Source organism: Mercenaria mercenaria, chromosome 1 (assembly GCF_021730395.1).
Source record: "Mercenaria mercenaria strain notata chromosome 1, MADL_Memer_1, whole genome shotgun sequence".
NCBI classification, from domain to species: domain Eukaryota; kingdom Metazoa; phylum Mollusca; class Bivalvia; order Venerida; family Veneridae; genus Mercenaria; species Mercenaria mercenaria.
In genome coordinates this window covers 9,434,840-9,557,312 of record NC_069361.1, presented here as the reverse complement: position 1 = coordinate 9,557,312, position 122,473 = coordinate 9,434,840, and the positions used below count along the sequence as shown (strand labels likewise).

The 122,473-nt window shown below is 36.8% G+C and overlaps 1 protein-coding gene and 1 non-coding gene across 2 annotated transcripts; both read right to left on the bottom strand.

Annotated features, from left to right (window-relative positions):
- Nucleotides 1-1,687: 1,687 nt before the first annotated feature.
- LOC123545029 (poly [ADP-ribose] polymerase 1-like) lies at nucleotides 1,688-87,629 on the bottom strand. The gene is made up of 28 exons (XM_053522468.1): nucleotides 87,431-87,629; nucleotides 85,675-85,695; nucleotides 77,935-78,058; nucleotides 75,237-75,358; nucleotides 74,739-74,878; nucleotides 72,330-72,404; nucleotides 71,885-71,972; nucleotides 70,957-71,073; nucleotides 65,517-65,599; nucleotides 64,867-64,986; nucleotides 62,531-62,632; nucleotides 61,448-61,599; nucleotides 60,885-61,030; nucleotides 59,193-59,280; nucleotides 55,927-56,004; nucleotides 54,313-54,445; nucleotides 53,253-53,451; nucleotides 40,253-40,381; nucleotides 39,796-39,879; nucleotides 39,376-39,537; nucleotides 34,711-34,794; nucleotides 33,272-33,370; nucleotides 31,584-31,736; nucleotides 19,038-19,165; nucleotides 18,082-18,203; nucleotides 16,810-16,920; nucleotides 8,433-8,550; nucleotides 1,688-7,098 (listed from the first exon to the last, which is right to left on the bottom strand). Exons 1-28 carry the CDS (start codon nucleotides 87,548-87,550, stop codon nucleotides 7,005-7,007), a joined length of 3,192 nt encoding a protein of 1,063 aa, XP_053378443.1. The 5' UTR covers nucleotides 87,551-87,629; the 3' UTR covers nucleotides 1,688-7,004.
- LOC123545840 (small Cajal body-specific RNA 8) lies at nucleotides 56,230-56,355 on the bottom strand. Its single transcript, XR_006685461.2, has one exon. It is a non-coding gene; the product is annotated as a small Cajal body-specific RNA 8 (non-coding RNA).
- Nucleotides 87,630-122,473: the final 34,844 nt, after the last annotated feature.

The following is a 122,473-nucleotide window of genomic DNA, read 5'->3' as shown; positions in this document are numbered from 1 at the left end:
TTCTATTTATTTATTTAGGTTTTACGGCGCACCAACACAGTATAGGTTATATGGCACCAAACAGGACTACAAATTTTGTTTCACATCTCATTTACATCGAAATAAAAACATGAGGTATGGAATCAAAATTTGCATACCTGCTGGAATCACAGCAAAACCAAGTGTTAAGACCCTATTAGTCGCCTCTTACGATCATGCAAGGGTAAGGCAGTGGTTCAGATTCTTTTCATATACAGATCGTCCCAGAACCATATGGGGCTTGAAGGTTCTAGGTCAAATGGTTCTCCAGTTACTGATTGGAAATGAAGTGTGACGGACAGGGCAAAAACAATATGTCTCCCCTAGTGAGAACATATGGATGCTATCGCATTGAATTCAAAGAACAACTCAGGATTACACTAAATGCTAGCTAATATAATCCAAAGACTTTTAAGCTCATACATACTATTTGCTATTACATACATGCTGTTCACTAAACATATTTAGTAATAAATGCCGATTTAAGAACATTGTCACAGGACATCGAAAATGAACAATGAAAATTTTGACTTTACAACAATCTATCAATACATGTACATTTTTGTTCACAAAATATTCAGGTACCTCATATTTTTTTGAAAATCAAATTATAAAAAAAATGGAAGTGAACTCTGTTCACATGAAATAAGTGAGAGTGCCATCACAAACCGTCATACATGTATCAATTCTAATTTAAGACAAGAGCTGTCACTAATAGTGACAAATGCCTCCGCAGCACCTTGACCTTTGACCTGGTGACCCCAAAATCAGTAGGTGTGGTGTACTCAATAAGTACTATCAGCATGTGAAGTTTGAAGGTCCTGGGTGAAGTGGTTCCCGAGTAAAGTGCCTTCATGCAAAAAGTTAACGTTGGCCCCTGTGATCGTGACCTTTGACCCCAAAGTCAGTAGAAGTGGTGTACTCAGTAAATACTATCAGCATGTGAAGTTTGAAGGTCCTGGGTGCAGTGGTTCGCGAGTAAAGTGCCTTCATGCAAAAAGTTAACATTGGCCCCTGTGACCTTGACCTGGTGACCCCAAAGTCAGTAGGGGTGGTGTACTCAATAAGTACCATCAGCATGTGAAGTTTGAAGGCCCTGGGTACAGTGGTTCGCGAGTAAAGTGCCTTCATGCAAAAAGTTAACGTTGGCCCCTGTGACCTTGACCTTTGACCCCAAAGTCAGTAGGGGTGGTGTACTCAATAAGTACTATCAGCATGTTAAGTTTGAAGGTCCTGGGTGCAGTGGTTTGCGATTAAAGTGCCTTCATGCAAAAAGTTAATGTTGTGACGAACAAACTAATATGCCTCCCTTCGGGGCATAAAAAGATGACCTGAAACTTTCACGCCAGAGTGTACAGCTCTGGTGAACCTTGGGAATAAACCAGAAAACTGAGATTACTTCTGTTAAGTTTTTGGCAATCCATAATACAGTAAAGCAGGTAAGATTATTATAATCTTATAACCATGATTAACTAATACTGAAAGCCTCTGGAAAATATTTCAGCAACCACCATTGACTATCCACATGCTAGTTAGGAAAGTTCAATCCCAGTTTGACAACAATTTACTGCAATTGAATATGAAATGGGTTAAACACTAATATCTGCATACAAGTTGTTACCAATGTTAAGTGCTACCAAAGCCTGGATTCATAATATAAACAACACACTTGTCTTTGTCACCTTTTATTTAGATTCACGCATAGGAAAAAACAGTACCATTAACAACCACTAAATAAACAAAATCATCCAACTTGTGTACATAGATACATACGCTACAAATAATTCTTAAATCTAACAGAAAGATGTGTCAGTGTATATTACAGTATCCTATCTAATGCTTAATATAATTTTTCTTAGCCTATCCACAAAAGATTACAGTTTTGGATGGAACAATAAATCTACAAACAAGAGGGCCATGAAGGCCCTGTATCGCTCACCTGACCTATTGACCGAAAGATAATCAAGATTAACATTCTGACCAAGTTTCATAAATGTGATCTCAGAAGTGTTAACTGGCTTTTCCTTTGATTTGACCTGGTGCCCTAGTTTTTGACACCACATGACCCAGATTCAAAGCTGACATACAGATCATCAAGATCTGGTCATAAAGGTGGCCTCTACAGTGTTAACTAGCTTTTCCTTTGATTTGACCTGGTGACCTAGTTTTTGATCCTACATGACCCATATTCAAGCTGGACCTTGAGACCATCAAGATTAACATTCTGACCAAGATTCATGAAGATACAGTCATAAATGTGGCCTCTACAGTGTTAACAAGCTTTTTCTTTGATTTGACCTGGTGACCGTGTTTTTCACACCAGATTTTTGACCCAATATTGAAATTGTCCAAGATTTTATTGAGGATAACATTCTAACCAAGTCTCTTTAAGATTGGGCTAAAATTGTGACCTCTAGAGTGTTAACAAGCTTTTCGTTTGATTTGACCTTGTGACCTAGTTTTTGAGCCCAGATGACCAAAAATCAAACTCGTCCAAGATTTTATTGAGGCTAACATCCTGACCAAGTTACCATAAGACTGGGCCAAAATTGTGACCTCTAGAGTGTTAACAAGCTTTTCCTTTGAATTGACCTGGTGACCTAGTTTTTGACCCTAGATGACCCAATATCGAACTTGTCCAAGATTTTATTGAGGGTAACATTCTGACCCAAGTTTCATTAAGATTGGGTCAAAATTGTGACCTCTAGAGTGTTAACAGTCAAATTGTTGACGACGGACAACTGACACAGGGCGATCACAAAAGCTCATCTTTGAGCCTTTGTGCTCAGGTGAGCTAAAAGCAAGAGGGTCATGATGACCCATATCGCTCACCTGAGTAATAGGAGTCACATGTTTCAAATGACAAACTGATGCTAAAATATTAGAAAGTAGGTCAGTAGGTCAAATTCATGGCCAAAGTCACTGAAAGTCAGTTTTTAGATCGGTATGCAAAACTGTACATGTCATCCAAATTTCAAGGCTGTATCTTAAACAAGAGGGCCATGAAGGCCCTGTATCGCTCACCTGACCTATTGACCTAAAGATCATCAAGATAGTTTCATTAAGATATGGTCATAAATGTGGCCTCTAAAGTGTTAACTAACTTTTTCTTTGATTTGACCCAGTGACCTAGTTTTTGACCCACATGACCCAGATTTGAACTTGACCTAAAGATCATCAAGATTAACATTCTGACTGAGTTTCATGAAGATACAGTCATAAATGTGGCCTCTGGACTAGAGTGTTAACAAGCTTTTCCCTTGATTTGACCTGGTGACCTAGTTTTTGACTCCACCTGACCCAGATTTGAACTTGACCTATAGATCATCAAGATTAACATTCTGACCAAGTTACATTAAGATATGGTCATAAATGTGGCCTCTGGAGTGTTAACTAGCTTTTCCTTTGATTTGACCTGGTGACCTAGTTTTTGACCCTACATGACCCAGATTCAAACTGGACTTTGAGATCATCATGATTAACATTCTGACCAAGTTTCATGAAGATACAGTCTTAAATATGGCCTCTACAGTGTTAACAAGCTTTTCCTTTGATTTGACCTGGTGACCTAGTTTTTGAACCCAGATGACCCATTATCAAACTCATCCAAGATTTTATTCAGGGTAACATTCTGACCAAGTTTCATTAAGATTGGGCCAAAATTGTGACCTCTAGAGTGTTAACAAGCTTTTCCTTTGATTTGACCTGGTGACCTAGTTTTTGACCCCAGATGAACCAATATCGAACTCGACCAAGATTTTATTGAGGGTAACATTCTGACCAAGTTTCTTTAAGATTGGGTCAAATTGTGACCTCTAGAGTGTTAACAGTCTAATTGTTGACGACGGGCACAAAGCGATCACAAAAGCTCACCTTGAGCACTTTGTGCTCAGGTGAGCTAAAAACAAGAAAGTAGGTCAGTAGGTCAAGGTCACAGTAAGGTGACCCGTAATCACTTGGGTACATCAGGTAAATATGATTAAACAGTCTAGGAAATATGATCTGATAATTTTTGTAGTATTTTTTCCTACATAACTTGTATAACAAGTGACCCACAGGACGGGGCTTCTTTTCACCCAGGGGCATAATTTGAAAAATTCAGTTAGAGGTCCACTAGGCAATGCTACATACCAAATATCAAAAGCCTAGGCCTTTTAGTTTTAGACAAGAAGATTTTTAAAGTTTTCTCCTATATAAGTCTATGTAAAATTTGGAACCCCCGGGGTGGAGCCTCTTTTCATCCCAGGGGCACTTTGAACAATCTTCATAGAGGAACACAAGGCAAAGTTACATACAAAATATCAAAGGCCTAGATCTTGTAGTTTCAGACAAGGAGATTTTTAAAGTTTTTTCCTATATAAGTCTACGTAAAATTTGGGGACCCCAGGGCCGGGCCTCTTTTAATCCCAGGGGCACAATTTGAACAATCTTCATAGAGGAGCATTAGATAATGTCACTTGCCAAATATCAAGGCTCTATGCCTTGCAGTTTTGGACAAGAAGATTTTTAAAGTTTTTCCTTTCAGTTGCCATGGCAACCAGTTCTGCATGGAATGAAATTCTTTTAACAATTTTGAAAGGGGGCCACCCAAGGATCATTCCTGTGAAGTTTGGTGTAATTCTGCCCAGTGGTTTTCAAGAAGATTTTTTTTTAGAAAATGTTGACGGACGGACGACTGACACCGCACGATGCACGACGGACACTGACCGGTCACAAAAGCTCACCATGAGCCTTTGGCTCAGGTGAGCTAAAAACCCACAAAAATGAATGCATGTTAACAGTAAAAACTATTCCGTCATTAATTTCAAATCTCAAAAACATTGTGTTAGTCATAAATGTTGAGATATCAAATTGTATCAATTATATATCAAACATACACACTTTTGGCAACCAATACTGTGAACTTTGTCCTTCCATATACACCAACAAAGAAAACAGGAATGCATGATCCCTTTTTCACCAGGGCTTGACTTGAAAGAAATTTCAAATTCCTACCTGTACTAGTAATGCCTGCATTTGCTACAAGGGGGTCATGATGACTCTGGATTGCTCACCTGAGTAATATGAGCTACATGTTTCAAATATCAAACTGATGATAAAATATTAAGAAAGTCAGTAGGTCACATTCATGGTCAATGAAATTCAGTTTTACAATTGGTGTGCAAAACTGTGTATGTCATCAAAATTTCAAGGCTGTATCTTTAAAAACAAGAAAGTAGGTCAGTAGGTCAAGGTCACAGACAAGTGACATATTACTTAGGGTCATCAGGTAATTATAATTAAACAGTCTTGGAAATATTCAAATGATTTTTTTAAGTATTTTTCCTATATAACTCACATAATAACTAAGTGACCCCAGGACGGGGGCCCTTTTGACCCCAGGGGCATAATTTGAACAATTTTGGTAGAGAACTACTAGACAATGCATCATACCATATATCAAAAGCCTAGGTCGTATGGTTTCAGACAAGAAGAATTTTAAAGTTTTTTCTTATGTAAGTCTATATAAACCTTGGGACCCCAGGGCAGGGCCTCTTTTCACCCCAGGGGTACAATTGAAAAAAATTTGTTGAGGCCCATAAGACAATGCTACAAACCAAATATAAAAGGTCAAAGTGTTGTGGTTTCAGACAAGAAGATTTTTAAACTTTTTTCCTATGTAAGTCTATGTAAAACTTGGGTCCCCGGGGGCGGGCCCATATTTAACCCTAGGGGGATAATTTGAACAATCTTGGTAGAGGACCACTAGATGATGCTACATACCAAATATCAAAGCCCTAGGCCATGTGGTTTTGTACAAGAAGATTTTCAAAGTTTTCCCTATATAAGTCTATATAAACCATGTGATCCCTGGGGCGGGGCCATATTTGACCCTAGGGGATAATTTGAACAATTTTGGTAGAGGACCACTAGATGATGCTACACACCAGATATGAAAGCCCTAGGCCCTGTGATTTTGGACAAGAAGATTTTTTAAGCTTTTCCTTTCGGTTGCAATGGCAACCAGAGTTCTGCATGGAATTCAACTCTTTGAACAATTCTGAAAGGGGGCCACCCAAGGATCATTCCTGTGAAGTTTGGTGTAATTCTGCCAAGTGGTTTTCAAGAAGATTTTTTTAGAAAATGTTGACGGACACACGACACACATTGAGCGGTCACAAAGCTCACCATGAGCCTTTGGCTCATGTGAGCTAAAAAACAGGACATCTAAAAGCTGCAATAATTAATGTGAGAAACCTAAGTGGCAACCAATGAGAGAAATGTAGCATACATGACCGATAGCCAATAGATGAGACAAATGTAGCTTACACAACCATGTGGCTACCAATGTCAGAAATATAGCATACAAGATCGAGCGGCAACCAATGTGAAAGTGAGAAATGAAGCATATACAACCAAATAGCAACCAACGAGAGAAATGTTGCACACACAACTGATTGGCAACCAATACTGAGAAATGTAATATACACGACCAAGTGGCAAAGAATGTGAGAAATGTAGCATATACGATCGAGTGATAACCAATGTGAGAAATGTTGCAATTAAAAATGAGAGAAATGTAACACACACGATCAAGTTGCTTTCAATGCAAGAATCAATGTCAGAAATGCAACATACACAATCAAGTGGCAACTATAGAGTTTCATTAACGTTTCATTAAAGCTTCAAAGTGGTACACACATTACAATAGTCTAACCATGACTTTTCACCATGTTAACAAAACTGCTCTTGTCACTTGTATTTTCTGTATTGAATTCCTGCATCCATCCCTAGTATTCAACTGTAAAGCATTTTATGACAGATTCACAGTTGCTGTCTATTACATTGATTTCTCACTTATTTTTCTTGTTGATCTTTATCAGTATCAAATGTCTATGTTACTGAAGTCTACCAAGGTTCGCTACATCTATTTCCTTTCTTTAGTCTGTGCTAGTCAGTGCTATCTTATGTTCACTACGACACTGACTGTAGAAGTATATCACAGGTTACCACTTGTATTTAAAGTCCATCTTTAGCAAATACTTCATGTTAATCTGTGCAACATCATAGACAATAAATCTGAGAGAAAAGTTAAGGAAACTTTACAATGTCAAGATAATTATCTCCTTAATAATGACTCTAGTCTGAATTACATTTTACATGTGAATAGTTCCATACCAAATTCAGACAAAAGGTTCAGAGTAATTCTAGTCTATCTTCATACCCACACCTTTCATTCAATCAATACAGATATTCTTATGAATACAGACAGTATCCAATTGTAGTTTAAACAAGCAAATTCGATGAATTGGAATCCCCCGCCGAAAGGGTCAGAGTTGAGGAACGGCAAAAAAATATATCTAGCAAAAAGTTAAGAATGTTACCAAGAAGCAAATAATTTCATTAGTCAAAATCAAATTAAAAGAAATGAATGGTTTGTTTGGGTGGGGTTGGGGGGGGGGGGGGATGAGGAACACAACAGTAAAAAAATAATTTCATTAGTCAAAATCAAATTAAAGAAAATGATGGTTGTTTGGGTGGGGTTGGCGGGGGGGGGGGGGGGGGGGGGGGGGGTGACGACACAACAGTTTACATGTTGATTATAAATATTGATAGAAAATGAAAAATGAAAAAAAAAAAAAAAAAAAAAAAAAAAAAATGGTGGGGGGGGGGGGGACCAAGGTAAGGTGGTGACCAGGTGTAGTTACACAACATCACATGTTATAATAAATGTTCATGGAAAAGAATGAAAGAAGTTAATGAAATTCTTCCAATTGGTTGGTTTGTTATGTACAGATCTGTGGATTTTTAAACAATTAAAGGGCATACAAACTATATGGAAATTGACCATCGAAAAAAAACCTTGAAGGGCATCGTCGCAGTATTTGGTTCATGCTGTTTTCAAGTTTGATGAAATTCTACCTGCTAGTTACTGAGAAATGGCTGGAGACGGACATTTTCATTAAATCAAGGCCAATAACTTGACAAGAAATTGCAACCCTATATAACAAAAAACAGTATCCTGGGGGGCATATTGACCCTATGGGATAATTTGAACAATTTGTAGAGGACCACTAGATGAGCTACAACAGATAGAAAGCCTAGGCCTGTGATTGGACAAAAGATTTTTTAAGTTTTCCTCGGTGCAATGGAACCAGAGTTCTGCAATGGAATTCAACTCTGAAACAAAAACTTGAAAGGGGGCCCCAGATCATTCCTGTGAAGTTGGTTGTTAATTCGCCAAGTGGTTTTCAGAAATTCTTAAAAAATAGTTGCGGACACCGACACACTTGAGCGGTCACAAGCCCATGAGCCTTGCTCATGTGAGCTAAAAAAAGACATCCTAAAAGCTCAATAATTATGTTGAAAACCAAGTGGAACCAATGAGGAATGTAGCATACATTCCGTAGCCAATGATGAGCAAATGTGCTTACACAACCATGTCGCTACCAAATGTCAGAAATATAGCATCTAGATCGGCGGCAACCAATGTAAGTGAAAATGAAGCATATAAACCAAATAGCAACCAACGAGAGAAATGTTGCACACACACTGATTGCAACCAATATGAGAAATGTAACATACACGCCAGTGGCAAAGAATGGAGAAAATGTGATATACATCAGTGATAACCAATGGTGAGAATGTTGCAATTAAAAGAGGAAATGTACACAACGATCAAGTGCTTTAAAGCAAGAATCAATGTCAGAAATGCAACATACACAATCAAGTGGCAACTATAGAAGTTATCATTAACGTTCATTAAAGCTCAAAGGAACACACATTACAATAGTCTAACATTGACTTTTCACCATGTTAACAAAAATGCTCTTGTCACTTGATTTTCTGTATTGAATTCCGTGCATCCAACCCTGTCATTCAACTGTAAGCATTTTATGACAGATCACAGTTGTGTCTATACATGATTCTCATTATTTTTTGTGATTCTTTATCGATCAATGTCTAGTGTTCTGAAGTCTACAAGGTTCGTACATCTATTTCCTCTAGTCTGTGCTAGTCAGTGCTATTTATTCACTACAACTGGACTTAATATATCACAGGTTACCACTGTATTTAAAGTCCATCTTACAAATACTTCATGTTACGTGCAACATCATGACATAATCTGAGAGAAGTTAAGGAAACTTGTAACATGTCAGTAATATCTCCTTATAATGAACTTAGTCTGAATTACATTTTACATGTGAATAGTCCATACCATATTAACAAAGGTTCAGAGTAATTCTAGTCATCTTCATACCACCCTTCTTCATCATACGATATTCTTAGAATCAACGTATCCAATTGGTAGTTTAAACAAAGTCTATATATGACCTGCAAACTGTATTTCAGAAGTCTACTCCACAAGTCAGTCAGTAAGTACAATGCCAACAGAAAAAGACATTTCTGCAGTAAAGGAAAAATCCCCAAAATGTTAATATCCCTGCATTTTCAAGCTTTAGACTTGACTTATAATTCCTAAAATTCAGACTGCTATCACAGGAAACTGGCACTTGTTTGCTCATGCTGCAACCTGTCAGTTACATTTACTTTAATTTAAACAGCTATCACAGGAAATTGGTACCTCTTTGCCAAAACCTGTCAGTTACTTTTCCATAAATTCAGACAGCTATCACAGGAAACCGGCACTTGTTTGCTGTGGCCTGCTAATTACATTTCCTTAAATTAAGTCAGCTATCATAGGAAACCGGCACTTGTTTGCTGTGGCCTGCTAGTTACATTTCCTTAAATCAAGTCAGTTATCTCAGGAAACTGGCACTTGTTTGCTGTGGTCTGCTAGTTACATTTCCTTAAATTAAGTCAGCTATCACAGGCAACCGGCACTTGCTTGCTGTGGCCTGCTAGTTACATTTCCTTAAATTAAGTCAGTTATCTCAGGAAACCAGCACTTGTTTGCAGTGGTCTGTTAGTTACATTTCCTTAAAATAAGTCAGCTATCACAGGAAACCAGCACTTGTTTGCAGTGGTCTGCTAGTTACATTTCCTTTTATTCAGTCAGCTATCTTAGGAAACCGGCACTTGTTTGCTGTGGTCTGTTAGTTACATTTCCTTAAATTAAGTCAGCTATCTCAGGAAACCGGCACTTGTTTGCTGTGGTCTGCTAGTTACATTTCCTTTTATTCAGTCAGCTATCTTAGGAAACCGGCACTTGTTTGCTGTGGTCTGCTAGTTACATTTCCTTAAATTCAGACAGCTATCTCAGGAAACCGGCACTTGTTTGCTGTGGTCTGCTAGTTATATTTCCTTAAATTCAGACAGCTATCACAGGAAACAGGCACTCGTTTGCTGTGGTCTGCTAGTTACATTTCCTTAAATTCAGACAGCTATCTCAGGAAACTGGCACTTGTTTGCTCTGCTAGTTACATTTCCTTAAATTAAGTCAGATATCTCAGGAAACCGGCACTTGTTTGCTGTGGTCTGCTAGTTACATTTCCTTAAATTAAGTCAGCTATCTCAGGAAACCGGCACTTGTTTGCTGTGGTCTGCTAGTTACATTTCCTTAAATTCAGACAGCTATCTCAGGAAACCGGCACTTGTTTGCTGTGGTCTGCTAGTTACATTTCCTTAAATTCAGACAGCTATCTCAGGAAACCGGCACTTGTTTGCTGTGGTCTGCTAGTTACATTTCCTTAAATTCAGACAGCTATCACAGGAAACCGGCACTTGTTTGCTGTGGTCTGCTAGTTACATTTCCTTAAATTAAGTCAGCTATCTCAGGAAACTTGCTGTGGTCTGCTAGTTACATTTCCATAAATTCAGGATGCTATCACAGGAATCCGGCACTTGTTTGCTAGTTATATTTCCTTAAATTAAGTCAGCTATCACAGGAAACAGGCACTTGTTTGCTGTGGTCTGCTAGTTACATTTCCTTAAATTCAGACAGCTATCTCAGGAAACCGGCACTTGTTTGCTGTGGTCTGCTAGTTACATTTCCTTAAATTCAGTCACCTATCACAGGAAACCGGCACTTGTTTGCTGTGGCCTGCTAGTTACATTTCCTTAGATTAAGTCAGCTATCTCAGGAAACCGGCACTTGTTTGCTGTGGCCTGCTAGTTACATTTCCTTTGATTAAGTCAGCTATCTCAGGAAACCGGCACTTGTTTGCTGTGGTCTGCTAGTTACATTTCCTTAGATTAAGTCAGCTATCTCAGGAAACGCACTTGTTGCTGTGGCCTGCTAGTTACATTTCCTTAATTAAGTCAGCTATCTCAGGAAACCGGACTTGTGTGTGGTCTGCAGTTACATTCCTTAAATTCAGTCACCTATCACAGGAAACGGCACTTGTTTGCTGTGGCCTGCTAGTTACATTTCCTTAGATTAAGTCAGCTATCTCAGGAAACCGGCACTTGTTTGCTGTGGCCTGCTAGTTACATTTCCTTTGATTAAGTCAGCTATCACAGGAAACCGGCACTTGTTTGCTGTGGTTTTCTAGTTACATTTCCTTAAATTCAGTCAGCTTTCTCAGGAAACTGGTGCTTTTTTTCTGCATTTCCTTTAACATCAATGATCAAACCTGATTTGATTTCAACAAACAAGCTGTAAGATATATATCCAATTACTTGAAATTGGACTAAGTTTCTGCCTGATAACACATTAACTGTTTTTAGTCGAGACCAACTTTGTTTCTTAACAGTATTTCAGTTAAGATATGCCAACTGGCTGGAAAAAATAACATTAAAGATGTATTCTGCTCATCTTTCATTGAAATATTTTATATTAAGATATTTACTTCAAATGCAGATAATCCTTATCAACTATATTCAACTTCACTAAATATATAAATAAATTGTCCAGATTGAGCTACGTTCATAATCAAATGTCATGTAGTAACAGCTGATTGTGTAAAAAAACTTCCAGTTTTTTTTATAATAGTACATATTTATACTGCTTTCAACTGTACATGTATACAGTGTGTACTATTATTAACCAAATTCATCAGAGTTAATACACATAAATTTGTTTATCCTATGTTTACATAAACTACTGGTAGTATTTTTTTCATGTTTTCAAATATGAAATTTGGGTCTAGTATACCTTTAATCTAAGTAGAGCAAGTGACACAGTTATCCACAGTTTAATCTAAATATTAATACACAAATTACATTCTTTGTTAACTTGTTGTAATATCTATCCTATTATGTAAAACGGTTTTTGATTGGCCCTTTGGAAAGGTATTTCCCGGTTACTGTGATATGTCCACGTTATGATATCAAAAAATCGATCTCTCTTGTTGACATAGTTATCGACATATGGATACAGTTATCGACAGCTATATATGACATTTAATTTTCTGGAAATTTTATGCAGTATTTTATAAATAAATATAGCAAAGTTCAACTTATTCACGTAAAACTGTTCACTTTTTAAAACAAGAGGACCATGATGGTCCTGAATCGCTCACCTATCCATACATGACCTAGTGTTGAACTGAGTACGACGTCGTTATTTCTATTATTTGACATAGTGACCTAGTTTTTGAGCACATGTGACCTAGATATCATCAAGATAAAAAATTCTGACCAATTTTCATGAAGATCCATTGAAAAATATGACCTCTAGAGAGGTCACAAGGTTTTTCTATTATTTGACCTAATGACCTAGTTTTTGAAGGCACGTGACCCAATTCTGAATCTGACCTAGATATCATCAAGGTGAACATTCTCACCAATTTTCATGAAGATCTCATGAAAAATATGGCCTCTAGAGAGGTCACAAGGTTTTTCTATTTTTCGACCTACTGACCAAGTTTTTGACCGCACGTGACCCAGTTTCGAACTTGACCTAGATATCATCAAGAGGAACATTCTGATCAATTTTCATGAAGATCCATTGAGAAACATGGCCTCTAGAGACGTCACAAGGTTTTTCTATTTTTAGACCTACTGACCTAGTTTTTGACCGCACGTAACCCAGTTTCAAACCTGACCTAGATATCATCAAGGTGAACATTCTCACCATTTTTCATGAAGATCCATTGAGAAATATGGCCTCTAGAGAGGTCACAAGGTTTTTCTATTTTTAGACCTACTGACCTAGTTTTCGACCGCACGTGACCCAGTTTCGAACCTGACCTAGATATCATCAAGGTGAACATTCTGACCAATTTTTATGAAGATCCATTGAGAAATATGGCCTCTAAAGAGATCACAAGGTTTTTCTATTTTTCGACCTACTGACCTAGTTTTTGACCCCACATGACCCAGTTTCGAACTTGACCTAGATATCATCAAGGTGAACATTCTGACCAATTTTCATGAAGATCCATTGAGAAATATGGCCTCTAGAGAGGTCACAAGGTTTTTCTTTTTTTTAGACCTACTGACCTAGTTTTTGACTGCACGTGACCCAGTTTCGAACTTGACCTAGATATCATCAAGGTGAACATTCTGACCAATTTTCATGAAGATCTCATGAAAAATATGGCCTCTAGAGAGGTCACAAGGTTTTTCTATTTTTAGACCTACTGACCTAGTTTTTGACCGCACATGACCCAGTTTCGAACTTGACCTAGATATCATCAAGATGAACATTCTGACCAACTTTCATAAAGATCCCATGAAAAATGTGACCTCTAGAGTGGTCACAAGCAAAAGTTTACGCACGCACGAACGCACGCACACACGGACGGACGACGGACGCCACGCGATCACAAAAGCTCACCTTGTCACTTTGTGACAGGTGAGCTAACAAGAGGACCATGATGGTCCTGAATCGCTCACCTATCTCCACATGACCCAGTGTTCAACTAAGTATGACATCGTTATTTCTATTATTTGACACAGTGACCTAGTTTTTTAGCACATGTGACCTAGATATCAAGATAAAAAATTCTGACCAATTTTCATGAAGATCCATTGAAAAATATGGCCTCTAGAGAGGTCACAAGGTTTTTCTATTATTTGACCTAATGACCTAGTTTTTGAAGGCACGTGACCCACTTTTAAACTTGACCTAGATATCATCAAGGTGAACATTCTCACCAATTTTCATAAAGATCTCGTGAAAAATATGGCCTCTAGAGAGGTCACAAGGTTTTTCTATTTTTCGACCTACTGACCTAGTTTTTGATCGCACATGACCCAGTTACGAACCTGACCTAGATATCATCAAGCTGAACATTCTCACCAATTTTCATGAAGATCCATTGAGAAATATGGCCTCTAGAGAGGTCACAAGGTTTTTTCTATTTTTAGACCTACTGACCTAGTTTTTGACCCCACGTGACCCAGTTTCGAATCTGACTTAGATATCATCAAGATGAACATTCTGACCAACATTCAGAGATCTCATTGAAATATATGGCCTCTTAGAGAGCGTCACAAGGTTTTTCTATTTTTAGATCTACTGACCTAGTTTTTAACCCCACGTGCCCAGTTTTGACTTGAACTAGTATATCTTCAGTAAAAAAAATATAAAAAACAATAAAAAACATTCTGACAATTTTCATGAAGATCATTGAAAAATATCGCCTCTAGAGAGGTCACTAGGTTTTCCTATTTGTAGACCTACTGACCTTGTTTGAACGCACTTGACCAGTTTCGAACTTGACTAGATATCATCAAGGTGAACCATCCTGTCATTTTCATGAAGATCAGTGAGAAATATGGTCCATAGAGAGGTCAAAGGTTTTCTTTTTTTAGACCTACTGACCTAGTTTTTGACCCACATGACCCAGTTTCGACTGACCTAGATATCATTCAGTTGGTGAAACATTCTGACCAATATTCATGAAGGTTCTCATGAAAATTGTATGGGGGGGGGGGCCTCTAGAGAGGTCACAAGGTTTTTTATTTTTTCGATCTACTGACTAGTTTTTAATCCAGTGACCCAGTTTCAAAATTGACCTAGATATCATCTAGGTGACATTATGACAATTTTCATGAAGTTCTCATGCAAAATTATGGCTATAGAGGGTCACAAGGTTTTTCTATTTTATAGATCTACTGACCTAGGTTTTAACCCACGTGACCAGTTTCGAATTGACCTAGTTATTCATCCTAGGATGAACATTCTGACCAATTTTCATGTAGATGCATTGAGAAATATTGCCTCTAGAGAGGTCACAAGGTTTTTCTATTTTTAGACCTAAGAACAGTTTTTGCACGTGACCCAGTTCGAACTTGACAGAGATATCCATCAAGTTGAACATTCTGACCAAGTTTCATGATGATCTTGTTGAAATATATGGCCTCTAGAGAAGGACAACAAAGGTTTTTCTTTTTTAGACCTAAGACTAGTTTTTGTTGCCGTGACCACGTTTCGAACTGACTAGATATCTTCATGATGAAATTCTGACCAACTTTCATAAAGATCCATGAAAAATGTGACCTCTAGAGTGGTCACAAGCAAAAGTTTACGGACGCACGGACGCACACCGAGCGATCACAAAGCTACCTTGTCATTTTTTGTGAATGTGAGCTAAAAATGTGCAGACGACTCGCTAACTAGCCTCTCTTCCAAATCACATGGGTTACGACATCTCAACATATGCAAATTATGGCCACTAATTGTTTAACTGATTCATATTAATGACACTGAATAAATTTTATTGGCTAGGGTCGGATCAACCGGAAGTACTACACTGAAATAATATCAGTGTTAGGTCTATATGGTTTGTTTTTCCATAAGTGATATACAGTCGGGTCTTGGATTTTGAAACTTACCAATTATGACATATTTCCTTCCTTGAAAAACTCATAAATGGAACATAGATTTTATTATATAGAGGAATTTGTCTTTTGTACAATTTTCAACCTTTATGTTGCGTACGGAAACATGCAGATTTTCCTCCGTGGTGTCAAGAATGATTGTAGTCCAGGTCATTTCGGCTCTTCGGTACCCGGTCTGCCATTTTTACTTGTAAAGTTGTGCAGGCACAGCATACATCTTTGGCAAAGCAAAAACAGCGAATCCATCCCTCAGTATGTTGTTGGACCTCGTTTTGAGGGAGAATATTAAAACCTCATGTTATGTTGAGATAACATTTTAAATTCAGGGAAAAATGGTTTGTAATCCATCTAAATGCTTTATATATAAACCATTTTGCTATACTAAATTTAATAAGAAAGAGGTTTGTTGACTATAATATTCATTTTGTAACATTTTTAAATATTATAATATTAGGGACCGTGTCGATAACTGTAAGACATCACTGAAAATCCGGAGATAGTTATCGACACCCCAATATGACACCCACAATAGATGCCTGTATTATCTTAGTGAGTGTATGCAACCTACAAATATCATCATAGGTTCAAATTAACATAAATAACCCGCAAAACTAAGCGAAATTTTCCAGCATGCAAGATTTAGGACACCGGTTACTCTTAACGCGTAACGGTACAGGCACTTCTATTTTTAGAAATGACAACAACCAGATGCATGATGAAATTGTTTCTGGTCAGTCTAAAATATGGCGCACTATTTTCCCCCAACCGATGAAACGATCTGCCTAAAATATTTTTCTGGTACATTTTGATTTTATGTGGGAGTTTCCATGATGTTATTTTAACTTAAAATAATTAAATTCAGCAGAAACTGTCGATAACTGTTTGATGTTCTTAGCGATAACTGTGTCACTTGCTCTTACTTAAAGGAAATGCAGAAAATATTGGAAAAAATCGATATTGAATTGCAATTGTATTTCAATATATTTTGACAGCCCAACTCATATATACTGTCTGTGATTCTATTGCGACAAGGAAATAATGCCTCTCTTTGCCAACTCTGAAAGCTCATATTTTATTGACTCAGACTGGCTGTTTGGCAAGATACATGTAAAAGGATACTCATTATACAGTTAAGTGGAATACCCACAAGTGATTCGTCCACTGGACGACCCGTGGGGATTTCTACACCATCAGAGTAGTGTAGTTGGCTCGGGTTGCATGTATCCAAGTCTGTAGAATAGTGTTAACATTATTCAATCTACTGAAATCAATAGTTTATACTTTCATTTTTATGTCTCATTCCAAATATGAAAGAAAAGGGGGAACAGTAACAACAGACGGCGAGTGATATTGCTTGGAAGGATACTTGTTTAACAGAACTACAAACAGAACACTCTCCCATTAACTTAAAAAGACTCTGAAATTCAGTGAAAACCAGATTTATCAAACTGCAAACCTTTTTAAAGAAGTAAAGTTGCATTTAAATAGAACTTTTCTGGGAGTCAGATTTTGAAACAGTGGCCTTGCCCCCTGATGACTTCAGTCAATATAATCTACCTGTAATTATACAATTATTTAATTCTTTTTATCTTAACCAGTGTTACTGAATGAACACTATGCTTTTGTGACTTAACTTTGACCTCACTGAACCTAAATGCACCCCCAACCTAAGTATGTTTATTCTCTTTATCTTTCATCTGATTCACTTTTTCTAGCTTCTAGTACTGAGCAAATGCTTCTAGTACTGAGCAAATGCTTCTAGTACTGAGCAAATGCTTCTATTTCTAGTAATAGTGACCTTGACCCAACTTAGTTAAAACCCTACATGACATCCTAACTCCAGTCTTGCTATTAACTACCTAAAAGTAAAGCTTATACTAATTTTAATATATAAATCCAAAGTAAAATAAATGCACAACAGTTCTTTCCCTATCTTTAGAAACAATGACCTTGACTACATGTAGAATCCTAACCTTGGTATTGATCCTATAGCAAAAGTTTCACTTGATTCACTTTATCCTTCTCCAACAAACAGTTTTTTCTATTTTTACTAACAGTAACCTTGACCCCACTGACCACATATCGAGGGCTCACAGCGAAACTAGTCTATCTGCTTTTAATTCTATATACACTTAGACTAGTTTCGCTCTGAGCCCTCGATATGCAATACCAAATTTGATCTTAATGTAAGCTATAGGCTAGGTTTCAATTCAATTCATCATTCCAAGCTAAGTTATGAGTGGACAACATAAATTTGACACAACCAGCCTATCATTTCATTCATTTGCCATTTAAATAGCCAAAGAGTTTTTTTTTTAAAATCAAAGTTAATGAACATTTGGCTCTTCAGATGCAATTTAATCTTTTTCTCTATCAACAGGCTATCCTAAAACATACACACTTCTAACAGCGACTTCTGATGTTGATGAATAAACGAGAAATGAAGCAAACCTTTACAGCTGTGTTTTCCTTTTGGTAATTTGTTGACATATTCTGCACGAGTACACTCATACCTGAAGTGATACACAGGAAAAATTAAATGTAAGTTCACTATCATCAAAAGTTGTATCTCAAAAGCTTATCACTGGTCTTATTTAGGTTGAAATGGAATGCAGTTGCATGAAAATTTCTGAGCTCTAAGACAGAAGAAGACCCCATGTGCCCCTCTGGACATTTCTGACACAAGCTGGTAGCCAGGCACCTGTATAAAACCTATGCCTGTCAACAGACCATTCTATTAATTTCTTCACATGAAAGAATTATACATCCAAATCTGAGGCTTAAACACACATTTGTGGGGTCCAAGTAGCTTATGGATAGTGTCTCATTTATTATCATCGTTCGAAATTTCCTAAAGTGTGATAATATAACAGGAACACTACTCAAACTTCTGTGTACTATGGCTTTTGTAAGGAAATAAACACATCTTGCACAGCTGTAAATAACTTTACCATGCATAGAAAGACAGATAAGGAGAGACATTTCATATAATAACTGTATAATTATGCAATGCTATATTCCACACCAGTCTATGTAAGCAAGTATTTTGTGTAGCATAATGTTGTATTTACAAACTTTGCAGTTTGCATTAAGTAGGTCTCCATATTCTCTTCTGTGAGGATAAAATCTTGTTTCTTTATTCCATTCAAGTAGGTAATACTAGTAGATGGGTTCATCTGTGGGTAAGCTATTACTGCATCAAACTTATCATCAGGTGATATTTGCTTTATTTAAGCAACCGAAATGATACAGGTAAAAATAAATTTCCAAGTGATCAAGCAATCATACCTATAGGACATAATTATATGAAAGTGTAGTATATGTGGATGGAAAAAGTATATACTTACATATTACCAAGGGCAACTTCACACAACATCATCAGACCTTTCGGATCCTGCTTTGATGTTCTACAATAGTTGGCACTCTTGGACACCATGTCAGCAAAATATACGCCTTTACCAAACATGTAACCAGTCTAAAAATATGAATGTAAAAAGGCATCATTAAGTGTAGGAACAAACAAGAATGATATCTACGTATCTCCTGAAAATAACATTATAAGTAACAAGAGGGTCATGATGACACTGGATCGCTCACCTGAGTAATATGAGCTACATGTTTCAAATGTCAAACTGATGATTTTTAGAAGTTTTTTGAAAGATTTTCCGATGTACAATCAAGTAACCCCTGGGTGGGCCAATTTTAACCCGCGGGGCATGATCTTGAACAAAGTTTGTAGAAGTTCTACTAGGCAATGTTACATATCAAATATCTAGGCATTCCGGTTTATTTTTAGCCATTAAGCAAGCTTTATGTACAAGCAAGTAACCCTTGGGGCTGGGACAATTGATACTTGGGGGGTAAGATTGAAAACAAATTTTGTAAAGTTCTCTAGCGATGCAATGTACATGTGAAATATCTAAGCTTTTTTAAGGGGGGGCCTTCTGTTTATTTTTAGAAAATTTTGAAGATATGTTTCTATGTACAGTCAAGTAACCCATGGGCAGGGGTTCAGGTTTTGAACAAATTTGCAGAAGTCTTACTAGCAAATGCTACATGTCAAATTCTAAGATTAGGTATCTGGTTTTATTCTTAGAATCTTTTTTGAAGATTTTTTCTATGTAAAATAAAGTGACCTTGGGGTGGGGTCATTTTGACCCGGGGGTAATGATACTGAACAAATTTTGTAGCGGTTCCACTAGGTAATTGCTACAAATTTGACCCCGGGTCATGATTTGAACAAATTTTTGTAGAGGGATACTAGGCAACGCTAATGTGAAATAACTAGCTCTAGGCCTTCTGGTCTATTTAGTAAAAATTTTACGATTTTTCCTATGTTAAATTCAAGTGACACCCTGGGGCGAGGTCATTTTGATCCCGGGGTCATGATTTGAACAATTTTAGTAGAGGTCCAATAGGCAATGCTATCATGTCAAATATAAAAAAAAAAAATAAAAGGGGGCTTAGCGGCTTTGGTTTTTTAGAAAAGATTTTTTAAGATTTTCCTATGTAAAAATCAAGAGACCCCAAACTTGGTAGAAGTCCATTAGCGCAATGCTTCACAAAAATATCTAACTCTAGGCTTCTGGTTTTTGAGAGATTTTTAAAGTTGTTGCTCTTCAGTTTGCCATGGCCTCAACAGAGTTCTGATGGAATTCAACTCTTTGAACATTTTTGTAGGCTTCACCCAAGGAACATTCCTTTGAAGTTTGGAGGAAATGGCCTAGCGGTTTTATGAGGAGATGTCGTTTTAAGTAAAAGGTTTACGGAAACGGACGACGGACGGTGAAGTGATCAGAATAGCTCACCTGAGGGCCCCCCGCCTTGACTTGGTGAGTAAAAAGTGTGATAGTGAAATCAATGTCTCGACTATTCACAGCCTTGTCACTAAAGAAAGTTATCAATGATAAAAAAGTCCAAAATGTAGAGATGGTACCTAAAAACTTCAAATTCATCTTTACAGATTTTTTTTTAGAGTGAAATGATAGCCAAGTGCACCAATTTTCTAAATATATCCATGGTTTCCTCTTCTCCATGTAAAGATAGAAGTATTTGATATTTAAACAAGGCAGTCTGAAAGACAGCTAAATCCCCGCCCTGCTATGGACTAGTGAAAGGGTAAATATTTGATTTTAGCTGTGACCTGACCTTGAACTGACCATGGCTGACTCATGAATTCCCCACTAAATTCTTGATGAGGTGATCATTTGGACCCAAGTTTCATGCAAATCCATCGCAGGGGTTTAGGAGATAAGCGCTAAAACCTTTGACTTCATTTGATGACTGAACCTTGAGTTGGACATGGCTGACTTTGAAGTTCTTGATGAGGTGATCATTTGACAAGATTGATGAAACTCCTTCAAGGGGTTTAGTGATCAGAGTGGACACCAAATGAAGGCCATACCTTCGACCTTAGTTGTGGACCTTAACCTGGAGCTGCATGGTTGACTCATATTTCTGCACATAGTTCTGATGAGGTAATCATTTCCAAGTTTTATAAAAATTCTTTAAGGGGTTTGGAGAATATAGAGCGGACACAAAATGGTAGGCTCAAACCTTGACCCTAAGTTGTGACCTGACCTTGATCCAGCATGACTGACTCAGGGGTTCCTGCCATCGTCTTGATGAGGTGATCATTTGACCCAAGTTCTTATACAATTCCTTCAAGGGGTTTAGAAGATTAGAGTGAACAAAATGGAAGGCTCAAACTTTGACCTGTGAGTTGTGACTGACTTGGCCAGCATGGCGACTCATGAGTTCTGCACATCGTCTTGATGAGGTGATCATTTGGACCAAGTTTATAAAATTCCTTCAAAAGGGGTTTAGGAGTATAGGGCGGACTTAAATGGCAGGCTCAAATATTTGACTTGAGTTGTGACCTTGATCTTGAACCCGACAAGGCTGACTCGGGGTTCGCCACATGTCTTTGATGAGGTGTCATTTGACCAAGTTCATGATAGATCATTCAAGGGGTTTAGGAGATATGGACCAGACACGATTTAGTTACGAACGGACGCAGACCATTCCTATAATCCCTCCGCCACGGCGGGGGATTAACAAGAGCTGTCCATAAGACAGTGCGCTCGACTTTTCTGTGCTTGACTCTGAACTTGAGCTTTGCCAGTAAAAAAAATAAAAAAACAAAAAAATAAAAAAACTAATAAAAAAATCCAAGTTAAACAGACGGCGTACTCTATTAAATTCAGAATTATAGTTATGAGAATTGTGTCTCCTGGTGTAGACTTTGATAGTAAAATAACTATTTGAATTTCAAGTCAAAAGCTTTAATAGGTAACGAGATAGTCTGGACTATCAAAATTTTATAAAAATCTAAGTTAAAAGGGGCATTATAATGTCAAAATTCACTAGAGTTATGGGGATTGTTTCTCCTGGTGTAGACTTTGATGGTAAAATATGTTATTTTAAGTTTCAAGTCAAAAGCTTTGATAGTAACAGGAGTATTTGACTTGTACAAAAAACTTTCACTACAAATATCTAAGTTAAAAGGGCATAATTCTGTCAAAATCAAACAAGAGTTATAGGAATTGTGTCTTGCTGTAGATTTGGTAGTTAATAAACTATTTGGTTTCAGTCAAAAGCTTTAATAGTAACAGAGATACTTGCTTTATCAAAAATTTTAACAAATTTGTAGAACCCCTTTGTATAATTCTGTCAAAATTCAAATCAGAGTTATGGGGATTGTTTTCCTGTGTGCTTTGATAGTAAATAAGGATTTTTAAGTTTCAAGTCAATAGCTTTGATAGTAACAGTCATATTGTTAAGTTTCAAGTCAATAGCTTTGATAGTAACAGAGATATTTGACTTTATCAAAAACTTTAACCAAAAATTATAAGTTAACAAGAGCTGTCTCCGACAGGAATGACAACATTCCCCGAGGCATTTGAAGGAATAGTTGTGGCCGTATGTTAGGAGTTTAGGACCTTTGACTATGGAGCTGGTGTCTTGCGCGCGAAACATCGTCTTCTGTGTCACACATTCATGCCATAGTTTATTTTAAAAACATGATGAATGACAAAGATATGGACGGACATGCCATCAATGCCACTATCATGAGGAAATTATCTTTAACGTCTAAGTGTGACCTCTGACCTTTGAGCTACGGGACCTGGGTTTGCGATGTGACACGTTCGTCTTATTGTGAGGTAACACATTCAGCTACGTTATTTGGAAAATCCATCCATTGATGACAAAGATAGTACCGACACGCCCATAAAATGCCATATCTTTAACATTAAGTGTGACCTTGATCTTTGAGCTACGGAACCTGGGTCTTGCGCAGGACACGTCGTCTTACTGTGGTACACATTAATGCCTAAGTTATTGAAAACTCTCATGCTTCGATGTACAAAGCATATGGACGGACACGCCAATCAATGTACTATCCTTTAACGTTCTAAGTGTGACCTTGACCTTTGAGCTACGGACTGGGTCTTGCCATTGCAAGTGTCTTACTGTGTTACACATTCATCAAGTTATTTGCACACTCCATCATCGATGACAAAGATATGGAGGGGCACGAAAATTGCGGGTACAGACAGGACTGACAGACGACAGACGGTTCAAAAACTATATGCCTACCCTTCGGGGGGCATAAAAAGGGGCAGTAATTTCTTGTTCAAAATTCAAATCAGAGCTATGGGGATTGTTTCTCCTGGTGTAGACTTTAATAGTAAATAAGTATTTTAAGTTTTCATAAGTCATAGCTTTGATATTGTAACAGAGATATTTGACTTTATCAAAAATTTAACCTAAACGGCGACGCCGACGTGGGGCGAGTGTAATAGCTCTACATTTTTCTTCGAAAAAGTCGAGAATAAAATGAACTTTTCCCCACTTGCAGCAAAAGGACAACTATTGTACTGACCATTTTTTAATGATTTTAGGATTTCCCCAATTATAGTCTCTATCGAGTTTCCATAGCTAAATAAGTTCAACCAGAGTATAGTGTAGTTTAGTTTCTACTTCAAACACTTTGAAAGCTGCCTATACTGAACTTCCTTTTGTCTTTTAATAAAGTCAAATTCCAAGATAGCGCGTTCCATGCTTGAGAAAATCGAGTGAGAGAGAATGACTTCCTCTTTAATATAAGCTTGCCCGATAGTATAATGTTTAGTAAAGCGATGCCGGTTAAGATACGATAAAACAATGACAGCTTCCTATATGTGGAACGCTGACGTAAATTTCATCGCAGCTTCCTCCTTTTAATCCTTTGACAGCGGGTATCTTGTGATGTAGCTACATTAGTGACTGTTTTCACAAGTTTTTAAGATTTTGCTTGCCATTAGATTTAATGACAGATGATTCAACAACTTATGTCAAATATTTTTCGCAACAAGTAAAGGACAATGATACGAATTAATGTCAAAAAATGTTGCAACATTGGTACAAATGCCTTTGAACAATTATCGCCGTAATTTAATGTTTTTCACATGTATGATATGTCGTTTTTCTCGGGCGGAATATCAAAAGGACATGCAAGAATTAATGTTTTTGTCATCCCACTCTCAAAATAGACTTGTAGAGTAAAGTTTGAAATACCTCGCTGCATTTATCATCAAGAACGAAACTTTGGTAGAACAAACTATCTTCCGTAAGCCAGCGGATGGCATCCTCACATGAAGAACCTCACATGAAGATTCACCGCCCCGACGAATGGAGGCTCGCAACCCGTATCGATGAAGGCAACGTGAATTAGAAGCCAGCGACCTTCCTTTGTAACCACTCGGACCCTGTCACTAATTTCAGATTCCCTCCCAGCCACGCCAAATGGCCAAAGGAAATCGGGCATTGCAGGCCTCGACCTTAACTTTTTTCAGCAGTTGCCAGCAGGTCCACCAACTGCTAAATTCTAGTAGCCTGCTCAGTCTTTTGGGTCTCCAATTCTATCAATAATAGTGATGTTGTAGACAATGTCATAACTTTTTATGACTCAAAGAAACAGGATTATTTCTAAATAATTTAAAATGGCAGACAGTACGCAATCTGTTATCCGAAAAAATAATTATTTTGAAAAGTGTCCCAAAATATGGACACAGTTAGATCATTCTTCTCCCGACCAGTGTTGAACGTGAAAAAATCAAAGGCCTGGAATGGCCGGAGTCGGCTAATGATTGATGTATGACAGTTATAGTTCTACCAGTTTCAGTTTGTGTTAGTTTTTTTTTTATTAAAATTTCAATAACACAGTTGATATTTACCCAAAAATATTAAATCGGATACGATTCACTTTCTCCAGTATTGAACAGTATATTTTAAAAATTGTGATGATACGAAGACATTTAGCAGCAATTGGCAGTATCTGACATTGAAGTTTACGGTTAAATTACCTCTTATTTAAATCTTTTCATAAAAAAAGTTGTTTCGTTTCGTCGAAAATAGACGATCTACTTTCGATTTCAAAACTACAAGAAAATACATTTAATGTTTGCCTGTTTGTTATTTCTCGAAAACATAAGATTTTAAATCATTGTATTATCGTTAGAACTAACAAACCAGTAAGAGATTCTTCTTCGATAATTTATCCGTTTTACAGACTGCGAAATTTCAACCCACGCCAAAATTTTAGAATCATACGGCGTGTTTACGTTCAATGTGGGAGAACTTAAGGCTGATCGGCTATGTTACCTATCGCATCCAGAGATTCAGATTTTGTTATTTCAACAAGCATTGTGTGCGTTTCTGTAATTTTTATACGTTGTATACGCTTAGAAAATTATTAGACATGTCGTATTTGATTATTTCTATACGTAAATTTACGCTAATAAGCATTTATCTGGAGCCTGCAGTGGAACTATTTTTTGTCTTCGCTGGATGTTACCCAAGCTTTGTTAAGCTGCGCAATCTTAAAATGCACATTTGCTTAATGAGTTACATTCGGGAAATGCCAATTACAAAATCATAAAATATCGGACCGATTACATCGTATATTGTCATAGCCCGGGCATTGACACAACTTAATCTTCATTCATGCAGTGACTGTTCGAAAAATTGAGAAATCTAATGGACTTAATCTTCACTGATATGCGGTCATTTAGGGAATCGTGGATAGCAGGACTCGCCACAAGGCTTTCAGCCTTTAGCGACTCAAAATCTATCAACATTTTCGGTTATAATCTCTGATGATAAACTAAGTAATTGGCCTTGTTTTCATCATTCAATTACACCCTCAAACAGCTAAAGAAGTGAGTCGGTTATTGTGGCATCTGAAAGTGGAGATCAAAGCTAGTTATAGTTTCCCCGAGATTGTCATGGCTTACGTCATGTTTTAGCGCCATGTGACACATCACTGTCTGATCGTACTTTCTAGATTCCTTTAATTGTTGAGAAGAAAGAAGAATCAGTAAAAAAGCTCTTTTTTTTTCTTTAATTTTTTTTTAAGCGGAATGTGCAATCATCCCGAATAAACTGACATGTAAATGTATCAAACCTTGTGAACGATGATAGTGGATGTCCTACCTCTGTGACTATTTGCCATCAAGAAATTTACATTAGTGTTTGAGAAGAAGATCTAACAAAGTGTTGTGTCAGAAAATACATGTAAAAGAATCATTTAAAACTTACTAAAAACCGCACGACATCATACGTTTATTTCAAAACAATTCTATTTTACGTTTCATGAAGTCACGTATACCTATTCCTGCCGCGCTAACAGAAATCTGTTTGCCAAAAATATCGTATTTTACTCCATGATTTAGATTGCTGCCGCTTTTTCATTATTAAGATTTTTTTAACGTGTGTTTGTACTTCCTGGTCAATAGTCTGAATTTTTTTTAACTATAGTATGTACCGTTTATTTACTTTAAGAAAGTATTAAATAATCAAGATTGCGCTGTTGGAAATTTTATTCTTACAAAACATTATATGAAAAATTGATCAGTTTTTTTTAAAAGATTTTGCCTACTTACTGTCGATTTTCTTACCTAAAATTGTTATAGAATTCAACACTTATTAGTTTCAAGCAGGGTTGAAAATTTGAAGCGATTATATTAAAAAGTGAAGCATACGCGGTTTTTGTCAGTCAAAAGTAACGCGATGTAAACTGATATTACGATAGTGCGCACGTGCTAGTGGAATGGGAAAAATTACCAGCATGACATTTTGATATTTTTAGAATTCGCGGGTAAATTCCAGTCATATCAGGTAAATTGTCGCCTGATGTAATTTCTCAATTTGGTAAAGTTACCACGTATAAAAAACCACTCGCCCGATCGGTGGAGTAGTCCATTCGTGTTCTCCTGACTTTAACTCGCCAAGGCTTATAACTGTTAGTTGCCTTACTTAAGGCAATAATCAACTTTGTTTTGTGAAATTCTCCTTATTGGGTACGATTGTTCCCCTATTTTTCTCTTTTAAGGGTTTTATTTTATTTGCTGAAACCGTGACTGAAATTGGTTTGACCGTCGGTCTACCCAACTTTTGATAGTTTGTAGACCTCAGGCGATTTTTGGTTGCGTCGGTCTCCACGCGTCCACCGCTAAGGTCGGGCCTGCATTGATCCAAAATGAAACCAGCGTTTTCTGGGTGACAGCCTCAGATTGTGTTGTTTTACATGTATGTCAACAAACAGTTGACCCCTTTCCCCCAAAGTAAAATGATAGTTTTCAGCAAATAAACTCCCGCATGAATAGAAGACATAAACTTTAAAATACAAATTGATCTGTGTGCAGTGCTAATAATTGTGTTGTTTTATGTAAATAAATAGTAAATGAACATTTTAAGCAACTTTAAAATTGATGAACTTTCTATTTTGTCATTCAGGCAAATAGAAACTCCATGTGATTTTTTGACCTATATCTTTCTTGTTGTAAATGTTGCTATTAATCACTGAAATTACCACTATGTTTTCACTATGAAATGCACCAGAATGCACAAATTAGTTGTAGTAACATAAATTTTCTGGATGAACCAATGCTGGAGGGGACACCCCTCCGCACCCAGTGGCACCTCTTTGCTCGTCAAAAAATATCTTCTGCCAACTTGCCTTCACAAAATCCTGGATAGAACCTGGGTTGCTACATGTCTTACAAAAGGGGCATCTTTTTGTTACAATGCAAAATCAAATTATGGAATCTGTACAATGTATGTCAGCTCATCACATTGCAAATGTGTGCCAAGTTTCAATCCATTTCCATTTGTGGGCACTGAGATGCCAGCTTACATACAAAAAAAAAAAAAACAACAGCTGTCATAGGCGACAACGCGCTCGACTATTTCCATGCTGGATAGTGAAACTGGGCACATCTGCGGGAAGTGGAGCTGGCATGCGTGTGTTTTTATTTACTTCCAATGTGGATGAAGATATTGGACAATAGCTTATATTTGTGTCAGATGTATTAAGTAATAACAGAGATAGAGAAGTGAATCAAAACATTAAATAAGTATTGAAAGGCCATAATTCATGGAAAATTTCTGCAAAAGTAATGAACCATGTCAATTCATTTGGATAGTAATGTGGAACAACTATTTGAAGGTTGTATCAAACTAGAGCTATCACTATAGGTAATGGATGTACCCCCCGTATGCACTGACACAGTACATTGCAATCTGACACACAAGATTGCATAATTATGTGGACTGTATGTATATAGACTGTATGTATACAGTATAGTAACAATAACTAAGTCCATAACATGCAGAAATATTGATCTAAAAAGAACGTTATATGCACCATCCACAACTAGGGTTGGTACCGAATAACTTGTGTTAAGTTTCATTTAATTGTGTTGCAAGGGTTAGAGAAGATTAGGCGCGCACAGATTGATATGCAGATGTATGTTCCTAGTATGTTAACAGAACAAAGTCCATATCTCTGCAATTTTTGTTGTGAAAAGTAAACCTAACTATGCCATGCTACAAAATACTGTTGTTATGATCACTTGTGTGAAGTTTATTAAAGTGTAAGGGGCATGAGAGAAGATGGTGCGCACAAGATTGTGTCTATGTATATAGTAGAGTAAAAACAAGAGGACAGGATGGTCCTGAGCGCTCTCTCTTCCACATGACCAGTTTCAGTGGCTTTGAATATGACGTCGTTTTTTTCTATTATTTAATAGTGACTAGTTTTTTTGCTCATGGGACCAGTTTGAATTTGGACCTAGATTATTATCAAGATAAAATTCTCGACCAAGTTTTCATGAAGATCATTGAAAAAATATGGGTCTCTAGAGAGGTACAAGGTTTTTTCTGTTATTTGACTATTGACCTGTTTTCGAAGGGACGTGACCCTGTTTTGAAACTTTACCTACAGATATCTTCAAGGTGAACATTCTCACTAATTTTTATGATGATCTCATGAAAAAATATGGCCTCTAGAGAGGTCAAAATGGTTTTTCTCTTTTTAGACATACTGACCTAGTTTTGAACCGCACGTGACCCATGTTTCGTAAATTGACCTAGATTATCGTCAGGTGAAAATTCAGAACATATTTTCAGGAAGATTCCATTTGAAATAAGGGGCTCTGGGAGTATAGTCAAAAGATTTTATTAATTTTAGACCTACGGACCTAGTTTTTGACGCAGTTGACCAGTTTAAACCGGACTAGATATCATCAGATGAACATTCAGATCCAACTTTCATACAGATCCCAGGAAAAAAATATGGCCTCTAGAGAGGTCCACAACGTTTTGCATTATTTGACCTACAGACTACTTTTTGATGACGTGGACCCACTTTTTCGAACTTGACCTAGATATCACAAGATGAAAATTTGACCAATTTTTTATGGCGATCATTTCACAAGTATGGCCTCTAGAGAGGTCACAAGGTTTTTCTATTTTTAGACCTACTGGACCTAGTTTTTGACCGCAATGACCTTGTTTTAAACTGAAATAGATATCATCAAGTATGAACTTCAGACAACTTTCATACAGATCCATGAAAAATTATGGCCTTTAGAGACGGTCACAGGTTTTTTATTATTTGACCTACTGACCTAGTTTGTGGATGGCACGTGACCACTTTCAAACTTGACCTAGATATCATCAAGATGGAACATTCAGACAAACTTTTCATACAGATCCCATATCAAAATATGGCTCTAGAGAGGTCAAGGTTTTTCTATTATTTTGACCTACTGACCTAGTTTTTGAGGGCACGTGGACCCAGTTCGAACTTGACCTAGATATCTTCAAGGTGAAACATTCTGACCAATTTTATGATGATCTCATGAAAATATGGCCTCTAGATGAGGACACAAGGTTTTTTCTATTATTTGGACCTTCTGACTAGTTTTTGAGGGCACGTGCCCCAGTCGAACTTTCCTAGATATCATCAGGTGTAGAACTTTCTGACAATTTTCATGCGATCTTGAAATATATCGGCCTCTAGTGAGGTCACAAGGTTTCTATTTTTAGACCTACTGACCTAGTTTTTGATTGGCCCACGTGACCCTGTTTCTAAACTTGCATCTCGATATCATCAAGATGAACATTCAGACCAAACTTCATACGATCCATGAAAATTATGGCCTTTAGAGAGGTCACAGGTTTTTCTATAATTTGACCTATGACCTATTTTTGATGGCAGTGACCAGTTCGAACTGACCTAGATATCTTCAGGAGTGAACTTTATTGACAAATTTTTCATGAAGATCTTGGTGAAATCTATGGCCTCTAGAGAGGTCCTAGGTTTTTCTATTTTTAGACCTAATGCTAGTTTTTGTCAGCACGTTGACCAGTTTCGAACTTGACTAGATATCATCAAGGTGCACATCTGACAATTTCATGAAGATCTGTGGAAATATATAGGCCTCTCGAGAGGTCACAGCTTTTTCTATTTTAGACCTACTGACCTAGTTTTTGACCGCACGTGACCCAGTTTCGAACTTGACCTAGATATCATCAAGATGAACATTCTGACCAACTTTCATAAAGATCCCATGAAAAATGTGACCTCTAGAGTGGTCACAAGCAAAAGTTTACGGACTGACGCACGGACGACGGACGCCGCGCGATCACAAAAGCTCACCTTGTCACTTTGTGAAAGGTGAGCTAACAAAGACCCGTAACTCTGCATTTTTTTTCTGAAAGAACCTAACATGCCCTATGCACAACTTCTGTTATTACTGATCACTTGTGTGAAGTTTCATTAAAATGTGTCAAGGGGATCAGGAGAGATGGTGCGCATAAGATTGTGTCTACGGACAGACAGACAGACAACCTGAAACCAGTATCCCCACGCCTTACCAACTTTGTTGTCGGGGGGGGGGGTACAATAAGAGAGACAGAGCAGAAGTGCACCACAACTTGAACCTGAAATTCTAGTAACACGGGGGCAAAACTTAGAACATTTTGGTGCCAGCATCATGAACATCGTGCCATATATGGGTGACCATGTGGACAATCATTTCAAATTTGAATAAAATCCATTTAATAATAAGAGCACCATAATGTGGGGCAATATACGCCCAAAGCATGACCTCTGACCCCTTGATGCCGAAACATGCATTCTGCTAGTCGTCTCTACGTGGTGAACATTTGTGCCAAGTTTCTTTAAAATCCTTCAAGCTATTCAAGAGTTACAGAGTGGACACGAAACAGTCATATGACCTTTGACCCCTAAGTGTGACCTTGACCTTGAAGCCAGCCATCCAAAACATGCACTCTGCATGTCATCTCGTTGTGGTGAACATTTGTGTCAAGTTTCTTTGAAAGGGGTTCAAGAGTTACAGAGCAGACACAAAATTGCTAATGGACAGACAGACGGATGGACGTACGGACACCAGTCAACATAATATGTCCCTATGGGCGTATAATAATCTTATATCAAATGCAGATCAAAGCCTCACCTCACCGGCTGGAATGATATGTAATGTTCCTAATGAAAGCATTACTGGAAAGATGGAAAACAAGAAACATTCCTGAAACCAACATACCACTGGTGCCTCTGGTGGTGCTATCCTCAATCCCTGTGACAATATACCTCCAAAGTTGGTAACTCTAGAACCGTGCCACAACAATTTACGGTTGTGAAGATCTCGGAATGGCTTGTATCTACCATACTCTCCTTCTCTCTTTATCTTCCAAATCTAAAAATGTACATACCATAGACATTTATGAATTAGTTTATCAACCATTTTAATTATCAACATGAACAGTTGTTGAATCAACTTCATAATAAGAGTTTCACTTCTGTGAAATGAAGGCACAAACAGTTCTCTTAATCTTGAAAAATACAGAAAAATCTCAAGACTTATTCAAACATGATTTTCAACATTAAACAATACGAAAGTATTCATATTTCACAGTAGTGATGGGACATCGGTTGGAAAACTCCAACCGATTATCGGTTGGAATCGGTTAGCAAACCAATGCGATGTATTGGAAAAATATTCGACTGAATGTTATTTATTTTCATACTTGTTTATTCAGATAGTCATGTCTTTAAAGTGACTGTTTTACTTAAAATTCATATGCTCTTTTGAAAAATAAAGAACCACCATTAATCAGATGTTTTAAAGCTGGTTCCTGGTAAACAGAAACTTGTTTAGAAATGACTAATTAGTTGCAGACAGGACAACAAAAATAAACTGCAATCTGATGTACATGTATTATAGACTCATAGCTGTCATTTGTGACAGTTGACTGGTATACCTGTACCTGTAACATATCTAGCATACAGCAAGGAAGTACAGATATTTCAGTCTTTCTCTGGCTGACAAAAATAGTGATTGTAGAAAATCATTAAATGAATTCAGTTATTTTTCGGTAATATTAATATTTTCATACAATGGTTACCATAGTCTGACACTACTGAGTAGCACCATGTTCCAACTACTTGTTGCTATGACATATAACAATATCATGAAGCTTGGTAAAAAATGATCAGATAAAAATCAGAGTTTAATCTGTTTCCATATGTACACATGGAAACTGGTCAGCAGTACTGAGTAAACAGAATTTTGGCAGAAAAAAATCATGACAACTCGATGACAACTGCAACTGCAAACACCAAAGTTCTTTCCATTGAAATTACGTCATGGACAAGGAAATTTGACGGCATTAGTGTCCAGTTTCAACAGATAAATTCCCTCGGGCATACCGTTGTAACGTACGAAAATTTATCAAAGTTTCGATATTGTTTTTGCCCCACTTGTATTGACGCTATGGACGCCGCCATATTAACAGCAAGATGTTAAATCCATTTTCATTGGATAACGGAAACAAAATACTAACGTTTGATTGTCGGCATACTTCTGTTTTATCCGTTATCCATGCAGGTAGTCCATATTTCTGATATTTCTAGGTAAACATAAATTCTCACGCAACGTATTTCCCTTTGGAAACTGTTCATACCCGTGTAGATTCGTACCCGCTATCGACTCTGAGAAAACATAATCAATTATCGGAATCGGTTGGACTTTTCTAGCCGTCAATCGATTATATCCGCTAATCGGCCCATCACTATTTCACAGTTAATAATTTGATATTGGTAAAGTACTTCTTTTTACCTTTTAACAGATGTAAATCATGCATAACTTGATATGTTGATACAGTCATGAAATCCTACAGAGTTATTTCTCCATGAATATTTATGATTTCATGGCCTAGAATAAATACATACCTCCTCTACTTCCAGTTCATACATGTTGTGTGTGGCAGCGTGTGTATTCTTCACATACTTTACAATTCTCTTAAACTCCTCATCTTCCTTTGGTAGTGGCTACAAAACGTAAACAAAGGTACTGGTATAAATGTACTGGTGTTATTCACATTGCTCACTGGGTGAAATGACACATCAAACTAGAGCTGCTTTTGAGAAAAATGCATGTCTCCCACAACTGCCTAATCATCTGAATAGTAGTATATAAGTCAACCATGCACCAAGACCTCAACTGCCTAATCATCTGACATAATTAAATTTTGGGGCATAAATGACCAATATACTACTATTCGCATTAGTAGTATATGGGTCCTTTATGTCCCCAAGACCCGAGCTATTTTCAGTAATTCAAGTGCCATAATTCCGAAGTGCCTTGGCCAATTTGGCTAGTTATCGAACTTGGCCATGGACTTATTGGCAAACATATTTTATTCAAGTCTGGTGAAGATCGGATGAGAAATGTTCGACTAAGGGTGCGGACAAGACTTGTGACAGACGGACGAACACACACACAGACAGATAAGAGTAAATCAATACGTCTCCAACCACACAGTGGTGTGGGAGACATAATACTCTAGTGTTCTCTTCTCAACATGAAACAATTTTTGAGGGGAAACAATCTTTACTAGCACCCAATGATAGATTTTCAAAGTTTCCAACTCTCTTACACCCAATTCTTTTGTTTTAACATCATGATGCCAAGTCTGCTTAGGAAAGTACATTTACCATGCTTAAATTCAATTTGTTTCTATCTGTAAACAGTGTAGTAAAGAAAGTCATTTGTTCTATTATTTGTATGATATACATGTAGTATGTGTAGTTCAGGATGGTAATATCCAGCTCTTGGGTTACTGTTTCTGAGTGTAACTTGTTTGCTTAAACAGATACCAATGAGTTGGATGTTCCCATCATTACCTACAACCCGTGAAAGATTCTGATAGTTTTATATGCTACTAAAGGTAATTTTAGGACGGGCAATAAACACATTAACTATATCTTCCAAACCAAAAGTAAACGCCAGCTTTTCATGCAGGTGTCTCTCAGCTCTCACCTATAAAATACATACCAGCAGTAAGTGTCGCTGAGCACTCACCTACAGATTTCATACCAGCAGTAAGTGTCGCTGAGCACTCACCTACAGAATTCATACCAGCAGTAAGTGTCGCTGATCACTCACCTACAGATTTCATACCAGCAGTAAGTGTCACTGAGCACTCACCTACAAATTCCATACCAGCAGTAAGTGTCGCTGATCACTCACCTACAGATTTCATACCAGCAGTAAGTGTCGCTGATCACTCACCTATACAGTGTCTCTCAGCACTCACAGACTTCATACCTGCAGAAAGTGTCACTCAGCACACATCTATATATTTCATACTAAAAACTGAGGTACTTACAACAATTTCAGTTTTGAGCTGTTTATAGTGGGCATCTATTGGATCCTCTCCTGCATCACCACCCTTCAACATACTGTAAGCTACCTGTAATATGTTAAAATTCCTTCAACATAGTGTAAGATACCTGTAATATGTTTACAATTCCTTCTACATACTGTAAGCTACTTGTAATATCTTTACAATTCCTTCAACAAACTGTAAGCTACCTGCAATAAGTTTGCAATTCCTTCTACATACTGTAAGCTACCTGTAATATGTTTACATTCCTTCAACATACTGTAAGCTACCTGCAATAAGTTTGCAATTCCTTCTACATACTGTAAGCTACCTGTAATATGTTTACATTCCTTCAACATACTGTAAGCTACCTGCAATATGTTTACATTCCTTCTACATACTGTAAGCTACCTGCAATATGTTTACATTCCTTCAACATACTGTAAGATACCTGCAATAAGTTTGCAATTCCTTCTACATACTGTAAGCTACCTGTAATATGTTTACATTCCTTCAACATACTGTAAGATACCTGCAATAAGTTTGCAATTCCTTCTACATACTGTAAGCTACCTGCAATATGTTTACATTCCTTCAACATACTGTAAGATACCTGCAATAAGTTTGTAATTCCTTCTACATACTGTAAGCTACCTGTAATATGTTTACATCACTTCAACATACTGTAAGCTACCTGCAATAAGTTTGCAATTCCTTCTACATACTGTAAGCTACCTGTAATATGTTTACATCACTTCAACATACTGTAAGATACCTGCAATAAGTTTGCAATTCCTTCAACATACTGTAAGCTACTTGTAATATGTTTGCAATTCCTTCAACATACTGTAAGATACCTGTAATATGTTTGCAATTCCTTCAACAAACTGTAAGCTACCTATAATATGTTTGCAATTCCTTCAACATTCTGTCAGGTACTTGTAATATGTTTACATCACTTCAACATACTGTAAGCTACCTGTAATATGATTACATTCCTTCAAGATACTGTAAGCTACCTGTAATATGATTACAATTCCTTCAACATACTGTAAGCTACTTGTAATATGATTACATTCCTTCAACATACTGTAAGCTACCTGTAATATGATTACATTCCTTCAACATACTGTAAGCTACTTGTAATATGATTACAATTCCTTCAACATACTGTAAGCTACTTGTAATATGTTTACATTTCTTCAACATACTGTAAGCTTCTTGTAATATGTTTACATTCCTTCAACATACTGTAAGCTACTTGTAATATGTTATACTGTAAGCTACTTGTAATATGATTACAATTCCTTCAACATACTGTAAGCTACTTGTAATATGTTTACATTTCTTCAACATACTGTAAGCTACTTGTAATATGTTTACATTCCTTCAACATACTGTAAGCTACCTGCAATATGTTTACATTCCTTCAACATACTGTAAGATACCTGCAATAAGTTTGCAATTCCTTCTACATACTGTAAGCTACCTGTAATATGTTTACATTCCTTTAACATACTGTAAGATACCTGCAATAAGTTTGCAATTCCTTCTACATACTGTAAGCTACCTGCAATATGTTTACATTCCTTCAACATACTGTAAGATACCTGCAATAAGTTTGTAATTCCTTCTACATACTGTAAGCTACCTGTAATATGTTTACATCACTTCAACATACTGTAAGCTACCTGCAATAAGTTTGCAATTCCTTCTACATACTGTAAGCTACCTGTAATATGTTTACATCACTTCAACATACTGTAAGATACCTGCAATAAGTTTGCAATTCCTTCAACATACTGTAAGCTACTTGTAATATGTTTGCAATTCCTTCAACATACTGTAAGCTACCTGTAATATGTTTGCAATTCCTTCAACAAACTGTAAGCTACCTATAATATGTTTGCAATTCCTTCAACATTCTGTCAGGTACTTGTAATATGTTTACATCACTTCAACATAATGTAAGCTACCTGTAATATGATTACATTCCTTCAAGATACTGTAAGCTACCTGTAATATGATTACAATTCCTTCAACATACTGTAAGCTACTTGTAATATGATTACATTCCTTCAACATACTGTAAGCTACCTGTAATATGATTACATTCCTTCAACATACTGTAAGCTACTTGTAATATAATTACAATTCCTTCAACATACTGTAAGCTACTTGTAATATGTTTACATTTCTTCAACATACTGTAAGCTTCTTGTAATATGTTTACATTCCTTCAACATACTGTAAGCTACTTGTAATATGTTATACTGTAAGCTACTTGTAATATGATTACAATTCCTTCAACATACTGTAAGCTACTTGTAATATGTTTACATTTCTTCAACATACTGTAAGCTACTTGTAATATGTTTACATTCCTTCAACATACTGTAAGATACCTGTAATATGATTACATTCCTTCAACATACTGTAAGCTACCTGTAATATGATTACATTCCTTCAACATACTGTAAGCTACTTGTAATATGTTTACATTCCTTCAACATACTGTAAGCTACTTGTAATATGTTTACATTCCTTCAATATACTGAAAGCTACTTGTAATATGATTACATTCCTTTCACAATACTGTAAGCTACCTGTAATATGTTTACAATTCCTTCAACATACTGTAAGCTACTTGTAATATGTTTACATTCCTTCAACATACTGTAAGCTACCTGCAATAAGTTAACAATTCCCTCAAAATACTGCAAGCTACCTGTAATATGTTTACAATTCCTTCAAAATATTGTAAGCTACCTGTAATACCTGTATATATTGTCTCTAATACAGAGCAGAAACAAAATGGAGCTATACTACAGTTACATAATCTATAAATTCAACTTTCTATCAGAGTATTGTTATAATTATGTCTCGCTCTGTTTCAGTTGTGTGAGGAAGACCATAGTTTAGCAAGAGAATATCTGTAACAAGAGGACCATGATGGTCCTGAATCGCTCACCTGTCCCAACATGACCCAGTTTTGAACTGTTACTGAGTATGACGTCATTTTTTTCTATTATTTGACATAGTGACCCAGTTTTTGACCTCATGTGACCCAGTTTTGAACCTGACCTAGATATCATCAAGATGAACATTCTGACCAACTTTCATACAGATCCCATGAAAAATATGGCCTCTAGAGAGGTCACAAGGTTTTTTCATTATTTGACCTACTGACCTAGTTATTGATGGCATGTGACCCAGTTTCAAACTTGACCTAGATATCATCAAGATGAACATTCTGACCAATTTTCATGAAGATCCATTCAAAAGTATAGCCTCTAGAGAGGTCACAAGGTTTTTCTATTTTTAGACCTAATGACCTAGTTTTTGACCGCAGCTAACCAAGTTTCGAACTTGACCTAGATATCATCAAAATGAACATTCAGACCAACTTTCATACAGATCCCATGAAAAATATGGCCTCTAGAGAGGTCACAAGGTTTTTCTATTATTTGACCTACTGACCTAGTTTCTGATGGCACGTAACCCAGTTTCGAACTTGACCTAGATATCATCAAGGTGAACATTCAGACCAATTTTCATGAAGATCCTTTGAAAAATATGGCATCTAGAGAGGTCACAAGGTTTATCTATTTTTAGACCTACTGACCCTGTTTTTAACCACAGTTGACCCAGTTTCGAACTTGACCTAGATATCATCAAGATGAACATTCAGACTAACCTTCATACAGATCCCATGAAAAATATGGCCTCTAGAGAGGTCACAAGGTTTTTTTATTATTTGACCTACTGACCTAGTTTCTGATGGCACGTGACCCAGTTTCGAACTTGACCTAGATATCATCAAGGTGAACATTCAGACTAATTTTCATGAAGATCCATTTAAAAGTATGGCCTCTAGAGAGGTCACAAGGTTTTTCTATTTTTAGACCTAATGACCTAGTTTTTAACCGCAGCTGACCCAGTTTCGAACTTGACCTAGATATCATCAAGATGAACATTCAGACCAACTTTCATACAGATCCAATGAAAAATACGGCCTCTAGAGAGGTCACAAGGTTTTTCTATTATTTGACCTACTGACCTAGTTTTTGATGGCACGTGACCCAGTTTCGAACTTGACCTAGATATCATCAAGGTGAACATTCTGACCAATTTTCATGAAGATCTTTTGAAAAATATGGCCTCTAGAGAGGTCACAAGGTTTTTCTATTTTTAGACCTACTGACCTAGTTTTTGACCGCAGTTGACCCAGTTTCGAACTTGACCTAGATATCATCAAGATGAACATTCTGACCAACTTTCATACAGATCCCATGAAAAATGTGACCTCTAGAGTGGTCACAAGCAAAAGTTTACGCACGGACGCACGGACGGACGACGGACGCTGCGCGATCACAAAGGCTCACACTGTCACTTTGTGACATGTGAGCTAAAAATGAAACTTTACTGAAGATACAAAAATGATTTTGAGCTGCATGCAACTGTTACAATGTCGCATTCAGATATTGGATATATAGTGCAGCTTGCAAGGTTTTCATAACTTACTGAATAGGCTATAAACTGGTAGATTGTTTATATCTGTATCAGTGAATTTATACTAAAAGCATGTTAAACCTCGAATATATATGCTATCCAGTATGCCTTATTTATGTTTTCCAAATCATTTCTATTACAAGAAGACAACAATACCTCAATTTCTAGAAGATTGTCCAACATCTCAGTTTTTGACTTGATGATTTCTTTTGTATCTAACATAGGTGGTTTCTTCATACCAAAGTCATGTGGAATCAAAGTGTAGAATCGGTTACTGGCATCTAAAATCTGTGTTGCAGAGCCTCCCTTCTCTGTCAACTGCAAAATTAAACATGATGAAAATTTCTCTCATAGAAATATTTCTAAATCTTTTATGTAACAAAACTAATTTCTAAAACTGTATTGTTTTTTTACCATTACATTTTAAGGTACACAATGGTATTACTTCACTACTGTATTTGTAACATTTCTGTAACTGAACTTGCAGTAAAAACATGACTAATACATAAACCTTAACATTTGTCCAGGAAACAATTTAAATTTTATAGACTGGTTCCCTATGAACTTTGGTCGTACCTCCAGTAATTCAGTAAGGACAGAATATGCAGACTGGATCTGCTTCTTGGATAGCTTTCCCAGGGGCATCTTCTTCAAATCTATCTGTAACATCATATTAGTCATATTTACATATAATTTTTCACTTTTAGAAAATTAATCATTTGAAAATCTTACATGGCTTATATAAGGAAACAAATAACATAAAACAAAGTAACATTGAAGATTCAGCAGCATCTTATATAAATGTAGAATTTCCGGTTTTTTTTTAAAAATAATTACGTGGCTAAAGAATCAATATTCAAAAGCTGTATTTTGGCAACCTGTTAGACTATTTTAACATATTTCTAAGTTCTGAACAAATCTATGCCACATATATGATTTGCAAGTGTTAACACAATCCATAGCTCATTTGTACATCTAATGTACACAGCATTTTGCTTACTGTCATCATGGACATTTGAATGCAACAGATTACCTCAAACTCCAGCATGGCTTTTTTCATACTCTCTACATCAAATATCATACAGACAAGGTCCTGTACAGACTTGGGCAGTTTAGATGTTGAACCCTTCGAGCTGATCTGCTTTATATCTCCCTCACTGTCCTGAAATACATGCATTCATATTTAGCTAGTAAAGCCATTAAATAGGAGCAATGCAAATATCCCATAATATCCTCATACGACATAAACCTCTATGTATGTGCCATGACCACACCTCATAAAATCAACACATTGCATTAACTTGACTAAAATTCATCCAAAGCAGAACAAATGTAGAAAAAGTCTGCAGATCTTCATAACATCTCCCAACATAACTCGCTATATATCTCCGTAGAACACTGGTGCTTACTTTCCCTGCACAGTGATATGCTGCTTGTTGACTAAGTAAACTTTCATATTACCTTGACTTGGGAGTGAGACTCAAATAAAACCCAAGGTGCATAACTAAATTCTGAACAAGTTTCAGAACTCAAAGATGCATATTCTTTGAGATATGTTCCACACAAACTTCACAGCCTTAAAATACTTTTAATACAAAGTCTTGGGCCTACCATGTAAAATCCTTAACAAAACCACTGGTGCACAATTTTACATCCTGAATGACTATGTTTCATGATTGCAGGCCAAACACTATTTTTGATGCAACACAAATTCTTTGGTCCTTTAAGCATATTTTTGACAAAAACAAGGGCCATAATTCTGTTATTTTTGAATGAAATCTTATAACAAATCCCCAGGTGCACAAATTACCACACTTAACAACAATCCTCTTAAACATTTTAAGAAATGCACAAAAAAACGAATGGATATACATCCGGAAAGACAAACTAGCAATCTAACACTCCTACCCTACATATGTTGAGGGTCACAAAAAGTTAGCTCAATATCTGTACGCATAAAAAATACAAGAGGGCCAAGATGGCCCTCGGTCGCTCACCTGAGAAACACACCATAACAGTGTAAACATGTTTGACCTAGTGATTTCATGGAAACTAATATTCTGGCAAATTTTTACTAGGATTGGACCAAAAGTGTGGTCTCTTGAGTCTAAACAAGTGTTTTTTTTTATATGACCTAGTGACCTAGTTTTTGACCCAAGATGACCCATATTCAAACGTGACCTAGATTTGGTTTAAACAATATTTTATTCATATATAATTACAGCATGAAGGATTGAGTAGAAAGCCAAGCTTATTTGAAACTCTCTCCTTTCATCAAGGCAATCATTCTGACCAAATTTCATGAAGATCAATTGACAAATACAGCCTCTAAGGCATACACAAGGTTTTTCTATGATTTGACCTAGTGACCTACATTTAAAATCAAGATAACCCATATTCGAACTCGACCTAGATTTCATCAAGTCAATCATTCTGACCAAATTTCATGAAGATCAATTGAAAAATACAGCTTCTATCGCATACACAAGGTTTTTCTTTGATTTGACCTAGTGACCTACTTTTTGGCCCAAGATGACCCATATTCAAACTCAACCTAGAGTTCATCAAGGCAATCATTCTGACTTAATTTCATGAAGATCAATTGAAAAAGACAGCCTCTATTGCATACACAAGTTTTTTCTTTGATTTGACCTAGTGACCTAGTTTTTGTCCCCAGATGACCCATATTCGAACTCAACTTAGATTTCATCAAGGCAATCATTCTGACCAAATTTTATGAAGATCAACTGAAAAATACAGCCTCTATCACATACACAAGGTTTTTCTTTGATCTGACCTAGTGACCTATTTTTTGACCCCAGATGACCCACATTCGAACTCGGCCTAGATTTCATCAAGGCAATCATTCTGACCAAATTTCATGAAGATCAATTGAAAAATGCAGCTTCTATCGCATACACATGGATTTTCTTTGATTTGACCTAGTGACCTACTTTTTGACCCAAGACGACCAATATTCGAACTCAACCTAGATTTCATCAAGGCAATCATTCTGACTTAATTACATGAAGATCATATTTATTTGGGTTTTACGGCGCACCAACACAGTATAGGTTATATGGCGCCAAACAGGACTACAAATTTTGGTTCCACATCTCATTTACATCAAAATAACAAGAGGGCCAAGATGACCCTAGGTCGCTCACCTGAGAAACACACCATAGCAGTGTAAACATGTTTGACCTAGTGATTTTATGGAAAAAAATATTCTGACCAATTATCATTAAAATTGGAGCAAAAATCTTGAGTATAAATAAGTATTTTCTTTGATTTGACCTAGTTACCTAGTCTGTGACCCCAGATTACCCATATTCGAACTTGACCTAGATTTCATCAAGGTTATCATTCTGACCAAATTTCATGAAAATAAATTGAAAAATACAGCCTCTATCACATACACAAGGTTTTTCTTTGATTTGACCTAGTGACCTACTTTTTGACCCCAGACTACCCATATTCCAACTTGACCTAGATTTCGTCAAGGCAACCATTCTGACCAGATTTTATGAAAATCCAGTAAAAATGCAGCCCCTATTACATACACACGGTTTTTCTTTGATTTGACCTCGAGACCTAGTTTTTGAACCCAGATGACCCATATTCCAACTTCTCCTAGATTTCATCAAGGCCATCATTCTGACAAAATTTCATGAAGATCAGTTGAAAAAATTTAGCCTCTATCGCATACACGCTTCCCTTTGATTTAACCTAGTCACCTACTTTCTGACCCAGATGACCCATATTCAAACTCGACCTAGATTTCATCAAGGCAATCATTATGACCAAATTTCATGAAGATCAACTGAAAAATACAGCCTCTATCGCATACACAAGGTTTTTCTTTGATTTGACCTAGTGACCTACTTTTTGACCCAAGATGACCCATATTCAAACTTGACCTAAATTTCATCAATGTAATCATTCTGACCAAATTTCATGAAGATCAATTGAAAAATACAGCCTCTATCGCATACACAAGGTTTTTCTTTGATTTGACCTAGTGACCTACTTTTTGACCCCAGATGACCCATTTTCAAACTCGGCCTAGATTTCATTGTTATCATTTTGACTTAATTTCAGGAAGATCATTAGAAATATATAGCCTCTATCGCATATACAAGCTTTTCCTTTGATTTGACCTAGTGATCTTCTTTTTGACCCCAGATGACCCATATTCAAACTTTATCTAGATTTCATCAAGGCAATCATTCTGACCAAAATTCATGAAGATTAATTGAAAAATACAGCCTCTATCGCATACACAAGGTTTTTTTTTATTTGACCTAGTGACCAAGTTTTTGACCCCAGATGACCCATATTCCAACTCGGCCTAGATTTTATCAAGGCTATCATTCTGACCAAAATTCATGAAGATTAATTGAAAAATACAGCCTCTATAGCATACACAAGCTTTTCCTTTGATTTGACCTAGTGACCTAGTTTTTGACCCCAGATAACCTATTTTCGAACTCAGCCTAGGTTTTATCAAGGTAATCATTCTGACAAAAATTCATGAAGATTAATTGAACAAGAGGGCCATGAAGGCCCTGTATCGCTCACCTGACCTATTGACCTAAAGATCATCAAGATTAACATTCTGCCCATGTTTCATTAAGATATGGTCATAAATGTGGCTTCTAAAGTGTTAATAGCTTTCCCTTTGATTTGACCTGGTGACCTAGTTTTTGACCCTACATGACCCAGATTCGAACTTGACCTAAAGATCATCAAGATTAACATTCTGACTATGTTTCCTGAAGATACAGTCATAAATGTGGCCTTTAGAGTGTTAACAAGCTTTTCCTTTGATCTGACCTAGTGACCTAGTTTTTGACCCCACCTGACTCAGATTTGAACTTGACCTATAGATAATCAAGATTAACATACAGACCAAGTTTCATTAAGATATGATCACAAGTGTGGCCTCTACAGTGTAAACTAGCTTTTCTTTTGATTTGACCTGGTGACCTAGTTTTTCATCCTACATGACCCAGATTCAAACTGGACCTTGAGATCATTAAGATTAATATTCTGACCAAGTTTCATGAAGATAAAGTCATAAATGTGGCCTCTAGAGTGTTAACAAGCTTTTCCTTTGATTTGACCTGGTGACCTAGTTTTTGACCCCACCTGACCAATATTTGAACCCATAGATCATCAAGATTAACATTCTGACCAAGTTTCATGAAGATACAGTTATAAATCTGGCCTCTACAGTGTTAACAAGCTTTTCCTTTGATTTGACCGGGTGACCTAGTTTTTGACCCTGGTCGACCCAATATCAAACTCGTCCAAGATTTTATTGAGGGTAACATTCTGACCAAGTTTCATTAAGATTGGGCCCAAATTGTGACCTCTTAAGAGTGTTAACAAGCTTTTCCTTTGATTTGACCTGGTGACCTAGTTTTTGAACCCAGATGACCCAATATCAAACTTGTCCAAGATTTTATTGAGGGTAACATTCTGACCAAGTTTCATTAAGTTTGGACCAAAATTGTGACCTCTAGAGTGTTGACAGTCAAACTGTTGACGACGGACGACTGACGGACGACGACGGACACAGGGTGATCACAAAAGCTCACCTTTGAGCACTTTGTGCTCAGGTGAGCTAAAAATACAGCCTCTACCGCATACACAAGGTTTTTCTTTGATTTGACCTAGTGACCTAGTTTTTGACCCCAGATGACCCATTTTCGAACTCGGCCTAGATTTCATCAAGGTTATCATTCTGACAAAATTTCATGAAGATCAGTTGAAAAATACAGCCTCTATCGCATACACAAGCTAAATGTTGACAGGAGACAGACGCCGGACATCTAGCGATCAGAAAAACTCACCTAAGCATTGAAATCAAAATTTGCATACCTGCTGGAATCACAGAGTTACTGCAAAACCAAGTGTTAAGACCCTATTAGTCGCCTCTTACGATCATGCAAGGGTAAGGCAGTGGTTCCAATTCTTTTCATACACAGATTGTCCCAGAACCACATTGGGCTTCATGAAGATCAATTGAAAAAAACAGCCTCTATTGCATACACAAAGTTTTTCTTTGATTTGACCTCGTGACCTAGTTTTTGACCCCAGATGACCCATATTCAAACTCAACCTAGACTTCATCAAGGCAATCATTCTGACCAAATTTTATGAAGTTCAATTGAACAAGAGCTGTCTCCATAGGATGACACATGCCCCCGATGGCACTTTGAATGAATAGTTATGGCCGATGTTAGAGTTTAGGACCTTTGACCTACGGAGCTGGGTCTTGAGCGCGACAGGTCGTCTTACTGTGTCACACATTCATGCATAGTTATTTTAAAATCCATGCATGAATGACAAAGATATGGACCGGACACGCCCATCAATGCACTATCATGAAAAATGACCTTTAACATCTAAGTGTGACCTTGACCTTTGAGCTACGGACCTGGGTCTTGCGCATGACATGTCGTCTTACTGTGGTACACATTCATGCCAAGTTATTTGAAAATCCATCCATGGATGACAAAGATATGGACCGGACACGCCCATAAATGCACTATCCTTTATTGTCTAAGTGTGACCTTGACCTTTGAGCTACGGACCTGGGTCTTGCGCGCGACACGTCGTCTTACTGTGGTACACATTCATGCCAAGTTATTTGAAAATCCATCCATGGATGACAAAGATATGGACCGGACACGCCCATCAATGCACTATCCTTTAATGTCTAAGTGTGACCTTGACCTTTGAGCTACGGACCTGGGTCTTGCACGCGACATGTCGTCTTACTGTGGTACACATTCATGCCAAGTTATTTGAAAATCCATCCATCGATGACAAAGATATGGACCGGACACGAAAACTGCGGACAGACTGACAGACGGTTCAAAAACTATATGCCTCCCTTCGGGGGCATAAAAATACAGCTTCTTTCACATACAAAAGGTTTTTCTTTGATTTGACCTAATGACCTAGTTTTTGACCCCAGATGACTGTTGTGAAGATAAATGGTCAATTTTTGTAGAACATTATTCTGTTGTTCGAATTTTTTGTTAATCGAGTTGATCGAAATAAAAAAAAATAAACGTGGTTGAACAAATAGTCGTTTTCGTGAAATTAGTGTTTTATCGGCCCTTTGATAGTATATAGAACATTTAATGGTAGCAGAGCGAGGTTGTTTTGTAAGAAAATTGACTATAGAAACTGTATAGAAGGGTGTTAAATCGCCGCTCCAAAATAAGTGTAATAGTAATCGAACAGGAAGAATATTTCGAATATTTTGTGAAATAACAAGATTTTTTGAACATATAACGCCTGCAAACTAAAATCGAGATGACTGAGCTGGAGAAAGCTGAAGAGGCTATTAAAAGCCATGAAGATGCATCAAAAATTGTTGAACTGAAAATAAAAAAAATCTCGGTGTAAAGCAAAATTCACACGAACAAAAAACAAATTAATAGATGAGATGAATGATGAAACACCGGACACAGATCTAATGAAAGAATTAATAGACAAATTAGAGACTGCAATGGATGGTGCCACGGAGGCAATAGAAGAAGTATGTAATGAATACAAATTGCAAGCGAAAACAAAAGAAATGGTTTCTACTATGTCGGAAGTTGAAGCTATTGAAAAAGAGTATGATAAAGTTATAAAGGACTATCATGCCTTGCAGAATGAAACAACAGTAGTGTCAGATGCAGGTGAAGACACAAGTGATAAAAAGCAACTAGATTTAGACTTAACACGCCAGATGAAAAGAGTCGCGATACCAGTATTTCATGGAAATAAGCAAGATTTTCCGTTTTGGGTTGCAGCGTTCAGTGCTTGCATTGACAGTACAGATGCGTCACCGGAATATAAATTTTTACAAATGCGACAGTACTTGAAAGGAGAAGCCTTGAAAACGGTAGAAGGCTTAGGACATTCAGAAGTAGCCTATGAAAAAGCAAAAGAAAGACTTGAAAGAAAATATGGAGGCACAAGGAGAAGAATCGCGCTATTTATGGAGGAATTAGAAAATTTCCCACCTATGAAAGTTGAAAATGCTAAAGAGATTGAAAAATTTGCGGACATTTTAGACATTGCCATAATAAATATGAAAGAAGAAAATTATGGAGATATAAATGATGGAGCACTGTACATGCGTGTTCAAAAGAAAATGCCAGAAACTTTGTTAGCGAGATACCATAGGTGGATAGGAAGTTCAGTAAAGAAAGAATCACTTGAACAGTTAAAGGATTGGGTGATTCAAGAAAGTCAGTACCTTACTATTGCTTCAGAAACAATTCATGGACTTAGGTCAGAAAACGAGAGAAAATACTCACCCAAATCAAGTGCTAGAACACGATCGTACTATGCTAATCCACAAATAGAGAAAAAGAAGAAAATCTGTGGGGTATGTGACAATGAACATGAGACACACCAATGTGAAAAATTTAAAGCTATGGATGTTCCAAGTCGTTGGGCGATGGCAAAGGAAAAACACCTATGTTTTCGATGTTTACGGAACAATCACAGAGGAAATGAATGTCGTCTATACCGAAAATGTAACATAGACGGGTGTGTGAAAACACATGATAAACTTTTGCACTCAACCAATGACCAATCAAAACAGGGCTTTAGTTTGAATGTAAATGCACAAGAATTTACTTCAGGTACAAACACAGATGAACAAGCATTTACCAGCAGACAAGCAAATAGTAAAATTGCTTTGAGAACAGTTCCAGTAATTATATCAACTGAAATGCGAACATTGAAAATTAATGCATTATTAGATGATGGAAGTTCTAAAACTTACATAAATGAAGATGTTGCATATGAGTTAGGTTTAGATGGAGAGTCGGAAACCGTGAAATTTAACTTGTTAAATGGTAGGACAGAGAGTTTTTCGACTAAAACAGTAGCATTTTGCATTGAAAGTGAAAATAGACAGCTAAAAATGAACATAGAAGCAAACACTACTAAAAATGTAACTGGATCGTTGAAAGCAGTTAACTGGAATGAACATTGCGGAAGTTGGGATCACTTGAAGGGAATACCATTTCCAAACATTACAAAGAAAAGTAAAGTAGATTTACTGATCGGCATCGATTATTCAGATTTGCACAGGTCATTGAATGAAATTAAGGGAGCGCCAGGAGAACCTATCGCAAGATTAACGCCACTAGGTTGGACATGCGTGGGACCAGTCGTATCGCAAAGTATTGAAGAAGATAAAAATTTCTTCACATTTTTCGGTAGCACATTAGATGAAACAATTAGCAGTTTTGGGAAATAGAACATGTAAAAGTGGACAAACCGGAACTGTCACAAGAAGAAAATGTTGCTCTTGGAAAAGCGAAAGATACAATAGAGTATACAGAAAAAATGTATGAAATAGGAATACCATGGAAAGAGAATAATGTCGAGTTGCCAAACAATTATGACATGGCATTGACTCGTTTACAGAACACTGAAAGAAGGCTCGATAAAAACCCAACAGTTAGCAAGGCATACAGTGAGATAATTAAGAGCTATGAAGAGAAAGGGTACATTACAAAGATAACTGAATCTGTGCCTCAAAATAGCCAGTCATGGTATTTACCACATTTCCCAGTAATTAGACCTGAAAAGGAAACAACAAAAGTACGTATCGTGTTTGACGCTTCCGCGAAGTATCAGAATGTATGTCTGAATGATGTAGTCTACGCTGGACCAAAACTGCAGAATGAATTGTTTGATGTTCTTCTCCGTTTTCGAAAGAAGCCAGTGGCTATTGTTTGCGATATAGCAGAAATGTATCTTCGAGTCGGTATCCTTGAAACTGATAGACGTTTCCATCGATTTCTTTGGAATTCAAAATGTGACCCACCAGAACAGTATGAATTCAATCGATTAGTATTTGGAGTAAATGCGTCTCCTTTCTTAGCTCAATTTGTAGCTCAAGAAAATGCAAAAGCTTTTAAAGAACAGTTTCCTCAAGCTTCAGAGAGTGTGATGAAATCTACATACATGGACGATACAATGGACTCTGTAGGAAATGAAAATGAAGCAATGAATCTTTATCATGAACTGTCAGAATTATGGAAGTTAGCAGGCATGAACCCAAGAAAATGGATGACAAATTCAACTGCAGTCTTAGCTGAAATACCTCAAGATGAAAGAGCATATAAAGCTGAGGTTAAGGCAAATAGTGAATTACCAGCAATTAAAACATTAGGTTTAAGTTGGGATTCTCAAGAAGATGTGTTTTCGTTCAGTAACACATTATCGCTTGTCTCGGGAAAAAAGTTAACCAAACGAATTGTGTTGAAAAACATAGCAAGATTGTTCGATCCACTAGGTTTTCTCACTCCGTTCACTGTGCGCGCAAAAATGATTATGCAAGACATATGGGTGACTGGAGTAGACTGGGATGATGAACTGCCTGAAGAGTTGTCTGAGGAAATAAAAAAGTGGTTTTCAGAACTAGAACAGTTAAATGAACTACAAGTGCCAAGGTGTCTCGATATAAGGATAGATAGTACACTATACACCTTTGTCGACGCGTCAACTAAGGCATATGGGGCAGTTGTATATTCTGTAAACGGAGGAGATAACGGACAGACTGTGAATTTGATAGCCTCGAAAAGCAGGGTCGCTCCTTTGAAATCCATAAGTATTCCTAGACTTGAATTGTTAGCTGCTAGCCTTGGACTACAGTTGACACAGGCAATATGTAATGTGCTGGACATGCCAGTTGAAAACGTGGTATTCTGGTCGGACAGTATGAATGTGCTTTACTGGATTCATGGAGCAAGTAGACAATATAAAACGTTTGTAGCAAATCGTGTAGGGTCAATTCATGAAATAACATCTCCAAGTCAGTGGCGTCATGTACCAACAGTAAATAATCCAGCAGATTTGACATCGCGAGGAAGTTTGATTCTAGAATTGTCAGATTGTTCGTTTTGGTGGCACGGACCAGAATTTCTAAAATATGCAGAGGAACACTGGCCGGAAAATAAGTTTGAAATGACTGAAGAAGTGAAAATTGAAATGAAACGAAAATCTGAAACTGACAAGAAATACAATTTTGTAATTACTACGAAAGAAGAAGATAGGCTAAATCCTACTAACTATTCAGACTGGAATCATTTAGTTAGAATTAGTGCATGGATTAATAGATTCATAGACAATTGTCAAATGTCAAAGAGAGATAGAAGGTTGTCAAAAGAACTGTGCTTAAGTGAAATCGAAGAGGCAGAGAAAAGACTTATAAGAATAGCCCAAATTGAATGTTTTGAACAAGAATATACGTGCATTTCGAAAGGTAAAGCTATTCCTAATAGCAGCAAATTGGCTCCGCTGAATCCCATATTAGATACAGATGGTCTACTGCGTTGTAATAGTAGGCTAAAATACGCGGATTACATTTCATATGACGTTAGATACCCAATTATTCTGCCAAGAAAACATAGTATCACAAAACTTATAGTGAAACAGAACCATGAGCTCGTTAATCACGGCGGTACAAACCAAACATTGTCATCATTATCAAGCAGATTCTGGATTATATCGGCATGCGAAGAAATTCGACAGTGGGAGAACATTTGTGCTGAATGCAGACGCCGTAAAGCAAAGGCAAGCAAGCAAATAATGGCACCACTACCTGTTGAACGTTTAAGTCATTCAGTCAGGGCGTTTGCAAACACAGGGGTGGACTACGCGGGTCCATTCATTACTGAGCAAGGTTGTGGGAAAGTTCGGCTCAAACGTTATCTTTGTGTGTTCACATGTTTAGTGACGCGGGCGGTGCATTTAGAAATTTCGTACAATATGGACACAAACTCTTTCTTGAACACACTGTATAGATTTATCAGTCGGAGAGGTGTTCCTGACACTATAGTTTCAGACAACGGTAGCAACTTCGTTGGTTGTGTGAATGAATTGAGAGAACTGTACAGACAACTGGATGAAGACGCCATTATTCATTATGCTAATGAAAAACGTATAAACTGGAAGTTTTTGCCGCCAAATGCCCCCCATTTTGGCGGAGCTCATGAATCAATGGTTAAGTGCGCTAAGAGAGCTTTGTTCGCCATACTGAAAAACGGTGACATCACAGATAAAGAGTTGATAACAGCAGTTGTTGGAGCGGAAGGCTTGATTAACAGCAGGCCTTTAACGTATCAGAGTTCGAATCCAAAAGACAACACGGTTTTGACGCCAAATCATTTTCTCTATGGACAGGTTGGTGGCAATTTTGCACCAGATATTAACAATGTTACTTCTAGATGGCGTTTCGTTCAAGAACTTTTAAGACACTTTTGGAAACGTTGGCTCCAAGAGTATCTTCCTACACTTGGTGTACGCAATAAATGGTTTCTGGGTACTCGAGATTTCACAGTCGGGGATATCGTTATGGTCATTGATCCAGACGTTCCGAGAGGTCAGTGGCATCTTGGACGAATCACGAAGGTATTTCCAGGACGGGATGGTCATGTTCGAGTAGCTGAGGTTCACATTGGAAACAATATTCTCAAACGACCAATAACACGTTTAGCATTATTACAAGGAAATGAGCAGTAAACATAGTGAATGACAGTTTTAAACTTCGCGGTACATGTATTTAAATTACGTACATAAACCAAAGTGAAGCATACAGAAAAGCAATGTTAATTAATCTAAATAGTTTATAAACTAGCACTTGTAAGGGCATAGTAATCCCTGTGCTATAATAGAAGTGTGTAAACTGTTTATTGTATAGTATATAAAAGAAAGTGTGTGTTAAAGGGCATAATAATCCCTACACTTTCCAACGTATTCCAAATGGAAATAATCATACAAGTTCCTAATGCAACTCGAAATGTTCCATTAGAAGTCCATTAAACTGTAAAAGCCAACAGAACTTAATAGAACTAATTGCATAATAGATAATTTTGCTGAACTGTCTAAGAAAAGCTAAAGAACATTATATATTAGTATTTGTTGATTAGCTACAATGTATGTGCTATCAAGGAGGGGGGAATGTTGTGAAGATAAATGGTCAATTTTTGTAGAACATTATTCTGTTGTTCGAATTTTTTGTTAATCGAGTTGATCGAAATAAAAAAAATAAACGTGGTTGAACAAATAGTCGTTTTCGTGAAATTAGTGTTTTATCGGCCCTTTGATAGTATATAGAATATAGAACAATGACCCATATTCGAACTCAACCTAGATTTCATTAAGGCAATCATTCTGACCAAATTTCATGAAGATAAATTGAAAAAGACAGCCTATATCACATACACAAGCTTTTTCTTTGATTTGACCTAGTGACCTAGTTTTTGACCCCAGATGACCCATATTCGAACTCAACCTAGAATTCATCAAGGCAATCATTCTGACCAAATTTCATGAAGATCGATTAAAAAATACAGCCTCTATCGCATACACAAGCTAAATATTGACAGACGACAGACAAGACGATGGACATCGAGCGATCACAATAACTCACCTGAGCATGTGAGCTAAAAAGTGTACAACAACAAAAATATTTTAAGTGCAAGTGTAATAACTCCTATCAAAATCATCCAGCCAAATCCAATATAAAACCTGATCTGCAGACCCTCATTGTGCACCTACACACCAAAAGCCTTCATGAATGGCAATGAAAAATACAGAAAACAACAAATTTACTATGTACAATGACTTTGCTTTAAATTTTTTGCCGGAAATCAAAACCAGTGAGGGATATTTTTCAGCGGGCAATGTGGTCCCACACTGTCACAAGATATATATATGTTCGGTTATTTTATCTATCCTTCAAATGAAAAAAAAAATTGTGTTTTTCATAGAGGAAGCCATCCAGCTGACTACCTGGTATGTGTTCTATTTTATCTATGCCTTAACAAAAACTTTGGGTTTTCCACCTACTGTAAATCTACAGTTGCCGTAAAAAAGCATTTTTTTGCCAGGAAAGCACAATGTGTTTTACACATGGACATAGAGTATGGAGACTATTTCTTCCCTATTTCTGTAACAAGCTGTCTAGCTGACAATAAAATTCTCAGTTTTTTATACTTTACCTGTCCATAATCTATATCCAGTGGGTAGAACTTGTTGGGAAATTTCTTGAAATGTTCTCTGTTTTCCCATTCATTGTTAGTTTTCTCAAAATAAAGTCCCTTGAAATTTTGAATGGCTGACTGCCGGGAACCACATCTCTCTACCTTGTTACCTCCTACGGTAGTACCAACTCGTCCCCAGGCACGGAATACCCACCAACTGAAAGTGATCATACGCTACAATGTTCAACTGTACTTCAAATACTATCTAGATAGCATTACAATATTCCAAGAATTTTCATCTTGTCGGCAGGAATACTTTGCACAGTTAAGCCTATCAAATAAACAACAGCAGACCTAGCTACAGTTAGTGAAAATAAAACACCATCAAATTAATGCTTTTTAGTGAGGGTGATAATGAGGATATATCAACACAGAAAGTTCATAAATCCTCATATTGACAAAACTAATTTGAAAATTAAATTCAACAAAACCCAAGTTGTAAAAAAGTTAATAAATCAACTATCCAATCAATTATGACGTAACTGATATGACATTTAGGTTGGTCTGCAACCTAGCAGTTGCTTATGAGGATTTTTGCACAGGTCAATATACTCAATACTATCTTTTATCATTAATCATGTGGCTGTATTTAAGCCAATGATTATAATTTATACATCTTATAACAGTCTTCTGGCTTTTAAACTAATCACTGGTTGAATTTCAATTCAAAGTAATAAACTTGATGGGAAAAACAAGTCTGGTGTGTGATTTAACTGTAAAGGCATTTTTGTGTTTATATCCTTAACACATAGATTTGTTTCACTAAATCTTCTAAAATGGTGGAATATAACCCTAAAAGTTAATAGATTGCTAGCTTAATCACCTGTAAAATTTTCAAACAACAGGGTCAAGACTTCTAACTGTCTAACAGTAAAGATCAATATGGAGATATATAATATAACTGCACTAATTGCAGGTAACAACTCATTGTTTAAGTTTGACGAGATTTCTGACACCATTTCCACAAAAGTTTATTATTCTGAACCTCAGTATTTTAGATCCAACATTAAGCACATACGTATTTTTGCCATCTCCCTCCAATGCTTGTATCTTATAGTAAGAGTTAGTTCCCCTGACAACATCAACCAATCCTAACACAGCATTATAGATGGAGCCCTTTTCTTCCACTACATGAGCTGTATTCTCCAGACCTGAAAACCACATAATTACAACATATCAACTGATCAAGATCCAGACAAGTGCAACAAAACACTGACATAAAGCACAACCAAAAATTTTCAAACAAGAGGGCCATAAAGGCCCTGTATCACTCACCTGACCTATTGACCTAAAGATCATCAAGATTCTGACCAACTTTCATTAAGATATGGCCATAAATGTGGCCTCTGAAGTGTTAAATAGCTTTTCCTTTGATTTGACCCAGTGACCTAGTTTTTGACCGGACATGACCCAGATTCAAACTTGACCTAAAGATCACCAAGATTAACATTCTAAGTTTCATGAAGATACAGTCATAAATGTGGCCTCTAGAGTGTTAACAAGCTTTTCCTTTGATTTGACCTAGTGACCTAGTTTTTGATCCCACCTGACCAAGATTTCAACTTGACCTATAGATCATCAAGATTAACATTCTGACCAAGTTTCATAAAGATACGGTCATAAATGTGGCCTCCACAGTGTAAACTAGCTTTTCTTTTGATTTGACCTGGTGACCTAATATCGAATTCGTCCAAGACTTTATTGAGGGTAACATTCTGACCAAGTTTCATTAAGTTTGGGCCAAAACTGTGACCTCTAGAGTGTTAACAGTCAAATTGTTGACGACGGATGACAACGGATGACGGACACAGGGCGATCACAAAAGCTCACCTTTGAGCATTTTGTGCTCAGGTGAGCTAAAAATAAGAGTGGCAAACTGTCACAATATATGCCAATCACAACAAATTTCTTTTGACTATTAAAGTACTTACTAATTCAAGAGCCGTAACTCTAGAGCAACAACGAGTATCCACCAGGTTACTGCAATTGGCCAAGATAGTATACCCATAAACATTCTAAGTTTGATAAACACTGAATAGGAACTGCTGAAGTGGACACTTTCAACTTTAGGAATTTCAAACAATTCATGGGACGTAACTAAAGAGTGATTAGCAGTATCAAGTTCAAGGGCAGACACTTGACAATTTTTAGTAGTTCACAGGTCATAACTCCAGAACCTCAAGGACAACCTAGCTGCGATATTACTCCCATAAATATGGTACCAAGTTCTGTGAGCACTGGATGAGAATTGCTAACTACGAGAGCTGACAACTTTAGTAAATGCAGCCCTCATGCCGCAGGCAATCTCTTACTATGTCCTGTTTCCTGTGCGGATATAAAATGTGAAATCTCCTAATAAGCATTATTTCATGAAAATAAACAATACATGTATCTATGCATGCAGTGTTTGGACATTAAGCCAGTCTGACAAATTTTGCTAGTATGTACAGTACTTTTGTTTCACTACACATGTAGAAATACTATCCCCAACTAACTCTGGCTTCTATACAAAAATATAAAATGACGGGGTAGTATATGTAAGGTTTACAATAGGTTTCTGACTAATGTAGTTGTACAAAATAAACATATTTCACAATTTTTAAAAGTAAATATACATAACACCTAAACTTACCAGAGTCAGGATCTACAGCTGCTCCACCTTTTACTGTCATCTTTAACTTATCTGGTACATTCTTTGTGAAATGTGCCTCTGAAATATCATATAAAGACTTTCCTCACCAATGTAAAAATGGAGGCAACTATGAACGTTTATCTAAGTACTGAGGATCTAAGGCCTGGTTTTAAGTTTTTGACATTTTTATTCAGATATTCAATAACTCCACTGTAGGAATCTTCAAAGAATCATCTGATGTCATAAAGAAAAGGCAAAGCCATCTTGCAATTAATCAATTAAGTACTGTCCATCTCATATCTGTTATATCCACCCCGTATCTGTCCGTAGGAAAAGCTTGAGAACCTACGGTCATCAGAAGGTGTCTTACTGTTGGAAGTTGTTGTGACAAACTGTACTACCTTAAGACAGCTTGTGTATCTACTTCCGCTGTGACAAACTATTCCACCTTAACACACTTTGTGTATTTACTTCCCCTGTGACAAACTGTTCACCTTAACACAGCTGATGTATCTACTTCCGCTGTGATAAAATGTACCACCTTAACACAGCTTGTGTATCTACCTCTGCTGTGACAAACTGTTGTGTGTTTGTGTGTGTTCGGGTTTAACATCTTTTTTAACAAATTTTCAGTGAGATAAACGACAGACAAACTGTTGCATATCAACTTCTGCTGTGACAAACTGTTCTATCTTAACAAAGCTTGTGTTTCTACTTCCCCTGTGACAAACTGTTTCACCTTAACACAGCTTATCTGCTTCCTCCAAGACAAACTAAGGCAATTTAACACCACCTGTATACCTATTTCCCCTGTGACAAACTGTTCACCTTAACACAGCTAGTGAATCTACTTCCGCTGTAACAAACTAATCCACCTTAACACAGCCTGTGTATCTACTTCTGCTGTGACAACCTGACACCTTAACACAGCTAGTGAATCTACTTCCACTGTAAAAAAACTAAGCCACCTTAACACAGCCTGTGTCTACTTCTGCTGTGACAACCTGACACCTTAACACAGCTAGTGAATCTTCCGCTGTAACAAACTAAGCCACCTTACCAGAGCTTTTGTATCTACTTCTGCTGTGACAAACAAATTCACCTTAACACAGCTGTGTATCTACTTCCTCTGTGACAAACTAAGCCAGCTTAACACAGCTTGTGTATCTCCTTCCCCTGTGACAACCTACCACCTGAATACAGCTTCAATATCTACTTCAACTGTGACAAACTGTTTCACCTTAACACCGCTTGTTATCTACTTCCACTGTGATAAAATGTGGCACCTTAACACAGCTTATCTACTTCCCCTGTGACAAACTAAGCCACCTTGATACAGCTAGTGTATGTTTTTCCCCTGTGACACACTGTTCACCTTAACACAGCTTGTGTATCTACTTCCGCTGTAACAAACTAAGCAACCTTAACACAGCTTGTGTATCTATTTTTGCTGTGACAACCTCCACCTTAACACAGCTAGTGTATCTACTTTGTACCTACTTTGGCTGTAACAAACTAAGCCACCTTATTTCAGCTTGTGTATCTACTTCTGCTGTGAAAAAACTAAGCCAACTTAACACAGCTTGTGTACCTACTTCTGCTGTGACAGTTTCTACCTTAACACAGCTACCTTGTGTATCTACTTCCCCCTGTGACAAACTAAGCCACCTTACCACAGCCTGTGTATCGACATCTGCTGCATTGAACAGGCAGGCTACTTTTGAGAACATTTTCAAACGCCAACAAAGATTTTCTTCAACTCTATATTCGGCAGACGACAATTAAACCAACCAATTTGTACCGACAGTTTCTTGATGAAAACCTTGATGAAAACCTAAGTTGCCGTCTATGATTACCGCTAATTTAATTATCTGTAAAAACATATTATAAACGACCTGTCGACGATTTCGAAATATCTTTAATCAATCTAGGTTATAGATCTATCTCTTTATTTTGAAATGCAATTGTTCGGTGAGAAAATAAGTTTTTTTTAAATTTGAAAATAACGAGAATGTATGTGTTGAAATATTACAGGCCAGATATTTTTTTTTTTTTTTTTTTTTTTAACCAAGACAGTTCGGTTTTGCACATTAAACCCAGAAATAATCGGGAAACCCAGTCTTGTTTGTTTCTATCCTTAGTAACATGGCCGATACGGGCAAGCTAAAAATCAACAAATAAATTTGCCTGCATACTGTCATTAGCGTAAGTAAAACATTCTAAAACACATAAAAAGTTAGTATTTATTGAATAAAGCATCTAAACCTTTGTGACAAAAAGCTGTAATTCAGTGTATAGATGCCAAATATCACATATTTTCGCGACCCGATTGTTTTGCATTTTTTGGGCAATTTAAGTGCAGTTGTGGTCAACAGAATCATGAAAACACTTGATATATATAAAGAAAAGTATAAACATGAATGATACTTTCCCTTGTGTGCAACTGTGCCCATATTGTGTGTGCATGAATTGCCCAGTCCACAATGTCAGCCAATATTATCATTTCAGCTGCCTTACACAAACTAATTACGTGTTCAGTAAATGCTATCAGAATGTAGCCTCATCTTCGAAAACATTTGTAGTGGGAGCCCACCCCCAATATTAGGAGGTAATTTCCCAGTGAATCCCCAATGCTCACAATCTCTATTGGGGCCTAAAACTTTTCAAAGCAATCAAGAAAATGTATAAGTTAATATTTGTTCTTTTTATTTTATAAACATTGCACGCAAAGGTCTGCATCAGTTTTGGCTATTACTTTTTTATAGGTTCAAAAGTTGGCTATTATTTTTTGGAGGCCAGTGTGAGCCCTGCTACCTTAACACAGCTTGTGTTATCTACTTCTGCTGTGACAAAATGAGCCAACTTAATACAATTTGTGTTCCTACTTCTGCTGTGACAAAATGAGCCAACTTATACAATTTGTGTACCTACTTCTGCTGTGACTAACTGTACCTACATGTATGTGTTTAAGGCAAACAGAAACTTGTGACTATGTTAAGAATGGTTATGATGTTTCTCAAACTTATTCTTTCAGTTTAGTTCAAGCATATTCATTTCATATAATGTAAAGCAGAGGTTCTTGAAATTTTATCACAACTTCCACTATAGATTGCAAACCCAAAGTAAATGCAGACTTTTGCAGCCTGTTTTGAACTGGGAATATCAAAATGGCTTGCCTTTGGTAATTAAAACATATAGTATTGCTACAATTTGACCCTTTCCACTGCCTTTATTTATCCATAGTAAACAAAAAAGATGCAGCATACCATCCCTCTTGGAGAACTTCCCAAAACTTTTCCCAACACTTTTCCCAACACTTTTAGAAATTGAACCTTGTGCTATTCTTTTCTCAGCCTGGAAGGTATAATGGTCATCATAAAAAACAAGAGCTGTCCGTAAGACAGCCAAGCTCGACTATTCGAAATATTGTCCCAGAAGCAGGAAAATATTACCAAAAAAGGTTAAATATCAAAAGAGTTTTAAGTTCAAAAGGGGGCATAATTTGACCAAAATGCATATCAGTTATGGGACTTGCTGCTATCAAATAGTTTTATAACCCTGATGGCACATGTGAAGTTTCAATTCAATATCTGCATTAGTTTTGGAGATAGAAACTTGCATGTAAAACTTTAACCAGAATTTTCAAAGTCCAAAAGGGGGCATAATTTGCCCAAAATACATGCCAGAGTTATGGGACTTGACCCAGTGAGGTTGGTAATTGATCTAGAAAAAGAAAAAATAAGTTTCAAATCTATATGCCTATTAGTAATTACTGTATGTACTTGCACGCAAAACTTTAACCAGGATTTTCTAAGTCCAAAAAGGGGAATAATTTGCTCAAAATACATGTAAGAGTTATGGGACTTGATCCAGTGAGGTTATTAATTGATCTAGAAAAGAAAAAATAAGTTTCAAATCTATATGCCTTTTAGTAATAGCTGTATGTACTTGCACGCAAAACTTTAACCAGAATTTGCTAAGTCCAAAAGGGGGCAAAATTTGGCCAAAATGAAGGTCAGAGTTATAGGACTTGCTGCTATCAACTAGTTTTATAACCCTGAAGACACCTGCCAAGTTTCAAATCAATATCTGCATTAGTTTTGGAGAAAGTAACTTGCATGTAAAACTTTAACCAAAATTTTCTAAGTCTAAAAAGGGGCATAATTTGCTCAAAATACATGTCAGTGTTATGGGACTTGACCCAGAGAGGTTGGTAATTGATCTAGAAAAAGAAAAAATAAGTTTCTAAAATCTATATGCCTTTTAGAAATAGCTGTATGTACTTGCACGCAAAACTTTAACCAGAATTTTCTAAGTCCAAAAGGGGGCATAATTTGGCCAAAATGAAGGTCAGAGTTATGGGACTTGCTGCTATCAACTAGTTTTATAACCCCGAAGACACATGTGAAGTTTCAAATCAATATCTGCATTAGTTTTGGAGATAGTAACTTGCATGTAAAACTTAAACCAAAATTTTCTAAGTCCAAAAGGGGGCATAATTTGCTCAAAATACATGTCAGAGTTATGGGACTTGACCCAGAGAGGTTGGTAATTGACCTAGAAAAAGAAAAAATAAGTTTCAAAGCTATATGCCTTTAATTGATAGCTGTATGTACTTGCATGCAAAAACTTAACCAAGGTGTGACGCCGACGCCGACGCCAGGGTGAGTAGAATAGCTAGGCTATTCTTCGAATAGTCGAGCTAATAAGCATCGAAATATCTACATCCACCAAAACATTTTCTTATATTTTATCAGAAGTTAGGTAAGAGGTCATAAAAGTGTGACATACTGTTTAAAATACTAACAATATTCTCTGAAATGTGAAGAATGATTTTCATCCAAATGCATTTTAAACAATTTTGACCTGCAAAGCCAATATGTATCGTAAAGGCTAGCAAAACTTTTCCAAGGATATGTTTACAGTTAATTTGTCAGTGTTGTTAAAGTCGAACATACATCAGATCCCCAGGAGGCAATGCTGTGTGATGTAATTAACAAGGCTGCTCCACCCTTCTCGACTTTAGTGAGGAATTCTTCATCAACAACATGTACATCTGCATTCTCTGCTTCCTTAATTGCTTTACTTTTCTTGTCTACTTCATCTACATTTATGTAAATCAGAGCAGAGTAATGGTACAAAAGTAATAACCATTGCTATATGGGTCCTTTTTAAGAGACACTTTAATACAATGTTAATCATGAATATTTTGGATAGTTGATACTTTGTTTTCGTTATATTTATCTACTTATCTTGAGAGCTTTTGAGATAAAAACTTTTTGCAAATATCTATGTTGAATAAAATGATATAGGTTCCCATTTGGTGCCACCATAAATATAATTTCTACAGCATGATAAATAAGCACACGGGCACCAATTTAAGATAATCACTGCACTGCATCTTTGTATATTCAATAATATTTCACTGCTTGATAATATTGAAACAACTGTTGCTAAGGGGTATTTTATAATTTGAACTAATTTTGATCAACTACAGAATCAGTGGATATTTTGCCTTTACCTTTTGTGCTGATAACAGCAGCAACCTTGCCATCACATTTTGACACAACAGTTCCACCAAGTTTCGTTACAGCCTTTGTTATTTCTGACTTTGACTTGGAGAATTTACCAGACACTACAAACTTCATCCCTTCCAATGGATGGAAATTTACCCTGGAAAAATATTGTGGTTAACTTTATCAACTATCTGGAAGGTCTTTTCCACAATGCAGTTTCATCTAATTTAACTAACTAGAAGATGCTTTTGTAAAAAAGCGCACGTCTCCCCCAATGAATAGTCCTATAGGCAAGAGGTCAATAGGGGACAGGATCGTAAATCAAAGAGACACTGAGGGTTGGCTGCAATAGGGATCATCTACTTGGCATGTCCAGTTATCCCGCCAAGTTTCAACATTCTGGACCTAGTGGTTCTCAAGTTATTGTTCAGGCCCCTGTGACCTTGACCTTTAACAGAGTGACCCAAAAATCAATAGGGGTCATCTACTCTGCATGACAAATCATCCTATGAAGTTTCAACATTCTGGGTCAAGTGGTTCTCAAGTTATTCATCGGAAATGGTTTTCAATGTTCAGGCCCCTGTGACCTTCATCTTTGATGGAGTGACCCTAAAAACAATAGGGGTCCTCTACTCCAGCAACCATATGAAGCTTGAAGGTTCTAGGTCAAATGGTTATCAAGTTATTGATCGGAAATGAAGTGTGACGTAAGGAACAATATGTCTCCCAATATTCGTCAATATTTGAAGTCTGAAACAGATACTTAAGAATTGCAAATATTCAAGTTGTTGCATCTATACCTTAGATATTTTGCAGAGCTGTTTGTAGAAAACAAAATGAATATTCATACAAAGTTTCTTCACTCTCTGTGGTAATTCAAGAATGACAGAGCAAAATGAACCTGCAGACTTAAGACATTGATAATACATGCCTTGGTTAATAGTAAAATAATCAAGTAATTGTTTCAGTAAATCACAGTTGCATACCTAATGCTGCAAACCTTCCAAACATCAAACTAAAGGCTTTTTGCCAAACATTTTATTTTATTTTTTTGCTCTAGGCATAAATGAATGAGTACAAGTACTTACCCGCCATCTACACTATCCAGTGATGAACTCACAGGGCCTTCGGTAGTTCTAACAGTCACTGCAGGGAACACTCGATCTCTTTTTACAAACTTGTAAGTTTTTCTGAGAAATAAAATGTATAACATTTACTAACATACACTGATAGATCGACAACACAGTGTTCATCAATAGAGGTCATCTACTCTGCATGTCCAATCATCCTATGAAGTTTCAACATTCTGTGTAAAGTGGTTCTCAAGTTATTGATCGGAAACAATTTTCCATGTTCAGGACCCTGTGACCTTCACCTTTAACAGAGTGACTCCAAAATCGATAGTGCATCAACTCTGCATGACCAATCATCCTATGAAGTTTCAACATTCCAGGTCAAGTGGTTCTCAAGTTACTGAGTGGAAATGGTTTGGGAGTGGGGGAGACATAATAATTTCACAAGTGACTCAGGATTGAAAATACTACATCTAGTGCATACAAGTTACACTGAACACAAACAAATTGTCTTTTTATTTCTTGTCCCTCCACCGCTTTAAACTAATTCCGTCCATTTCATCTTTATAATGTCAGGACATTCATTACGTTGGTAAAATTTAACATCTGTATCAGTATAAAATAGTGCATCAGTTCATGATCTTGTACAAAACTATGTACATCAATCTCTTAAAAGAAGTATGATATTGGTATGAAATTCTGATACATTTTGTATCTTTAATTCTTGTACCAGTGAAATATTTCATAGTGAATACAATTCTCTCAATATATTTAGAAATCCAATGAGGAACATGAAAAACAAGAGCTGTCCTTAAGACAGCACGCTCGACTTCTCTCAGTGCTTGACTCTGAATTAGAGCTTTGTCGGTAAAAACTTTGTAAAACTTTAACCAAAAAAATCTAAGTAAACTAGAAATGTGTCCATGGGACACAGATGCCCCCACTACATGACAAAGGACAAAATTTTTTTCCAAGGTCAGGGGCCATGACTCCTACAATACTGAATGAATCCGGACATGAAACCCCAGGTGCACAACCGCAAATGCTGACCAACATTGTTTTAAACTTTGGTGACTCTAGGTCAAATACTTTTGGAGCTACGCGCGAAACAACATTAAAATGACCAATGTTTAACTAAGTCAGGGGCCATAACTCCTACATGACTGAATGAATCCGGACGCAAAACCCCAGGTGCACAACTGCAAATGCTGACCAACATTCCTGTAAACTTTGGTGACTCTAGGTCAAATACTTTTGGAGCTACGCCTGACACAACATTAAAATGATCAATTTTTAACTAAGTCAGGGGCCATAACTCCTACACAACTGAGTGAATCCGGACGCGAAACCCCAGGTGCACAACTGCACATGCTGACCAACATTCCTGTAAACTTTGGCGACTCTAGGTCAAATACTTTTGGAGCTACGCCTGACACAACATCAAAATGACCAATTTTTTACTAAGTCAGGGGCCATAACTACTACACAACTGAATGAATCCGGACGCAAAACCCCAGGTGCACAACTACACAAGCCGACCAACATTCCCGTAAAGTTTTGTGACTAGGTCAAATACGTTTGAAGCTAGGCGCGACACAACATTAAAATGACCAATTTGTACAAAGTCAGGGGCCATAACTCCTACATGACTGAATGTATCCGGACGCGAAACCCCAGGTGCACAACTACACATGCTGACCAACATTTCTGTAAAGTTTTGTGACTCTACGTCAAACACTTTTGAGCTACGGAAGGACGGACAAACAAGGGCAAATCTATATGCCCCCCCCCAAAAAGCGGGGGCATAAAAAGGGGCATTACTCTGTCAAAATTCAAATCAGATTTATGGGGTTTGTTTCTTCTGGTGTAGACTTTGATAGTAAATAATTACTTTTAAGTTTCAAGTCAATAGCTTTGATAGTAACAAAGATATTCAATGTTTTCAAAATGTTTAACCAAAAATTCTAAGTTTAAGAAGGGGCATAACTCTGTAAAAATCAAATCAGAGTTATGGGGATTGTTTCTCCTGATGAAGACTTTGATAGTAAATAACTATTTTAAGTTTCAAGTCAATAGCTTTGATAGTAACCAAGATGACTTTATCAAAAACTTTTAACCAAAAATTCTAAGTCAAAAAGGGGCATAACTCCATCAAAATTTAAATCAGAGTTATGGGAACTGTTTCCCCTGGTGTATACTTCGATAGTAAATAACTATAAGTTTCAAGTCAAAAGCTTTGATAGTAACAGGGATATTTAACCTTATGAAAAACTTTAACCAACGGCGACGCCGACACTCGAGTGCAATAGTTCTACTTCGAAAAGTCGAGCTATAAACTCTTTGTGACTTACAGACATTCCACATCATGATACTCTTTTGGAATTTTAAATGCTTTTCTTTTTGGAGTTTTAGTTTTGTACATGCATTTAGTCCACTCCGTCATGTTTCCTGTACAATGATAGCCATCCGCTCTGAAATATACATCAAAACGTATCATTGCCAGAGGTTAACTTTAAATCTTAACTTTTCAATCTTTATCATAAACTAATTAGGATGGAAAAATTCTACTTTCATAACTACAAGAAAAACTTCATGCTTCAGTACTGCATTGTATTCAGTTTGATGTTTTAGACAAAATCCTTGACAATTTAGTCATGGTAAATGTTTGATGCATAACTGCATACATTATATACAGCATTACAATACCTGTAACAGGTGGACCTATCAAAGAAAACTGATGTCCACATAATGCATGAAATGATTTAATATACAATTACAGTATACAGTCTTTCCAGTTCATATTATATTAAACCTACATACACATTACTCGACAGATCTGTAGTCCCTGTAACCTAATACAGTTTATAATAAAGTTCTATCAGCATGTCATTTTCATATAGCTGTTTATGAATACAACTTGTCAGACTAGTCAAAATCAAGTAAACTGGTATTTGTGCAATTGTTACTATCAACAGCAAGGTAATAACTTAATCGCACTTACGAATATGCAAGCTGACCATCCTTACATTCTGGACATTTCTCTAGGGCACCAAATGCCATACAGTCAGCCACTCTGTCCAATAACTGAAACAAACAGTCAGCTGTATTACCTTCAATACTATTACATCATCATCAACTCATACAGTATCTTCCACTCAACAGGAAAGTACCAACTCACAAAAACAAGAGGGTCATGATGACCCTGAATCACTCACCTGAGTAATATGAGCCACATGTTTCAAATGGCAAACAGACACAAAAATATTAGAAAGTAGGTCAGTAGGTCACATTCATGGTCACTGAAAGGCAGTTTTAAGATTGGTGTGCAAAACTGTACATGTCATCCAAATTTTTAAGGCTGTATCTTAAACAAGAAGCTGTGTTCAATAAACGCTTGATGCCCCCGATGGCATCCTTGTCGATAAAAAGCAACCTAAGTCCAAATTGAAGTCAAGGTCAAACTGAGGTCAGGTGATGTCTGAAGATAAGGATTGGTCACGGGTTATATCTACATTAGTATCAAATCATTCTAGTAAGGGGTATTGATGCTAGACGAAACGGTCCCATTTGGTTAACCAAGAGATGGCCCATATAAAGCAACCCAAGTCCAAAATGAGGTCAAGGTCAAAGTCAAACTGAGGTCAGGAGATGTCTGAAGATGAGGAATGGTCACAGGTTACATCTGCATTAGTATCAACTCATTCAAGTAAGGGGTATTGAAGCTAGACGAAACGGTCCCATTTGGTTAACCAAGAGATGGCCCATATAAAGCAACCTCAGTCCAAAATGAGGTCAAGGTCAAACTGAGGTCAGGTGATGTTGGAAGATAAGGAATGGTCACAGGTTACATCTCATTAGTATCAAGTCATTCTAGTAAGGGATATTGATGCTAGACAAAACGGTCCCATTTGGTTAACCTCGTACGGACGGACGAACGGACGGACAGGACAATCACTCATCAGTAGATGCCGGGGGCATAAAAACAAAGTAGGTCACTAGGTCAAGGTCACAGTCAAGTGATCCCTTATCGCTTGGGTCATCAGGTAATTATAATTGAACAGTCCAGGGTTCTCGGAAACGCCGAAATCGGCGTCCCCGTACGCATAATTGGTCCCAGTATACGCGTGTTTATTGCAGCTTGGGAGTCCCCGGACGCACGTTTCTGCAGTGAGACGCAATGAAAACTAATTGATTACATAAACCTGCGAATACACAAGGTTTGACTCGAGAGCAAAATATGTGGGGGGAGTTACTCGCTTGTCACCGATAGCCGCGTATAGCCAATCAGCGTTCCCCGTTTCCACTACACCGCGAGACAGGTGGCACATATGTATGATCAAATCGAATACACATGATTGTCGGCATGATTGCATAGGTGACAACGACGGATTACGTAGTGTTCGGAGTAACTCCGATTGTTTTCTCACTTACTAATTACCAGGCAGTTTTAAAGAACTTTTTAGAAAAAGTGAAAATTAGGCTTAATTATGAATGTCCGAGTAATTTTAAGATGATGTCGATGTCGGTCTCAGTAACGTGATAATTGTTCTGCACAATCGCTGATGTTACTGAAGAAGCATTTATTAATATGTTGATCATAGACATACTGTGCATTCTTAATGTATTTTAGACCGAATGTTTTAATGTTATGCTCTTAATAAGTATTAAAACAAGAGCTCGTCGAACACGAAGTGCCACCTTTGATGCATTCAGTAATTGCACAAGGAACAGAAATTATATGCTCACTGTAAACAAAAGTTCTACCATTCTGGTCTAATCTGACCTTGACCTTTAACCTATTAACTTAACAAGAGATTACAGAGAGATCTTGGCGCCATCCACTGAGCCATTTTTGAATGTTCCAAATTTCAAGACTAGCTCAAGGTCAAAATTCATTTCGGTACAAAACAAAGTGTATGTGGTCCAAATTTGAAAGCTGTGGCTTGAGAAATGTGAAAGTAGGTCACTAGATCAATTTCAAGGTCAAAGTTCATTTCGGTAGACAGAACTATGCATGTGCTTCAAATTTGGAGTCTGTAGCTTGAGAAATGTGAAAGTAGGTAATAGGTAAAAATCAATGTCAAATTTTAATTCAGAACACAAAAATAAATATGCATGCAGTCCAAATTTGGAGCCTGTAGCTTCAGAAATGTGAAAGTAGGTCACTAGGTCAATCTAAAGATCAAAGTTCATTTCGGTACACAAAACTATGTATATGGTTCAAATTTGAAGGCTGTAGCTTGAGAAATGTGAAAGTAGGTCACTAGGTCAAAATCAAGGTCAAATTTTATTTTGGAACGAAAAACTATGCATATGGTCCAAATTTGAAGCATCTACCTTCAAAAATGTAAAAGTAGGTCACTAGGTTAATAACTAGGTCAAAGTGTTTTTGGTACACAAACATAGATGCATGTGGTCCAAATTTGAAGGCTGTAGCTACAAAAATGTGAAAGTAGGTCACTAGGTCAAGATCAAGGTCAACTCATGTCAAGGTTCATCTTGCCACTCAAAACTATACATGTGGTCCATTTGAATGATGTAATTTATGGACATGAAGATTCTAAGTTTTTCCCTATATAAGTCTATATGAACCATGTGACCCCTGGGGCGGGGCCATATTTGACCCTAGAGGGGTAATTTGAACAAACTTGGTAGAGAACCACTAGATGATGCTACATTACAAAATATCAAAGCCATAGTCTTTGTGGTTTCGACAAGAAGATTTTCAAAGTTTCTCCCTATATAAGTCTATGTAAACCATGTGACCCCCAGGGCGGAGCCATATTTGACCCTAGGGGAATAATTTGAACAATCTTAGTAGAGGACCACTAGATGATTTCATATACAAAATATCAAAGCCCTAGGCCCTATGGTTTTGGACAAGAGGTTTTTCAAAGTTTTTTCCTATATAAGTCTATATTAACCATGTGACCCCCGGGAGGGGCCATATTTGACCCCAGGGTAATAATCTGAACAATCTTGCTAGAGGACCACTAGATTGTGCTTCATACCAAATATCAAAGCCCTAGGCCCTATGGTTTTGGACAAGAAGATCAGAAACCGTTTAACTGTTCCTGGCCAATGTGACCTTGACCTTTGACCTAATGACCTCAAAATCAATAGGGGTCATCTGCTGGTCATGGCCAACCTAACTATCAATTTTCCTGACACTAGGCCCAAGCGTTCTTGAGATATTGCCCGGAAACCATTTTACTGTTCCTGGTCACTGTGACCTTGACCTTTGACATACTGACCTCAAAATCAATAGGGGTCATCTGCTGGTCATGATCAATCTCCCTTTCAACTTTCATGACCCTAGGCCCAAGGGTTCTTGAGTTATCATCCGGAAACCGTAATACTATTCAGGGTCACTGTGACCTTGACCTTTGACATACAGACCTCAAAATCAATACGGGTCATCTGCTGGTGATGACCAACCTCCCTATCAACTTTCATGATCCTAGGCCCAAGAGTTCTTGAGTTATCATCCGGAAACGTATTGGTCTACATTCCGACCGACCGACCTACCGACCGACATCTGCAAAACAATATACCCCTCCTTCTTCGAAGGGGGGCATAATAAAAGTAATAATTATCCTTAATTTTCTTTTCACTGTATGTTTATATACGTTTCCATTCTGAAATAAAAAGGTAAAGGAAAATTTATCACCAGGGATTTTGTCCAACTTGATACTTTCACAAGGCGGATTTTGTCCACCTTGATAATTTCACAGGGGGGATTTTGTCCAGGAAGATCAGAAACAGCAGGGATGAGGGAGGGGGGATGGGGGGTGGGGGGGTCCAGGGGGGATTTTGTCCTACATGAATTTTTGACTACATTTTACCTATTTTCCTTTACCTTTTTATCTCACCTTAACAATATTTGGGTAAAGAATAGTGATTACAAAATGTCTGTCGGTCTACACTTAATTTAACAGTACAATAGAGGCCTGTGTTTTGACGAAACGTTCAAGTCTGTCGGTCAGTCTAGTCAGTAGTTGAGACTGCAACTTGAAATTGCTAGTGAGAACCCTGCAGTCTAGGAAATAAGACCTGATAATTTTTTTAAGTACTTTTTCCTATATAACTCATAATTATAACAAGTGACCCCTAGGGTGGGGGCTCTTTTCACCCCAGGTGCATAATTTGAACAAACTTGTTAGAGATCCACCAGGCAATGTTACATACTAAATATCAAACGCCTAGGCCTTGAACTTTCAGACAAGAAGATCTTTAATTTTTTTCCCCTATATAAGTCTATGTTAAACTTGGTACTCCCAGGGCAGGGCCTCTTTTCACCCTATGGACATAATTTAAACACTTTTGGTAGAGAAACACTAGGAAAGGCAACATTCTTAATATCAAAAGCCTAGGCCTTGCAGTTTCAGGCAAGAAGATTTTTAAAGTTAAATTTCCTATATAAGTCTATGTAAAACATGAGACCCACCCCAGGGCCTTTCACCCCAGGGGCATAATTTGAACAATTATGGTAGAGGACCACAAGCCAATGCTACATACCAAATATCAATGGCCTAGGTCATGTGGTTTTAGACAAGAGGATTTTTAAAGTTTTTCTATATAAGTCTATGTAAAACTTGTGACCCCTGGGACAGGGCCTCTTTTCACCCCAGGGGTACAATTTGATAGAGGACCATAAGATGATGTCAGATGCCAAATATCAAGGCTCCAAGCCTTGGGGTTTTGGACAAGAAGATTTTTAAAGTTTTTCCTTTTGGGTGCCATGGCAACCAGAGTTCTGCATAGAATTAAATTCTTTGAACAATTTTGAAAGGGGACCACCAAAGGATCATTCCTGTGAAGTTTGGTGTAATTCTGCCCAGTGATTTTCAAGAAGAAGATTTTTTAAGAAAATGTTGCAGACAGACAACTGACGACAGACATCGAGCGGTCACAAAAGCTCACCAGGAGCATTTGGCTCAGGTGTGCTAAAAACTGGATATCAGAGCAGTTTAAAAGAACCTCTCTTCATGTATAAACATGTATACCCTATTTGCCTGTAATCCACAAATTAAATATTCTATACCCACACAAGTGTGTATTTGTTTGGGTTAAGAATCTTTTTTCAACATTTTTTTCCCAGTCATATAAACAAATGACAGTGTCTACTTGTAGCAGAGAATACCATGCCCCCATAATTGTGCTGCCTCAACTGAATATCACGACATAGACAGGCAAACTGATACCCGATCTAGTCACATTAAAATGACACTGGGCTGACCAGTCCTACAGCTATCCTGCTGAGTGCTAAATTAAGAACCATTTTTCACACCTGGTATGACATGGCAAAGGAGCAAAACCACAACCTCCCACACTTTATGCAAACACTCTACTGCTAGGTATAGCTTAAAGCATACAAAACCAAGTGCGTAAGTACTTTGCACAAACCAATTTGGTACACTATTTATATGTGACACAGCTACCTTGCTTTCTCCTGAAGGAATACCCTGGCCATTGAGTTCGAGCAGCAACTTCATGGCATTATTGTTCACATCCTTCTGTAGTGCATCTCTAAATTTCCATAACAGCTGACTTTGTTCCTGAAATATATAACATTCTCAACTAAAATACTGTCTCAAAGAAGTTAAATATGGGCCACAGTCTGAATAATTTCAAGCAAGAGTTCTTTAACTTGGTGAAGTTTGTACCTTTGCAAGAAGGATGTCTTATTAATGAATCGTTCATATTAATGTCCACCTAGAGTTATCTAACTTATTTCAGTAGGTTTGATGACTGGGAAGCTTTGTTAAAAGTTTCAATCTAATACAAACAGGTGTTCCTATAAAATTTGATCATCAGTAGCATACAAAACTAAAACCTAATTTTCAAGTCAAAAGGCAACATTTTACATTAAATCCAACCAAGACTTATCTTACTTGGTTTTTTCTAGTAGGTCTGTTAACTGTAAAGCCTATTTTGAAGTTTCAATCAGATATGTACAGCTGAGATGCAGCTTGATAGTTAGATGTTTGAATCCAATATAATGCTATGGTTGCCGGGATATTACCTTGCACAGAAACTTTAACCAAAGTGTGACACAGGATGAGTAGAATAGCTCTCACTAGCCAAGCAGAAAGTCCTTAACAATGATGAGCAATATCAAATTGGCCTATCTGGCCTAAATTCATGTTGTTCATGTCTTGTTAGGTAAATTAAGTCACACCTGCACAACAGTGAATTATGAACTATCAAGTTTTACATCCCCAGCTTAAATTTCAACACACAACAGTGCAAGGCAAGCGTTGTACGCCATCAACGACCCAGTCAATTATTCTCCCTTATAACAGTTTAGGGATAGATTTTTCTTGTATAACATTATAACACAATAAAGATCTATCTAAACATTCATACCCTCAAAGCTTTTTCCTCTGCAGTTTCTTCTACTTTTTTCTTCTTCCCACCTGAACCTTTTGATGTTTCACCCTTCCTTTTCTTACCACTGAAAATATTGTGTTAAATAAGATCTACCAGTTTAAACTTTTGAAGGTACACTAGACATATATTTCATATTTTAAGATGTGAAAAACAATCAAAAGATTGATGTGTATTAACGGTACTGTGCATTTGGTGTACTATTTGAACAACTTAATATATGCATAGCCAAACATAGTGTAGGTTCAGGTACCTTATAATGAAAATGATATATAATTTGGATGTAACTGGATTTCATAAATCGTTAACCATCATCTTAAGCTTTACTCAAGGATTAAAGCTCACCGTTATTTCATGCCACTTTAAGTTTCACCAGAGGATTATCGTTCAATTTTATGTCAGATCAAAATTTTCAGAAACCTACCTTGTACTACCTTTCCCAAGTTTTTCTATCAACATATCTTGATCTTCCTTCTTCAAATTAGAAAATCCTGTTATTCTGTAACAAACATGATGAATTATCAAAACTTTATTTCATGCATAATATAATTACAAGAGCTCGTCGAACACGAAATGCCCCCCCTTGATGCATTCAGTAATTGCACAAGGAACTGAAATTATCTGCTCACTGTAAACACAAATTCCATTTCGGAACGCAAAACTATGCAAGTGGTCCAAATTTGAAGCCTGTACCTTCAGAAATGTGAAAGTAGGTCACTAGGTCAATCTCAAGATCAAAGTTCATTTCAGTACACGAAACTATGCTTGTGGTTCAAATTTGAAGGCTGTAGCTTGAGAAATGTGAAAGTAGGTCACTAGGTCAAAATCAAGGTCAAATTTTATTTTGGAACAAAAACTATGCATGTGGTGCAAATTTGAAGCCTGTACCTTCAAAAATGTGAAAGTAGGTCACTAGGTCAATAACAAGGTCAAAGTTTTTTTCAGTACACAAACCTATGCATGTGATCCAATTTTGAAGGCTGTAGGTACAGAAATGTGAAAGTAGGTCACTAGGTCAAGATCAAAGTGAACTCATGTCAAGGTTCATCTTGCCACTCAAAACTATACATGTGGTCCAAATTTGAATGATGTAAGTTATGGACATGAAGATTCTAAGTTTTTCCCTGTATAAGTCTATATGAACCATATTACCTCTGGGGCGGGGCCATATTTGACCCGAGAGGGATAACTTGAACAAACTTGGTAGAGAACCACTAAATGATGCTACATTACAAATTACCAAAGCCATAGTCTTTGTGGTTTGAACAAGAAGATTTTCAAAGTTTTTCCCTATATAAGTATATGTAAACCATGTGACCCCCACGGCGGAGCCATATTTGACCCTTGGAGAATAATTTGAATAATCATAGTAGAGGACCACTAGATGATGTCATATACAAAATATCAAAGCCCTAGGCCATGTGGTTTTGGACAAGAGGTTTTTCAAAGTTTTTTCCTATATAAGTCTATATAAACCATGTGACCCTAGGGGTGGGGCCATATTTGACCCTAGGGAAATAATCTGAACAATCTTGGTAGAGGACCACTAGATTTTGCTACATACCAAATATCAAAGCCCTAGGCCCTATGGTTTTGGACAAGAAGATCAGAAACCATTTAACTGTTCCTGGCCAATGTAACCTTGACCTTTGACCTAATGACCTCAAAATCAATAGGGGTCATCTGCTGGTCATGGCCAATCTAACTATCAATTTTCCTGACACTAGGCCCAAGCGTTCTTGAGTTATTGCCTGAAAACCATTTTACTGTTCCTGGTCACTGTGACCTTGACCTGTGACATACTGACCTCAAAATCAATAGGGGTCATCTGCTGGTCATTACCAACCTCCCTATCAACTTTCGTGACCCTAGGCCTAAGGGTTCTTGAGTTATCATCCGGAAACCATTTTACTGTTCAGGGTCACTGTGACCTTGACCTTAAACATACTGACCTTTAAATCAATAGGGGTCATCTGCTGGTCATTACCAACCTCCCTATCAACTTTCATGATCCTAGGCCCAAGTGTTCTTGAGTTATCATCTGGAAACCGTTTTACTGTTCAGGGTCACTGTGACCTTGACCTTTAACATAATGACCTTTAAATCAATAGGGGTCATCTGCTGGTCATTACCAACCTCCCTATCAACTTTCATGATCCTAGGCCCAAGTGTTCTTGAGTTATCATCCGGAAACCGTTTTACTGTTCAGGGTCACTGTGACCTTGACCTTTAACATACTGACCTCAAAATCAATAGGGGTCATCTGCTGGTCATTACCAACCTCCCTATCAACTTTCATGATCCTAGGCCCAAGTGCTCTTGAGTTATCATCCGGAAACTGTTTTACTATTCAGGGTCACTGTGACCTTGACCTTTGACATACAGACCTCAAAATCAATAGGGGTCACCTGCTGGTGATGACCAACCTCCCTATCAACTTTCATGATCCTAGGCCCAAGCGTTCTTGAGTTATCATCCGGAAACGGATTGGTCTACATTCCGACCGACCGACCGACCGACCGACCTCTGCAAAACAATATACCCCTCCTTTTTCAAAGGGGGGCATAAAAACACATTTTTATAGTATTCACTATGTGGAATAATTGTTACATTTGAAGTAACTAACAACTTAACTGTATAACCACCATGGCCTCAGAATTTATTAACAGAAACATAATCTGTTGTCACATCTGCAATATACCAGTTTACATACACTGTTTCTAAATAAAGAGGACAACATTTAAGGATTAACACAGAAATATTCCAAAAACTTGTGATGGGTACTTCTCTTTCACTTCTATCTATTTCATAAGCTGCCCTTTTTTGCACTTACATGTTTGGGTTTTTGTCTGTTCCAAAGTCTAGCTCATCTCTGTTTTCTACAAAACAGTCAACATGATGCCACAGGTCTTGTGGTCCGTACATCTTTGCCCGCTGACTTTCAAAATCCTTCCTTGAAATACGCACTTCATTCTGCAAAAAAGCATTCAATAATTCATTTGCTGTATTTATATTTCTGAAATTGTATTTAATTTCACTTTAGCTATTTCTTTACTACTTTACTCTGCGATACGAGTACATAATGATGATATGCACAAATAAGACTTAATACAAGTCACTCTAGCAAAGTTTCATTGCAATATAGCCTAGGGTTATTAAAATCTTGCATCTGACAAATATGGATGGATAAACAGCAAAAGACTTAATGACTATAATGCAACTCATCCACCTGCTCACTGTTCCAAAGTATTTTTAAAGTCTATTTTCAAGACATTACTTAGGCATTTTTAACCGATGTTTGGTTAATTCTGTAATTCAGTATTTATCTTACTTTAGCAATTTTATCCTCACAACCTCTACATGTAGACTTTCCAGATTTTGCATACTCTGTATTAAAGTCTTTTCCTGTAGAAGTTGAGCCTTCACCATCACCGCCATCTCCTCCACCTGCACCTGCAACAACACAATGACTGGTTATAATCACTTCACTCCACAAACTCATTAATTCAGTAAATAACTGCTTACACCACTGTTTCACTGAACTTAAACAAAACCTACAGCTTATCTCATACTGTTTCCACACAACAGGAAAGTCTTATATGAAAGAAGGCATTTCCTAAATCTGGCTTCACCACATCAGTATAAAAATCGTCTGTTTTGTTTTTGTTGGGTTTAACGTAGCACCGACACAATCATAGGTCATATGGCGATCCTCTAGCTTTGATGGTGGAGGAAGACCCCAGGTGCCCCTCCATGCATTATTCCATCACAGGCGGGCACCTGTTTGAAATCCGACCTTCAGTAAGCAAGCTGGCAAATCAACACTGAATATGCATATTTATGAACAATGTGTAATTGTGTTTTTAAGTAACATGTATATTCTTATAGAAGTGTATGAGCTCTGCCACTATTTCCCCAGAACTAAAAATGAAACAAGAGGGCCATGATGGCCCTATATCGCTCACCTGTTATCACTGCACTTGAGGACAAGAAGGTCCTCAGAAAAAATATCTAAGTCCAAAGGACAGGAACAACAAAGGGAAGGAATTTAACCAAAAAGAAAAAAAAATCTTACAAGGTATAGATATGTTAAAATACACCTAAAAATTGGAGGTACCATCCATGTTGTACCACAGAAAACTGGTCTCGTGTTTTCCCTATGGCCAATAATAAAAAAGTTACTAACAATAATGAAATTTCAAATAATTCCTGTAAGTACTTACTGATATAAATCCATTTTGATTACAATCAGGGGAGGTAATCAGATATAAAATAACTCTGAAACATATTATTGGATCTGATTTGTCATGGAATCCAAGATTTATTGTTGTTGAAGATATTTTGGAAGTCTGTATCAAATAAAACCATAAATGAAGTCTCTATACGGCTGCAAAAGCCAAAACAGCCAATTTTGGACCTTTAAGGGGCCATAACTCTGGAACCCAAGAAGGAATCTGGCCAGTTGAAGAAAGGAAGCAAGATCTTGTGGTGATACAAGTTGTGTGCAAGTTTGGTTAAATTCAAATCATAAATGAAGCTGCTATTGTGCAGACAAGGTCAAAATAGCTAATTCTGGCCCTTTCAGGGGCCATCACTCTGGAACCCATTATGGAATCTCACCAGTTCAAGAAAGGAACCAAGATCTTATGGTGATACAAGTTGTGTGCAAGTTTGGTTAAAATAAAATCATAAATGAAGCTGCTACTGTGCAGACAAGGTCAAAATAGCTAATTCTGGCCCTTTCAGGGACCATAACTCTGAAACCCATAACGGAATCTGGCCAGTTCAAGAAAGGAACCAAGATCTTATGGTGATACAAGTTGTGTGCTAGTTCGGAAAAATTCAAATCATAAATAAAGCTGCTATTGTGCAGACAAGGTCAAAATAGCTAATTTTGGTCCTTTCAGGGGCCATAACTCTTGAACCCATAATGGGATCTGGCCAGTTCAAGAAAGGAACCGTGATCTTATGGTGATACAAGTTGTGTGCCAGTTTGGTAAAATTCAAACCATAAATAAAGCTGCTACTGTGCAGACAAGGTCAAAATAGCTAATTTTGGTCCTTTCAGGGGCCATAACTCTGGAACCCATCTTATGGTGATACAAGTTGTGTGCAAGTTTGGTTAAAATAAAATCATAAATGAAACCACTATCGTGTGGACAAGAAATTGTTGACGGACGGAGGGACGCACGGATGGACGGACTGACGACGGGTGATCACAAAAGCTCACCTTGTCACTATGTGACAGGTGAGCTAAAAATGTGTACTTAAGATTTCTGACATACTGTTGTAAACTATTGCACCAGGAGAATTTTTATTTTCAAATGCTGGATGTTTTACATCTTTATCTTACACAGACAAGTTTTAGGGAACAAAAGGAAGTTATATATGCATATTTCTATTCCAGTACTTCTGTAAAATTTAATCATTCTGTCACAGATCAGATGTCATAATCGATCCTCATCTCTGAAATCTAGCAGTTCAGATTGTCAATCTATAGCAAGTGTAACTAAATGGCCACTCAATATCTTATGTTAGCCATGTACATGACCCTCCCTGGATGGGAAATAACTCTTTGTTTTCATTCAGTTGATGAGGTTCACCTTCCAGCACCATTCAGATATAGTAACAGATGCAAATTTAAGATTTAAAGCTAAAATTCCTTCTATCTGATATGGATTGAAAGCAACCCACCTGTCACTACTTTGTTTACAATTTGTGAAACATGGCAGTTCTACAAGTTGCATAGATTCTTATAGACATAAGGAAAAAGCATCTTCTAAATAATGCCAAGCTAAACACTTGATGCATGTGCCGGAAGAAAACAAATATTTACTTAATAGTACAGTTCCAACTAGTTACTGTAGAAGGACTGATCCAGCTTTTCATTGCAAAAATCAACTGGATAGTCTCTATCTGATAATTCTACCAATACAAACGTTCACTGCGTTAAATCTAAATTAAAGGTAAGCCTTTCATTTTACATCAAAAACATCTGAAGTGACATATAAGTTTGAGTTATTAACTACCTGCAATTTTCTCTTTGATCTTTTGTTGATCCTCCCATCTAAGGCTGTCATAACCGTATATGTCATCTGTTCTGACACCGCGAGCTCGCTTCCAGAAACAAGCATAGTGGAACCAGTTTGGGATCTAGTCAATATAAATATAAAGAACTTGCATACCGTATTTTCCCGAATAAACAACCCCGGGGGCGTTACATTTTCCAAAGAGTTCATTTGAGGTAAAAAAAACTAGAACTGTCACAGGAGTGACTCATACACCCACCATACGGTCTTGTCACAGAAGAATGGCAACCATAAGGAATCTTAAAAATACTTTGGAGTACTTCATCCTGGGCTTCCACATATAAGTAATACTAGTATAATACTAGTATAATACTAGTAAATATATTAAATATCTAATATTAGAGACACACTAAAAGTGAATACAAAAAAAGTGTCTTACCGACCCATGTTACCACGGAAAAATGTTTTTACTTTTTACATAGGACTTATAATAAAAAAGTAAGAAAAATACCTAAAATATTGAAAATCTAAAAATAGGATTTCTAAAAATAGACTAATTCCTGGAATTTAAGGGGAAGAAACTCAGTACAAAGGTTAAAGAAAGGTTACTTCCCTTTGGCTCTAAGCCAATCAGAATGAGATATAGTGAAAATACATCAAAATTAACCTTAAATTCTAGGTAAAAGGGGACAGAATTCAAGAAAAATAGTGTCAGAGTTATGCACCTTGTGTCACATGATGTGGGTGATGAGGTGGAACATCTATTTTAAGTCTGAATCAAATCCATTCAGTAGTAATTGAGATATAGTGAAAATACATCAAAATTAACCTTAAATTCTAAGTCTGAATCAAATCCATTCAGTAGTTATTGAGATATAGTGAAAATACATCAAAATTAACCTTAAATTCTAAGTAAAAAGGGGCATAATTCATGAAAAATTGGTGTCAGAGTTATGCACCTTGTGTCACATGATGTGGCTGATGAGCTGGAACATCTATTTTAAGTTTGAATCAAATCCATTTTGTAATAATTGAGATATAGTGAAAATACATCAAAATCAACCTTAAATTTAAAGTAAAAGGGGACATAATTCATAAAAAAATTTATGTCAGAGTTAAGCACCTTATATCACATCATCTGGGTGATGAGATGGAACACTATTTTAAGTTGAATCAAATCCATTAGTAATAACTGAGATATAGTGAAAATACAACAAAATTAACCTTAAATTCTAAGTAAAAGGGGACATAATTCATGAAAACTTGGTGTCAGAGTTATGCACCTTGTGTCACATGATGTGGGCACATGATGTGGTGATGAGGTGGAACATCTATTTAAGTTTGAATCAATCCATTCAGTAGTAACTGAGATAAAGTGAAAATACATCAAAATCAACCTTAAATTCTAAGTAAAAAGGGGCATAATTCATAAAAAAAAATGGTGTGAGAGTTATGCATCTTATGTCACATAATGTGGGTGATGAGGTGGAACATCTATTTTAAGTTTGAATCAAATCCATTTAGTAATAACTGAAATATAGTGAAAATACAACAAAATTAACCTTAAATTCTAAGTAAAAGGGGACATAATTCATGAAAACTTGGTGTCAAGCGTTATGCACCTTGTGTCACATGATGTCGGTGATAAGGTGGAACATCTATTTTAAGTTTGAATCAAATCCATTCAGTAGTAACTGAGATAAAGTGAAAATACATCAAAATCAACCTTAAATTTAAAGTAAAAGGGGACATAATTCATAAAAAAATTTATGTCAGAGTTAAGCACCTTATATCACATCATCTGGGTGATGAGGTGGAACAACTATTTTAAGTTTGAATCAAATCCATTTAGTAATAACTGAAATATAGTGAAAATACAACAAAATTAACCTTAAATTCTAAGTAAAAGGGGACATAATTCATGAAAACTTGGTGTCAAGCGTTATGCACCTTGTGTCACATGATGTGGGTGATAAGGTGGAACATGTATTTTAAGCTTGAATCAAATCCATTTGGTAATAACTGAGATAATAGATTTCGGGACGGGACGGGACGTGACAAAACTGACTCGTATATACCCCCCTCAAACATGTTTGGTGGGGGTATAATAAAAAATGAAAATTTTTACAAAACTTAAAAACATCGTTCAAACCAACTGTAAAGTGTTTCTGTGCTGTTTAATTCCCCCAAAACGTAATTATTTGGCATCCAATTTAATGCAGTGTGTCTTAAAATTATGCATTTAAATACGGTACCTCATTTATTCCGTGACACGCTCGCGACATTACACATTACGTTATCATACCGAAACAGCTGTGTACTCCGATAATATTTTCCTTAGTACATGCAGGTAGCAATACACGTCAGTGGTTTGACACGCTGCTTATGTGTTGGCTTTTAAATTAAAAGTTACTAAAACTGCCGAAGAAAAGGTTAACACTTTGCCGCGAATTTGTTTAAAGTCGACAGGAAGCTTGTGCGCGGGTGGTGCAAAAACAAATCAAAAATGGATTTACAGTTTAATTTTCTATTTGATGATTGGATACGTACCGTACTTAGTATAAACGTTTCGGATTTACGGTACATGGACTGTTTAAAAGTGTGTTTAATTCTTAATACATTGGATACTTACTGTAAATTACTTATTATGTGGACTTATAAAAATGAGGTAGGTGATTTTTTTTTCGTTCTTTTTGACTTTTTTCCCCTCCAAAACGGGTGGGGGGCGTTAACTAGAGGGGGGGGCCTTAATTCGGGAAAATACGGTACATTGTCCTAAAAAGTGACTTACAATACGATAAAGAAGACATCTTTTACGCATAGCACTGTGTAACAGATGCCTCCATGTACTGCCTCATCCTCTAAATAGCTAAGATTTTAGTATAGGCCATCTTCACAGGAAGGATGTTCCACTAAAAGACTGAAGCACATTGTATTCAGACAAGGTTTTGCATCTGAACAACTTTGAATGCATTCCTTCAAAAAGTGTAGACATGGTTCATACAGAATATCAGAGACAAAATTCAAGTACTTTTCAAGGACTTTATACAATTTTTCAAGCACTATTTTTTTCCAAAACCACGACCTAATCTGAACAACTTTTATTACGTAATGCAAAAATGAAACAACCATCACTTGTCACACCTTTGAAAATGACGTAATTCGATTATTAGATTGATGTGATTCACTATTTTGCTGAGGTTTAACGCTTTTCTTGTGATTTTTTAGTGCACTCCTGCTAATGATACCTCAAAATTTTGTCACACGACGTACAAATACACTTCGTTCTGTCTCCTCTATAGGGCTTCAGCCACTGTTTATATTCGTCTTCTGTCTCCCGCTTACTTTAGTAAACATGTTTATTTTTCTTACACATTTTAATTCACTGGAAACACGCGCAAATAGCTAAAAATTGCGAGTTATTATTCCCTGTATTTTTTAAACGGAAACAAGCAAACGGTGATACAGTAGAAATAGTACTCTGTAAATATCAATAAAGTGAGGCCGTAGACCGCTATAATAGCATACGATTGACCTGATCCTGTAATTTCACGAATTTATTTTCATTTTCTCCGATTTATTTTAAGCCTTAAATTCTTTTTACAAAGCAAAGTTACGGAAAGAATATTTTCAAGGAGTGAAAGGTCAAATTCAAGGAGTTTTTTTTCAAAATTCAAGGAGTTTTTTTTCAAAATTCAAGTACTTTTCAAGGTTTTTTAGGGTTTTCGTCATTTTCAAGGAGTTTTCAAGGACTACCATCGAATTCAAGGTCTTTTCAAGACCTGTGCAAACCCTGGTAGACACAAAATTTCACTATGACCTATTTTGTGAAATTAAGAAAGGGCCATATTCTAGAATAACAAGAGGACCACGATGGTCCTGAATCACTCACCTCTTCCCACATGATCCAGTTTCAAGTATGACGTCGTTTTTTCTATTATTTGACATACTGACCTAGTTTTTGAGCTCATGTGACCCAGTTTTGAACTTGACCTAGATATTATCAAGATACAAATTCTGACCAATTTTAATGAAGATCCATTGAAAAATATGGTCTCTAGAGAGGTCATAAGGTTTTTCTATTATTTGACCTATTGACCTAGTTTTTTAAGGCACGTGACCCAGTTTCAAACCTGGTCTAGATGTTATCAAGGTGAACATTCTGACCAATTTTCATGAAGATCCATTCAAGGCTATGGCCTCTAGAGAGGTCACAAGGTTTTTCTATTTCAAGACCTACTGACCTAGTTTTTGATCGCAGTTGACCCAGTTTCAAACTTGACCTAGATATCATCAAGATAAACATTCAGACCAACTTTCATACAGATCCCATGAAAAATATGGCCTCCAGAGAGGTCAAGTTTTTTTTATCATTTGACCTACTGACCTACTTTTTCCAGGCATGTGACCCACTTTCGAATTTGACCTAGATATCATCAAGATGAACATTCTGACCAATTTTTATGTAGATCCATTCACAAGTATGGCCTCTAGAGAGGTCACAAGGTTTTCTATTTTTAGACCTACTGACCTAGTTTTTGACCGCACATGACCCTGTTTCGAACTTGACCTAGATGTCATCAAGATGAACATTCAGACCAAATTTCATGAAGATCCATCGAAAAATATGGCCTTTAGAGAGGTCACAAGGTTTTTCTATTATTTGACCTACTGACCTAGTTTTTGACCTCATGTGACCCACTTTCGAACTTGACCTAGATATCATCAAGATGAACATTCAGACCAACTTTCATACAGATCCCATGGAAAATATGGCCTCTAGAGAGGTCACAAGGTTTTTCTATTATTTGACCTACTGACCTAGTTTTTGACCGCACATGACCCTGTTTCGAACTTGACCTAGATATCATCAAGATGAACATTCAGACCAAATTTCATGAAGATTCATCGAAAAATATGGCCTCAAGAGAGGTCACAAGGTTTTTCTATTATTTGACCTACTGACCTAGTTTTTGACGGCACGTGACCCAGTTTCGAACTTGACCTAGATATCATCAAGGTAAACATTCTGACCAATTTTCATGAAGATCTTGTGAAATATATGGCCTCTAGAGAGGTCACAAGGTTTTTCTATTTTTAGACCTTCTGACCTAGTTTTTGAAGGCACGTGACCCAGTTTCGAACTTTATCTAGATATCATCAAGGTGAACATTCTGACCAATTTTCCTGAAGATCCATTGAAAATTATGGCCTCTAGAGAGGTGACAAGGTTTTTTCTATTTTTAGACCTACTGACCTAGTTTTTGACGGCACGTCACCCAGTTTCGAACTTGGCCTAGAATTTACCAAGATGAACATTCTGACCCATTTTCATAAAGAGCCCATGAAAAATGTGACCTCTAGAGATGTCACAAGGAAAAGTTTACGCACGGACAGACGGACGCACGGACAGACGACGGACGCTGCGCGATCACAAAAGCTCACCTTGTCACTTCATGACAGGTGAGCTAAAAATAGCCACAGAAAAAAGTCCAATATTTATGGTCATCTTCACATCAAGGTCCTTCATCTGTGAAACTTTCAAGCATATGCTTTCAATTCTGTTTAAGGAGTTGGACACACAAGATTTTTCTCTATATTCTATACAGCAAAACTATTAAAGGGCTGTAACTGCAGTAAAAATAGTCACAGCAAAAGTTCCTTCCTTTCTGGTCATCTGCAAATCAAGCTTGTTCATCTGTGGAAAAACAAATCATTCAGACCAGATTTCATTGAAAGATAAAATGTAAGGGTAGATTTCCCAGAAGCACAGACCACCCCAAACACTGCCATAGAGCCATGCATTGCAAAGTAGACCCACAATAAAAAGAAGTTGTAAAGGAAAAATATTGTAGATGGTTTGCTTCAAAAATCCAAGTACATTATAAATATGGGTGTGGGGTGGTAAGGGGTAGACAAAAGGGTCGGATGTAGGGGGAAGGTATGTGGTCTCTGTTTTTTCTATGATTAGACCTAGCGTCCTAGGTTTACACCCCATGATGGCAAAGTTTCAAACTGCATCAAGATTTCATCAAGATATTCATATAGATCAGATAAAGAAATGTGGACTCTGGGGTGTTAACAAGATTTTTTTTATGATTTGTCCTAGTTTTTTTGGGGTTTTTTATTCCAGATGACATTAATTCAGATTTCACCTTGATATCATTAACCATCTTTTATGCAGATCACATAAAAATGTGCCTCTTTCAGAGTTAAGATATTTTTTTTCAATAATCAGACCTAGTGTCTAAGATTTTTACCCTTTATGACCCAGTTTCAAACTTGACCTAGAATTCATGAAGGAAAATATTCTGACCAGGTATCATGAAGATTAGGCAGAGTATGTGACCCCTTTAGGGTTGTCAAGGTTTCTAAGATTGAACATAGTAGCCTAGTCTTTGCCCTCACATAATTCAGTTTTTCTTCTCAAGAAAAATATTCTAACAATGTTTAATGAAGAGCAAGAAGAAAACATACATTTATTTATGTAGCCTTTTTTGTGCTTAGACTGTTTTTCTACAATATGGCCAAGTGACCAAGGTTTTTGACTCAAAGAGATATTGTGTTTGTATACAAATCTGTTGTATTTTCTATTTTTAGAACTGATAAGCCAGTGATCGGGTGGGCAAAAGCCGAACGGCCATGTCTTTTGTAAACAGTGATGTTTTTCTAACGGCCTAAACTTTCTTAAAACAGAAATTATATCAATAATTTTTTTGATCAATGGAAAAGTCATAAAACATGCAATTTATTAATTACTTTTTAATTGTTATTTCGAAATGAAATGGATTAATTATTAACATTTAACTTACACTGTTTTTCTATAAGTTTAGAACATCACTACGCCGCTATTAAATCATATGTCATTTAAAACGGTCATTCATTTAAAAAAGATATTTGAATATGAAAATATGAAAATTGTAAGTATTTCAAAACTTTTTGAATTTTGAAAATCCATAAATGAGCGAAAATGTAATTAAAAATTCCGATCCCATACACAAATGATGTAAAAAAATTTGTTATGCCCACCACCAGATAAACAGATGTTGATGTGTGACGTCACGGGGATCTCTCCTATATGGTCCAGTTTCAAACCTAATCCAGACTTTACTAAGATAAACATTTCCACAAATATTTCAGGAAGATCAGGTAAAAAATGTAGCCTCTATTAGTCTATAATGTTATCAGAGACTATATCATTTGACCAGAAGATTTAAGTTTCAAAACTTTTCTTCGCTTTCTTGGAGAAGTGGGGAGAACATTTTGATCAAATTTCATTCACACCGGCCTTGTACTCTATAGTGTTAACAGCAAACCTGGTAAGGAAGGATGAAAAAGACAGAAACAAGGTGATCACTTACGATTATCTCAATTTGTGTTCAGGTGAACTTAAAAGAAACAATCTTGTTACACTAAATAGCATAAAACTCGGCACACCTGAAACAAACATTCAGCTGCTGAATACATTCAAATTAGTGGAGAGGGCTTGTAGTAGTACACTTTCCGACAGTGTGCAGGTCCTAGATTGAAATCCTTCCTAACACTTTTGTGGTGTGTCTTTGGGTTGCATATGTATATATATTGTTTTACAAAGCCACAGTAAATAAAATTTTCTTCTACTCTTACCTATAATTGTATAAGCTTTCAAATGAGTTTTTTTTAATTCTTACTACAATATTCAAAGAACATGAATTTGAATGTCTTGAGATAATAAATATTAAATGTAAAAATAAAACTTACCTTCCCATCAAACATTGGAGACTGAAAAAGAAAGAAGACTCACTGTAAATATATAAATGCTGATTAGATGAAGAGCTCAAAGAAAATTAATAATTCTGAGTCATCTAATTACAAGTGTAACCGCAGATGGTATTTGAGTGACAATAAAACTTTTCTATACATATTGTCGTCTTTAATGTATTCTGTCACTAACAGTTTGGCTTATTTAATAACAGGGCAAAATTCCTATCAGAACACTATTATCATATTTTCTTATCTTCATTTAGACTACTATTTTATAAAATTGTAAGTGTTCATTTCAAAGAATTATGTTCTATTTTACCGTCAGCGAGAAGACAAATGCAATCTTTTTCCCCAATTATCATCCAAAAAATCCCCAAATGACCAAATTAAGTTTGCATTTTGATGATTGCAGAAGGAAAACTTAGTTACATTGATATTCACCATGATTTAACCATTTAAACAGTTTGTTTGATGCTATTTAAATGGACTAAAAGGAAGAAGCATTGTAAATGATGTTATTAATTAACTATAGAAATTCCACACGTGTATCATTGAAGGTTCCATGTTCATCGCCGTTTGAATACATCTGCGGATGTCTCTAAATTGCTTTTTGTACTTTTAGCATGTGTAAATGTTGAGTTCTCCTCAACCCGAGGCTAGAGGGCGTGAACAGTTGCATGCATTTCCACTACCGTCCATGAAAGGCTCAATCAAACCGAGCCTGCAACATTTTCGTTTTTGTCATGTTGATTTATTTATTTATTTGGGTTTAACGGCGCACCAACACAGTCAAGGTTATATGGCCCCAAACAGGACTACAAATTTTGGTTCCACATCTCATTTACATCGAAAAAAAAACATGAGGTATGGAATCAAAATTTGCATACCTGCTGGAAACACAGAGTTACTGCAAAACCAAGTGTTAAGACCCTATTAGTCGCCTCTTACGATCATGCAAGGGTAAGGCAGTGGTTCCAATTCTTTTCATACATAGATCGTCCCAGAACCACATGGGGCAAATTTGAGCACTTTTCTCTATTTTTTTTACCATAGTAACTTTAATGGTTAATAACTCTGAATTTTTTTGGGACCCGACAGTGTGACAACTTTTGCCGTTTGCTATCTCCGTCACAGAGGGATGATGGCAACACTTCAAGGGGGTGAAAACTAAACCAAAATATATTTGTTCTGTGGTACAAATAACTGGATAATGCTGGGATGACAACTACAAAATATCAGATCATAAAATAAGCCAAATGAGTATGTCTAGAACAAAAGTATCCGAAAACTACTACACTAGAAACCACACATTCTAACACCCCTTTTAATCTTATTTATTTGGGTTTTATGGCACATCCACACAGTATAGATTTTTTGGCACCAAACTGGACTACAAATTTTGGTTTCACATCTCTTACATCGAAATAAAAACATGAGGTATGGAATCAAAATTTGCATACCTGCTGGAATCACACAGTTACAGCAAAACCAAGTGTTAAGACCCTTTTAGTCGCCTCTTACGATCAAGCAAGGGTAAGGCAGTGGTTCCAATTCTTCTCATACACAGATCGTCCCAGAACCACATGGGGCCCCTTTAATCAGTTTAATTCACATTCCACGTGATGGAACGAAGGGGAAAATTCGTTTTAATTAAAAATATCAAGTCATCAAAAACTGAAAATAGAAACTTGCTGTATTGCCAAAAATGAAAATAATTTGTTTCAATGTCGCGAAAACTAGGTACTCTACAAACCTGAACCATAATCGCAAGTCTCAGCGAATCCTGGGCTATACTGCCCTTGCAGGCTTTACAGGAAGCTCGTCCACTCTTAGCATACTCTGCTTTAAATCCCAAATCGTGATGATCGCCCATATTTTCAACCTATTTGCAAAGTAAACAATTTCGTTTCGCTGACCAAGGGAAAATATGGCGGGAAGTAAATAGACTGGTTTACAATTATTTTACTTTCAGAAACGAAATTCGATGTTTAATGAGCGATAGGCATACACAGTCTAAAATTGCCTTCGTGGTAAATCTGCACGGGTGCAGTGCACGGATTCTGGAAGATTTAATAAAGGTTAGTTCTGCAGGTTAGAAACAAAACCAAAAACAAAAAAAAAAAAAAAAAAAAAAAAAAAAAAAAACATGACAGTATAGAATTTGATGAAACCCTGATTTTTCAAAACTTTAAAATTCTGCAAATAGATCTAGATAAAGATATGTCCTAGCTGTGCTTGATTATTTGAAAAATTTGGACTTCACATAAGCAGATAAGTATGTTGATCTATGGGAAAATCACAATTTTATTCAGGGGTGGATCCAGGATTTTTTTCCAGTAGGGTGTGGGGGTTAAATGGGGGTAGGTGCAGGAGGGGGTATTTTTGTTTCTCGGGGTCAACAGAATGTGAATTTCGAGCATTTTAGAGTGAAAAAAAAAACAATAATTTGAACCCTATCAAAAATGTAATCGTCACTTCGAAAATACGAAAATAAGAAATCCAATATTGTATTTACAAATTTTCCCATGATATATGAAAACGAGCATAAATCTAGTGGGGGTACGGATGAACAAGGATGAAAAAATCATTATTGGCCCTGACTTAAGTTTTTACGCCCCTTGCTAATGACTCACTGACTTCTAAAGGGTTATTAAAAATATAATATAAATCATGTATTGCCATTATCAATGTGGATGTTTGCCATTAAATTTTGACACCAGTTGTAACCACGAGGATCGAGGTCTCCACTTTTAGAACCTTTTATTTATTTTATTTTTTTATTTTTTATTTTATGTTAGATATAGGGCCTAGCGGTTACCATTCTAGACAAGTTCATTTATCCTTGAATTGAACTTGTGATACACAGCAGTTTATGTTTGGATTCTCGGTGCCGCAGCACGTTGAAATATGAGTTTTGTACTGTTTGTTTAACTGTGAGAGTGCAGCGAATTCATTTATTCTTGAATTGATTTTACAGTAGCATTATACACAGCAAGTACTGTTTGGATTCATGGTGCCCACAGCTGCAGTTTATTATAATATGATTTTTGTACTGTAGGCCTATGTTCAACTGTGAGAGTGCAACTTTAAAAAGTTTTCACCATTAACTTCTAGGGGGGATCCTGACCCCACTCCCCATCCCCGCTGGATCTGCCCATGTTGTTAACATTTTCGCAAATAGAAATTTTTAGCGAATTCAAATGAAAAAGTTGAAATTACGCTACCCAGGGTTTAGAGTAAATTACACGCGACAGGTAAACATACATGCGTTGCATGAAAATGTATCTGAACTTAAGCATAATGTCGGGTAATACCGACAGTCATCAGTTATCGACACCCTAATTGTAAGAGTTCATTTATGTTAATGCCACAGTCTTTAAGATTTTCTTTGACGTTTCTATGACGTCACAAACTCTTCGTAAACGTCTGTGAGTCCAAGCAAAACTCCTGCTCACTATCGTTTAATATTAGATATTGTTGTTACTGATAGGACGTAATTCTCTTACAGTAATATTTGGAAGAGTTATTGCATTGAGTCATAAGGTGGATAGTGTTGTCTCCCTTGAAATTGCTTTTGAAAATTTAGTTATATATTTTCGCATTTGCAGCATGAGGACAGAATGATAAAGACGTCCTTGACAACAATTATGGAGGAAAATATTACCAAGATGCTAAGGAAACAGGAAAGAATGGGGTGTCGATATCTGCCGACATAAAAACATTGTGTCTGCAGTTTTCGACCCCATTAGAAAATTCATAGCCTAGATTGTTTCCCTATCCTGTCAGTTTAGATCTTTTATGCTTCTTTCAGAACAGAATAGATCTTTATTATATACATTTATAAATTCTGTAAAAAATAGACTTGTATTTCATAAGTAAATATGAACAGGCAGAAAAAAATCCATATTGTACCTTTTTAGCTCGACTATTCATAGAATAGTAGAGCTATTGGACTCGCCCATGCGTCGGCGTCCGCGTCTGCGTCCGCGTCCCGATTTGGTTAAGTTTTTGTATGTAGGCTGGTATCTCAGCAACCACTTGTGGGAATGGATTGAAACTTCACACACTTATTCACTGTGATAAACTGACTTACATTGCACAGGTTCCATAACTCTATTTTGCTTTTTTACAAAATTATGCCCCTTTTTTGACTTAGAAATTTTTGGTTAAGGTTTTGTATGTAAGCTGGTATCTCAGCAACCACTTGTGGGAATGGATTAAAACTTCACACACTTATTCACTGTGATAAACTGACTTACATTGCACAGGTTTCATAACTCTATTTTGCTTTTTTACAAAATTATGCCCCTTTTTCGACTTAGATTTTTTTGGTTAAGGTTTTGTATATAAGCTGGTATCTCAGCAACCACTTGTGGGAATGGATTAAAACTTCACACACTTATTCACTGTGATAAACTGACTTACATTGCACAGGTTTCATAACTCTATTTTGCTTTTTTACAAAATTATGCCCCTTTTTCGACTTAGATTTTTTTGGTTAAGGTTTTGTATGTAAGCTGGTATCTCAGTACTCACTAATTGGAATGGATTGAAACTTCACACACTTGTTCACTGTCATGATCTGACATACACAAAGCAGGTTCCATAACTCTGTTTTGCTTTTTTTACAAATTTATGCCCCTTTTTCGACTTAGAATTTTTTGGTTAAGGTTTTGTATGTAAGCTGGTATCTCAGTATCCACTAATGGGAAAGGATTGAAACTTCACACACTTGTTCACTGTCATGATATGACATGCAGTGCAAAGGGTCAATAACTCAACTTTGCATTTTACAAAATTATGCCCCTTTTTAAACTTAGGAGTTTTGGGTTAAATTCTTATATGTAAGCTGGTATCTCAGTACCCACTAATGGGAATGGATTGAAACTTCACACACTTGTCCACTGTCATGAGCTGATAAGCACTATGCAGGTTCCATAACCCTATTTTGCTTTTTTTAAATATTGCCCCTTTTTAGACTTTCGTATTCATTCAGTCGACAAGGCTGTTGAATAGTCGAGCGTTGCTGTCCTCCGACAGCTCTTGTTTATTGTATGGACTTCTTTCATTAACATGCATCACCTGACACAGTTCTATACATAGCGGACATAAAAACCTCACTAAGTTTCATTTTAGTATCGATAAACATGAAGATTTCATTCAGTAACAAAACAGGTGGAGGCATATAATAAAAGGGTCATTATTACAGTAGCTATATCTGGGAAATTGTAGTTGGCTCTTGTGGAGGTTGCAAGGTTGGATCACACTCGGTGCTGGCGCGGCTCGTGAGATGCTGTCTGGCAAAAATCCACTCGAGCACTGGAATACAACATCCCAGATCGAGCTACTGTTATAATAGCCCTATTTTATTGAGACTTTTAGAGCTTCCTTTATACGAAACATAAGTGCTATTGAGCGCTCAACCTATTTTCTTAGGAAAAGTGGCAGGGATACTGTTTGTCTGTCTGTTCATTAATGTGTCTGTTTGTTTGTCAGTGTAATGAACTTGCAAACATTTTCAGTTGCATACATTATCAGATCTAGACTCTGATATAAACTATTGCTATTACTAAAATAGTAGGTCTATAATTTGGCTAGGTAAATTTACAGACCTGTAACTGTGTACGAAAATTTAACCCTGCTTACTGGAACAAAATGCTACCAAATTAAGGTGCTTGGACTCCTCTTGTAATTCTCTACGGTTGTATATTCTAAACGTTGAACATTGTTGCATTTCGTCCTTTACTGGCTTTTAAAAAGTTCTACTGTCACTGTATACGAAGTTTAGAGCTAGTCTAGGTCTACTTGCACGTGTAGGTAAGCTATAACATCAAGGAAAAACTATCTGCCTTATACACATGGCCAATATACAATCTAGCTCTAGCTAAAATGATGGAAAGTCTTAAACATCTAGCAACTTATTATCATTTTTATTTATAATTTAAGCATTACAACTGACTTCTCTCCATCTCTTAGCTTAATCATTGCTTGTTAACATGTTATTTGATTTTTTATTTTAAAAGGGTGTACATAACACCAAATGGTGTTGGTAACTGCTTCCACGACTTTTTGTATGTGCGGTTGTCTTATACTCGTATTGCCTTACAGCTGTTGCTATATGGACTATTTGATGATGCGGATGAATAATTAATAACGCTGAAAATCAGTTTCAACTAAGATTATCGTAAGTAAACAATCAGTTATCCTATGCTAATGCTTAAGGTGTTGATAACTGCCGACATTGCTCTACATTAAGTGTATCAGATATTGTCAATATTATATGAAATTATAAGACTAAAATCTTGTGATTTTTAACTGGACTATTCGAAGAATAGGGGAGCTATCCTACTCGCCCGCTGTCGGCGTGAGCGTCACACAAATGTAAAAGTTTGCGTACCACTCCAAATATTTTCAAAACCCATTGAGATATTGCTTTCATATTTTGCATCCTTGTTTACCATCATGACCCCAGTCTGTAAAAAGGAGGAGGCAACTCTATCAAGCATTTTGAGTGAATTATGGCCCCTTTTCGACTTAGAATATGCTTATTGTAATGTTAAAGTTTGCATACCACCCTAAATATTTTCAAAGTCCATTGAGATATTGCTTTGATATTTTGCATACTTGTTTACCATCATGACCCCTGTCTGTAAAAAGGAGGAGGCAACTCTGTCAAGCATTTTGACTGAATTATTGCCCCTTTTTGACTTAGAATATGCTTATTGTAATGTTAAAGTTTTACTCATAGCGTATATTATACTATCAAGCACTGAGAATAGTCGAGCGCACTGTCCACTGACAGCTCTTATGTTTAAATATTTTTTCATGTTTATAGATTTAGATCTAGTTGCTTTTTCCCCTTCCTTTCACAATTCTGCTTTGTGACCGAGCATGAATATCATGGGCTCGACATTAACGCATGTCCGATTGTCCAAGACAAGTGAAATCTAAATCCAGACAAATAATGGTTGAAAGGTGGTTATCCGATGGGACAAGTTACTTCATAAATGTAAGATATGAACAGCATCAATTTCCATAATGTATACGACTAAATGAGCGACAACAACTTCATTAGAAGTAATTGCATGTATCAATAATACACTTTGTAAACAACCCGATTTTGGTACAGCAGTAGGGGAAACTTCCCGTTCGGGAAATCATTTATGGGTTTTTCCCTACTTCCTGAACAGGAAACTTGTTACTTTTTATAGTAACATGCTTCCCGTTCGGGAAGCAATATCGCAAGTTTTAGACCCATTTCATTTAAAATTGCCGGTGCACGAAATATACACAAATCTGAAAAATAAATACCCATATAAACGAATGTATACTAAATTTCAAACCGTTCACAAATTTTTTTAAAATGTCTTATTGAATTTTTTTTTTGACAGTGAAATTGACATTTTTTCAAAATTTGCTTAAAACAATTTTTCCCAAATTGGAAACCTAATTCCTATTGGGGAAAAACCAGCCTTTAAGTTACTTCACAATCGCAAACAAAAGAACATTCGAAAAATTATTCTTTTTTTTTGTTATAAAAAGAATTATTTCAAATTTCAGTTTTCAGGGAGTTGACCCTTTAAAATTTGATTGTTTGGTCCCCAGGATTTTAACAACTCAATGATTTGCGTTAAAAGGAGGGGATAAATTTTTTTAATATTTACTTTAATACATTTCAAACTGTTTGTGTACCCCACATATTTTCGACGTAAATGTATTTCTTTCTCCTTTTAGTTTGTCTGTTTTTGTTTTTTTTAAAAACCTATGAGGTATTGCTCATTGAGGGTTGGCGTTGGTGTTGCTTTTTAAAAAATTTTGTTTAGGCCCATTTTTTTTCTAAAAACTTTTGTAAGAGTTAAGTTTTTAAAACTTTGCCTGAGGGACATGATCCCTGAACCTAACTCAAATTTGCATTTTGATAAAAAAATTTGCCCTTTATTTATTTGGGAAAAATTTTTTTCTTGGGTTAAATTTTTTTTTATCAAAAACTTAAGGCACATTTTTGAAAATTTCACACTTTTTTATCATCGAATTAGGGACATATGTCCAAAACCATAACTCATCTGCTTTTGCAAATTAGGGCCATTTTTGTTTTTTTAAAAAATCCCAACTATATCTTTTTTAAAGATCTTTTTAAAGGTTTTACACTAATACACTGTTATTTTTTTGTTTTCTTTGTTCGTTTTATCATTTCAATACATCAAGAAATTGAATTCAAAAAATGGGGATCTTGCTCTTCAAAAAATTTCTTTGCGGAAACAATGTAAAATATTCATAATGGGTCAAAAATTTTTCAAATGCGGCCCTTTTTTTTCTTTACCCTTTTTTTTATAATTTTACTACTGCTGAGTTCAAATTAAAATCTACTGCAAAAAATGATGTTGCTTCCCACTTTGTACATTTTTAAATTTTAAAACCATTTTTTCCAACTTTTTGGTCATTGTCAAAGCCCCTATACATAAGAAAAAAAATTTTCATTTGTTAAGTTCCTGTGAGCACCACTTCTTTAAACGTAAGAAGAAAACCAGGGCCTATTCATAAAGCATTTAATAAAATTTTTTGCAATTTAAGATTTTACTTAATTTGGGTGATTTCAATTTAAAGTCTAAGTAAAAACTTAAGTTCTATCATAAAACACTAAAACTTAAGAAGTAAAAAAAATAATTTAAAGTCAAAAACAAAGCGTGTAGTACTTTTAAAGTTTGTTTTGAGATAAAAGCATTTTAAACATAATTGTCATGTTGTATCTGCCCCTGAAATTAATGTTTTTTTTTTTTAATTTTTCGCCCAAAATAAAAAAACAAAATTTACTTATCAGGTTTTAGAATAACAAATATCTTAAGTAAAAAAATTTCAAACCCTAATAAATACTTAAGTAAAAAATCAATTTCGTACTTTATTTTACAAGATCTTTATAATACGCCCCAGAGAATAACATACCCCATAAGACGCATGCTCAACTTTTGTCGGGCTTGCTCTGTTTAGAGTTTTCAAGAAAAAATTTTTAACGCAAAATTAAAAACAAGTTAAAAGGTTTTGTTTCTCTTAGTGAATTTTATAGTAAAAAAAATTTTTTAAATTTTCAAGTAAAAATTTTGATATAAAAAAATTTTTGACTTCATCAACAACTTTTACCAAAAAAAAAATCTAAGAAAAAAAGGGGGCATAACTCAAAAAATTCAAATCAGTTTTAGGGGGATTTTTTCCCGGGTGTAGACTTAATAGCAAAAAAAAACTATTTATCTTTGATATAAAAAGGATATCGACTTTACCAAAACTTTTCCCCAAAAAAAATAAAAGTTAAAAAGGGCCTAACTCTGGCAAATTTCAAGTTATGGGGATTGTTTTTGGTGGATTTTGACTTAAATACCTTTGTAATTTTCAAGTCAAAAATTTTGAAGTTACAAATATTTGATTTTATCAAAATTTTTAAATTTAAAAAAGGAAATAACTAATCATAAGTCAAAAGAGTTTGGGGATTGGTGTAATTTTGATGTAAATAATTTTTTAAAAAGACGAATATATTTTTTTTATTCTTTTTTTTAGGTTTTAACAGTCTAAAAGAGCTTGCCCCCTTTTGCATTTGGGGGTTGAAAAAAAGGAAACATATTAAAGATTGAAATTTTCTTATCACTATTAACGGCTAACCTTGAAAACTGGTTTTTGTAAATATAAAATGAAAGAAACAAATAGTTCATCTTTTTTGAAGGTTTCACATTGATTCAAAAAACAAAAAATCGGTAAAAAGCAGGGCTGATTTAACAGATTTACATTTTTCAGGTAGATATCTTAGGCCCCCCATTTTTTTAAATATCAAACAGCACAAGGTTAATTGCGTCAGTTGGTTCTAATCTTTGCCATTTTTTTAAAAAAGAAAAAAGTAGAGGGGCGTTGGCGTCGCCCTTGATTAAAGTTTTTTAAAAGTCAAAAACTCTTTTTCCTAAAAAACTAGTACCCAAAAAATATAATACTTAAACCAAACCGGGGTTTATGGGGACTTTACTGCTATATTTCTATTTTTTATAATAAACCCCTTTAATTTTTTATCGTTATGTTTTGAAATCAAGACTTTTAGATCATGTATAATAAGTAAGTAAAGAACGACTTTAATTTAAAAATTTTTTTTTTGTTTAGCATATGCAGTATGTGTCATACTCTTTCCTGCATTGCCTTAAAGCTACTTTTTCAAATTTCCTATTTGTCAAAAAATTTTTAAATTTAAAATAATTTTGTATCACCTTGCAATGATTTTTTTTTTAAAAATTCATGGAAAATAAAAACAACGGGAAAAAAGCATTATTACCCTCGTGAACAAAATCAAAATTTTTACATTGAAAAACATTTGGCATCAAATTCGCCCCGCTTTGGTATTTCTAAATACATTTTTTATCAAACTAGATACTGTGTTTATTACTGAAATTTGGCATCAAAAAGGGTAAAAATTCAGAAATACAGGGTTTCAAAATATCGGTCTGTTGTTGATCTATTTTCTTTGCTTTCTGTAAAATATTTTTAAATTTTTCAATGGGGAGACACAGCCTTTGCTAACACTTTTGTGATTTTCTATGTATTTATCAAAGAGCTATAAAAATATAAATAATTTATACTTCTTTTGTTTACCAAGTTTTTTCGATCTCCCTTTAAAATGTTTCTTCGGTTCTTGCACTTCGTGTGTCTCGAATTTCATTTATATAAAAAAAATTTTACCACGAAAATAAGAAAAATTTTCCTATCGGAATTTTGTTTCCAAATGGGGAAAAACTCTGTTTTTTTTGCATTTCTTTTCAAAAAAAGGAAATTTCAATGTGAAATTAAAAAATACAAAGGGCTTTAAAAAAAAAATTTCTAAAGGTAAAACAATAGTTTTTTAATTTAAATTTGGGGCATTTAAATTTCGAGACTCATGTATGTCTTATGCCCCGGGCTTTTTTAATGAACCTACAAAAAAATAGGGTTTTTTACTTCCAAAACGGGAAGCAGTACATAAAATTTAAAAATTTCCTTTCGGAATAGGGAAAAACCCATAAAAATTTTCCCGTCGGAATTTTTCCCCTATGTGGGGCCAAATGCAACTGCTTAGACAATAGTATGAATCTTTAGTGTTATCCCCTTTGAAAATGTGTAAAAAATGTTACAACAAAAATTTCAAAACTTTTTTTTACATCGCAAATGTCTAGCTTATTTTGATTGGTTTCTAAAGGTTGTAAATCCTAACGCAAAAAAAAAAAAAAAGGGGAAAAAGAAAAAACCCTTTTGGAACAAAGATTTTTTTCACATCAAACAGATACTTTTCAGAAATCGGGCCCAATTGTTCGGGTTGTACAAATACTACAGGGAGTATTGTCCACGGAAAATTGAAAAATATAAGTTAATGTCAAGCCCTCACATGTACAAACCAAACTTTTTGCAAAGAAAATATGACTATTTGGGGAAAAAGTATTCCTTTTTTTTTAAATCCCCCGTGGCGGGGGGGTTTATAGTGGTCTTTCCCCCCTTCGTCCGTAAAAAAATCGTGCCGGTCCATTCCCAAACCCCTTAAAGGATTTTCATGAAACTTGGGGTCAAATGATACCTCTCAAAGATTGGAACCCCTATCAGCCCTCCCGCTCAAGGCAAGGGCACAACCCAAATCAATGGTTTGAGCCTTGCCATTTTGGTCCCCTCTAATCTCCCCAAAAACCCCCTTTAAGGAATTTTTTTAAAAACTTGGGGCAAAAGATCACCGATCAGACGTGTGGAAAACCCCTGATCAGCCAGCCTGTCAAGTCAAAGGGCACAACTCAAAGGGCAAAGGTTTTTACCTTCCATTTTTTGTCCACCCTTTTCTCTTAAACCCCAGAAGGAAAATTTTATAAAACTGGGGCAAATGATCACCCTCATCAAACGATGTGCAAACCCCATTCTCGTGCCAAGGCAAGGTCACAACTTAGGGGCAAAGGTTTTAGCCTTCCTTTTTTTTCCGCTCTTTATTCCTAAACCCCTTAAAGGTTTTCATCAAAAATTTGGGGCAAACGATCACCTCTCAAGCAAAGTGCAAACTTTGATCACCATGTCGGGTCAAGGCAGGGCACAACTAAGGTCAAAGTTTTTAGCCTTCCATTTCGTGTCCCCTCTATATCTCCTAAACCCCTTTAAAAATTTTATAAAACTGGGGCAAATGAAACCTCATCAACGATGTCAAAATTAGATCAACCATCCACCCAAGTCAAGGGCACAACTAAGGTCGAAGGTTTGAGCCCTTCCATTTTTGGGGTCCACTTGTAGATCTTAAACCCCCTTTAGGGGTTTTTTCAAAATTGGGGAACTGATCACCTCATCAAGAACCATAGTCAGCCTGTCAAATCAAAGGGCAAGTCCAAATGAAGGGCAAAGTTTTTGTCATTCCTAAACCCCTTTAAGGATTTTTTTGAAACTTGGGTCAAATGATCACCCAACAAGACGTTTTGCAAATTCATATACCATGTCAGTTCAAATTCAAGGGCACCAAAATCAAAGGTTTTCCCTTTCCATCCCTAGCAGTGGCGGGATTTGCTGTCCTTCAGAGCCTTTTCCCTTGTATTGCAATCAAAATACTTTCCAACTTAATTCTGTTAGCACAACATGATATTGGCTGTAATGCCATGTTTTGGGTTTTTTTTAATTAAAATCAAGTGTTGTTTTATTTTTTGGCCTTGAATTTGGAGTCCTTCAATTTTTCTACAATGAAGTTCCTTTTTAAACCCTACCCCGAAAATTTTTATAATGAACTACCATCTTCAATTTGACAGACCATTAAATGTTAAAGGGGGCTACCAAAAGGGACTGACTGAATGGGAAACAGTGCAAATTTTATCAACTGAGGGTGTGCAGACTGATCAAATCTACACCGGGCGCAAAGGCAACCAAAGTGTCCCGAAAGGAAGGGTTAAACCCTAGCGAGTGGCTAAATGGACTTGAAAATTTCTTTACCTTAAAGAAAGACAAACTGATTGCCCAATGCTAGGGGTTTGTTTTAAAAAATTTCAAGGGAAACCCATTTAAACCCGGTTTTTTGCACATTTGTTCACCCCTTTTGGGCCCGATTATGAAAAATCAGTTTCATTTCTTTTTTTTGCCCCCTTTAAAAAGTGACAAGGGGAGCTTTTGTATCGCCGGGGTCCGTCTTCCGTCTGTCATTCGTGCGGGTGCGTCCGTAAACTTTTTCTTTTGGGCCCTCTAGAGGCTTTATGAAATTGTAAGAATTTTTATCTTGATGATATCTAGGTCAGGTTGAAAATGGGTCCGTGCCTTTAAAACTAGGTCATAGGTTAAAAATAGAAAAACCTGTGACCTTCAGAGGCCCTTATTTTAAAGATTTCATGAAAATTTGGGCGAATTTCACCTTGATGATTCAGGGCAAGTTGAAATGGGGCCGTGCCAAAAAACTAGGTCAGTAGGTTAAAAAAAGAAAAACCTTGTGATTTTTTCCCAAAGGCCAATTTTTGGGATCTGTAAAAATTGGTCTGAAAGTTTATCTTGAGAATTAGGCCAATTCAAACAGTGTCTGTGCGTTCAAAAAAATAGGGCATAGGTCAAAAAAAGAAAAACCTTTGACTTTCTAACCCTACTTGTGAAAGGATCTCCATAAAAATTGGGCAGAATGTTCACCTTTAGCTAGGCCCAATTTTTTTAAACTGGGGCACTGCCTAAAAAACTGGTCATAGGTCAATAAAAGAAAAACCCCTTTGATCCTCTAAAGGGCCTTTTTCTAGGGATCGTATAAAAAATTTGGGCGAATGTTCACTTTAGATATCACCCAAATTTGAACGTGCGGCGGTCAAAAAATAGGGCTAGGTCTAAAAATAGAAAAACCTTTTGTTCTCTAGAGGGCCCTCTTTTGAATGGTTTTCCAAAAAAATTGGTCAATTTTTCATCTTTATGAAACAGGCAAGTTCAAAATTGGTTCTTTGGTCAAAAATAGGGCATAGTCTAAAATAAAAAAAAAAATTGTACCTCTCTAGAGGCCCTATATTTTAAGATCTTTATGAAAATTGGTCAAAAAGTTTTCTGTGATATCGGGCCCAATTCGAAAGTGGGGCACGTGCCGTCAAAAACTAGGGCATGGCAAATTTAAAAGAAAAACCTTGTTTCCTCTCTAGAGGCCTATTTTTCATGGGGTCTGAGAAAGTTTGGCTGAATGTTCAACTTGGAAAAATTTTAGTCAATTCGAAAGGGGGCCCGTGCCTTCAAAACTAGGTCCGAGGGCAAATAACAAAAAACCTTTTGATCTCTTAAAGCCATATTTTTTATGGGGCTGTTGAAAAAAGGTTGAAGTTCCTTTAGGAAAACAGGGCCCAAATTTTGAAACATGTCATGTGCGTTTAAAAACTGGGATATCTAAAAATAAAAAACCTTGTGACTTTCTAAGCCATACTTGTGAATGGGGTCCCATAAAAAAGGTCGAATGTTCACCTTTTATATCAGGTCAATTTTTAAACTGGGGCACGTGCCCTAAAAACTGCCATAGTAAATAATAAAAAAAAAAACCTTGTGACCTCTTGAGGCCACATTTCATGGGGGTTTTTATGAAAATTGGGCTGAATGTTCACTTGATTGATATCTAGTCAAGTTTGAAACTGGTCAAAATGCGATCAAAAATAGGTCAGGGGTCTAAAATTTTTAAAATCTTTTTTCCTCTCTAGAGCATATTTTTCAACGGATCTTCATGAAAATTATCAGAAAATCACCTTGATGAACTGTCATTTTGAAAATGGGTACATGCGGTCAAAAAATAGGCCCAATTTTAAAAAAAAAAACCCTGTGCCTCCAAGGCCAAATTTTTTATTGGGTCTTTATGAAAAAAGTGAGAATTTCACCTTTATGATATCATAAAGTTCAAAACAGGTCACGTACCCTTTTAAAAATAGGTCAATAGGTCAAATAATAAAAAAAACCCTTTTACCCCCAGAACCATATTTTTTAAGGATTTAGAAAAAATTTGGTCGAATTTTTTTCTGATAAAACTAGGTCAAGTTCAAAAATTTGGGCACATAGCTAAAAAAAAAGGGCACTATTCAAATAAAAGAAAAAAATTTTCTTCAAACCAAAACTGGGGCATGTGGGAAGAGGGAGCGATTCAGACCATCAGGTCCTCTTGTTTCTTTTTTAGGGATGGTGGACAGGGGGAAACAGAAAGTGAATAACTTCCAAATCCCTTTAACTTTTAAATTAAACCTGAGGAATTAAAAACCCGAAGTCATAGGGAACATGCAGGGAAAGGGGGTTGACACACTTGCTGAATCAACTGTCAGCTGCTGTAAGAAAAAATGGATTTAAGTGTTTTTTAAATATTTCTGACCTTTTAAAAAGTTTAACATCTTATTTTACAAACAGCGTATTATTTCTTGTGGTTTCTGGATATTGCCTTAGATCCCTCAGCATTTCGGGGTAGTTTTAGGTTTTAAAAATTTGCTGGGTCATCAAAAAACCCGAACTTTTTAAAAATCAACAAAAATTTTTCCAAAATCTGCCCTGCCATTATTTGTTTTTACTGTTCTTTTCCAGTTTGGGTACTTAAAAAATTCTGAAAAAAATTTTCCCTTTTTAAATTTTAAAGAAATAAAGGGTAAACAATTGTTGAAAAACACGTTCCACTATATTTTATAGGAGTGTTTATTTTAACATTTACAAATTAAAATTTGGTTGGGCGGCCAGACGCGTCCAATTTAAATTTTAAAATCTTTTTTAATAAAAATCCCCTTTAGTGTTTTAAGTTAAAACCAGCTTGAAAAATTTTGATTTTCTTATGGTAGCATAAATTAAGGGCATTTAACTTCAGTCTTTTGTTGCTTTTTATTTTTCTAAAATTGCCAAAAACCAAATGACCCAGTTTTTTGCATACTGTAAAAAAGCATTTAAAAAAATTTTAAACTGGGGTTTTTTGGGAAAAAATTAAAATTTTTCATTTTGGCCAGGGTTTTTTTTCACCCGGGTTTTTTAAAAAATCCGCTTTTATTTGGGCTGTCTGGGTGGGTGAATGGGGGGGATTTAGGGGTAATATCTCAGTTAACCTTTTCTGGACAAGGGTTTCACCCAGGGCCTTGAAACTTTATAGGTAATTTTTTCTTGATGTTACATGAGCTCAATTGATTTTGGGGGTTTTGGGGCAAAGGTCAAGGCACAGGGGCTAACATGAAAATTGTTTCCCCTCAAATCTGAAAAAGTGTTTTTTACCTGGGTCTTGAACTTCATACAACAGTTTTTGAAATTCGTGGGAGTCCACAGCCCGTGGCTACCAAAATTTTACTCGGGGTACCTATTTTCCGCAGGTACAAGCCCGACCAGCTTACCGAATTTTCCTAATTTTTAAAAAAAAAACATGCTTTATTAAAAGAACTGCTCCAGACTGAAAACCCCTTTTGGAATTATTTTTTGGTTTTTTCACTCTCACTATTGACAATCAAAAACAGTGTCAAAGACGTAACCACATGCAAATTGGCTGATACAATCCCTTAGCGAACGGAAATTTGATTAGTTTATACTTGCGAAAAACTCACAAACCTGAGTAGGGGGGCTTTAAAATTTGCTATCAGTTATAGTGTCCAACTTTACCGCGATGGTTGACCTTAGGCTGATTATTCATATCGACTATTTCATTATAGAAATCAAGGGTGCTTAGGGTAGCCTAAGTATGTTTATATGGAATTAGTTTGTATATGTGCAGTATCAAAGTATATATACTTACATTTGATCAGTTAAATCTTTCCAATACACTAATTTATATTTACACAAATTTATATTTCCCTTTTTCTCGTGCAGCTCATGTTTTACGTACACTCCTTTTCAATAATAGGTTGTGCCTCATTATGCATTATAATACAAAGGTCAACCATCGGGGTCAAGTTGCGTCCACTATATGTAAATGTGTATTCAGCACTCGTTATTAAATCTTGCAAATTGTCAACAGTCCTAGTTGCAGTAATTGGCGAGTGCGGATCCTAAAAAATCGGGCGTAACAGTTTAGATTTTGTTTTGGCAAGGAGTGTCATGTTCGATGCTTTCGGACTCTGACGATGCTGATCTGGACTGGAGTATTTAAAGTTAAAATTTTTCAAAAACATGGCAAACATGTACTGTATGTCTTTTCTTCAAACATGCATAGAGATGTCTGTATTTTAACAAAATGTTATATGGTGCAAAAAATATGTATTTTAAGGTATTAAAGTTCGGGCTAGTGAAATTGGTGTCGGGCTTGGAAAATTTCCAATCTGGTAGCCCGAACGGGCTAGTGGATTCAAATTTGAATTTCGTACACTGTACATATGTTGGTCTTGATGTGTACATGACCCCTATTGATTTCGGGGTCAAAGGTCAAGGTCACAGGGATATAAACATTGAAAATGGTGTTTTTCTTACTTTTTTTTTTTTTACACCAATTTATTTCTTTAATTTCATTTTCTACCTGTCCGTGTCTTTTTTCTCTTTTTCCTTCAGTAGTGCTTAGGCTTAAAAAAAAAATTGTTTGTTTCCAGTATCCCGACCTACCCTAAATTTTTGGCCCGACCCTAAATGTTTTTATGGCCTTGGAGAACATGTTTTTCAACTTTTTGACAAAAAGTTGAAAAACTGCACTTTTTATGCTTTATACATGGACAGTGATGTTATAAATCAACTTACTGATGCTCTAGAGGCATAACCCCCCTATTTGTATTCATTTTTTGACACAAAAATAATTTCCGAAAAGTCTCCCTTAATAAAGAAAAAATAAAAAAAAAAGGTTTTCGGACCTACCTACCCTAATTTTTTTGAGCATGTTACCGGAAACAAAGAATTTTTTTTTAGGCCTTATTAGTTTTGGGGGTTATTCATTGTATGCCTTTATTAGAACTTTAACTCATTATCGCCTAATTAGGAAAACCCAGCCAAAATGCTGTCAGGCTGCTTAACTGCTTCTCATACACATAATTTATAAAAATCTGTAAATTTATAGATTATCTCTAAATTTACAATCTGTAAATGTACCACATTCCTAGACCTGATAAATCTAATATTTTTATTTTTCTTCACAGATTAAAGTTGCAAGGAGAGACTGTGATGGAAAATGACATTGACTTGACTGACATCAATAAGGATGATGAATTAGATGAAACTGTGGACAATTTAAGTTGTAGCCATCATCCAGCAGTTGAATCCAGTATTCCAGCCAATGTGTCAACTTATAGGTAGCCTCATGGTTTAAATTCTATGTGTCAATATTTTATTTAGACTGCTATCTCAAAGTTGGAATTTTTTTCTGCATTAGAATTTTAAAACATGTGAAATATTATTTAATATAATGCCAATTTGAATGTTTTTGCTGAATTTTTTATTTAGCAAATAATCTTTTAAATAATTATATTAATTTCATAATTATGTTTCTTAAGTGTAAGATGTGAAATATGATTATTTCTTTCATTATAGCTGGAAACAGTAGAGAAATTATCAGAGGTCAAGGTCATTGGGGCCAGAACATGGAAAATTGTTTCTGATCAATAACTTGAGAACCTCTTGACTCAGAACCTTTAAACTTCAAGTGATTTTTGGGCATGTCCAGCAGATGATCACTAATGATTTATGGGTCAGTAGGTCAAAAGTCAAGCTCTTAGGGCCCTTTGGCATGAAAACTGTTTCCGGTCTTTAACTTCAGAAACACTTGACCCAGAACCTCCACACATCCTAGGATGATTAGACTTACTATGCAGTATGTCTTTCCATATAGATGACCTAGATGATTGTAATTGTATTTCAATTGCTAAGCCAACCATCGGGGTCACTCTCACTTCAGCTCCTGCCCCCTATTTACTTCTTGCCTATGACTATGCTTTCAGGGGAGACTTGTGCTTTTCTACAAAAGTGTCTTCTAATTAGATTTATAACTTTGATAAATAACTTGATTATGTAAGTCCTGCCTGACTAAAATGAAACTAATGGCCCTTGTTTGATTTAGAAATTGTGGAAAAGTTAAACGCGTTGTCTTCTGGACAGCTCTTGTTTTCATGCTCATTCCTCTTGTTCTGTCTCTACAATTTTACAATTGCCACCAGTGTCATTTTCACTTTTCTGCTGACAAACATTTATGATTAGTTAAATATTCTGTCGTTCCAACAGCTCTTGTTTCCCTAAGCTTTCAAAAGTTTCTATGTAGAGGTAAGAAAATATCTCAGACCCAGAAAATTTAATAAGCTCAGGCGAATTTTAAATGTAATGTCATTTAGCAGATGGTAGTCCCGCTGGGTGTTTTGAATGTTAAAAATTGAAATGTCTGATCTAATTTATGTGTGAAAGGAGAAAATTACCAGAATATTGTCTAGCCATTAAAGTATCTAAGATATTAGAAAAGTTATTGTTAAGGATATAAGAGAATGTTTAATGTATTTGTACTTTCTAGATAAAAAGTTAATGACCTTCACAAACATCCTCACAAGAACCTTGCTGGTAATTGTAATAAAATAGTTCAGAAGAGGTACTTTGCGTATTCCTCCACTGTAAAAGCTGGAACGTTGCTATATGACTTACATTGTGTTGGAGTGACAAGTTTCAACAAAATCCTCTCGGCTGCACAGGGATTACGAGAGCTAGAACTAGAAAAAAAGCTCTTATGAACTGTTTAGTGGAATTTAATGGTGAAAATAGAAAAACCCTGCATGAACATCACACAATATTATCTGCAAAGGTCTTACAAAAACAAAGCACAAAATGTTACCTGTCTGATACTTTCAGATAATAGAAAAAAAACTTACGTAGACTTCATGAAATGGTGGGTGGATCTTAAACGAAGTTGTAAATATAAAAACTAAAAGGAGGTATATGATAAGATATCAAAAAATATCATTTGGTTAAGATCTTTTTAGTACATATATTACAGAAATATTCAGAAGACCACTACATTCTGGAAACAGTGCTCACTGTTTCAGTATAGAAAATGATCATAATTGAGTTGATTTTGAGGTAAGTGCTTGTAAGTGTATTACATCACTAACTCCTGTTAGGCACTAAAACATTAGATACATTTTATGGAATTTAGCTCAGAATCCCCAAAATTAGAAATGCTCATAATTATTTAATGATTTATTTTTTGGAAGCTGGAATTAAAATGTTCTTCCTTCAGAAACTAATCATCTCTGCTAGCAGGGAAAAAAAATACATTATTTGTAATTCTGAGAATGAATAACAATGCTCTTTTTGTAGACTGATTAATTGGTTCCCTTATCTCTCCACTCATTGCTGAAATTGCAGATTTTTAGTGAATTTGGTTTCATAGTTGTGTATCTTGGAAGCATTGTTATATTTCACCAGAAATGATTTCTTGTGAAGTTTATTACCTTTCCTTGAAAAGGTTTGTTCCCGGTGGCTATAACACTTCTTGTTTTTCCTACATTTCTCCCTTTTTGTATATTATTGAAAAAACTCCACTAGCTGAGCCTGATGGGGCTACATACCACTGTCTTATTAACTATGGTCACCTTTTCTATATTTTGTAAATGTTTTTAAAGATTTAACTACATAGGTTAGGAAGGTAGAGTAGGGTAGGGTTGGGTAGAGTAGGGTAGGGTTGGGTAGGTAGATAGGAAGGTAGAGTAGGGCAGGGTCGGGTAGAGTAGGGTAGGGTTGGGTAGGTAGATAGGAAGGTAGAGTAGCATAGAAATGTAAACTAAATGAGATATTACATGTAATTAAGACATGAATAATGCAAATAGGTAAAGATACAATGCATGTCCACTGTCTCTAAAATTCTACCAGTGGTATCAAATATTAACACACTTAAATATTGTCATATTTCTGGCTAAGAGAATAAGGTTACAACTGTTATATAATAGTATAAATAAACAAATTATAATGTTATATAATTCTACCAGTAGTATCAAATATTAACACAGTTAAAATATTGTCATATTTCTGGCTAAGAGAATAAGGTAAATGTTGGAAGATTATTATGAAAGTGTGTGTAATAACCAGGATGACTGTGAAAGCTCAGTAGGATTGAGGCACATTATGTCCCATTGTGAAGAAGTTTTCACAGACACATCCTTTCCAGTTTCCAGTCTATCAAAAATGTAAAATTCTGTATGTAAAATTTGATATTACAGGAAAAATGGTAAAATACACACCAAATATGTCACTGATTTCAAAAAGGACTTTTTCGCAGATACACAAATTATATTATTTATTTTCCTGATTATCTCATAAACAGTAACTTCTCAACTTAATTTTAAGCTTGACTTTTCGGAAAAAAAGTAGAGCTATTGCACTCACCACAGCTTCGGCGTCGGCGTCACTGTCGCTGTTGGTTAAAGTTTTTGATAAAGTCAAATATCTCTGTTACTCTCAAAGGTTTTGACTTAAAACTTAAAATATACATTTACTTGCAAAGTCTACACCAGGAGAAACAATCCCCATAATTCTGATTTGAATTTTGACAGAGTTATGCCCCTTTTTAACTTAGAATGTTTTGGTTAAAGTGTTTGATAAAGTTAAATATCTGTGTTACTATCAAAGCGTTTGTCTTGAGACTGAAAATAGTTATATACTATCAAAGTCTACACCAGGAGAAACAATCCCCATAACTCTAATTTGAATTTTGACAGAGATATGCCCCTTTTTAACTTTCTAAGTTTTTGGTTAAAGTTTTATAAAGTTTTTTTCTGGCAAAGCTCTAATTCAGAGTCAAGCACTGAGGAAGGCTGAGCGTGCTGTATTCTAATATGCTTTCTCTGTTAAAACACTCTTACGCTGAATGACGTCAATATATGTTTTTGTTCCGAACAAGAAAGTGCGCTACTATATTTTATCTAGCCTGCCCGCTTAGTTCAGTAGGTAGAGCGTTGGTCTACAGATCGCGGGGTCGTGAGTTCGATCCTCGGGCGGGGCGTATGTTCTCCATGACTATTTGATAAACGACATTGTGTCTGAAATCATTAGTCCTCCACCTCTGATGATTCATGTGGGGAAGTTGGCAGTTACTTGCGGAGAACAGGTCTGTACTGGTACAGAATCCAGAACACTGGTTAGGTTAACTGCCCGCCGTTACATGACTAAAATACTGTTGAAAAACAGCGTTAAACCCAAAACAAACAAACAAACTATATTTTATCTACTGTTTTAGATTAAGGGCATATTAGAATCGAAATGATTTATACCAAAACCGTGTTTTAACACTATTTATACACTCGGGCGGTAATACGTCGTACAAATAATTTCACACGGGCTGCACCCTCGTGAAATTATTACGCCCGACGTATAACCGCCCATAGTACATAAATAGTGTTAAAACACTCTTTTGCTATGAATTATTTCTTAATTGTGGACAGCCCTCTTGTTTTTTTATTACTGCCTCATGGTTGTGTTTTATCAGGAACATACATAATAAACACCTTGTGAAATGCACATCAGAAATTGTGCGGATAAGAAAAAACTAATAGGGTCACAATCACTTTAGGATATTATAAAGTCATGACTTGACACTTATTATAAACATACAACAGACCTCATGATGAAGAGTCATGAGTTTATTATCAGCATTTACTAGTGAGATGTTTATCATGACATGAGCTGTAAATGATTCATGAAGGAAGTGTTCCTCTTGTCTGAACAACAACACCTACAGACAAGCAAGGTATTGTCTGTCACTCCCTAGCAGAACAAAGAAATTGTTTGTCAGGTAATAATTATGCACTTGATGAATGAAAGACTATTTTACAAAGGCATGATTCTAAATTGAAAACTGATACAGAAAGAGAGCATGAGATGTTGTTGTAAATTCGGATTCATTACCAGCTGAAAAGTGGTATTCTGGGGAAGAAATATACTGTTTGGTACTGGCTTGCTTGTTTCAGTCTACAAAGCTATGTCTCATTCTATTTTCCGAAATGTTTGATCATTACTTAAGGAAAGTGAAATGGAACAGATCTTCTCATGCAACTGCTGTACAAAATGGAGTGTTTTAGTCCACTCTGGTTGAACTACTCACTACGTTGTAGGGACTTGCCTTGCACATCAGTATGCATTCTAACTGTCAGTCAGTCACTACATGTTATTTTTGAGCAGCTAATATTAAGGTCACAATGCCTTTTTAGCTCACCTGTCACAAAGTGACAAGGTGAGCTTTTGTGATCGCGCGGTGTCCGTCGTCCGTGCGTCCGTAAACTTTTGCTTGTGACCACTCTAGAGGTCACATTTTTCATGGGATCTTTATGAAAGTTGGTCAGAATGTTTATCTTGATGATATCTAGGTCAAGTTCGAAACTGGGTCACGTACCATCAAAAACTAGGTCAGTAGGTCTAAAAAAAGAAAAAAACCTTGTGACCTCTCTAGAGGCATATATTTCAAAAAGATCTTATGAAAATGGGGCAGAATGTTCACCTTGATGATATCTAGGTCAAGTTCGAAACTGGGTCACATGCCTTCAAAAACTAGGTCAGTAGGTCTAAAATAGAAAACCTTGTGACCTCTCTAGAGGCCCTATATTTCACAAATCTTAATGAAAATTGGTCAGAACGTTACCTTTTGATGATATTAGGTAAGTTCGAACGGGTCACGTGCCATCAAAAATTAGGTCAGTGGGTAAATGTAAAAAAAACCTTTGGCCGCTCAAAAGGGCCCTTTTTTTCAGGGGATCTGTATAAAATTTGGGTTTGAATGTTCTCTTGTGTATCTGGGCAATTTTCGAAAATGGGTAACGTGCGGTCAAAACTGGTCAGTAGGTCAAAAAAATAAAAAACCTTATGCTCTTAGGGGCATATATTTCGAGATTTCATGAAATTTGGTCAAATGTTCATCTTGGATATCTAAGTGGGTTCAAAAGGGGGTCCGTGCCCAAAAACTAGGTCGTAGGTCAAATAATAAAAAAAACCTTGTCCCTCTCTAGGGGCCTTTTTTTTCTGGGATTGATAAAAGTTTGTCTGAGTTACTTGATGATATCTAGTTCAGATACAAAAGGGGCCGTCCCTTCAAAAATAGGTCAGTAGGCAAATAATAAAAAAACCTTTGACCTCTCTAAGGCCATTTTTATGGGATCGTATAAAAATTTGGTCTGAATTTCATTTTGAGTATTGGTCACATTCGAAAGGGGTCAACTGCGGTCAAAAACTAGGTCAGTGGTCAAAAAAATAGAAAACCTTTGTGACCTCCTAGGGGCCAATTTGTGAATGGATTTTCTGAAAATTGGTCAGAATTTTCACCTTGATGATATCTAGGTCAGTTTGAAATGGGTCACGTCCCTTTTTAAAAAACTGGGGTCGTGGTCAATAAAAAAAAAAACCCTTGTGCCCTCTCTAGAGGCCATTTTTCAGGGGATCTGTATGAAAGTTGGCTGAATGTTAAATTTGAGATATTAGGTAAAGTTTGAAACTGGGTAAAACTGCGGAAAAAAAACTAGGTAGTGGGGTCTAAAATTTTTAAAAACTTTTGACCTCTCTAGGGGCCATATTTTTCAATGGATCTTCTGAAAAATTGATCTGAATGTTCCCCTTGATGTTTCTGGGTCTTTTTCAAAACCGGGTCGTGGGGTCAAAAATAGGCCAGGGGTTAAAAATAAAAAAAACCTTGGCCTCTTGGGCCCTATTTTTCACGAGATTTTCAGAAAATTAGTGAGAATGTTCATTTTATGATATCTAAAGGTAAAGTTAAACCCCAAGGTCAATGGGAAATAAGAAAACCTTGTTACCCCTTTAGAGCCATATTTTTCAAGGTCTTCATGAAAAATTTGGTCAAAAATTTTTTTTTGAAATCCCTGGTCAATTTCAAAACTAGGCACATTTAAAAATAAAGAAAAAACGACGTCATACCAAAACGGTATGTGGGAAGAGGTGAGCGATCGGCCCCCTCAGGTCCTTTGTTATTGTTTTTTGATGCAATGCATAAAATTTTAAAATAAGGAACAGGAAAAATATTCACTATAACGGGCAGAATTAACTCTGATCTCTAGCTCAAAGGTCAATGCCCAATTGGGGGGAAAATTTTTAAAAGTTTTTTTCTTTTGAAATTTGTTTTTTTTAGTTTATGTATGACAGGGTGGCACATGCAAAACTCAGCCCCCTAGTTTAAGGGTCGGGGGTCACATTTAAAGGGGTCAGATTTTTTTAAGTCTTTTTTTTCTTGCCTGGTATTTAACTGGGCTCAAACATTCAAGATGTCACATACATACAAGACTCAGATGAAAGGTTTTGTTCAAAATACAGGAGGAGATTTGTATTGCCTGGCAATTTCATTTTTCTGTGTTTAATGTACCTTTGACTTGTAGAGCAAAGTTTGAGAGAACTGATAATACAGATATTACAGATGAGATTTAATGTCAATTGTTATAACATATTTATTGTCTTGGACTTTTCTCACTGGGTGATATGAACTTTAAAATCTGAAACTTCTAACAGATTTAAATCTATATTTAAGGCAATTCTGCATGTTTGATTAAGGAATGATGGCTTAATGGATTTCCCTGAAAACCAAGAATAAGTAGGTAGTTACACGTACATAAAAAAATGTTGCCGGGGAATTTTGAAAATTCCCCTACAGTTGAAAATAGATCTGTTTTGATATAAATAATATCATAGAAAAGAAAAAATGGCTCTGGTAATTTTTGGAAAACTATAAAAATTTAAACTATGGCCATAATTTCTATAGAAACCTTTGTGAAAACGGATATTGGCCAGTATTTTAGATCAGTAAAACAACAAAAAAATAACACATGACCCTGTCATTGTTGACAAGGATGTAAATTGATATTTAGATGCTTGTTATTGTTGGTTGAATTTTTATCTGGTCTGAATTTAAAAAAAATCTGTGAGGTATTGTCATCACTTGATCGTCTGTGTCAGCGTCAGTTTAGGCGTTATTTAAAATTTTTGTTTTTAGGTCCACCTTCTCTCAAAAAATGTAAGAAACTAAGCACACTTGTTTATCATCATTAGAAGACCATGTAGGCCAAAAGCCGTAACTCTAGCTTACATTTTGTCAGAATTATTACCCTTTTTTACTTAAAAAAATCTGAACTAAACTCTTTTCTTACATGTTGCCCAGCATTGAGGCCCCTAGGTGGGGTTGTTTTTATATAAAATGTGCTTAAAAAAAATTGTTACATTGTCAACAATCTTGGTTTGCAAAATGTTGTCTACCCTTTTAAATACTAAGGTATCTGTCAAAGATAGAAAAAAGTTAACTGTTGGATGTATTTTCCCTGATTACATTAAAAAGGCATACATTTGCAAAACGCAGTTACTTTTTACAAAAACATTGTCTGTATACAGGGCCTTGCTTGGACCTGCTCAGATCAGAAATTAAACAGAAACCTTGGAAAGAATTCATGTCCTATGTGGTTCTTGCACAGTATGTGTATGAAAAGAATGGAAGTTTTTCCCCCTTTTATGTTGTAAAAAGCAATTTGCAGGTTTTTCCCAGGTGGTATAGAATTTTTGATTGAAAAGCTATTTTTTTAACCCCCGGGGTGGGGGTTAAAAATTCTTGTCCCCCTTCCATAACATTTTGTGTCCCTCCCCAAACCCCTTGAAGGATTTTCAAAAAAATTGGGGTAAAATGATTACTCATAAAGATGATATGCAAACCCAAGAGTCGGCCAGTCTGTTCAAGGTCAAGGTAAAGCTAAAGGTCAAAGGTTTTGAGCTTTCCCTTTCATCCCCGTCTGTTTTCCCCTTTAACCCCCTTTAAGGTGATCAGAAATTGAGTCAAAGGATCACCTCACAAACGATGGCAAAACCCCAGAGCAGCCTGGGGGTTTCAAGTCAAGGGTCAAATAAAAGTAAAAAGTTTGAGGTACAATTTGGCCCTCTGTATCTTTAAAACTCTTGAAGGAAAATATGAAATTTGGGGATGAAGATCCCCTCACAAGACGATTGCAGAATCATGAGTCACCCATTCAGCTCAAGGAAAGGGTAAAACTAAAGGTAAAAGGGTTTTTGAGTTTTCCATTTTTGTCCGGCTGTACTCCTAAACCCCTTGAAGGATTTTCATCAAATTTGGGGTCAAATTATATCATAAAGATGATGTCCCAAAATTTTGAGAGTCGCCATGCCGGTTCGGGTAAAGGGCCAAAATTAGAGTAAAAGGTTGTGCCTTCCTTTTTGTTTTATTCTGTTCCCCTAAACCCCTTAAAGGGTTTAATTGGGTCAAGGATCACCTCTCAAGAATCGAGTAGCCCTGTCAACTCAGGAAAAGGTCAAAATAAGGTAAAAAGGTTTGAGCCTGTATCTCCAAAACCCTTTCAGGATTTTTATGAACTTGGGTCAAATGATCCCCTCACTAGACGATGTGCAGAATTTTATGTGTCAGCCATGCAGTTAAAGGGTCAAGGTCACAGCTAAAGGTCAAAGGTTTACCTTTCATATCCATACCAGGGGCGGGGGATTTCTGTTTTTTCCTCCTTGTTATTTTGTGAATGAGAGTATATCAAAAATTTACCCATTTAGCACCATGTAGGTAGACTCACTCACGGTGTTGATGCCTGAAAAATTCAGAAAAGCAGATCGTTTCCCCATGAACTTTTTTTTAAATTTTTTACCCCATTTGTTCATTATTATTTTTTGAAAAAAGAGTTTTGAGATAAAAAGGGTTTGGGAAAAAAGGGAAACCCCCTTCTTGATTCGCCCTACGGGCCAATCACAACTCCCCCAGTTCCGGGGCAGGCAGACTGCGATGTCTTCTTGCCAACCAGAGGTGACCAAAATTCCCTGCCTTCCTGAAAAAAGACACATCCCCTGCCAGTCCATTCGAATGTGTATTACACAAAATTTTGGCCTCCCACTTTAACAAACCTCCTGTTGTTTTGTTGCTTCTTTAGCCATCACAAAAGTCACTCGTGCACAACTTCCTGACTTCTGCCGACCCGACCCCGGATTTGCAACCACTTGCCCCAATGTGCACCTGCCCCCCCGTATACAAATTTTAAAGGGAAAAGCGCCAGACGCCCCACCAGTGACCCAGACTTAGCCTCTTCACCGGTGCGCCCCCTGCTGCCCCTGGGGGAAAACATCCCTGGGATTCCCTCTTTATTCTAGTGTTCCCGAGACTTCTTCCTTTCACCCCCACTACTAACAAAATCATCCCGAAAGCTACCACCTTAAATCTCCCTTAGCCATCTTTGATCTTGTGACATGCTAAAAAATGCTCCCGGTTCTCCCTTTAGAGTTGAATTCCCCACTCAACTACGCCCGCTGGTCCCAAGCTACTCCAGTGTCCTTTCCTTTTCCTCCCTATACCCCCCAAGAAATTACATAAGCATCCCCATAGTCGCATCTCCCAAACAACATTTTGGCCTGTCTTCCTGCTCCCGTGTTTTTTTTTCTAACCGGGGCCTCTAAGCCCTTTTTTTTGATGCTTGCTTTGATTCCAGGTACCACCCCAATACACCTTGCACTACAATTTTGTTCATAATGACGGAAATTTAGATCTTGAAATTTCGGTTTTCGCTAACATCCACACATACCACAAAAGAGGGTACGAACCTTGTCCGCATCTCTGTGTTGCTGCAAAAAACCCGGGGGGGGCTCTGCCCCCGAGCCGTCCTCCCCTCTAATCTCTTTTATTTCCCCGCCCCTGGCGCTTCCTATCCGGGCCTTCCTCCAGCAATCCCCTTTGCTGATTTTTGACACACCAGTTTTTCAAACAGCCCTTTGGGAAAATTGCTTTTTTTTCTGCCCCGGGCCTAAAATCCCTCTGCTGCCCCTTTTCAAAATCCACGGCCTTTCTCGGTGTTCTAGCCCCCTTCCCCCGGAAAAACTCCCAACCACTTCTGCCCTTGACCAGCCAATTCGCAGCCCCCTCCCAGGAAACTTCCCCCCTTTAGTGGTATAATTCATCATAAAAAATCATTGTTCGTTTGGCATGTTTAAAAACTGACTTTGCCAAAAACGAGCCCCAACAACATGTCTTGTTCTATTGGGGCCACGTTCAGGTATTCTTTGTCCTTTGGAATAAATTTTCGGGGGGACGGCCCACTATAAAACCTCTTGGACAGCCCTTACAGCAGCACAACTTAATCCCTTAACCATCGTTGGTGAATCTTAGAGCCGTAAACACCTCTCTGAAAATTTTTGGGCCTCCACGCCGTATCCCCCACGCCTGAAATCTGTACTACCCACTTGGTGTTCACTTTAAACCTTTATGCTGATGACAGCTTACAATCTTGTACCTCCCTTACACCATAATTTTCTGACCGCCCCCAATTTCCCGGCCTGAACATCTGCTTTCCCCGTTTAACGCCCTTTATCCTTTCCCCTGCACTTCATCATCTGACTGCTTTCCCTTCACTTCCCCCCCAACCATCCACACACCTTTTTTTTGGTTTCTTTGACCAATATGCGCTTCCCCTCACGTCGAGGAGCCACAACCTTTTGGTTTCCAATGCTTTTTTTGCAACCTTTGGGCCCTTTCCCCACAGAAACCCCCTTGGTTCCATTGTATTATTGTTAGAAACAAACACGGTTACAACACTCTGCCTTCTGAGTGACCTTGACCTTCCAGCAATTCCCCTTCAAAAATTCTTTGCCCGAAACGGTAACGTAAAAGTTCGGGGGAAGTTCGTCTGAAAAGGCCTGTTTTTTCCACAGGAAGCAAAAGTCAGGACCCCCTGACCGGGTCCCCTCAGACGCTCCCCGGCCTTTTTGCAAACAATTTTTCACTGTTTTCTTTAATTTCCCTTCCTGCTTGTCCACTTGATGCAGACAACTTACTCTGGGCTCACGTCCTTGGCCCCCCCTTCCGTTCACGTTTCGACCGTGACCTTTGTTTTCCCCTAAACCACTTGAGCACGTTCTGGTACCCTTTTCACGTGCCATGGCCTCTTCCTTGTTTCTACTTCCCATGCCAATCAGACCTGCTGCCTTGTCACAATCCTTGACGAACCGTATAGGCCTGTTCATTTGTATACCATTGGGCAAATCACGGGGAAGGCATGAGTAGCAGGGGCGGACCGGGCCCCCCCCTTCCTCCAAACTTTGTTTTATTTCTGCAAGCCCGTGGAAAACAGCCCTGCGTTTCCCAAGTTCTTTTGCCCAAAACCCCCGTTCAATTTCTTCATGAGACACCGTACAAAGGTTTCATTTCTTTCTGTAATTGTTGCTAGTAATCTGCCGCCCTTTTCCCTTTTAAAAAACAAAGACAATAGCACACTCTTCATGTCCATTCACATGCTTTTGCAAACATTTTAAATTTTTGTTTTGAAGGCCCCCCAGTTGTCTTTTTCCCCCAAACCAGATTTTGGCAACGATGCAAACCACTGTATTTCCCTGGGGGTTTTTTCAAACCCGACCTCTTCTTCGAAATGCTATCCCATCCGAAATGTCCAACATGGCACACAACGCTTGCCGCCTTCACACCTCTTTTCTTCCCATTTTTGATGATTTTCTATGCCGCACACTGTCACTACCCGACCCCCCATCAGAAAATACCGCCTTCTGGATTTACTCGTATTTTTCCACTGCAGGTTTTTCCCCTTTTAAAAAAAAATGGCCAACATTTCCCCCAGCTCACTTGCCTTATATCATCCCAACAATGACTTTGTATCCCCTGCCATACTGCTCAAGCAATTTAATTGCATCCCAATTACCCTTTAACTAAATGCATAAGATACCCGTCTGCCTGTGCACAATCACTACCCCTGCTCCAATGCCGCAAAAACCAAACAGATTACTGACACATGAGTAAAGCCCGGGGTAGAGTCACTTCTGCACAGCCCCCAATAACAGTTCCATGACTGGAACGGAACAAGTACCCTAATACAGTTACCCTCCCCTTTCAAAGACAAAGTGCCACCTAAATTGAACAGGGGTGGCCCAATGAAAACTGGACAAGCCTTGTCTTCATAGAAACCCTGCTTGGTTTCTTTTACACCCACAAAAATACCAAAAAAACAATCCCCCTTGTCTGCAGGTCTTCTTACAAAACCCCTTTTTTCCGCTTTTATCTTCCCCCCCCTGGCACTATTCAAAAGGTATCTCGAACCGCCCCCGCCCCTTCCCAAAACTGCACCCCCTACCCTATTAACTCTTAACAGTCCCCAAATTCCCACGAGGATTCAATGCAAACACAGTCAAGTTTAAATAACTCCACCCTTTCACCTACGCCCCGGATTTAAAAAAGTCCCGCAACCTTTTCCACTGAAATCAGTTCCCCCAATTTAAACAATTATCCACAACTGTCACAAATTCAAAAAAAAGTTCTGTTCACTATGAAAAAAACCTGAAATACCCAAATCCACAGTCCAAACAACAATTTTCAGCTGCTGTCACTTTTAAAAATTTGTTATTATTTTTCAGAACCCCCTGCTTTTACACGCTGGTCATTTTATGAAAGCATGTTGACTTTTCCCGGGCACGACCTTACCCCCCACATCGGTTTTCTCGCTCTACCAACCCCTCACTAGAGAAAACCCACGACCGCCCAAACAAAAGTGAATTGACCCCGCCCCGCGCCAAGAAGCGACTCCCCAAGGGTTTGCTTCTACTCAACCGGGGGGGGACCCGTAAGGACCCCTCCTAAACACAACGTATCACAGATGTGTATTTTTAAAGAGGGGGACCACCAACCCGCAAATCTCCCCCAGTAAAAACCCGTTACCCAGTACGGTACCGTGTAACACTCTTAAAAAGGTCATCGACCACTACAATTCTCAAGTTATGCACTGATGTTCAGTCATGGCCAGGAGCTGGTTTGTTTGACATTTTATGATATTCTCAAAATCACCAATTGAATTTCTTCTGATTTTATTTTGTGTTTATCTATGAAGGGGAATTTAAAATTTTTTTCTTGAAAAACAATCATTTTTTAGCACAGAGAAAACTGCACTATTTGTAATTCTCAGAGTGAACAGAAATGCTCCTGTTTTAGACTTATTAATTGGCTCCCTTATCTTTCAACTCATTGCTGAAATTGCAGCTTTTTAGCTCACCTGTCACATAGGACAAGGTGAGTTTTTTTTGATCGGAGGTCCCTCACCGTCCCTGGTGGTCCGTTTAAAATTTTGTTTTGCCACTCTAAGGTCACATTTTTTTTGGGGTCTTTATGAAAGTTGGGCGATGGTTTTTCTTGATGATATCTAGGTCAAGTTTGAAAAAATGGGTCACAGCCTTCAAAAAAAAGGTCAGTAGGTCTAAAAAAGAAAAAACCTTGTGCCCTTAAGGTCATATATTTCCAAGATCCTGAAATGGTCGAAAGTTCACCTTTAGATATCTAGGTCAAGTTCGAAAACTGGGGGATGGCCTCAAAAACTAGGGCAGTAGGTTAAAAAAAGAAAAAACCCTTTTGACCCCTTTAGAGGCCAAATTTCATGAGATCTTCTGAAAATTTGGGCAGAACGTTCCCTTGATGATACTAGGCCAAATTCGAAAATGGGTCTTGTGCCATCAAAAATAGGTCAGTAGGTAAAAAATAGAAAAAAACCCTTTTGACCCCTTTAAGGGGCCCTATTTTTTATGGGGTTGTTGAAAGTTTGGGTTTAAGACATCTTGATGATATCTAGGTCAAGGTTTGAAAAATGGGTATGTGCGGTCAAAAATAGGGCAGTAGGGCTAAAAATAGAAAAACCTTTTGACCCTATAGAGGCTTTTATTTCTGAGATCTTCATGAAAATTGGTCAGAAGTTCAATTTTTGGGAATTTGGGGGAATTTCGAAACGGGTCATGTGCGGTCAAAAAACCCGGTCGAGATCTAAAAAAAGAAAAAACGTGACCTCTCTAGGGCCTATATTTCACAAGTCTTATAAAAATTGGTAAGAACATTTACCTTGAGTATCTGGCCAGTTCGAAACGGGGCATGTGCCATCAAAAAAAGTCAGTAGGTCAATAATAGAAAAACCTTGTGACCCCCTTTAAAGGCCCTATTTTTGGGGTCTGTTGAAAGTGTCTGAAAGTTCACTTGATTTATCTAGGTCAAGTTTTAAACTGGTCACATGTGGTCAAAAACCCAGGCAAGGTCAAAAATAGAAAAACCTTGTGACTTCTCTAGAGGCCATATTTTCATGAGATCTTCTGAAAATTGGTCAGAAATTTTAACTTGATGATACCCGGTCAAGTTTTTAAAGTGGGGGCACATTTCCCTCAAAAATAGGTCGTAGGGAAAAAAATAGATAAACTTGTGCCTCTCTAAAGGGCCTTTTTTCATGGGATCTGTATGAAAATTGGTCTGAATGTTCCTTGATGATATCTAGGTCAAGTTTGAAAAGGGTCAGTGCGGTCAAAACTAGGTCAGAGGGCAAAAAAAAAAAACCTGTGACTTCTCTGAGGCCATATATTTCATGAGATCTTCATGAAAATTGTCAAAAGTTCACCTTTTATGTACCTCATCAAGTTTGAAAGGGGTCACTGGTTCAAAAACAGGTCATTTGGGCAAAAAATGATTAACCTTGGAACTCTTAAAAGGCCTATTTTTTTATGGGGGTTGTATGAAAGTTGGGGTGGAAAGTTCATTGATGAAACAGGTCAAGTTCGAAAGTGGGGCACATGCCCCAAAAATTAGGTCAGTAGGTCAAATAATGAAAAAAAACTTTTTGGGCCTTTATCTTTATGTATTTGGTCCCGAAAAAAGGGTCATGTGCGGTCAAAAACTAGGGCAGTAGGCTGAAAATAGAAAAACCCTTTTTACCCCTTTTAAAGGGCCCTACATTGAATGGGTCTCCATAAAAAATTTGGCTGAATGTTCATCTTTAGATATCTAGGTCAATTCGAAAAATGGGGGCAAATGCCGCCAAAATTAGGTCAGTAGGTCAAATAAAAAAAAACGGACCTCTCTAGGGGCAAAATTTTTTTGGGATCTGTATGAAAAATTTGGGCTGAAATTTTTTCTTTATGAAAAAGGGTCAAGTTTTAAACTGGGTACGCAATCAAAAACTAGGGCAGAGGTCTTGAAATAGAAAAAACCTTTTGACCCCTCAGAAGCCATATCCCTTTAATGGGTCCAGGAAATTGGTCAAATGTTCCCTTTATGATTTAGGCAATTTTGAAAGTGGGGGACGTCCTCAAAAAACTAGGTCAGTAGGTTAGATAAAAAAAAAAAAACCTTGTGACCCCTTTGAGGCCATACTTTTATGGGATCTGTATGAAAGTGGCGAATGTTATCTTGGATATCTAGGTCAAGTTTGAAATGGGGTAACTGGGTCAAAAACTAGGTCAGTAGCCTAAAAATTTTTAAAATCTTTTTACCCCTCTAGAGGGCCATATTTTTCAAGGGGTCTTCTGAAAATGATCGAATTCACCTTGATGATATCTAGGTCAGGTTTTAAACTGGGTCACGTGCGGTCAAAAACTAGGCCAGTAGGTATAAAAATAGAAAAACCTTGTGACCTCTCTAGAGGCCATATTTTTCATGAAATCTTCATGAAAATTAGTGAGAATGTTCACCTTGATGATATCTAGGTAAAGTTCAAAACAGGGTCACGTACCTTTGAAAACTAGGTCAATAGGTCAAATTATAGAAAAACCTTGTGACCTCTCTAGAGACCATATTTTTCAATGGATCTTCATGAAAATTGGTCAGAATTTTTATCTTGATAATATCTAGGTCAAATTCAAAACTGGGTCACATGAGCTCAAAAACCAGGTCACTATGTCAAATAATAGAAAAAACGACGTCATACTCAAAACTGGATCATGTGGGAAGAGGTGAGCGATTCAGGACCATCATGGTCCTCTTGTTTAAGTGAGAGATGGATAATTGTAATGGATCCTAGAAGTGTTTAGTCATTGTTCCAGAAATGACTTTTTTGATCAGTTTTGTTTTTTCTAGAAAAATTTCTTTCATATTGACAGACATCTTTTTAGCTCACCTGTCACATAGTGACAAGGTGAGCTTTTGTGATCACCCTTCGTCCGTCGTCAATCCGTGCGTGCGTCCGTCCATCCGTCAACAATTTCTTGTCTGCACAATAGTGGTTTCATTTATGATTTTATTTTAACCAAACTTGCACACAACTTGTATCACCATAAGATTTTGGTTCCTTTCTTGAACTGGCCAGATCCCATTATGGGTTCCAGAGTTACCGCCCCTGAAAGGGCCAAAATTAGCTATTTTGAGCTTGTCTGCACAATAGCAGATTTATTTATGATTTGATTTTTACCAAACTTGCACACAACTTGTATCACCATAAGATCTTGGTTCCTTTCTGGAACTGGCCAGATTCCATTATGGGTTCCAGAGTTATGGCCCCTGAAAGGCCCAAAATTAGCTATTTTGACCTTGTCTGCACAATAGCAGCTTTATTTATGATTTGATTTTTACCAGTCTTGCACACAACTTGTATCACCATAAAATCTTGGTTCCTTTCTGGAACTGGGAAGATTCCTTTATGGGTTCCAGAGTTATGACCCCTGAAGGGGTCAGAATTAGCTATTTTGACCTTGTCTGCACAATAGCAGCTTCATTTTTGATTTGATTTTAACCAAACTTGCACAAAATTTGTGTCACCATAAGATCTTGGTTCCTTTCTTGAACTGGCCAGATCCCATAATGGGTTCCAGAGTTATGGCCCCTGATAAGGCCGGAATTAGCTATTTTGACCTTGTCTGCACAATAGCAGCTTCATTTATGATCTGAATTTAATCAAACTTGCACAAAACTTGTGTCACCAAAAGATCTTGGTTCCGTTTTTGAACCGGCCAGATTCCATAATGGGTTTCAGAGTTATGGCCCCTGAAAGGGCCAAAATTGTCTATTTTGACCTAATGTCTGCACAATAGCAGCTTCATTTATGATTTGATTTTAACCAAACTTGCACACAACTTGTATCACCATAAGATCTCGATTCTTTTTTATACACCCGCAGGGACGTATTATGTTATCGCATCGGTGTCCGTCTGTCTGTCTGTGTGTTGGTTAGCAATTTCCCTTCTGCTCTGTAACTCTTGAACCCCTTGATGGATTTCAGAGAAACCTGACACAAATGTTCACTCGTTGAAAGGATGTGCAGAGCGCATGTTTCGGATGGCTAAATTCAATGTCAAGGTCACACTTAGGGGTCAAAGGTCATATGACTTTGTTTTATGTGAATATTGCTCTGCATTTGCATTGCATTGCAGTGCTCTTGTTTTTATTTGGCAGATCCTTCTTTTGTTTGCTTTCAATATTTTTTTTTATTACTTCCCTTTTATGTTACTATAAATAGCTTATTTAGTAACTTTTTTATTATTGGCAGTAGGGAAATACTGAGACCACTTTTCTGTGGTACAACATGGATGGTACCTCCAATTTTTATACGCCCGTTTGAAAAACGGGACGTATTATGGGAACGCCCCTGGCGGGCGGATGGGCAGATGGGCGGGCGGGCGGGCGGCGTCCACAGACCTTGTCCGGAGCATATCTTCGACATGCATGGAGGGATTTTGATGAAACTTGGCACAGTTGTTCACCATCATGAGACGGAGTGTCATGCGCAAGAACCAGGTCCCTAGGTCTAAGGTCAAGGTCACACTTAGAGGTCAAAGGTCAAATTCAAGTATGACTTTGTCCGGAGCATATCTTCTTCATGCATAGAGAGATTTTGATGAAAGTTGGCACAATTGTTTATCATCATGAGACGGAGTGTCGTGCACAAGAACCAGGTCCCTAGGTCTAAGGTCAAGGTCACACTTAGAGGTCAAAGGATACAAGAATGAAAACTTTGTCCAGAGCATTTCTTCTTCATGCATGGATTGATTTTGATATAACTTGGCACAAATGTTCACCACCGCAAGATGGAGTGTCATGCGCAAGAACCAGGTCCCTAGGTCTAAGGTCAAGGTCACACTTAGAGGCCAAAGGTCAGATACAAGAATGACTGTCGAAAGCATTTCTTCTTCATGCATAGAGGGATTTTGATGTAAC

What these genes read in the sequence shown, in the direction of transcription:
- LOC123545029 (XM_053522468.1), bottom strand. Translation starts at nt 87,550, where the DNA reads ATGGGCGATCATCACGATTTGGGATTTAAAGCAGAGTATGCTAAGAGT. An exon ending in TTGCCTCCTGGGGATCTGAT is followed by an intron (nt 59,281 to 60,884) that starts GTATGTTCGACT and finishes TATACCTTCCAG; the next exon opens with GCTGAGAAAAGAATAGCACA. An exon ending in GAAGTTGCCCTTGGTAATAT is followed by an intron (nt 18,204 to 19,037) that starts GTAAGTATATAC and finishes GTATCACTTCAG; the next exon opens with GTATGAGTGTACTCGTGCAG.